Source organism: Chenopodium album, chromosome 24, assembly GCF_948465745.1.
Source record: "Chenopodium album chromosome 24, dcCheAlbu1.1, whole genome shotgun sequence".
NCBI lineage: Eukaryota > Viridiplantae > Streptophyta > Magnoliopsida > Caryophyllales > Amaranthaceae > Chenopodium > Chenopodium album.
In genome coordinates this window covers 14703541-14847719 of record NC_137857.1, presented here as the reverse complement: position 1 = coordinate 14847719, position 144179 = coordinate 14703541, and the positions used below count along the sequence as shown (strand labels likewise).

Here is a 144179-nt window from a genome sequence, read left to right as displayed (position 1 = left end):
CTATTGATAAAAGATCTTTTAAAAATTCATTGAGAATAACAATCCATGGCCTTCTAATAGAAAAGAGGTGTAGAATAAATTTACTTCGTATGATAAAAGGAAAACAACACCATATTAGGTACCTCATTAAAGGAAAAACAAGCTACTAAACCTGATGACTAGATTTGCATTTGAGAATAGTACTCCCTCCACCCCTAAATTAAAAGCCCTTTCTCTTTATTAAGTGTAATTGTTAGAAAGAGGCTTTGTATTAAGGGACAGAGGGAGTAATGATTTTTATTCCTTAATTCGCAATCCAATGAAAGGCATATAGTGTTTCGGGGTTTTTTAGAATCCCTCAGACTGGCAACGGGACTCGGACTCGTGCAAAACAACGAATCTCCGGGGATCGGAGATTTGCCTCGGACAATCAAGTTAGTGACCGGAAACGGAATAGATTTAGAGAGAGAAAGTAGAGAGAAGTTGGAGCTTTTGGTGCTCTTTTGTAAGGATATGTCACAATCCACCCCTCCCATCATCAATGATTGGGGAATTTATAGGGGTGGGGAACTGTGCCCCTTACGGTAAGTGACCTAGATTTTAGGGCCTCTGATTGGCTGCGCAATCAGTGAAGGACATGTGTCCTCTAGGGGCGTCGTTTTGCGACATTCCTAGGAGTTTGGGCCTCCTGATGTAAGGAGGCCTTTTGCTCTTTATGTCATTCCTTAAATTTCAGTGTTCTCTTGTTGCTTATACGTGTCATCTTCCTATGGTGACATGTGTCGCCCATTTATTGGGCCACGTGTCATCATGGGATTGGACCACGTATGAGGGGTAATTTTTACCCTAAACATTTGCCCTTCAGAGGGGGTGGCTCGTCCCAACTGGGCCGCCTCCTTTGATTTTTACTCGTTCAAGTAACTTGGGCTTGTTTGAAGCATTTTCGTGCTGCTAGCATGGCCGGACAGAACTGTCCGCCTACTTGATTGGGCCAGGCGCCTTGTCCGAACGTCCTGATGCTTTTTGATGGACATCAGCCATGGTCATCAGTCGGTCGTGATTGGCCTGATGGCTTTATAATTGGGCTAGGTGCCTTAGCTGGTTCGTTTGACATCTTCAGGATATTTTAGCCTAATTTGTCGGACGAGATGGGCCAAGCGGCCTAGGCCGAATGGCCTTTGGTTGCTAATCAATTGTTATCCATTTCTCAAGGAAATGGATCAATTTCCGAGACTAATCTCGAACTTAACAGATAATTATGACGCCCTTTCGACTTCCGTCATAAATGTTCGGCTATTAGTGCGGATTCCGTCAAAAGAGGCGGAATGGGTGAAAACCGTTCGAATGCTCGGTTAGATTTATTTCGAATGTTAACCATTTCTTCTCCTTTAGGCGGGAATGGATTTTTTACCATTTTAACCCCCCAAATTTTGCCTATAAATAGAAGGCTTTTGACTTCACAAATTTACTTTGCATTTCACCATCCTAGAGAGAAGTCAGAGCTTCTAGAGTGAGAAAGTTACTTCCGCCCTTAATCTTCAATAACTTCGCCGTCTGTTTGAGGTTTTCGGTCAAGGTTTTAGGGTTTTCCAGCTCTCCTTCATTAAAGATCTTCGAAGCTTTTCAACCTTCTACTCGTACACAGGTGACCAAATACACTCCTTTTCCTTCTTGATTTATTTTTCTTTTTATTTTTCTTTTTTGAACACACTGGCTCAACACTCAGACTTGTTTGTCTCTCCTCATGAAGGCGTATGGTCGCCTGGAACTGATGAGTCTAGAGTGAACGGGGACGAGTCTTTGTCTTTGTGGAGTGATTCCATTTCTAGTGCGTACCATCTCACCCCCACCTATCCTACTTTGTCCTTTCAGGCAAACATGGCGCGTACGAGGCAAACGTATGACAAGCACGCTGAGCGTAATCCAGACAGCAGTATGGCAAATCCTTTAGTCCCCTATGATCCGAACAACACGGGTCTTGTGAACACCACCATAAACAACACAAACACCACCATTAATACCTCGGCCACAGAGAGTGGCAGTGCTTGCTCAATGGTCGAAGTGACCACTTCTTTTGAGGAGCGCCAGAACTAAAGGGGCGCCTCTACTTCTGGACGGGAGCCGAACGTAACACGAGCTCTTTTTACTAACTTGGTCCTTGGAGCAGACGAGCTCCCTACTTCATTACCCCCACCTTCATCTGGAGCAAGGACAGCTCAATCTGTCCATTCTCAGCTACAGTCTCCTACTGCGGCTGCTATACAATCTGGCCAAAGTCGGCCACAGACTTCCACGGCCGCTGACTTCCAAAATCAGCCAAACACTTCTTTCGCGGCTGGACGGACTCTTGCTCCTCCCTTCTATCAAGCTTTTAGGTTGGGACGGCCGCGAAACGACATAGTAATTGCCGAGCCTACTAACTCCCCCCGTCCCGTTCCATTTGGAAATCACAGTTTTGGGGCAAGTAAGGATCAAAAGGGTAAGGCCTCCTTAGTGCCTGAAGATCCAGTGATGATCGAGCCACTGCAATGCTCGGTCGGAGGCTGCTCTTTCGAAGTAGATGAACTGGACAGAGTGTTGTCCAATGATTTTGGTGCAGTTAGGGAAACTGCACCACAGCCGGCCGAACAGGGAGGTGAAACTCTTGCGGCCGAGGCCGAGGATGAAGAAGAGTGTGATTTTAGCAGGCCCTTCTCTTGCACAAGTGGGGAAGTTGTCTTGGCATACCTTAGTAGTAGATTCAAGGAGTGGGGGGCATTCCCTATGCTAGGGGATGGCTATGACATTTTTGTCCCCAGAACTCCTGTCTCGGTCACTGCCTCGGACGACCGCAAAGTGATCAGCCGAGGTTTCAATGTATATAGAGCGGCTTTTGAGGTCGGCCTCCGATTTCCTCTTCACCCTTTCGTCTAGGAGCTGCTGGACGAATATCAGATGGGCTTGATCTAGCTATCGCCGCACAGGTGGGTCAACATTTTTAGCTACTTGGTGACCTATCTTCGGATGGGTTTCACCCCAAACTTTCCCGTCTTCTGTGCCATGCACAACATGACGAGGATGGAGTTAGACTCGGACGGGTTATTTATTATGAGCAACCGGCCGGAGTATATGGTGACTTTGCTGAAGTCGTCCAAGTGGCGCGATTGGTAGCAAAGGTTCTACCTCATTGAATCGGGGACAAGGAGTTCAACAGAAAAATGAACCGATTTAACTCATCTCCTCTCCAACTCGGACGAGGGGATCACCGGCTGACTCGTCCCCCAATCCACCCGGACCATGCTGCTTAGCTTGACTATTTCTCGGTCAGGCTGGAAATCAGGGGCGGCCGCCGAGTACCTATCATTCCAAGGTGGATTCCCTTAGTGATCTGGCTAAGGGACCCTATCTTCATGTCCTCCTTCGGCCTACTCAGGAATTACTCCCCAGGTTGACTTTGTTGCATGCCTTGTTTTTGCTTTCTAACTTTGAGCAGTTTTCTAACTCCTATTGTTGTGCTATTTTCAGAGGAAGCGGCAGCCAAGCTCGACCTGTACCAAAGGGGAGAGGTGGGCATGAATGAGTTTGACATGGAGAGGTACCGGCTGCTGAGGGAGTAGTACGAGTCGGCGAAGGGGGTACGAACAACTTCTTCCTTTATCACTTTTCCTTGTACATTTTTTTTGCGTCCGATCTGCCGTACATTGAGCATCATAGTTTGCTTCTTGACTCTGACGTTTCTCCTGGGCGAGTGGGACAAGGGTAGGCATTCTTTGCCGAGTAAATTTCAACTCAATATTTCTTGCTTCAATGCAACTCAAGCGGAGTTTGCTAATTTGATTTTCTTTTGTTTTTTTAGACAGCTACCCCTAAGCCTGCGAGGAAGAGGCCGACGTCCATTTCGAATGACGACGGATCGTCCAAGTCTCGCAAGATTGCCGCGGCCGCCGGCCAGGGCAAGGTCGCGGGTTGTTTCGGCGCAACCCAAAGGAGAACAACCCCAGCTAACACCGAGTGGGGACTCCAAGCCCTCGGAGTGACCTTTGTCCAAGGTGGCCCGGAACGAGCCCTTCTGCAGGGACGGGGAGCGAATGCCAACCCTGGACAACACAGCCGGCTAAGACTCAACTCCGCATGCTGAGTATTTGGGAATTCAAGCTCCGAGTTCCCAAACTGAAGGAGAGCTGCCGTCTCAGCCAAAAGCGGACGAGCAGCAAGTGACGCCTCTTCCTACAGGGCGTCCCCGTTTTGCCAATCTCTCGGAAGGTACTCGTACAGCTTTGTTATTATTATTTTCCAACTTCTTATCTTTCTTTAGATTTCTAACTTTGCTTTTCATTTTTAGAAACTTCTGAGGATTTGGACGTTCGGGCGCCTAGGTTTTCCTTGACCGGGGCCGAACGCAAGGCTGTCCGGGACGCTATTCAAAAGGTTGTCCCGGCCGAGGCTTAGGACATATACTGAGGTATCCATGATGGGCACCTCGGCCCAATGATCAATAATTGCATTGAGGTAGTCTTCTTCTTCCTTGGCAAATACTTAGCCAATTTTTCTTTATTTTCCATTTTCCCTTACTAGCACTTGGTTCGTCCACAGCTTTTCCTTAGGCTCTTCGCCTTTCAAGACTAGCGTCCGAAGAAAATGCTCGAGCTTGAGTCGGCCTGGTCGGACCTCCACAAGCTGCAGGACGAGAACACGGGCCTGCTGTCCATGGAGCGGCTCCGCCATGACACAGTGATAAGTGTCATTTATGTCCCTATTTTTAGGAGTTTTCTAGTTAGTTTTTCATAGTTTTTCTATCTTTTTACTTGGTTTTAATAACGTTTTACTACATTTGTCATGTTTATGTGTGAAATGTCGTTATTGCTCAATTTTGGCTTTTCTTGCATATTTTGGTGGCTTATGACATTAGATTAAACTTTATTGGTTTACTCTTATGTTTAGGAACACTTGGATAAGTTCATTGCTCAAGATTGAAGAAATATAAAACATAAAAGAGCAAGTAATGAAGAAATGTGCACTTGATTTGCAAAGATCATACTTCAAACGCCTATATCTTTTGATCTACAAAACATTTTGGGGCGATTTTAATTGGAGATGAAAGCTTATCTTGAGAGCTTTCCAACGACAGGTCATATGCTCAATTCCGATGTAAAACGTAGGAGATATGCTCAATTGAAGGTGAGCAGTTTGCCCAGTCCGCAGCCAGGAGCGCCCGCTCCTCAAGGCCGCACGGCCGCTCCTCACAGGGTGTGCAATTTTGAAATTTGGCAGAAAGTTTGGAGCGCCCGCTCCTGAGGGGGTGCACGCCCGCTCCTCTACGCGCTGCTCGACTTTTTGCGGAGCTTCCTAGGCAATTTAGTAAGGGCTATAAATAGATTTTTTGCTCATTTTAGAGGGGGGAATTCATATTTTCAGTAGTTTTAGGTTAGTTTTAGGTTTTTAGAGAGAGAAACTCTCAAATTTTGGAGAGAGAAAGTGAGAGAAACAATGGTTTTCATGGATTTTGGATAATCAAAGGAGGAATTTGATGATTTGAAGATCTCCATTTTATATCAATGAGCATTTCTTACTCTTTTCTCTCTTTATGCTTTATTAATTGCTTTGTTAATCATGTTTAAGTAGATTTCATTCTACTAGGTGTTGAGTGAAGCTTTGGTATGGTTAATTGAGTTACTTGAGATAAATTTGATGATAATTGTGTGATTAAATTGATTGAATTGATGATGGCATGTTGTTTGTTTTAGATTGGATTGATCTCCCAAGATAGCAAACTTAATTGCATGTTAGTTCTTGTTTGACAAGGGATTGTGAATTAGAATTTATGTATTTGATTGCATTTTGGGTAAATTTCTTCTATGCACCTAGTCAATGAGGGATCTAGGCTAGGAATTTGAGAGATTGCTCTTGAGTGTAATTAATTCTCATTTTAATTCTTTCTTTGCATGATTGATTATCAAATCGATTCCCATTAACTTGTTAATTGTTCAAAGTGGATCTTTGCCCCTAGTAGACTTTATAATATCTTGATCTTTATATGTGTGTTAGTGTAGTTGTAGTGTCCACTATCCATAAACCGACTTCGGCGTAGCTTAAGCATTAGATCGAGAACAATCCAACATTACCGTTCCTTGTGGTTCGACTCCGAACTTACCACTAGACTTGTTTAGGGGTTAATTTAGGATTATAATAAATTTTGTTTGGCCGTGAGGAGGTTAGTCAACGACCTAATTTCCCCGCGCTCAAAATGGCGCCGTTGCCGGGGAACGGTGTCAATGCTTGATTGTTTTTGATTGCTTGAGTCTAGGTCTTTGTGTATACTTTTCTTTTTTTTTTTTTTTTTTTTATTTTTGCTTGTTTTTGTAAAAAAATGGCAAGTAACTCGTTTCCTCAATATGACAATGAGCCTTTTTGTGAATATTTCAATAGACTTGAGGGATATTTGGACTTTAATTGTTGTAGTCTTTGGGAGGCTTGTGAGATTTGTTATTTTGGTTTGAATGAGCAAACTAGGGATGAAATTGAATGCATGCATAATGGTGAATTTAGAGCATTATCAATTGATGATGCTTGGGATTTTTATGTTTGGTTTTCTTGGGATGTCAACAATAAGGGTAATTATGATTCTATTATTGATATGCAATGTGTTGATACTTTCAATATTAGCATGAATTCCCATGATTTGTTACATGATCCCTTAAGTGAACCTAGAACACATGATTTCAACTTTATTTCCTCTTTTGTTCATGATGATGAGGTACTTGCTCAAGTTGATGCTAATGGTGTGTTTCAATATTCTTCATTATTTACCATGCCTTCTTGTGATGTGCTTCGTTCCCTTAATGATGAATCTCATGTGTTTGATTGTGCCCCCACTCCCCATTGTGATGTATATGCTCATGATCTTAATGTTAATTTTTCCAATCTTGGTTGTACTTCTTCTTCTCTTGTTGAGCCTCAATATTCTACACCTTTTGAATCCCTTATTGCTACTTTTGAATCTCAAATTAGGTGCATTGAGCTTGATAATGAGCTTGGGCCTAGTAAGGAAATGATTCTTAATTCTATGAGAGGTCAATTAGAGATAATGAAAAAGAATGAGGAGCGTCTTGAGGAGGGAAGGAGAAGAAAAGAAGAGTTAGAAAGCCAATTGTCACCTTTGATGCTTGTTTGTGAAAAATCCCAATTTAATGTGTGTGTTGAGGATGATGATGATGATTTTGAGCAACCAAGAGAGTGTGAGGATCCCATTGGTGAGCATATGAGTGATGGTGAAGGAGTTGAGAATGAAGAGAGTGTTGATTTTGAAAATCTTAACCCTCTTTCCAATCTTGATGAGTCTCAAGTGCATGATTGTGATCCTTTTATCCATGAGTATTTGGATTCATTTGAGGTTATGTCTAATGTGTTTATTGAGTGTCAAATGAAAACCCATAGCTTTTTGAGTGAGTTCATTAAGAATGCTTCATGGGAGAGAGATAATTTTGAAATGAATTTGCATCCATTCATGCATGGCTTTGAGATTTTAGGCTTTAAGGAAGTTGAGGGAGTTGTTGTTCATGATTGTAGTGAAGGGGATTATGTAGTTCCTCTTGGAAGTTGGATGTTTGAGGAAGATCATGATCATGAGTGTTCTTCTTTTGAGGATTCTATGATTGATTTTCATGCTCAAATTGGTGATTTGAGGGAGGTGGTGAAGAAGAGACCATTTGTGAGACCATTGCTCCTATCCCCTTCTCTCATGTCCCTTTTTCAAGGAATTTCAACCATATCCCCTACACTCCTATATCCCTTCCTTCCTTTGTTAATGAGCCTATTGGGGAACCCCTTGCCTATGATGATTTTCATGTCCCTCATTCGTCTTCTATTGAGGAAAAGGGTGATTTTGCCACCCAAAAAGATTTTTGTGAAGAAAGTTTGCCTTTCTATTCTTCTTCTTATTTTCTTGAATTTTCTTTTGATTATTCTTCTTCTTGGCAACTCCCTCTTCATTTTCTTTTGTGTGCCCTAATCTTGGTGCATGTCCTTCTTATATCATTTGCCTACTTGTTATCTTATGAGATGTGTAGTAGTGCATTTGACAAGCTCTTGCGATCGTTGCAATATTATTTACTAGAGCGGTCAAGCTTGGACCTTAAGCAAGCCTTTCTCGGGAAGTAACCCGTGTTTTATTGCTTTCATTTTCTTTTCTTTTTAGAATAGATTTTCTCTCATGGAAATGTTTGTGTGCCTTTTTCTAGGTACATAACTTGATATACTTTGGTGCATTAGTTTGGATCAAGAATCAAGGAAGTTTGGCACCACAATTGCTAGCATATGGAAAACAAGATTCAATTCTTGAGAAAAGTGGCTTTGAAAAGTTTAATTGGGTCATTTGCGGGTATATACACCCACCTAAAATCCGGTAATATCTTTCCTTGCTATTTCTCCATTGGTTGATACCTAAAGTGGCTTTGAAACAGGACATATGTTGGGTTGTTGGATTGATCTCCTTGTTTTCCCCTCCCATGGATTAATTGATTTATGATTGAGTTTAGTGTTTCATTCAAGCTTCGGGGAGGGTATTCCATCATGTTTGGTGGGATGTTGATTCATATATGCCATGCACATTTGTATATGTATTTTCATGTTCTTTATCTTGAAAATCACAAAAAGATTTTTGTTTCTATCAAGGCAAATTTGCAATGTGTTTTCTTTTGTTCTTGCTTTGGACATAATACTTTTGGACTTGTATTCTTGAATGTCTTTCTTCCTAAATTTTAGAGGTGTGCACGGTTTGAGAATGTGTTAGGTTGACTCTAGGATATGGTATGCTAAGGTAGTTGGCTAAGAACTTTGGGACCATGAAGCTTTAGTTCACTTGTTTGTGGTAAGATGGAGTTGCTCTCTATAGTGGATATGAAATTAAGAGTTAGTTATTGCTATCCCTAGTGAGGTATATTCAAGCCTTCATCATATTTTGTTGAGCGGCATTTTTGGATCCTTGGCTATTGCATTCTCATATCTAGAACTTGACTTTTAGCTCCCAAGATCACAACCGAGCCACTTTAGGGGATGACAAAGGCATTTCTCTTTTTATAGGATTAATTTTCAATTTTTGGATTTGGTTTGCATTTGCCCCTCTTGCTAGCCCCTTTGACCCATATGCATTCTTTTCTCTAGCCACATACAAGCCTTCAAGCGTTGGTTTCACTTTAATTTCTACCTTTAGTTTTGTGAAGCAATTTTGTTTTCGAGCTTGTTTTATTGTTTATGGTGCAAGTTTAGAATTATGAGTTCATTTGCAAAGCAAGTATGTATCGTATAAAATTTTGTGCATAAAAGCAAATGCATTTTGAGAAAAAAGCCGTCCAAAGTTAAAAGAGGCAAGGACATTAAAAAAAAACAAAAGCTTGGAAAAAGGAAATATTGAAAAAAAAAAGTAAAGAAGAATGTAAAGCACAAAAAAAAAAAGGTTTTGTTATTGTTGTTTTCCCTGTTTTTGTTATTTTGTGTTAAATAAGCTTGGGGGAAAGTTATTTAATAAGCATACATGGCACTTTTGTTTTGGAATCGTTTGGATCTTGTGGAAGAAGTTCCACCCGTGCTTCACATAGGTTTACCACCAATTTCAAGAGTTCTCCACACCTTTACTCTCCTAGCTTATATGTTAATACCTTGAAAGTCCTTTTGATCCTAGAGGGTTAAGTCATTCAATGATGGCGGGAAATAGGAATCAAGCCTATAGAGCGAGTTTGCATAGCCAAGATGCGGGTAACCTTCTCAATGTTTTTAATTTCTTATTTATTTTCCGGTTCCTTCGTGGAATCATGAGAAGCTAACTTGAAAGTGGATTTGAAACTAGTAGAGAGAACGTGGTTCGATTGGTTGAAACAAAAGGTGGAATGTGTTTCCTTTAGTTCTCTATGCTTAGCATATGTTATGTTTCAATCAACCTTGGACATCTTAGAACGTGCATACCTTTATTATTTTAGAAAGATTGACATTCATTAGTATTTGTTCCATCATAAAAGTCCACTCTAGAACGCTTGTAACTTTTCTGTTACTTCGATTTATTTTATTTTATTTATTTATTGCTTTGCCTTGATTTTTGTCAAGAGTTATGGGTTAAACTCTTAGGACACCCTTACGAGAGCTTACTCGTCCTCTAGAGCAATCTAAGGGGTTTAAAGTGCTTGATGCATACGCTAAATGTATTCGTGATTCCTACGAAAGTGAGTTAGTGTATATTCTTTCCCTTCTAGTTTTCTTTGTTTGTATAAAATGCATCACATTCCCTTGTGTTTCTTTTGTTTTCCTCGAGGGCGAGCAAAAGTTAAGCTTGGGGGAATTTGATAAGTGTCATTTATATCGCTATTTTTAGGAGTTTTCTAGTTAGTTTTTCATAGTTTTTCTATCTTTTTACTTGGTTTTAATAACGTTTTACTACATTTGTCATGTTTATGTGTGAAATGTCGTTATTGCTCAATTTTGGCTTTTCTTGCATATTTTGGTGGCTTATGACATTAGATTAAACTTTATTGGTTTACTCTTATGTTTAGGAACACTTGGATAAGTTCATTGCTCAAGATTGAAGAAATATAAAACATAAAAGAGCAAGTAATGAAGAAATGTGCACTTGATTTGCAAAGATCATACTTCAAACGCCTATATCTTTTGATCTACAAAACATTTTGGGGCGATTTTAATTGGAGATGAAAGCTTATCTTGAGAGCTTTCCAACGACAGGTCATATGCTCAATTCCGATGTAAAACGTAGGAGATATGCTCAATTGAAGGTGAGCAGTTTGCCCAGTCCGCAGCCAGGAGCGCCCGCTCCTCAAGGCCGCACGGCCGCTCCTCACAGGGTGTGCAATTTTGAAATTTGGCAGAAAGTTTGGAGCGCCCGCTCCTGAGGGGGTGCACGCCCGCTCCTCTACGCGCTGCTCGACTTTTTGCGGAGCTTCCTAGGCAATTTAGTAAGGGCTATAAATAGATTTTTTGCTCATTTTAGAGGGGGGAATTCATATTTTCAGTAGTTTTAGGTTAGTTTTAGGTTTTTAGAGAGAGAAACTCTCAAATTTTGGAGAGAGAAAGTGAGAGAAACAATGGTTTTCATGGATTTTGGATAATCAAAGGAGGAATTTGATGATTTGAAGATCTCCATTTTATATCAATGAGCATTTCTTACTCTTTTCTCTCTTTATGCTTTATTAATTGCTTTGTTAATCATGTTTAAGTAGATTTCATTCTACTAGGTGTTGAGTGAAGCTTTGGTATGGTTAATTGAGTTACTTGAGATAAATTTGATGATAATTGTGTGATTAAATTGATTGAATTGATGATGGCATGTTGTTTGTTTTAGATTGGATTGATCTCCCAAGATAGCAAACTTAATTGCATGTTAGTTCTTGTTTGACAAGGGATTGTGAATTAGAATTTATGTATTTGATTGCATTTTGGGTAAATTTCTTCTATGCACCTAGTCAATGAGGGATCTATGCTAGGAATTTGAGAGATTGCTCTTGAGTGTAATTAATTCTCATTTTAATTCTTTCTTTGCATGATTGATTATCAAATCGATTCCCATTAACTTGTTAATTGTTCAAAGTGGATCTTTGCCCCTAGTAGACTTTATAATATCTTGATCTTTATATGTGTGTTAGTGTAGTTGTAGTGTCCACTATCCATAAACCGACTTCGGCGTAGCTTAAGCATTAGATCGAGAACAATCCAACATTACCGTTCCTTGTGGTTCGACTCCGAACTTACCACTAGACTTGTTTAGGGGTTAGTTTAGGATTATAATAAATTTTGTTTGGCCGTGAGGAGGTTAGTCAACGACCTAATTTCCCCGCGCTCACACAGCGATGAATGCCTTATCTGAGGAGGCATGCCGTCAGGCTGAAGATATCGTCAAAATAGACGATGCTCTAAAGCAAGAGAGGCTGGCGAACGAGGCTCTAATCAAAGAGAGGGACGACGCTATTACTCTGGCGACCAGTCGACCTCGGACCAATTGAGGGATGAGCTGGAGTCCGGCTAGGAGGCCTTGAAGGCGGCTCTCCAAGCTACGGATGAGCGCCTAAGGAAGGAGGTAAAAGAGCTGAAAATCAGCTTAGTGCTCCAAGGCCAATTCCTCTAGCTGATGTTGTTCGTATCGAACAGTCGGTAATCACTCGCCTTAAAAACCGCTTTGAGGATGCCTTTGTAATGATGGTGGACCGAGAGGATCTCGCTAATTATCATGAGCGGTTCACCAGAAGGTTGGACTTCCTCACTATGAAGGAAGAGTGCGAGGCTGTTGGTCGTCCGCACTCGCCCGTTGTCGAGACTCCCTCCTACAGCGATGCTGAAGATGAGGAGGGGAATGCGGCGGACGAGGATGAGGAGCCTCCCTAGGGTAACAATGCGGCCGATACTAAAATGGCCGATTCTGATAAGGATGGGGAGGATGTCAAGCCCTTATATCTTCAACCGTTATCTCTTTTTCCGCTATCTTTGAACAATTTTTTTTATATGGCCGCCTATTTTGACCGGTCTTTGTTAGGATTTCTCCGCATTCTGAGCGGTTTTTATTTATGTCCATTTGCCGCCTTCTGATCGGTTTTCTGTAATTTTCGTACTTAGCAATTTTATGCATTTTTTTTTATACGCATACTACTTTTGTGTACCAATGCACTAGGGGTATGCCCCTTTATTCAGCGTTTACCTAGTCCAAATTCCAAGTGGTTTGATTAACTTAGTAGAATATATAATGATTGCCCTAGACTAGGCGAACGCTGAATCAATTTTGAAGATACGACCTTTTAATTGGCTTTGGTTGAATCGTCCGTTGAAACTATCGCTCGGACAGACCTAGGAAATTCCAAGTATGATCTCAACTTGAAGATTTCCGTTCGTGGGCTCGATCGCCTAGGGAAATATTTGCCCTATATGGGCTTTTTATGCCTTAGGCAAATTTCAATCTCCTTTTTTGGTCTTTCGTTCGTTCGGATGAGGTCGAACGTTAGACTGGCCCTTAGGCTTGTTGGCCGAATGGCTCTACAAAGTATGCCCCTGCTATACTTAGTAGTTGACATAATTTGACTTTGATAAAGTGCGGCCGTGTGGTGTAGCAACGTATGCTATTTCTTAACACTCTACTCGCCCAACACAAAATTACGTCCGAGTTATCCCTATTAGGGCTCGCTCTGCTGATGCAAAATGCTCCTTATTTTAGGTGCATCCTTGTTCGATCAAGCTTGGCCAAGCCAATTTACTTTGTTAAAATCTCATTGAGGTTCTACTCGCCTCACACTTTATGCCCTATTTTGAGAAGACCAAGTTGACATATTGAGGCAACTTTAGTTTATCTTTTCAGGCGGCCTTCTGGCTAACTTCATGGTGGCCGCTCAGCATATCTGTGAGCCACCATGTTTTGAAGTTCATTCGGCATTTAGCTAAAAATAATAATGAATAAACAGTAGAAATTTAATAACAATGCCTGGCTTTCATTAATATTTGTCAAAATTTGTACATTGTTGGTGGCCATACGGCTTAATTAAATCATTTGGCCATGAATGCTTAGTTAAACTACTTGGTCATAAAGACTGATGCAAAATTTGGCAGAATAGCTTTAGACAAAATATTTTTTCAGATTGTCCGTATTCCATGTTCGAGGAATAGGATGGCCATCAAAGGCTTCAAGGCGGTAGGTTCCATCTCGGACTTCTTCTTTGATTCGGTAGGGCCCTTCCTAATTTGGAGTTATTTTTCCATCTTCATTTGCCCGGCCTACTGCTTCCATCTTTCTTAAGACCAAATCTCCCATCTTCAAGGGACGCTTAGACACTCGGCGATGATATGCCCTTGTCATTTTCAAACGATAGATTTCATGTCTGAGCGCCGCATTGCCCCTGACTTCTGGAAGATAATCCAGGGCGGTCTTCATGGCCTCCCAAATGGCCGATTCATCATACACTAGTAGAAAAAAGCATTTGGCCACCGGTTCAAAACCCCCCTATGCCACCGGTTTTGAACCGGTGGGCATTTGGGGGGTGGCAATAGTCTTATGCAAAGCCACCGGTTCAAAACCGGTGGCAAAAACAAGTATGGCCACCGGTTAACCGGTGGCAATATATATTTTTGCCACCGGTTAACTTTTCCCGGTTTTTTTTATGGGGTTATTGGCACCGGTTCCTGTTCAAAACCGGTGCCAATAATGGCTAAAAAAAATTTAAAATTTTTTTTTTTTTTTTTGTTGTTGCATTTTTTCACTTAAATTGATAAATAAACACTAACATATAAAGTTACATATTTTCATAAAAAAATGCTGTAATATTACAATTTTTGTCTAAAAAATTAAAATAAAATACAAGGTAAAAAAAATATGCAGCTACACAGTAGCAGAAGTGCAGAACAGCAGCAGCAGGCCAGCAGCAGCAGCGCATATAAGGAGCAGCACGCCAGCACAGAAGCGGAACACCAGCACAGATGCATCCCCATATCTTAGTTAAACAAATTTTTGCATTATTCCTACATGATCTTCTGAAATCCACAAGAGAAGAATATTATCGGTATCAGCTTTTTCAGTGACATTGAAGCGCCAAAACTCAAAACATATAATACAGTATGTCAGTATATGAGCAAAGCAACTACTGGCTTAAGGATATTAATCAAAAAAGTCTTTATGTAAAATCCTAGACAAGTAGACATGCATAGCTCCTGAACATTTACATACTTTATATACAAGTATAAGACTATGACTCAATGAATATTGCTTTTGTCCATCTCATACACTTCCAAAAGAAAATTGCAATTCATCATTCAAGAGGCAAGAAATTGAATTTTACCAGTATGCTTTGTGGCTACAGGTAAGTGAACTAGGTACAGATCCATATAATTAAGTCGAAGTTGCTTCAAACTCTCTTTGCACGCTTCATGTACATGTCCATGGTCAGAGCTCCACAGCTGCAATAGGATTATACATGATAAGTGAGTGTAAATGTCATCTGATGATCAAAGTTCCTCCCAAAATAAGAAATTTTGTCCTCACTTAACCTTAGTGGTTATGAAAAGATCCTCCCTTTTGACAAGCCCAAGTTGAATTGCTTCAGCATGTGCCTCCCCAACCTCAGCTTCATTTTGGTAAAAAGCTACAAGAATCTTACCCGATTACACATCGTAATTTTATCACCAAAGACAGTAAGATAATAGTACATTGTAATGAACATGAGAGTTTTCTACTTGTCATTCTAAGGCTTGTGCTTGTGCATGTACATGGCTCTGAAATAAAACAACCCTAGACTTTGTAAACTTAATAGTCATTTTGAAACAAGAAACAAAACCATAATCACACAACAGCATCATCTGGTCAGAAGCTCAAATTGAGGGGTGATCAGAATAGTCAGTTTGTAAAATCCTTTTTTTTTTAATCATATCTCATCTACTCTTTAAATTCAAACAATCAATCATAGATTCCAGTTCATGAGCAATGCCTAGCAAAGTGGTGCAGTGGTGCACAGCTAAGTGCCTTAGTACATTATGGTCTCAAACCAAGCTTGAGCTTGACACGAGCTCACTAAATTCGGATTTTGACCGAGCTGATTTGGTAGCTAGCAATCAGGCAAGGGTTATTATCAGTCCTATACAAACAACTTGCACAGAAACAAATATTTCCCAAAGTGTAACAATGGACATACACATGCACAATTGAATCAGAAATAGACTAAAACATAATTTCTTTTTAAATAGCTGCCAATCATAACATGTTATAGCAATGTAAAAACTCCTGTAAAAGATTATCACTAGGCAGTAGTAAGCAAAACATCACAGCAAATTTCTCTTTAAAAATTATTTTCACGAGAAGACGTCAGTCAAAAACTATCTATACAGCATTTACATAGATTCACACAAATTACAATTGAGTCATACCGGCTTACCCTATTACAATGAGTGTAGTTGAATTGGATATAAGAAATATTTTTTCCTTTCAAAGGTTAGACATATACAGAGTAAAAGGGCAATTAAATAAGAAAATTGTCGCATTCAAGTTGTTCTTTTTGTATTTTTTTTTTTTTTTTTTGAGGTAAAAGCATTCAAATAGTTCTTAAATACCTCTCTAGATGTCTTTATAATGGTGAAATGTTTTTAAGTTTTATCCCTCAAGACTTTTATCAACTAAATTAGTTGATTGTCCACGTGACCACATTAGTTGTCACTAATCACATTATCCGAAAACTTTCAACCCTTTATAGGAGTAATGACATGATTTTACATGAGTGCCCTTTATATATAATGGATGCGTTGATTTATCATATTCTTCTTAGTGGTGATGCACTAATGATAAAGCCAATCATAGAAAATAATAATAAGAAAAGCAGCCATCACAACCAAATTTAGAATTAATAAAAACTGTTGTGGTACTCGTGTAAATCTACGTATTACTGAAGGGTATCTTCATGTTTTGTAAATTAGACATGTCTTTGTAGTGCTCACCATCACGGACCACCGCGGAAGCCGCCTTGGGGTTTTGACGGCCGGATTCTTGTATCACCTTTCATATGTCATAAAACTCGTCAAACACCTTACTATTATTACTATTAGTATTGTAAACATCCATCGTAAAAAAATTTCCTTGACAAATTTTTAATTCGTCTCTCAAATTTAATTGATTATTTTCTTTCAAATCAATGTTTCTCTCGTAAACTAAGACAAGCTAATCACATATACTTATAAGCGAGGAACCGACCTAAGTTTATACACAGTAGCTTGATCATCACGGAAATATCCAACATAAGTGCAATTTTACAAACCTGAAGTAAAGACTAAATTTAGGGGCTTTTTCCTCCAATAGTTGAAAATTATATTTAAATAACTACTTTACGCTATTAAGAATGGAATCAATGATGTATTAGCTAGGTTGTAAAAAAATTACTCCATAATTTACCATGTTTTCAATTCATTATACCGAACATCTACATTAAAACTTTGCAAAGTATTAACAATTAATATGTAATTAATTAATGTGAGAGGAATGTAGTGGACTATTGAGCATTTGAATGTAGCATGGGACAAACTCAAATCAAATAAACGACTTAAAAAGAACAATAGAATAGAATTAAAGGACGAATACAGTAATATATGCAACATACACTAAGGTCCAAAGTCATTGGACCAAAACAATCAGAAATTAACAATGAAAAAAAAAACAAAAATGAAACTAAACCATACAAAGATAGATCTTTAGCAAACGAGCAATCAAAAAATGAATCGCAATCAGAAATCACAATCAACATCAAAAGCATCATCCATCACTTCTCCAAGAACAAGTCCACCCATTGCCCCTCCCATTCCCATTCCACCACCCTCAATTAACACACCAAGAACAAAGAAGTGGAATAGCATATAATTTGAGCAAAAATGATGCATCTATGAAGCTTGAGAAATAAACATATACGTAGTACATAAATTCGAATGCTGGAAGATAGAGCTAAACTCAGAAATTACCAGAAGCAACCATTGCTTTAGGACCCAACTCTTCAAAAAACTCAGCTTCTGAACCCTTTTCAAGGACAGTGTGACAATACCTCTGAAACAAGAAGTAAACAAATGCTTTCCCATTAATACAATTAATCTGATTATCCAAATCCCTATAAAAACTAAATTATGTGATTCATACCACGATTTAGATATTCAAGGTCGAGGCAGAACAGCCCCCACAGCCACCACGCCTAACCAACTAACCCGCCTTAACCCACCACATGCACCACCTAAACCCACCACATGCAGCACCTAAACCCACCAGATCCACCACCTTAACCCAAACACACAACCTTAACCCACGCCAAACCGAACCAACACACCAGACTGACCACCTTGACCCACCCTAAGTCCCAAACCCACACACCAAACCGAAAACCTTAACCCACCCTAACCCGAAACCACCTTAACCAACCTAACCCAAACCCACCCAACTAACCAAAATTATCACCTAAACCCACCTAATCAGAACCCAAACACCTTAAACCACCCAACAAACCCAAATCTATCACCCATCTTATTAGACACCCAGAAAAACCCAGAAACCCTAGATCTCGATTGATAGAATCAAAACATATAACACCAATAAAATTAGGGGAAAACACGAAAAATCAAAATCGATTAATCAAAAGTGCACAATTAAAAGGAAATAATATAATATACTTGGTTTCTGGGGTTCGCCATCTTCAAATTAGGAGAATAGAATCTTCGTCAAATTCGCCAAAGGAAGAGGAGGTGGAAGAGCAAGGAGAAGACGCCATTGATGAGAAACAATGGAGGTTAGTGAAGGTAATAAAAATGGTGCAGAGAGAGATAGAGAGTAGTGGTTTGATCTGGTTTTGCCATTGAGGAGAGAGGAAAGAGGAGAGACTGAGAAAGAGGACGAGAACTCGAGAAGGAGAGAGAAAGAAAGAAAGAAGAGGGGAAAGAGGGAGAAATAAGAGGGTAGGGCCGCAGGATTTAGGATTTTGGTTTAACACAGCTAAGTCCCACCGGTTTGAACCGGTGGCCTTTAACACATATGCCACCGGTTTGGTTTGAACCGGTGGCAATTTAAAAAAGCCTATTCCCGCCCATATTTTCCCCACCGGTTTTTAAAAACCGGTGGGCATGGCTCGGTGTCTTTTTGTATTTTTCTAATAGTGATATAACATCACCCGAAGGGTGGGCTCGTACATTTCAATTGGAAGTACTACTTCGGCGCCATAGACCAAGAAGAATGGGGTTTCTCATGTGGAACTTTTTGCTATTATACATATGGACCAAAATACATTCACCAGTTCGTCCGCCCATAGGTCGCCTGCTTTTTCAAGCTTGCGCTTGATTCCATTGGAGTCAACTTGTTATAGGCCTCAACTTGGACGTTGGCTTGTGGTCGGCTGACTGAGGCAAAACAGTGAGTTATGCCCTGGTCACCCAACCATTCCTTGAGCTGGCGCGTTTCGAACTAGGGCCCATTGTCAAACACCTTAGACTGCGAAACTCCGTAGCGAGTGATAATATTTTTCCATATGAAGGCTGACACATCCGTCCATTTTATCCCTCGGACAGCTTCGACCTCCACCCACTTTGTGAAAAAGTCGACCGCTACTAACACATATCACCTTTGTCTAGAGGCTGGAGTATAAGGCCTCAAGATGTCCATGCCTCATTTTGGAAAAGGGAGAGGACTGCTTATGGCTGACAAACTATTAGTCGAGCGATGAATTAGGGTTGCAAACTTATGCATTTATCACACTTCTTTACCATTTGCATGGCATCCGCGTTAATGCTCGGCCAGTAATACCCTAGGTGGGTGGCCTTTTCTGCCAAGGCTCATCATCCAACATGAGAACCACAATAATGCCCTTGATGGAGGTCGTCCAGCACATCATATCCCCTCTCTAGGGGTGATACACTTCAGGTAAGGTTTCACAAATGCTTTTTTGAATAACTCCCCATTCTTCATCTCGAACCAAACTACTCTCTTTTTCATCAGCCAGCTCTCTTTCGGATCGGTCGGGAGTAACCCATCTCTCAGATAAGAGATGATCCCTTCCATCCAAGTTGAGCTTCTATCAATTATATATACTGGCTCGGCATTGATACTCCTCTTTTCCAGTACTTCCCAAAACACTGATTTGGGGGTATCACATGATGCCAAGGATGCTAGTTTGGAGAGGGCGTCCGCTTGATGATTGGACGAACGGGGGACTTGCTGTAAGGTAAAGTGCTCTAGGCTCTCGGCCTCTGCTTTAACCATCTTCAGATATTTCATCATGGTCGGCTCCCTGGCTTCCCAGTCGCCGTTCACTTGGCCGACTATTAGCTCAGAGTCCGAGCTGACATCAACTTTTGAAGCTTCTGCTGCCTTACACATTCTAAGGCTAGCCAGGTGAGCTTCATACTCGACCTCGTTATTAGAGACTTGGAAGTGAAATCTCAACGCATACTCATACTTGTCTCCTTCCGGAGATAGACAAATAACAACAGCACCGCATCCGATCATTGTAGCACTTCCATCCACACAGACCTTCCATATCTGATCCCCGACCGGCTGCAAGTCCGATCTAGTCATTTCTGCCAAAAAGTCAGCAAAGGCTTGCCCCTTGATCGCTTTTCTGGGTTCGAACGTACTGCCGAAACCTCTAAGCTCTAAGTCCCACTTTAGCATTCGGCCACTAGCTTCCAAAGTTGCAAACGGCTTCTTCAACAGCTGATCAGTATATACCACAATTGAGTGGGTTAGACAATATGGCCGCAGCTTCTTTGATGCCATGAACAAGGCAAGGCCGAACTTCTCTATGGTTGGATACCGTAGCTCGGCATTGCGCAATACGTGGCTGATAAAATGGACTGGGATCTGATTGCCGTCCCTCTCAACAAGGAGGACATCAATCAAGGAATGATCCGAGATAGCAAGATACATGTATAGCTTTTCATCTTTGAGTGGACTGACAAGCTGGGGCAGTGTATGAAAATGGATTTTAAACTGTACAAAGGCTTCTTCGGCCTCCTCTGTCCACTTGACAGGGTATAGTCGTATTTCCTAATCAAAAGTAATTACCTAAGTCCTCTAACTAATGCAGATAAGGAAGTATGGTCGAATCCACAGGGAAACAAGTCTTTCTATTCCTAATTAATTATCATAATCTAAATTATCAAGGTGACCAATGTTGTTATAATTAAAGTCTATACTACGAAGAATATGAGTAGGGAAAGTAAAGTAGGGAGAAATGAAATAATAAAAGCCTAGGGCATAGGTTCACTAATAAACAATAATCTAGGGTAAAACATAATAATCAATCATCAATGCATCAATTGATCAGATCATGAAGGGCTTTCGCTACGTATTACAATCACATAGTTAATTTACCGGTATTAAATCTCATCTCTCGAATCTCAATCTAACCATTATAAATTAATCTGCCTATTGAAACTAAGCCTAAACATAAATTCTCATCTCTCGAATCTCGAATCAATATTGCTAAAACTCATACAATTAAACCAGGCCTAATCTAATTGCATAGCATTAAGTCGATCAATAGGAAATTAATTAAGCATTAACAATCAACAATCATAATTTACCCCTTCATATTATTTATTAGATCCCCATAAACCCTAAAAAGTAAACTACTCAGACATGATTAAAACAAAACAAATCAAAGCAATTAAACAAGTCATAAGGAATTGAGCCCTTAATCACCGGTTTAAAAACTCTAACCGGCCTTGGGCTTCAACGGGTGGTCGTGCTCCTCCAATGCTCGTAGTCACTCCATGAAAATCCGGGAAAATGCTCCAAAAGTGCAATTTCCTACAAAACTCAACCAAAACTACGAAAACACTAGAAAACACCAATTAGTAATAAAAGGGGCTCGAGAGAGCCAAAAACACTACTAATTATGACCAAGGGACGGGGGTAAATCATTATATAAAATAGACATATCAAATTCCCCCAAGGAAAACCTTTGCTTGTCCCTAAGAAAAGAGCTCATCAATGAACATATCAAACATGCCTCACCCCAATAATCAAATCAAGCATAAACGATTCAAGGTAAATCTAATGAACATGCTTCAATATCAATCAATCTCATTTATCTAATCACTCTTCCTCCCCAACAATTGTCAAATAGAACAAACCACATGAGCATATAGAATTCAAGACTAGTGCTCACACACTCAACTCTCATTTATGTGGCGAGTAAAAGATGTACTTGATCGCTCTCCAACCCAACCCCTTTAATGTGAACAATGCCCTCCCAAACTCACACACTCGTGTGTTTAAAAAGACATACACTCAACCTAATAGTTGACTCGGAATATGTCAAGTCATAAATTGCATTGATAAGCAACACTTTCATATCTACACAACTTTATGCACAAGGTCGGAAGGTCTTTAGAGCTTGTAATGTAAGGCTAGGGTAAAAGGTAGTATAAATTTGGGAATATGTGAGAGAAAAGCTATGCATTAAGGGAGCCAAATCCTATTAAACCCATGATAAAAAAAATAAATGATGATCATACATCTCCAACATAACTAACTCCAACAAGAATCCACCAAATATAACTCCAAACAATATAAACAGTACCAACTCTTACAATTTCACTCATAAAAATATAACAATGTAGTATTTGAGTAACTTGATACTTTTTTTCTTTTTATTTTTCTTGAGCAACCTTCATATAGAAACATTTGAACGTATAGCAATTTTTTCCTTTTGCTCTTTTTTCTCTTTTCTTTTTTTTTTTTCTTTTGAAGTTCACTTTCCTTTTTTTTCAACATATTTCTCACTTTTTTTTTCTGTGAACTTCTTTTTTTTTTATCACACTTTATTTTTCCAAGAATATTCAACTTTTAAACTCATCAAAACAAAAATATGATCAAGAACAAATTACTTCTCAAAACCCACCCAAATTGTGGAAATAATGTGCAAGCTACAAACCCCCTCACCTCACTCAGTATTAGCTCCCCCAAGCCAAGCTTGGGACTAGCAACCAATTGGGCAAATATGGCTTGTAATGTGGCTATTCACAAAAAAAAGGGCACAAGCAACAACATGGGTAGCAAGAAGGGAACAAACGTATCTAACTCATCTGAAGGCTACCTAAAAGAATGAACGCCTTCATCCTCCTCATGTGCATAATAACGAGTCATGAAACACTACTCATAGTTGCAAACTAATACTAAAATTCATTGACATACCAGGAACTAAATACACATTCCTAACCAAATCAACTAGTCAAGCGCTATATTCACAAGTAGTTGGACAAAATTGACGCAAGTTTAGGAATCCAAGCAATTAAACTTCAAATCATGATCAACAAATCCACAATGCTCATCATCCATAACCAAGAATAAAAACAAATTTTCTCATGATCAACAAACAGTTTATTGGAACGTATTTTTAGATTTTTTTAGAAAGCAATAAATCTATACTTAAAAAAACACGACAAAAATAAAAGAAAAAGGGAAAAAGATACCAAATAAAAAAAATCTCCCCCAAGCCAGAATCAGACAATGTCCTCATTGGCCCGAGAGCTAGCCCAGCATGGCTAATCCTCCTCATCCTCGTCCATCCGGGTGTATCCCCCTCCGCCGCTGCTACCTGCACCACCTGCACCAAAAGAGCTACCACCAAAATAGTTAGCGTGAAAACTCCTTCTCCTCCCTGCCTCTCCCCCAAAAGGAATGTCCTGGCCGTACCCATGGAAGGAAATAGTCAGTGTAAATATCATGGGTAGTGGGATCCCTATCGTATCCCTAGGGTGGAGGCTGGAACCAGTCAGGGTAAATAACATCGTCGAGAATGTTGCCCGACAAGCATAATCATCATAAATAGGGTAGAGCCCTCTACCCTGGTTCCTCTCAAGGTAACCCAGCCTATGGTCAATGGACCCCATCATCATCCTCCTCATGTCAGTATGGGAATGCTCAATACGACCTAGGGCCTGACCAATACTCTGAAGGTCCCAAACAGGGTCAGAGTCGACATGAGACATGCGGGGTGGTGATGGTGGAATCTCTATGGGCTTAGTCACAAGTGGAGGCTGTGGTGGTGGAACGGGAGGTACATCCCCTCGGGCATGGGCAACTAGAACGGCGTAGGTGTAAGAATCCTGCCCGCGGGGAAAGGCGGTCAAGTCAGGGTTAGGTAGGAGAAAAATGGGCAAAGGGTGCTCATTCCATAACTTAATGCACCAATGGGTAACCTGATGACCGTCTACCCTCAACCACCCCAACTTCTCAAGGTACCTAGCTGTCATGTAGGTATCATGTCCACATTCAGTCATACGGTGGGGTCTGGTCTCTACAAAGCCGACCTTCTTGATGGCTATCCTAATGATAAGACCACCTAGACGGATGGGGGTAGTAGCAATGTTGCTAGCGGTGGCATATCTACCTAGGTGGTGAATGATGTACCTAGCTATATTTAGCTTCCCGAACCCATACACATAATGGCCAATCACAGCAACACTAGTAGAAAATAGTAAATGGGAAGCCCCAAATGGCAAGCGATTTTGGAATTCCGCTTCCCAAATTAAAAATGGCAAGCGGTTTGGGGTGAACCGCTTGCCAAATTGTAAATGGCAAGCGGTTTTGGGTGAACCGCTTGCCAAATTGTAAATGGCAAGCGGTTCAAACCATGAACCGCTTGCCATTTGTTAAAAAACCCTAAAAGATTAAAGGCCCATCTATTTTCTCTACTCCCCTTAGCCCCTCAATACTCACGCTCTCTCTCCTCCCCTCCCCTCCTCTCCCACGATTCTTTCTCTCCTCCTCTATCTCACGCCCTCCATTCTCTCTCCCCTCCCCTCAAATCCTATATCTCACACCCTCCATTCGATCTCTCTCTCCTCCATTTCCCCTCATTTTTCCCATCGTCCTCTTTCCTTTCTTCATCTCCTTCTCTTTCTTTTGTCATCTCCTTCTCTTTCATCTCTCATCTCCTTCTCTTTCGTCCTCCCTCACGAACTCAAGGTGCGGTGGTGGTGCGTACCCTTGAAGGACGACGACGACGAGTACCCTTGAAGTCCGGTGGTGGTGCGTGTGGGTTTTCGAGTTTTTTAGGTCAAATTCAACCATAAAAACTCTAGATCTAGAGTTTTCATGGTCGAATTTGACCCAAAAACCCAAATTTCAAGCCAATTTTGAGGTTTTGGTGGAATTCATTGTATGTTCCGTTTTTTTATTTTTAAATTATTTTATAAAGTTTTTTTTTAATTTTATGGTGATGTATGGTTGAATTGGTTTGTTTCAGGCCGATTTGGCTTTGGTGGGGGTTTTGGTGGGGGTCGTGGTGGGCGAAGTGGCTGGGATCTGGTGGGTGGTGGTGGTGTTGCTGCTGGTGCGTGCTCTGGTTGTGGTGCGCGTGGACGCTGCTGGTTGTGGTGCGCGTGGATGCTGTTGATGGTGGTGCTGCTCTTCGTATTTTTTTTTAGATAACTTGTATTGTATTAATTTAATTACTTGTATAAATTTTTGTACGTAGTACATTTTTTTTATATGAAAATGTAATACTTACATCAATTAGTTAATAAATATACTATTGTTCTTATGTATATTTTGTTTGGGTATCAATTTCAGTGAAAAAAACAAAAAATAAAAAAAAATAAAAAAAAATTTATATTTTTTATAGCTCTAATGGGCAGCGGTTTAGCGCCAAAATCGCTGCCCATTCTCTTCAAATGGCAAGCGGTTCTGAACCGCTTGCCATTTAAATGGACAATGGCAAGCCCCCTAATAGCGAGCGGTTCAAAACCGCTTGCCATTAGGGGGTTTGAACCGCTTGCCATTTTGTTTATTCTACTAGTGCAAGTTCATTGCTTTGACAGTTATGGGGCTCGAATCTACCTAGGAAACACACACCGGCAAATCTTTGCCACACTTTAGGGACGGGGTGGTGGATCGGTTTGGCACTAGCATGTTGTGCATTCACATTAGGCAAGCCAGTCAAAACATTATACACATCTTCCATTTTAAAGTTAGCATGCCATTGTCGATCTAATTCATGATCCAAATCAAATAATTTACAGAATTCAACAAAAGTTAAAGTAATATTTCTATTATGTAACCTAAAAATCAATTTTGGTCCACTTTTATGGTTTTGAACAATCAAAGAAGACATGAATTCACATGTTAATTCACGATAAGTGGCATAATGCATATCAACAAATTTTCGCATACCAATATCGTTCATAAATCTCCTAACATAATAAAAAATACCAAGAGATTCTAAAATAGGGCGGTGTAACCACCGTGAAGGAATTACCTCTCGCCCGTAGAGTACCTCAAGCTTTTCTTTCTGCTCTGGAATGGCGATCTTGATTGTCGGCCATTAAGGGAGCCGCAACGCCGGGTCGTACTGTTGTGAGGAGCTCGAGCTACCCCCTAAAAGTGTCCTAGCTCTCTTTACCGCCATTTTTAAAAGTGGGTCAAAAATTAATTTGATTAGATCTTGAAAATTTTTTCATAGAATTGTAGAGGATGAAAAGAGGAGAAGGAATATGTAAAATTTTTTGGATATGGGTAAGAAATGGAGGAGAGATCTTAGAGATAAGGTAGAGAGTTTATGAGTTTTAGAGAGAGAAAGTTATGGAGGTAAGGAAAAGAAAGAAGGAATGAAGGAGGAAGAAGAAGAAAGAAAGAAGAAGAAAAGAGGGGACGGGAATTGCAAGGTGTCACGCTCGATCGGGCGCCCCTTCGCTGGCGCCCGATCGAGCGATCTGATGGTCTCCAAGTTCGTCTTCTCGCGCCCGATCGGGCGCCACACCGCCCGGTCGGGCGATGCAACTTTTGAATTTCCGCTTCCTCTCTCGCGCCCTGTCGGGCGCCACACTGCCCGGTCGGGCAATTTAAAAGTCCGTACATGTCAAGTCTCGCGCCCGGTCGGGCGAAAATTAGCCTTTTCAAACTCCTGCTCACGGTCAGGCGGTCACTCGCCCGGTCGGGCCCGAGAGCTACTTGGACGATTCCTTTTCTTCAAATTTCGGTTAACTCTTTTCGTCAAATCTGTATCAAAAACTCATAAAACTCATTAAATTCCCTCCTCTCTCCTCTCATATGAAAAAGAAGAAAATAAAAACTAAAAAAAACAAGAAAAATACGGGTTGTCTCTCGCAAAACGCTGGTTTATCTAGGCCCCGCACGACCCTCTTACCATAATGTGCTTCAAGGCAAACTGGAACTGATTAGGTGTAGCAATTCAACCGCATCAATCGTAACCCCTTCATGGTATAGCTTAAGTCTCTGGCTATCAACCTTGAACTCACTACCATGCTCATCAAACAACTCTACAGAACCGAACTTATTAGCCCTTTTTACAATGAATGGACCCGACCACCTTGACTTTAACTTTCCTGGGAAGAGTTTAAGTCTAGAGTTGAACAACAACACCTTGTCACCCTCTTTGAATTCTCTCGTAAGGATCATCTTGTCGTGCCATCTCTTGGTCTTCTCCTTGTAGACACGCACACTATCATAGGTCATCAACCTAAACTCATCAAGTTGGTTAAGTTGAAGTAGCCTTGTAACACCCCCAATTTACTAGCTAATAATAAACAATAAATAAAGGAAAAATAAACAACCTTTAAATAAAATTGCGGAAGCATACACCTAAATCGGAGGTATTACCGCCACACTCGAAAACTTGTCAAGTGTTAAGGCTTACAAAATCCCAATAATTACAACCCAATAAACTAGTTGAGCTATTTACTATACAACTGTATAAACTCGTTATAGAATACTAATCGATCACTTGAGCTCCTTTAGCTACGATCACTTGATCAACCTGCTAAAACAATCTTGTCTGCTCACCATTAAGGACAAATTCCAAAATAGATCGTCGCAGGGCCACCATAATAAAAAGACATGGCCGCAAACAAAAGTAGCACAACAAAACAACACACACACGTCAGCAAAAAGCTGAGTAATCACCACATATCAGAATACAGAGTATAGCAAAATAATCAACATTACTAGCTCAATTAAACAATGTAGTTCAAACTACATTACACATTGTACTCTGAGAAAAGTAACCATTGATCAACTCAACCTTGAATAATAATACGAACCTTTACTCAATCATCAACTCATATAACCCATAAGTGTGCCACGCTCATTGTTCTATACCTAGCCTTGGACATGGGTAATTCGAATAAAACCAACAAGTATAAAAACTTGAATACTCCCAATAACTAGAAAATACCTTAAACCAGACCACATACGGGCCAATTCCCACTGTAGGGGACCATAGAAAAATAAATAATAAAGATTGTATCTCATTCTTAACTCATGATCATTATCTCCTTACCATCATGCCAAGGACTAAGGTCTATAACGCCGAGCCTCAAACCAAGAATAAAATATAATAATTCCCAACCTTTTGATCTCACACATCGATCAAATAATCATAAACTTGATAATAAATAGTATCTCAATACTGGCACGAGTTCCCAAATTACATGACAATTCGATTCATAAATATCTCAACTCTTAGGGTAATAATACTAGCATCCAAAAATAATCAAATCTCAACCCAAAAATAATACTCTGCATTAATAACCCTAAAACCTCAATAAAACAATACTCCCTATAGCAACAACATTAAAACCCTAGAAATTATCAGTCGTAAACAATTAAATCACATAATAACACATACTAATCATATACATATAAATCATGATCATATATAATTCACAAATTATAAAATTTAAACATAACAATACAAAGTACAATAATTAATACTAACAATTTGTAACCAAACAAATCACAAAATTAATTGAGATCGTGTGATTACCTTTTGACAAATTACAATCGCATCCGACATTCAATTCAAAAGCAAGAGAAAGAAAGACTGAACTACGCTGCGGCCTTCCTTATAACAATATACTACGTATAAATTTGCAGCTTTCCTATAGATAAAGTACACAATATAACTATTAGATCATAAAGATCAATAGACATATTACTAGATATTGGAGAATGAAACAAGATCTCACCAGAAGCAACAAATTTCACTTTCATTTACATGTATTACGCATGGGCAAAAAGGAAATCGGCTGCTGCCCGTTTTTTTTTAATAATATAAGTATTTTAATATTTTTAGGGTTTAAAATAGTTTATATACGCTTTAAATTGTACAGTGCTATTTAAACAAAATAGGGTTTTAAAACTTTCCGAACTCTAAAATAAAAATATAAGATTAGGAAAGTGATATAATAAATAAAAATAACTATTTTTTTTTATAAAATATATAATATAAAACTATAAAATATTCGGGTATTACAAGCCTCTTTTCTCCCGCTAGCTTAGCATCCAAATTGAGCACCTTAATAGCCCAATATGCCTTGTACTCTAACTCCACCGAAAGATGACATGCTTTACCGTACACAAGTCTATATGGAGTAGTACCTATTGGGGTCTGTAATACAGTTATGTATGCCCAAAGGGTGTCATCCAACTTATCACTCCAATCTTTCCTCGATTTTGTTACCACCTTCTCTAGAATGACCTTAATCTCACGATTACAAACTTCAATTTGTCCACTAGTTTGGGGATGGTAAGTTAAACCTTTCCTATGGTAAACACCATACTTTTTGAGAAGGTTATCTAACTTCCGCTCTTGAAAGTGGGATCCTCAAACCACTTGGATACATAGTCAACGGCGACAATTATATAGCGATTCCCATTTGAAGAAGGGAATGGTCCCATGTAATCAACACCCCAAACAAAAAAAATTTCAACTTCCAAAATCCCAGTTTGAGGCATCTCATGCCGCCGCGAGATGTTGCCAGTTCTCTGGCAAGAGTCACAAGCCTGCACAAAAGTGTTAGCATCCTTAAACATGGTGGGCCAGTAAAATCCTGACTCATTTATCTTGGCCACCGTTTTGGTTGGACCATAATGTCCTCCATAAGGTGAAGTGTGACAACTAGTAAGTACGCCATGAACCTCCCATTCGGGAACACACCTGTGAAATAATCCATCTACACACTCACGAAACAAAAAAGGATCATCCCAAAAATAATGTTTAACATCAGAAAGGAATTTCTTTTTTTGTAAGTAGGACAAATTAGGAGGTAGAGTACCACCCATTAAATAATTAGCAAAATCAGCATACCAGGGGTGTTTCTCTACAACTACATACAGGTTGTCGTCAGGGAAAGAATCATCTATATATAGGAAGAGAATCCTTACCCTCATCATACCTGATTCATGACAAGTGATCTGCCACTACGTTCTCTGCACCCTTTTGTCCTTTATTTCAATGTTGAAATCCTGGAGCAAGAGAACCCATCGGAGTAGCCTGACTTTGATTCCACCTTGGCTACTAAGTACTTCAGAGCTGCATGGTCAGTAAAAACAATAAATTTAGAACCAACTAGTAATGATCTAAATTTTTCTAAAGCATAAATAACAGCAAGAAACTCCTACTCCGTAGTGGCATAATTGACTTGGGCTTCATCCAAAGTTTTACTTGCATATATAATAAATAGCATGCAAAACTTTGTTCTTTCTTTGTCTAAGCACGGCTCCTAAAGCAAAGTCACTTGCATCACACATGATTTCGAAAGGAAGATTCCAATCGAGGGCACATATGATGGGTGCCGATATCAAAGCCTGCTTAATCCTGTTGAAAGCCTCAAGACACTCGTCAGTAAAAACAAAAGGGGCATCATTGAATAAAAGATGAGTTAGTGGTTTAGCAATCTTAGAAAAATCTTTGATAAAACGGCGATAAAACCTCGCATGATCCAAGAAACTCCTAACTCCCTTAACATTAGCTGGGGGAGGTAATTGCTCAATCACTGGAATCTTAGCCTTATCTACCTGTATACCCTTATCAGATACAATGTGACCAAGAACTACTCCCTCTATCACCATAAAGTGACATTTCTCCCAATTTAAGACCAAATTACGTTCTTCACATCTTTTCAAAATTTTAGCGAGATTAACTAAACATGCATCAAATAAAGAACCATACACGCTAAAATCATCCATAAAAACTTCCATAATAGATTCTATGAAATCAGAAAAGATACTCATCATGCAACGTTGAAAAGTAGCAGGGGCATAACATAAACCAAAGGGCATTCTACAATATGCAAAAGTACCATAGGGGCATGTAAATGTAGTCTTTTCTTGATCTTCAGGGTGAATCGGAATTTGGAAAAATCCCGAATACCCATCCAAATAGCAAAAGAACTTATGGTTAGCTAACCTCTCAATCATTTGATCAATAAAGGGGAGAGGTTAATGGTCCTTTTGGTGGTAATATTTAATCTACGATAATCAATGCACATGTGCCACCCTATAACAGTTCTAGTGGGAATCAATTCTTTTTTATCATTTTTAATAACAGTCATCCCACCCTTCTTAGAAACCACCTGTACAGGACTTACCCATTTAGAGTCTAGGATAGATGATACCTGCATCAAGTAATTTCATGACCTCTTTCTTGACCACTTCTTGCAATTTGGGATTCAACCTCCTCTGGGGTTGAATACATGACTTGAAATTTTCCTCCAAGTGCATCCTGTGCATACAAAAATCGGGGCTAATACCCTTGAGATATCAATACTGTACCCTATTTCCCTTTTGTGGGTTCTAAGAACCTCTAAAAGTTGGGAAGTTTGAGGGTCATCAAGTGCAGTACTAATGATCACATGGTATATTTCCTGCTCTTCCAGAAAAACATATTTTAAATGAGAAGGGGGAGGTTTTAATTCAGGTTTCTTCACCTCTGCAGGTTTTGATTCCTTAAGCAATTTTACTACCTTCTTACTCTCGTTGGGATCGAGTTCTTCTATGGCAAGAGCTTTTTCAATAGCATCCACCTCATTACTCCAGATACTCACATCACCTGCAGTCAAATCTTCACAAAGTATTTCTTCCAAGGGATCCCTTGTAAGAACCTGTGTTAAGCTATCTTCACAAATATCATCCATTATATCAATAACATCAATCAAACAACAATTTTTCTCTAGCATAGGACCTTTTAAAACTTTCCCTAAATTAAATGTAATATTATCATCGCCAACAGATAGGGTTAGTTTACCATATTTCACATCAATAATGGCTCCTACAGTATGGAAAAAAGGCCTACCTAATATAATGGGGACTTGTGTATCCTCAGCCATGTCTAAAACAACAAACTCTACAGGGATAAAAAAATTTACCAACTCTAACATGGACGTCCTCTAAAATACCTAAGGGATATTTAACAGAACGATCTGCCATTTGTAAAGTAATATTAGTAATTTTTAAATCACCCATATTTAATTTAGAACAAATAGACGATGGAATAACACTAACAGAAGCACCCAAATCACAGAATGCTTTATCAATGAAGACATTACCAATATGACAAGGGATAGAAAAACTACCGGGATCCTTTAATTTAGGAGGGGATTTATCCTGTAATAAAGCACTACATTCCTCTATAAAAGCTACAGTTTCTACCTCATTAAAGGCCCTTTTCCTAGTCAGAATATCTTTCATAAATTTAGCATATGCAGGAACCTGTGTAATAAGTTTTGTGAAAGGAACTGTTACCTGTAAATTTTTCACAACCTCTAAAAACTTACCAAACTGCTTATCCAATTTAGTCTTCAGTTGACGATTTGGGAATGGTAGTTTGATTATAGGTTGTTGTGCTTCCCTACTCTTCTCATGGGGGGCATCCTTCCCTGAGGTTGTACCCTGCAATGAATTATCAGATGTGTTAGTATTACCCTGGAGCCCTGCAGGAATATCAGGTATAACGGAATCAGGATTAGCAATTTTAATTGAATCGAATTCATCCTCTTTGGGCATAGGGGGGCCATCGTAGTGTGAACCACTCCTTAGGGTAATTGCATTTGCATGATCCGTTGGTTGAATTCCCTACGCTGATAAAGCTCCCTGCTGGCGAGCCTGTAGAGTAGAAGACAATTGGGCAATTTGGGTGTCCATGACCTTATTATGTGCTATAATTGAGTCAATCTGTTGGTCTCTACTCTCCATATGCTTTTGCATATTAGTTAGCATCGCTCTAATTTCTGACAAAGTAGGGTCAGAAGATGTAGTAAGGGTTTGTGTTGGGGCTTTCTGGTTAGAGTGAGGGTGGTAATATTTCTGCTGGGGAGGGGGTGCTTGTTGTGGTTGTTGTGGAGGTGGAGGATTTTGAACATTGGTGCTCCGATAGGATAGGTATGGGTGATTTCGGAGCCAAGGATTGTAGGTGTTGGAGTATGGGTTATTTTGCCTATAGGTTTGAAAGGCATTAACTTCTCCATAGAGCTCCTGCAATCTTGCTCCCAATGTCCTACAATTCCACAATTTTCACAAAAAGCTTCATTAGAATTATTAGCAACAGCAGAAACATTAGCAACCGAATTTGGGACATTAGTACTAAGATTATCTAGTTTCTAGCAAATAGAAGTAAGCTGGGCCTGCAAAAAGGATACTGAATCAACATGGTGTTTGCCTTTATTTGTATAGCCTCTAGAATTCCCATATTGGGAATTATGTATCGCCATATTTTCAATAACCTGACCTGACCATCAACATTAAGATTCCTAAATTTACCACTAGCCGCAGAGTCTAGAATCGTTCTAGATGCATTCCCTAATCCATTGTAGAAAGCTTGAATTAGCTGCCACTTTGCCAAATTATGGTGGGGACACTCCCTCTGTAGATCCTTGAATCTCTCCCAAGCCTCATACAACTCTTCATCTAGCTCCTGGGCAAAATTCTGAATGGCACTCCTCAATAAAATTGTTTTCTCTACAGGGTAATATTTATTATAAAAATTCAAAGCAAGAGTCTCCCAGTTAGTAATGGCCAGTGCAGTTCTTTTCAAGCCATTAAACCACAATTTAGCTTTTCCACATAATGAAAAAGGGAAAAAGAATCTCCCTGATCTGGTCCTGCTAAACCCCATTCTGCCGAATAGTATTGCAGTATTGACAGAAATCTGCAATGTGAAGATTAGGATCTTCACCCTTAGCTCCACTGAATTTCTTTCTTTCTATCATCGTTATGAATCGGGGCTTGATCTCGAACTAGACTCCCTCCAGTTCTGGTCTAGGCGAAAGGTGTGGAAAATCCGTAAGGGATGGTTGCGAGTAATCGCTGAGCTTCTTAGGTGCTATCATCTCTGATTCTGAATCTGAAGGAATTTTCGAATCACTAGAATCAGATAGCAGATCACTAGGAATATCGTTACTCCCAGAACCTGCTAGGATTTGTCTATAAAAATTCTTTTGCCTATAGAAAGAGCGCTCGATCTAAAGATCAAATGGAATTTAACCTGATCTAGAACACTTGGGCCTAAACAAAGAACTAAAAAGACAAATATGAGAACTGCCTGAAAGAACTTCTTTGAGACAAAAGAAACATAATCTAGACTACAAAAACAATCAGAAATAAAAATAAAACCGTTTCCGCAGCAGCGGTGCCAAATTTTGACAGGGTATAGTCGTATTTACTAATCAAAAGTAATTATCTAAGTCCTCTAACTAATGCAGATAAGGAAGTAGGGTTGAATCCACAGGGAAACAAGTCTTTCTATTCCTAATTAATTATTATAATCTAAATTATCAAGGTAACCAATGTTGTTATAATTAAAGTCTATACTACGAAGAATATGAGTAGGGAAAGTAAAGTAGGGAGAAATCAAATAATAAAAGCCTAGGGCATAGGTTCACTAATAAACAATAATCCAGGGTAAAACATAATAATAAATCATGAATGCATCAATTAATCAGATCATAAAGGGCTTTCGCTAGGTATTACAATCATAGAGTTAATACACCGGTATTAAATCTCATCTCTGGAATCTCGATCTAACCATTTATAAATTAATCTGCCTATTGAAACTAAGCCTAAACATCAATTCTCATCTTTCGAATCTCGAATCAATATTGCTAAACTCATACAATTAAACCAGGCCTAATCTAATTGCATAACACTAAGTCGATCAATAGGAAATTAATTGAGCGTTAACAATCAACAATCATAATTTACCCCTTCATATTATTTATTAGATCCCCATAAACCCTAGAAAGTAAACTACTCAGACATGATTAAAACTAAACAAATCAAAGCAATTAAACAAGTTACAAGGAATTCAAGGAATAAAAATAATGAAATTAATAACGTAGAAATCGTACCGAATCGACGGAATTAGAAAACGGAGTTAAGAACAAGAGTAAAAAGAGTTGAGAGAAAATCTATATAGAAAAAAATATTAAGTAGAGAGAGAAAAATAAAAAGAGTATCTAAAATAAGGTCCTAAAATTTCTTAATAAAATAGTATTTATACTAAGCAAGAGATTCTACGCTATAACGAACTAATCAGGGCCTTAATTAGCCCTCTAATACTCGCGCCCGGTCGGGCGCCGTACCGCCCGGCCGGGCCCGCCTTTTTGCTGGAGCTTCACTTCTCGCGCTCGGTCGGGCGCGTGTCCGGGCGCCGTGCTGCTGTGAGGTTGTCTCGCCCCGCCCGGCCGGGCGCGCCTTCGGGCGAGGCTTCATGGCCCGGGCGAAGCACTTGGGCAGCCAATTGGACTTCGATTGGGCTTCTAATCCTCGGCCCAATCGGATTTCCTCTTTGGGTCGTTTACACTTTGTCCAAAACTCCTCGGAATCTCAATTATCGAGCCCTTAATCACCAGTTCGAAAACTCTAACCGGCCTTGGGCTTCAACGGGTAGACCTGGCAAACAGGTCATTCGGGACGGCTTCGGGTCGGGTCAATTCAGGTCGTGTCAAGTTTGGGTCAGCAAATGTTTGGGTCGGGTTCGGGTCGAGTCGGGTCGACTCGGGTTTCGGGTTAAATTTTGGTCAGCACTTCGGGTCAAGTTCGGGTCAGGTCAAGTTTGGGTCGGGTTAAGTTCGGGTCGAGTCTTTTCGGGTCGGGTCAATGTTTAGGATCAATTTTCGGGTCAATTTTGAGTCGGGTCAAGTTCGGGTCGAGTCAACTCGGTTCAGGTCTATTCGGGTCAAGTTTGTGTTGGGTCACCAAAATAAATTCACTTAAAAAAATAAGTTGGAAAAATAAAGTAAAATCGTTAAAAAAAACAAAAAAAAAAAATCGTGAGTACCTATTACATAGAAAATAAAAGAAGCCTTAAAATAAGTAGTTCACCATTTCATCCTATTCTCTTATTATTTGGGTCAATTCGGGTCGGGTTGATTCGGGTCAATCAATTCGGGTTAAAATTAGGTCGGGTCACTTCGGGTTTCGGATCATTTCGGGTCAGGTCAAGTTCGGGTTTCGGGTCAATTTCGGGTCAGGTCATTCGAGTCGGGTTACTTCGGGTCATCGGGTCATGTTTGGGTTAACTCCATTTCGGGTCGAGTTCAGGTCGGGTCGGGTTAGTTCGAGTTCGGGTCATTTTCGGGTCAATGATTTCGGGTCAACTTCAGGTTACGGGTCGTGTGGGGAATATTTCAAGCACTATAACCCCAAGCTTGAACCCCACTGTGGTCATACACTAAAGTATGGTGGCGTTCCAAAGGGAAGAAAGCTAGAGCAAAAGAGTCGCCAACAAGTTTTGGGAACTTGTAAACCCAACGATCCAGGAGATCGTTAACTCCATAAGGTCTTGAACCAAATAGGGTTCGGGGATGAGGGTACGAATCCAATCTACAAAAGAAAGGGCTCGCCCTATAAAATAGGCCTCTACTTTGTTCTACTCGTATTCATGTGCGCTTTCTGACTAACATGAAAACATTATATTTACCCTAAACCTGTTTATCTATGTTGGTTGAATATTAATGCACAAATAAAACTATTATTGGTGATCACTTGAGTTAAAAATCATATTAGCCTAAACCAAATTATTAATTATCTTATTAAGCGTGATTTCAAGTACGAATTCCCTTTAACAAGCATAAAAGGCGTGATCAAGCAATAACAATAAATATAAATCAAGCAACATAATAATAAGCATAATATAATCATAATCATAATCATGATAAGGCATAATAAAGCTTAAATATAATAGCAAGATCCTAGGCATGATACTAACAAGATTAATCACAAATCCTAGCATGTCACTAAGCAATAAAGATCAAAGCTTTAAACCTAACATGGTACTAACATGCTATTACAATATTAGAAATAATAAAAGGCACCCTAAACATGATACTAGAAAGCATTAAAAACATCCTAACATGATACTAGGAATTAAACAAATCTAAACATGCTTTCTACATTGTGAAAGAAATAGAGAGTAAGCTATTCTACTTACTTTGAAGCCTCGTACCTCTTTCTAATAACAAAATACACAAGTTAGTAAACTTCAATGAAAATAATAAAGAATTAAAGAATCAAATTAAAATCAAATTAAATAAAGTTTAAACTGGATTTGGACCAAACCCTCAGAAAATATTAAACCTTGCACGTCTAGGGCGAAGACAACTTCGAACTTGGCTAGATGATTCTAAGTCTTGTGTATGCGGAATTGTGTTTAAAAGGCTAGTTTAGAAAGAGAGAGAGAAAGAAAGCATATATTGGTCAAGAGAGAATAGAGAGAATTGGGTGATTGTGAAAAGATTGTTGATGAATAAAAGCAGAGGTCGAGGACCCTATTTATAAGAAAAATAATCCGAAAAAGTATAGAATTTGATTAGGAATAAAACTACACGCTGTCGCTAGAAATACACGCTGTCGCGAGGAGACAAGGTCTGTCGCCAAGCGACAGACTTGTCGTTTGGCGACAGGCGACAGTCTAACTTGGACGCGCTTTTCCACGCGCAATCCGATCTTTAATCAAATTGATCTACGGAATCCATACAGAAGACAAAACGTATTTTCAAAAATAATAATATAATAATAAAAATAATAATATTTTATTCCAAATAAAAATCCATCTTAAATAATTATTAAGTCTAATAATATTAGAATTAAAAGGAACCTTCCAGAAACATTAATCCTAATAATTTTAGGAATAATAATTAACATTGGGTCCTCCTCTAGATCATTGGGCCGTATGTAAATAATTAACCGGGCCCAGTTTGGTATTTTGGCCATAACTTCCTCAATATTCATTGGAATTGGGCTTATAATATATCGTTGGAAAGGTCTCTTTGAGGCCCATCTAAATACACTATTATTGCACCTTAATTATGGACCAAACTAAACTGGATTGGCCATTTTTAATAAATAGAGTTATTTTCAAAAACAGAGAGAAAAGAATTTTAAAGCAACACTTGACTTTTCACACTTTCACCTCATTCTATTATGGTTCGACGTGAAAGCCATTCATCACTGGGTTTCGTTTTGGGGAGACACAAATGGGTGTCTACAGGTCGGGTCATTCGGGTCGGGTCAATCGGGTTGGGTCAGGATTGCCAGGTCTATCAACGGGTGGTCGTGCTCCTCCAATGCTCGTAGTCACTCCATGAAAATCCGGGAAAATGCTCCAAAAGTGCAATTTCCTACAAAAGTCAATCAAAACTACGAAAACACTAGAAAACACCAATTAATAATAAAAGTGGCTCGAAAGAGCCAAAAACACTACTAATTATGACCAAGGGACGGAGGTAAATCACTATATAAAATAGACATATCACCACTCAAACATAGCTTTCTTCTTGATTGTTTGAAAAAAGTATCGGCATTTATCCCCTGATTTGACAAAAATCGGCTGAGTGCAGCTAGGCAACCAGTCAATCTTTGCACTTCTTTGATAGTCCTCGGCGACTTCATATCTAAGATAGCTTGAATTTTTTCAGGGTTTGCCTCAATTCGTCTCTGGTCGATCAAAAACCCGAGAAATTTGCTGGACTCAACACCAAAGACATATTTCTTTGGATTAAGCATCATCTTATGCCACCTGAGTTCGGTAAACGTTTCTCGAAGATCCTTCAGATGATCGGTCGGTTGCTTTGACTTTACAATCATATCATCAATGTACGCTTCCATATTCCGGCCGATCTGATATCTGAAGACCGTATTGACAAGTCTCTGAAAAGTAGCGGGAGCATTATTCTTGAGACCAAACGACATGACTTTGTAGCAGTAAAGTCCCTGCTCGGTCACAAAGGCAGTTTTTTCATGATCTTCCTCCCAAAGTGGAATCTGATGGAATCTGGAGTATGCGTCCATAAAACTCATAAGAGCGTGTCTGGCCGTAGAGTCGACCAGTCAGTCGATCTTTGGCAGAGAAAAACTGTCCTTCGGACACGCTTTATTGAGATCAGTGTAGCCCATGCACATTCTCCAGGTTCCATTCGGCTTTTTGACAAGAACCACATTCGCTAACCAGTCAGGGTAGTAACATTGCCGAATAAAACCAGCGTCCAGCAGCTTTTGTACTTTGGCTGCGGCCGCCAGATTCCTTTCTTCTCTGTTATTTCGCTTCTTCTGACGGACAGGCTTAACAAGCGGGTTCACAGCTAGCTTATGCACGGCCAAGTAAGGGCTAATACCCGACATTTCACTTACTTCAAATGCAAATACATCCTTGAATTCTTTTAACAGTTTGACTAGATCATCCCCAAGCAAACCAATGGCTATAGTGCCTACTTTGACCGTCCGATAAGGCCGATCGGGGTCCAGAACCACTTCCTTGTGATCGCCGGCCGGCTCGGGCCTCAACTCTTCTAGCCGGTCGATGGTCATTAATTGTTGTGCATGCTCTTTCTTGGTCGCCTTTCTCTTTTTGCCGACCTGGTATGCTTGGAGTGACCCTTCATCTGAGGTTGGCTCGAACGACTTTACTCGGACTCGGATCTTCGGCTTTACAGCCAACTAATTGCATTCTTTGCCATCTTCTGATTTCCATGGATCGAGCCAATCTGTCTATCCGACCTCTCAAACTTTAACAGCATCAGGTGAGGCACAATCAATGCCTTTACTATAGTTAAAGTGGGGCGGTTGAGTATGACATTGTAGCTAGTAAGCTCCTTGACTACCAGGATACGAATGACCATGTCTCTCCTGCCCCTTTTATCCCCAGTCGGACTGGTAAGTCAATCTGACCAGACCGACTGGGTGAATAACCATCCCACCAAACCCAATCGACGGGTGTGAGACGTCCTTCAAAGCGTCCTCAGGGAACTTCAGATTTTTCAAAGAGGCGAGGCTGATGATATCGGACGAACTTCCCGTATCTATCATTATCCTCTTGACCTTCAGGTTGGCTATCTTCATGATGAATACCATAGGATCATTTTGCAAGCTCTTGACCTCTCCTCGGTCAGCCTCACTCACAATTACCTCCGGGAATACCGTAGGTTATTGCTTAATGCCTTCAGTGTTCATTACTTCTTTTCCCAAGCTCCTTGCATCCTGCTTAATTCCTCTCATAGTTGGGCCGCCTGCAGCAAAGCCGCCTGATATGATAGCCACATAACCAGAGTCTGTGTTGTTCCCATCTTTTTCCTTCTCATTTTGCTTTTTCTTGTCTGGCTTGTCATCTGTTCGAGTGTATGTGAACTTGGGCTTCTTCACATACGAGTTGAGCATGCCCTTCTCGACCAACTTGTCTAGCAACCTTTTCAAATAATTGTTGCACTCATTTATATCATGCCCCACGTCCTTGTGGTAATGGCAATACTTGTTCTTGTTTCTGTATTGCAGCGAGCCTCTCAACGGCATGGGCTTCTCAAACTCGAACTTATCTTTGATCTCCATCAATATTGAATAACAATATGTATAAACTCATACTGGGGTTCGTACGCCTTCAGTTTCTTTGACTTGGTTTCTAGGCAGTCAGATACCCAGACTTCCTTTCTCTTGTTCTTCCCTTCTTTCTTTTTCTCGGCCGAGTCTTGCTGAGAAGTTTTCTTCTTCTCAGCCCCCTTGGCCGGTACTTTAGATTTTGTGAGAGAACAGAAGTCTGTCACCTCGATATAAGCTTGGCTTCCCGTAGAACGCCTGTGTATCTCCGAACCTTCTTGCGGACCAAGTCAAATTTGAAACCACTATGCCTTAATCCCGAGAAATTCCGAATAGATTATGAATTTGGGATTTCTTTTGATTGAATCTCTGGACGTACGAACGCAACCCTTCATTCTTTCCTTGAACGATTGTAGCCAAATTAAGGATCGTCTTCCTTGGTGGAATATTGTAAGAAAAATTTCCGACAAATAGCATGCTTAATGTTGTAAAGCAGTTGATGCACCCGACTGGTAAACTATTGAACCAGTCTTGTGCCACGCCCTTAAGGGTGGCCGGGAAGCATCTGCACCAAGTTACATCATCTACACTGAGGTGACATGCTCTTCTGGGTTGCCTGTACCATCGTAGGCACCCACAAACGGAGGTGGCTTGTCTCCGAGATTTAACATACGCATCTGCTAATCAATTGGTTGCGGCTGAGCTGATGGTCCGGCTAGGTAAGCAGCCTGGTTGAACGGTGGCCGAACTGTCCATACTACCCAAAGACAGCAGGGTTGGTCGGCAGAAAAGCATTAAAATTATATGGACCTTGATATTGAAATGGTTTAATTGGAACTAGGACTGGAGTTGGAGTCCGATGAGCTTGACTTCTGCTAGTATGCTTGGAAGAGGTATTGTTTGAGATATCATTCGGCATTGATGGCGTAGAGGCAGTGTCCGAATAGGCTATTTGTTCACGCTCCTTGTGCCATAGATAGTCTCTAGCATCCTTAAACCGCCGAGACGGCTCTGTAATCTATTTTTGAGGTCGTCTGGCCTGCCCCCCAGCCGACTGCGTTTTGTCAAGGATCCGAGTCAAATCCGCCCTCGGCACCCTCGACGAACGCTCATGCCAACGGAATGGGGTGTTACCAGCGTCTTCAGCATTAGTCGCTTTGCTCTGGGGTTTCTTTTTCTGGCCATCCCCTTCTCCCCTGGACTACTGCCTAAAAGAAGACGGTCGTTTACCCTCCATCTTCTTTCAGAGCTTGTTCAAAGCGAGGAGAAGCGAACAAGCAGTGACCAGAGGATCCTCCGCCTTATGGAATGAAGCGGTCAGATGATCACTCGAGTGAATTGTAGTGACTATATATCTTCTACATGATCATTTTGGCCGGGGCCAGAGACGGCACTTGGTGTCTGGCCATCCATTGCCAATAACGGACGAGTATCCTCATAGACGGCGCCAAATGTTTCGGGGTTTTTTGGAATCCCTTGGGATATTGGTCACGCTCTGACTGACTCGAACACCTGCAAAATAACGAATCTCCGGGGATCGGAGATTCGCCTCCGACGATCAAGTTAGTAATCGGAAACAGAATAGATTAAGAGAGAGAAAGTATAGAGAAGTTGGAGCTTTTGGTGCTCTTTTGTAAGGATATGTCACAATCTACCCCGCCCATCGTCGATGATTAGGGTATTTATAGGGGTGGGGAATTGTGCCCCTTAGGGTAAGTGACCTAGATTTTAGGGCCTCTTATTGGCTGCGCAATCAGTGAAGGACATGTGTCATCTAGGGGCGCCGTTTTGGGGCATTCCTAGGAGTTTGGGCCTCCTGATGTAAGGAGGCCTTTTGCTCTTTATGTCATTATATTCCTTAAATTTTAGGTGTTCTCTTGTTGCTTATACGTGTCATCTTCCTATGGTGACACGTGTCGCCTATTTATTGGGCCACGTGTCATCATGGGATTGGACCACGTATGTGGGGTAATTTTTACCCTAAACATATAATATACTCAAAGATTTTTAAAACCCAACAAGTGTTAGGCCCTGTTTTCTTAAGTTGAAATTCAATTCAGTTCAGTTCATCTCAGTTCAATTCAGTTCAGCTCAACTCCTAATTTCCTTCTCTTATAAAATATTCATTTCAGTTCAGTTCAGTTCAGCTCAATTCAGTTCAGTCCAGTTCAGTTCAGTTCAGCTGACTTCTGTTAATGAGAATAGGCCCTTCATTCCAATGAAGATCGAGTGGTGAAAATGTTAATTTCAATTACTTAACCGAGCTAACTTACAGGATAAGTAATAAATGTTAGAAGTAAAAATAAACAGTATTATATAAGTATTTTCAGTGCGGTAGCAAACTTTGCTTTAAATATGATACTCATCTTCACGGTCTTACTCTTGTCCCATTCCATTTCAATTAGCCGTAAAGTAGATAGTCCAAAAGTTATTATAGTGGTAATAATAATCTTATTTTCATAAATAAACATAATTTTCATTTTTTAATCAATAGTGGAAAAGTCAAGGGTCATAGATTCTAGTCGTTAGTCGTCTAGTGTATAGTCATACAAAGAAGAAGAAAGAAGAAAAAAGAAAAAGAGGTGATAAAAAAATTGGTAAAATGTTGAAACATCACACATCATGTGACCTGTGACCACCCTTAGTTTTTCTTTTTTCCTTATCTGCTGCATTGCCATTTTTATATGTTCCCTTTTCTTTGGACACTTTCGTTTTAGTTGGGTACATGATTCATAAACCTAATTAGAGTAGACCATAATAGTGACCATTGAACATCATTAAGGAATTTCTAAGTGTTATAATATGAATATTTTTTTTTTCAAACGCGTCACTTTTATATGTGAAAGTTTCAATTCTGATGCTTCACTTTTTTTTTTGTTATTCTGTCCATTTCAAAGTAGTCGCAAAACTTTGACTGACACACGTGTCAATGTACAACTTTGACTATTAATGCTGTAATTTTACACTAAGACCCTGTTCTCTTCACCTTAAAAAAAATAATACTACCTTCGTCCCCTTTTGATAGTCCCTCATGGGCAATTTTCACGGGAATTAATAAACACAAATAAGAATAGTTAAAGTACATTGAAAAAGAAAATTGACCTTGGTTATGCAAAAAAGTAGAGAGAGAAAATAATAAAAGTAAATGGGAAAACAAAATTTACATGGAAAATTTAAATTTGCATAAGTATTGTTGCAAATTGGAGGGAATTTTGGTAAAAAATTAATATTAATGGTTGTTGGAAAAAGCAAATGGGGTGAAAATTTTGGGACTAAAATTTGCCCATAAGGGACTATCAAAAGGGGACGGAGGGAGTATTGAGTAAAAATAATTTCAGTTCAGTAAAAATAAGTTCAGTTCAATAAAAATAATTTCAGTTCAGTAAAAATAAATTCAGTTCAGTAAAATTTAGTTTTCTAAAAGAAGAATTATAATAGAAAATCAATAAAAATAATTTTAGTTCAGCAAATATAATCTCATTTCAGTAAAATTAATTTAAGTTCAGTAAAAATAATTTAAGTTCACCAAAATTATTTTAATTCAGTAAAAAAAATTTCAGTTCAGCAAAATTAAGGTGAAGAGAACGGGGCCTAACAAGAAGTATAAAAGATTAATATAATAAAAATAAAACTAATATATAACTTATAAATATTTTACTAACATATTTTTTGACATGATGATGAAAAGTATATGAAGAGTAGAAAAGTCAAATTATTGCGATTATTATTACACATATATCACATGCATGAGTCTACATATTTTTTTTTATTTTTTTCTTTCTCTCTATATCTCTCGTCACTAAAAGTCTGTGCTTTCTTAAATGATACATCTAAAAACAAACAGAGGAAGTATTATTGTTGAAAGATTAAAAATTATTTAAACACATTTGGTATGATTAGTTCATGTTGTTCCCAATGCCGCTTAGACATGTGAAGGCAAATCAAAAGTGGATAAAAGTTTTGAATGTCTTTTGTGAGAGCTAAGACTAATCATTGTTATTATAATACTGATGATGATGATTAGTGCTACTTTCTTGGTTTAAGCTACTTCAGCCATGTTGTATGCCCAAGTACTCGATTATTTTAAGCATAATAAGTTGATTGCACCTTTGACTTATTAGCCTTTCTTAGCTAGTTTTAGGGAGACAATACCCCACCTCTTTCTTAATCCTTTTCAATGCACATAATGTGTTCATAAACTAAATCGCCAAAAGTACCACTAAAACCGTGGAGTCGGGTCCTCCTCAATTACTGAATAAATAGCCAAGTATGTTTAGTGGAATGGTGAAAAACTCACACGTGACTTTGAAGTCGCAAGTTTATTTTGACACTTACCGTCTATATTTGCCTTACTTTTTTCCTCTAATCTATCTAACATTGCAAGAGGTGATAGTTTAGTACAGTCACTTTTTGCTAAAATAAATTGAAAATAATGATCGACAAATTTGATTGTCTATTAATCTATGATTAAATACTATTTTTCATACTAAATTACAATCAAAATTCATCTCATTATTGTAATTTATTGCAAGTCACCAAACGGGCTGTTAAGGTTATAAAGCAAAATTTTGGTAAAAAAATAAAAACAATACTGGCATAAATCAGTACATAGTATTAGACTATTAGGTGTACATACCTTAAAAAGAGGAGGCAAATCCAATAATTGCATGTATTGTTTCCGGACAATTATTTTTTAAACAATAATACAATTCTCTAGGTTATTTTGTTTGTTAAGGTTTTTCCATTTTTCTCACTCAAAAAATTGCAAAATAACATTCTATATTTCTCACTTAAAAAATTGCAAAATAGAACGAAGCAAGTACTAGTTTTAATTATTTTTGAATAGTTTGCTTGTTCTTGTTTTATTTTTTCAAATTTATATATATGTTGAGATTAGTCTTGATTTACTTTGACTTATATTATTTCAAACAAGCTAAATTTTTTCTTCTTATGAATTGTATAATAACTCATGTTTAATTAGACAATAAAAGTTTAAATTTTAAAATAAGTACTTCAGAGAATTTTAGACAAAGGAAAGTTTCATTAACAATTCCGATCCATATGCAATATAAAATGGTTTGTGTTTACCATTCTAACTGCAAAACAAAACCTTATAGGGAGTTCGTGTCGCACATTCATTTCTCTAGTAGTGAACAACACTGTGTCAAGCCATAGACCATTATTTGTATTTTCTTACGTTAAGAATGTTATTAATCATAGATTATTATAAAACTTTTATACATTTTCTTTGGAAAATACATTTTAGTATGAATATAACAATATTTTATATGATAATATTTTTCTAACTGAATTAATACAACAAACCAAAATTTTAAAATCAATAAATGATTTTAAATCATATCGACTTACTTCTACATTTAGGCTCAGGTCTGTTTAATGACAAATGACTGGATTAAAAAACATTTACAAAGTACAATATAATTTTTCGATAATCATATAATTAAGAGCTAGTATATTAATATTACTATCTTGCATGTCTTGATTAAAAAGCCAAAAATTCGACTTTATTTACTGGCGGATAGAAATGAACTAAACATACTTGTTTGATCTTGTTAGGTCTTGTTAAATGCTTTAATGTGTAGATTTATAAGATCAAATATTTCTAACTTTTTAATCATACGCAATTAAAGATGTACATTGTAGGATTAGAGGGATTCCCAACTTGTCAAAACATATTTAGCAATAAATGGTTTTTAATTAAACTTTTTTTTCTTTTTCTTTTGTTTACTAAAAAGAAAAATAGCAACTGCTCCATTGGAAAAACTTGAAACAAACAAGTAGATTTTGCAATTTAAACCATCTAATATTGCACATAACCTGGTAGTAACGCATTACGCATGTGCTCATATAGTCATATGTGGAGATATATACACTTTTAAAATCCAACATGTTAACTTTAAAATATAATATGACTCTAAGATATGCCACGACAAATTCAAATTGTTGCTTTTGTTTGTGCTTATTCAATTTAACTCTTATGATCATAAGGCTCTACTAAATACTAATCTAGATGTCTAAGCTAGATTTAGTACTTGTATGTTGTATCTCCACACAAATTAAATTGAACTAGCATTAAATATATCGAGGCTAAGCTTCACATATCTCATTCTTATATTCTCACCTCTTAGATCGAGCACCATCCACCCTCATTTTTCTAAGGTATTAGCATCATATTTTCATAACTAATTTTCTTTAATTGTATTACTAATGGATGTTGATAAATAATGGGTCGATGTTGATAAATAAACCCACAATATTAAAATTCTTGATGAAAGCCAATTGTTTTTTTTTTTTTTTATTTATTTTATACAATGTAAATAAATCACACGAAAGAAGAATTTTCTTAATTAGATCATATAATATTATGATTAATTTACTTGTTTTAAACGGATAATTGTTTTTAATTATTATTGTATAATTTAATTATGCAACCTTAGTCGTTCAACGTGTTTTCTTGTGTGTCTGCCACACCGTGTGGCCGGCTGACACACACAAACCCTAAACGGATAACCGTTGACTGAGTAACCCCCGATCAATCAAAAAATCTGTGACCGATCGAGTAACCCTTGACCAAGTAACTCATGACCCAGTAATTCATGATCGACCAAATAACCCTGGCCACACGGTGTCGCCAGCCACATATATATGAATCTTTGTGATGTTTATTGATAAATATATGAAACTTCATACTATTAATATCATCTAGGAATAATACAAAAAACCTACATTATTTTTATATAATTTTTTTAATTTCATGGTCCTCACCCAAACTCAGTATTACTTTATATATATATATATATATATATATATATATATATATATATATATATATATATATATATATATATATATATATATATATATATATGTATATATTTACGTGTGTATATATATATATATATATGTATATATATGTATATATATATATATGTATATATATATATATATATATGTATATATATATATATACTTCCACCATTTCATTATTAGATGACACATTTCATTTAGACATGTTTGCCAATGCATTAGCAAAAATTATAAAAATTCAATAATTAAAAAGTAATGTTGAGACAAATCTAACAAGACCCCACGTAACTATTTTTTTCTCAACACGAAATCACTAAACGAAGTCAAAGCAAGTTAAGTGAATAGTGCACAAAGTCAAACCGTGTCATCTAATTTAGAACGAAGCTGGAAGTATTATTTATTTTCTCACATTAATTACTTTTTAATAAACTTAAACCCTATAAATTTTCTTTTATAGTACAATTTTTTAAACTCCAACTACCCACTTATCTCTTCTTTATGTAAGTCAATTTTTTTCTTCTACATATTTCCTAAAACTGTATACCAATCAACGTGTAACACTTAAAAAAGTATAGAAAGGTCATGTGTAGTAAATTAAGATCAAACATTATTAGCAAAATAAGATAAAACATATACTCCTGGACACGGACTGCAATGCTGTTTTATTACGAAATTGCCACGTTATAAATAATCCAAGTTTATCATAGATATTAACTTGGATTCTCTCCTTCTTATTATTAATCCTTAATAGTTCACAACATACTTCGTGTTTCTGCAAAAGAATGGATCTGAGTTGTAGGGGAGACTGCTCGTCAGGTCAAACCGAGTCCTGCAAAACAACGAAAGTCAATTGCCTCGGGGGGTGTTCCCGAGAAAGCCCCTTCGACGGTCAAGTCAGTAAACTGTGTTTAGAGAGAGAATTTGGAGAGAGAGAGAATGTGGAGAAAATCAATTACCTCGCCAATCTGTGAAAATTAGTATTTATAGGAAAGGATTAACTAACTTAATTAGGGTTAGGATTAAGATTTCTAGCCGTTCTGGGCCGTGTTAGGCCCTGTTGGGCTATATTAGGGTTTCTCGGGATGCACGCAGTGCATGATTATGGAGTGTTCTCATTTAGGGTTTAGAGAGGGCATTTTGGTAATTTTTGTATTTAATGAACGTGGGCCCACGGGGGTCCAAACACTTCGTATAGATCAAACCTTAATAATTTTACCTGTTAAGAAATAGCTTTGTATGATATGAAGTGAATACAACTACTTGTTCATGGGGTATTGTGAAAGATGACAAGCTAATACAGATAAAGTTTAAATTCCTTTGGAACTTGAAGGAAAGTGACTGCAGCAGGGTAATGGAAACTAAAAGTGTGGCAAGTAAATCTCCTTTTTAATGGGGTTTGAAAGTAGCCCGGAATCTTTATTAGTTTCATCCATTATTGTTCATCTTTAATTTCTTTGTTAAAGGATCAATTCCACCATTAGCTGTATTTGAAGGCCTAAAAATATAAATTTTACTCTTTGACACACTGATTTTGTAAGAGTATGTTTTTAGCAGTTGTTACAATAAAATATTTTGATGTTTGATAAAAATATACGCGTTAACGAGTTAGGTTCTCTTCGGTTCATCTTACTTTGTAATTTATTTTATCTAACCATATTTTATACTACCTCCGGTTTCAATTATCTGCAACAAAGGGGTATTATTTGTGAGATATAAAATATTCCTTTGTTGCAGATAATTGAAACCGGAGGTAGTATGATTAACCTTTTTTTTTAATCCAAACTTATTTTATATATGTGAACTTAAATTATATGATTTCCACAATTTTTTATATATAGCTGGCCACATCGTGTGACCGAGCATTTGGGGGTTACTTCGTCAGTTTTATAGGGGTTACTCATTCGGTATTGCATAAGCTATTCAATTAGTGTTATAATTTAACGGTTACTCGATTATTATTACAAGATAGAGTTACTCGATTAGTATTATAAGGGTTACTTTTTATTTTTGACAGTTATAGGGATTACTTAATTATTTTACAAGCGACTACATGGTGTGACCAACCGCATACAAAATACATTATATCATTTTTTATTTTGTTTTGTCTGAACTTACTTTATTTGTTCTGAACTTATCTAATTTCATTTCATTGAAACTTAATTTATTTTATTTTATTCTCCATATTATTTTATTAGAATTTTTTTTAAGGATTTTTTTTTCCTGAACTTATTTTATCAAATTTAATTTTGGAAATAAAATAAACTAAATATGATCGATGAAATTGAATACGGGTTAAACAAAACAAACAAACCCTTAGCTAAAACAATTAATGTAACCATCTAATTAAACCGAATAAAGTAACATTTTTATATCTTGTAACTAAAAACTAATTACCAAGCAGGGTCTTCGAACCTGTTTACATTTATTGAACTAAGATGAAGTGAACTGATTGGAGTTGAACTGAATTGAACTGACTGGAGCTGAAGTGAACTGAACTAAACTGATTGAAGCTGAAGTGAACTGAACTGAATTAGAGCTAAAATGAATATTTAATGAGAGAAGAATATTAGAAGCTGAACTGAACTGAACTAATTGGAGCTGAACTGAATTGAAGTGAACTGAAATGAATTGATTGAAGCTGAACTATACTGAAATTAAGCCGAAGTGAACAAGCCCTTCGTTTAATACACGGTATAAGTAAATAAATTTGGTAGATTTGTGATGGAGAAAATTTTAGAATCTAGACAGTAGACTCACTAAATGGTTGATCAATCAATTAAATGACATAATTCCATCAATCAATTAAATGACATAACTCCATATTTTTTGTATTGTCCTTTTCCTTCTCATGATCATCTTTTCCCTCCCTTTATATACCCTTCCAAACTTACACAATCTTCCTCAATCCCAAAACATTAACAACAAACAACTTCACATTCTTCCTCTCAACTTCACAAAATGTCAACAACAAACACCCCACAAAAAACATTCATAAAACCATCCTTTGAACAACAACAACAACAACAAATATGCTCTGCTTCAATGCTCTTCCCATTCCTCCAAAGGAACACCTCTATATCTCAGACTAATGAGAGGAGAGGCCGGCGAAAGCAGGCCGAACCCGGCCGGTTCCTAGGAGTAAGGAGACGGCCGTGGGGGCGATACGCAGCCGAGATTAGAGACCCAACTACAAAAGAACGACACTGGTTAGGTACCTTTGATACTGCTCATGAAGCTGCTCTTGCTTATGATAGAGCTGCCCTTTCAATGAAGGGTACTCAAGCTAGAACTAATTTCATTTACTCTGAAACCACCCCTTTTTTCCCTCTTCTTTCACCTTTTGATGGTCCTTCTCTTTTACCCTCTTCTTCTAATCATTTCTTCTCTCTTTCTCCTCCTCTTCCTAATAAACCATCCACTTTTACTACAACTAATAACATTGCTCCCACCATTCCACCACCACATCACACCGCCTCGGCCGAGTCGAAAATCGACACCTATACTAGTACTAGTTCTAATCCTCATACATCCCCAAAACATAATGATTTTAGCTTCATTACTAATAATGATGATAACTCTGGTTATTTGGGTTGCATTGTACCTGAAAATTGCTTAAGACCAACTCCTCCTTCCGACAATGACCCTCATCATAACAATAATAATAATAATGTAGAGCACGACCTTACATTATCACATTCTGATGTTAATCAAAGCATGCCTACACCAATGTTGTCGTCGTCGTCGTATGCACCTAAAGATCATTATTCATTCTCATCTTTCAGTAATAATGCTAATGATGAAAACATAAGTGGTAACTTGGCATTGGAGATTAGCAGTAATTTCAGTGATTACTGCGACGACCTCGCCGCGATAATTAATCATCCGTTAATGATGGAAGAAGGTTGCCTGATGGAAGGATTATATCCTATGATTGAAGACATACCAGCAGCAAGTTCTTATTTTACAATGCCTTGTGCTGGTTTTAGTAGTGCACCTTATTCTGATGATATGCTTGACTTGGGATATTCACTGTTTTAGTAGCATAGCTTTGACTTCAAATAAGATTATTAATTAATGCATGATTATATATTATAAAGGTACTTCTATATATAGTTAGATGTTTCATTGTTTTGAAAGATCTTGCAACAGCTTTTTTTTATATGTACACTGTATATTTTGATGTAGTACACATAATATCATGTATATGAGTGGCTGCAGCAGGTCGTGTTAAATTAAATAAGACTTCACCCGTTTCGAATGGAATTTTTTTTTTTTTTTTTTGAATAGTAGTTGACATGTTTATTATATCACGCTTGTCAGGTCATTAATTTGTCCATAATATCTCTAATTATCAATTCATTCAAGATGATATAGTTCGTTCGATGTGTACATTTTTTTCTTTTATTTTACTGCGTAAATGAGTCACAAAAGCAATACAAATTCCAAATAAGAGATACAAATTCAAACCATTACAATAAGTAAATGGTTGCACTGTAGATTGAACCTAAGAGGCTAACACCAAAGGGTCATGATAATTAAGTACATTACCATTAATCTAATGTCATTTATTAATTGCATTATAATTGTAATTTAACTATTAGATTTTATCTTACATAGTTTTTTTAAAAGATGGTACGGCCTATTCCACTCAGGTCCTATTATAGATCACCTCTGATAATCCATCATACACACATGCTCTCGGTGTTTGTTACTAGGTTGATACCTATTTAACTATCTATGTACTTTATTTTCATATATTTCACTCTCTCTCTCTCCCTCTCTCCCTCTCTCTCCCTCTCTCTCTCTCTCTCTTTTTTTTTTTTTTTTTTTTTTTTTTTTTTTTTTTTTTTTTTTGTTGTTGTTGTTGTTTTATTTAATTGAAGATACTATTTTAAAGTTACTTCATAGGTATAGTAATTTAGTGGGATCATAAATGATGGGTTTTTATAAAAGTAAAGTTGTAACTTCCTATAAACATTTGTAATATACTAATATGCAACAAAATTAAAATTATAGGACAAACTAATTAAGAATTGGAGCAAACAAGCAAAAAGTGCCAAAAGAGATCAATATTTTCGTTCCGTAGCATCAAAGTTCCTAGTCATCTTAAGGTTTCCAACTAATCCACCAGATATTGAATTTTGAAAATTTGTCGACTAAATTACATCGAGACAAAACATTTGGAGTGCATGTGCTTGCAATTAACAAAAATTAAAACGAACTTGTGTTTTGAAATATTTGAAAGCAAAATAAAATAAATAAAAACTAAAAAGTAAAGATTTGTAATAGCCATCCATATGGCCATATGTATTTATGGTTCCATTTTGGGTGGAGTAGTTGTGATAGCAATACACCGGAAAATAAGGGAAAGAGAAAGGCAAGACTACATTAGATTATGTTTTTCATTTTTTTTTCTTTATTTTATTTTAGGTTATTTTGATTTATTCCACCTTCAAATCATATAACTACTAATATATAAAGTTAAATTTTTGAACAATTTTCCATAATATTGTTGAAATAAAAATCAATTTCCATAATACATTGATTTGAAAATAAATTCCCTGCATAGTGTCCATGTACGATCATTTTTTTTGCTTTTGGTTCAACATAAAATCGCTAATGGTAATAGCGGTTGTAGTTTAAAAGCCGCTATTATCATTAGCGGTTTTAAAAAAAGAGATCGCCTCTTGCAATAACAGGTCTCTTTGCGTCATTTATTAATTAACAAGGCGCTTAGTCTGCAGGAAGATAATTTCAAAGAGACCACCTTTCAATAAGACAGGTCTCTTCGCATTCTTGTTAATTCTTAGCCTACAGCAAAAAAAAGAGCGCTGACAATTACACTGATAAGTTCAAAGAGACTGCATTTCAATAAAAACAGGTCTCTTTGACTTTACTTAAACAAAAATTGCAAAACCGTTAATACTGTTAGCGGTTCTAAGTTGAACCGAAAACCAATCCTATGTGGACACTATACTTTGGGAATTTGTTTTTAAAACGAAGCATTATGGGAATTTATTTCTATTTCAACAATATTAAGGGAAATCGTTCTAAACTTTTAGCCAAGTCACGAGATATTGACACTTGGCAGTCCAACTTTTCGCCAAGTGTCGTGCCACGTAGACAACAATTAATTATGAGACATGTACGTGGGATTTATTTGAATATTTTTTTTTTTTTTTGAAAATAAGATAAAAAAAAAAAAGTTATTTAGGGCTTGTTTGGTTGACAAAGGAATTTATTTCCTATAGGCATTTGTATTTTATAGGAATTAAAATCCCACATCAAATTTCCTAGGAATTTACTAAACTTGTTTGGTTGCTATATGGGTATTTAGTTATTTACAAATCATGGGAATTTTGAATTACCAAGGGGGACATTGGTAAAAAAGCCGCCCAAAAGGCGGTGCCTCGGGTTGGTGGAGGACAGGCTAGGCTGTGGAATCGCCAGGGCCTCAATTCCCATGTTTTGTGGGAATTGGAAATTCTCATAATTTTACACTTCCCGCATTCTCACTTTTGATGGTCTACCAAACAAGCCTCTTGTTTTCAAATTCATGGGAATTTTCAATTCCTCCATTTTTTATGTACAACCAAACAACACCTTAGAGTTTAATTTTCAATAAAATTTAAATAGATTTAATTAATAAGATAAAAAAAAATTTATTTTAGAGGTATATTTTCATTAAACTTTGATTTAGAATTTTATTTCCAATAAAATACCAATATTTTCCTTTAAAAAAAAACCAATGTTTTTAATACAATATGGTGAATTTAGAGAGGTACAAAAAGCAAAAATAATAAACCAAAGAAACATGTTATTATATATAATCGTTCTCTTAATAAAGTCTTAACATGCAACCAGTCTTTCCTTAAATGTTCAGAAAATGAAAAGAGATTACAACTTTAGACAACCATTCTTTTTAGTTCGTTGTACAAAAGTACTTCTAAGTTTTTTAGATTGTCAAGTGATTATTAATCAATAAAATACCCGTAAACGGACAAATATGATTGTCAAGTGATTATTAATCCATGATTAAAAAATTCATATAGCATATACTCCCTCCGTTTTTAAATACTTGCTCCATTTCTCCATGCGCGGAGTTTTAGGAGAAATTGGAGAAAGTAATAAAATAGGGAGGTAGTGGGTTTGATTGAAGAATAAAAATTGTAGAAAGTAAAAGTAGTGGAGAAAATTGGAGGAGAGAGAATATATGTTGGGTCCACTAGGTAAGATAAATTAATTAAATATTGTAAAATATTTCCTAGTATGGAAATGGAATAAGTATTTAAAAACGACCGGAAAAGAAAAGTGGAGCAAGTATTTAAAAACGGAGGGAGTATAATTTAGATAAAAAGTTCTATTTTTAAATTCAAAAGACAACCCGGATATCGCACGGGGCACAAAACTAGTAACCACTTAATCGAATTTACCACCTCCAAAAAAAAATAAAAATAAAATACGTACTTTAGCACCACATAAAAAAAATAAAAAAAAAAATAAAAAAAATTGTTTTACCACCTAATCCTAACTCCAGTGATGGAAACTGACTGTGGGACCCACAATCTGTAATTTCCTTCCAAATTTAATGTCCCAAACCCGATTTCCCCTTATCTCTTTCTTTTCTCACCTTCCCTATTCAATTTCTATCATTTTCTCACCTTCTTCCTCTTAAATATCTTCTCTCTCCTCTTAATTTTCATCTCTCTATGTAAAAGTAAACCCTAAATCTACTGCATCCTTTAATATTTCAACATTGGTAGTCGAAGACGAGGTGGAACCACAAAATCGCAACACAATTATCATATCCTAAGAAATTTTCTTCTGAAATTCATTAACAACATCATTGAAATTAGTTTAATTTTAACACAATTATCATATCCTAAGCCTAATTTTCTATCCAATTGCAATTTCAAAAAAACCCTAATTTAATTTTGACTACCAAGAACCCTAATTTTTTTCCTCTGAATTTGGGGTTCAATTAATAAGTCATAAGTGCAATTTCAATTACGCTAAACAATTAGAACATAATCACGACAAGAATTGCAAAAAAATTACAAAACACATCATGAAATTTGTGTACCTTCTTCCTAGTTCTTGTGGAACATACAGCCAATCGACCTGATTCAAAGACCACAAATCTGGACAAATTTGATGGACGATAGTTAGGGATCCATCAATTTAAGGATTTGGGAAGAAAATCACATAAAACAAGCTCAATTACACCTTAATTTTGTAGAAAGGAAAAGGTGGGTTGAAATAGAAAAGGAAATCAAGATAAATTAGGGAAATTTTCAAAAAGTAGCCGTTATTGTGGGCCCCACAGTCAGTTTCCGTCACCGGAGTTAGGATTAGGTGGTAAAACGTTATATATATATATATATATATATATATATATGTATATATATATGTATATATATATATATGTATATATATATGTATATATATATATATGTATATATTTATGTAGGTAAAGTAAATAATTTTTTTTTGGAGGTGATAAATTCAATTATGTGGTTATTTGAAGGTGGTAAAAATCAAAATTTCCTTTATTTTTTTTTTATTTTTATTTATTTATTTATTTACTTTTTTTTTGAAGAAAAAAGAGCTAACAATTATATTAAGTTAACTCCATTTCCGCCAAAGTGGGTAATACTTTGAGGGAAAAGACCCAAACATACATAATTCAGAGTTTACACTCGTATCCCACTGTGTCACGAGGTGAGCGACAATGTTACAAGCTCTTTTAACATGTGAGGAAGAACAAAAATCAAACTGGCCATATCAAACCTAACATCATCATAATAACATTAATGGGAGACAATCCATATTCCTTCGCATTGATCTTCGTGACAACATTAGAAGCGTCTGATTCAACCCACAGCCTTTCATGCCCAAATCTCCTTGCTAGCTGAAGTGTGTAGCACACAACCATTGTTTCCACACACTCAGGAGTAGACGGAATAACAGTCTTGGTTGCAGCCAATATGATGCGCCATGAGAGTTCCTAAAGACCACGCCAACCCTCGTCATATCCCCAGCTGGGACATGAGCATCAACGTTGGCCTTGATACAGCCAACAGGTGGGCAATTCCAGGAAGAGCATCTACTACCCACTGCAGCAGCGACACTCCCTTTAAACACCTTACTAGCATACAATTTAAAATCAACCACCATCTTACAATAGCCAGTAGCAAGCATAACAGATTTCGATCTTTCATTCTCATGGATAGCAAGGTTCCTGCAGCGCCAAGAAGCCCACATCAGAGCTGCCATCATACTCAAAACATCAGCATCACACTTCCTGTAAATCCAGCCCCACAAATTCGCAAAAGGAGTCACCAGGAGCTCCTGTCAAATCATCATCAATCACACTCGCATTCTAAATTTCCTGAGCTGCAGTACTGTAGACACCCATTTGTGTCTCCCCAAAACCAAACCCAGTGATGAATACCTTTCACGTCAAAACATAATCGAATGAGGTAAAAGTATGAAAAGTCAAGTGTTGCGGTTAGTTTTTATTAAAATCCTTCTTTCTGTTTTCGAAAACCATTTCTATTTTATGAAAACGTCCAATTCAGTTTATTTTGGTCCATGATAAGGGTCCAATAATTTTGTAGTTGGATGGGGCTTTAAAAGACCTTTCCAACGATATATTATAAGCCCAATTCCGATGAATAATGAGGAAGTTATGGCCAAAATACTAAACTGGGCCCAAACCGGATTTTACCTACGACCCAATGATCATGAGGAGGGTCCAAAGGTTTAATCCTATTCCTAAACTAATTAGGATTGATTAGAATCTTCTTTAAGTTTCTAAAATATCTTAATTATCCTTTTTGAAAAGATAAGATCATGGAATTTGATTTAAATATAAACTTTCCTTTTTAAAAACTTTCCTAATTCTATTCGGATTTAAAGATGTTCAAAGATAGTCAGATATTATTTTTGTGCCTCATAATTTTTATCCAAATTTTATATGGTTGGATAGATCTTGAAATTATCTTTCCAATGATATATTATAATATTAAATCCGAGCTATAACGAAAAAGATATGAAAGATATACAAAACTCTATCCAAAACTAACACCCTTTCACTATTTCGTCCATATCTTTTTATAAACAAACGATTTTAATCTGATTCTAATTGCATTAGAAAGTAGACTTCAATAGCTTTCCAACGACATATTATATGACTTTTTTGGACTTCTAGATCAAAAGATATGATAAAAACAAAATTCGCAAAAACTGCTGTCTACGAGTTTTATTTCGATTTGAATTCGGATTTCTTTTCTTATTCTTCGACCTTCTCTTTTTTCTTATAAATAGAGGTCTTATCTCCCTTTTTTTAATCATCAACTCTTATCAAACTCTCATCATCAATTCTCTCAATCAATTCTAATTATCAACCTTCATCAATTCTCCCAATCAATTCTCATCAAGAATTACTTAATTCTTAATTTCTCCCTCTCTTTTTCTAAACTAGCTTTTTACAAAATACACAATTCCGCATTCACAAGATTTAGAATCTCTTAGCCAAGTTCGAAGTTGCCTTCGCCCAAGACGTGCAAGGTTTGATAATTTCTGAGGGTTTGGTCCAAAACTAGTCAAAACTTTATTTAATTTGATTTCAATTTAACTCTTTAATTAGTCTTTATTATTTTCATTGAAGTTTACTAACTTGTGTATTTTGTTATTAGAAAGAGGTACGAGGCTTCAAAGTAAGTAGATTAGCTTACTTCCTATTTTATTAACAATGTAGAAAGCATGTTTATTAATGTTTAATTTCTAGTATCATGTTAGGATGCTTTTAATGCTTTCTAGTATCATGTTAGGATGTTTTTAATGCTTTCTAGTATCACGTTAGGATGTTTTTAATGCTTTCTAGTATCATGTTTAGGGTGCCTTTATCCTTCATAATATCATGTTATCATGTTAGTACCATGTTAGGTTTAAAGCTTTGATCTTTATTGTTTAGTGACATGCTAGGGTTTGTTATTAATCTTATTAGTATCATGCATAGGGTCTTGCTATTATATTTAAGCTTTATTATGCCTTATCATGTTATTATTATCATCATTATTATTTATTATTGTTTATTATTACGTTGCTTGATATTATATTTTTTTATTGTTATTGCTTGATCACACCTTTTATGATTGTTAAAGGGAATTTGTACTTGAAATCACGCTTAATAAGATAATTATTAATTTTGGTTTAGGCTAATGTGATTTTAATTCAAGTGATCGCCAATAATAGTCTTATTTGTGCATTAATATTCAACCAACATAGATTAAACAGGGTAGGTTCAATATAATGTTTGTATGTTATTCGAAAAGCGCACATGAATACGAGCAGAACAAAGTAGAGGCCTATTTTATAGGACGGGTCCTTTCTTTTGTAGATTGGATTCGTACCCTCATCCCCGGACCCTATTTGGTTCAAGACCTTATGGAGTAGTTGATGGTCCTTTTGGATTGTCTTTTGGGTTTACAAGTTCCTAAAACTTGTTGGCGCCGTTTTTTGCTCTTTGTCTTTCCCTTTGGAACGCCACCGTACTTTAGTGTATGATCACAGTGGGGTTCAAGTTTGGGGTTATCATAATGCTTGAAATATTCCCTACAAGTACATTCGAATAAAGAATGCAAAATAGTTTCTCTCTCACACCCGCAAATTTGACAAGAGTCATCATCCATGATATGCCTGTACACTAATCTGCCCTTGACAGCCAGATTTCCTTTGATAGAGCTCCATAGAAAGTGTTGGAGCTTAGGAGGCCCACGCACCTTCCAAATCGACTGCCACACCCCCACATCAGTTGCGGATGTTAAGCTTTCAGCCCTCCCTTCTTTAGCGAGCCAATAACTGGACTTAACTGAATACACTCCATTTTTGTTTGACATACAGTAATGAATATAAACACCACCTCTGTATATCCCCTATTTTGTGTCTGCATCAAAAAGAAACTCCAACTTAGTCATATCCCTCTGACCCTCTCCATTATGTTTTTTTCTAAAGTGGAAATTATAGTTACAATCATAGAAAAACCCAACTCACACATTATGCCAAACCTCAGGCTGCAAGCGTGCCATTAACCTTGAGAAATACGAAAATTACACATTTATCTGCAACAACAAGCATTTAGTTAATTATAGTAAGCAACAATTGTCTAACTAAGAATGTCACCAAACCTGAAAGAACCAAATAGGGTTTTCAACTATGAAAATTAAACCATCAGTTCAACATACCTCCATTTAATTGGGAAATTCAGAAAATGGAAGACCTATTCGTTGAGTGCTCAACCCATACTCAGGAACTTTGAACATAGATCTAGTCAATTGTACCTACATAACACACAATATCAATGACCCATAAAAAGTGTATAAATATAATTTCCCTGAATAAGAAAAAATTAACTACAGTTGAAATGGAAAATAAGACAGATTAAACTATAAAACAATGAAAAGGATATGTTCATTACCCTTCAAAAGACAAAAACACATAAAAAACCTGAAAAGGTGGGAGCTCGGTTTACCCTTCAATAACCATAAATACATAACAATCACAATGTGAAGCTCGGTTCACAGTAACTATAAATACAAGATTATCATGCATGCCACATAAATGGATTAGTTTCTAAATCTATTGAAATGTTGATAGAACTAGGATGGCCAACGGCCCAACGCACGCAAAATCATAGCTAGCAATATACATGGAGTTAAGTATAAAACAAGGGACTTAATTCTTACAATATATGGTGAAAGGTGTTTCGGGGTTTTTTGTGATTCCCTCGGATACTGGTCGCGCTCTGCTGACAATGAGACTCGGACACCTGCAAAATAACGAATATTCCAGTGATCGGAATATTCGCCTCCGACGCTCAAGTTAGTGAACGGAAACGGAAAAGGCTAGAGAGAGAAAGTAAAGAGAAGTTGGAGCTTTTAGTGCTCTGTATTTATGTCACATCAAAATCCACCCCTCCCATCATAAATGATTGGGGTATATATAGGGGTGGGAACATGTGCCCCCTAGGGTTTATGCCCTAAAATCTCGTGACATGATTGGCTGCGCAATCAGAGGTCGCCACGTGTCGTGGGGGGCGCCGTTTTACGGCTTTCAAGGATTTCTCGGGATTTGGGCCTGAGGTCATCAGGGCCTTTTTCTCTTTCTGATTGTAGCATTAGGGCATTTAGAGATGGCTGACAGGTGTCACCATGACAGGTGGACACATGTTTCACTCTCATAGGGCCACGTGTCGCCTCTTTATTGGGCCACATGTCACTATGAGATTGGGCCACGTACCTGGGGTATTTTTACCCTAAACATTTGCCCCTCAGAGGGGGTGGCTCGTACACTTACTGGCCGCCTCCTCTGATCTTGCATTCTGGACGTCCTGGTACTCTAGGTTGGGTTTGCCTCCCATATGCCCTGGACGTCCATATACTTTTGATTCAAGGCTCTTTTTGCTACGTGGACGTCCATATTTTTTGCCCTGGACGTCCTCGTAGTCTGGAATGAGCTTGGCTTCTTGCTTATCTGGACGTCCATACTTTGTACTGGACGTTCTCGTACTCTGAGAGAGGCTTAACCTCTGAATTCATGTGGTCGTCCACTTATTTCAGGTTGGACGTCCTCATACTCTGGGAGGAGTTGATCTCCTAACTACCCAGAACGGCCACATCAATGAGACTGGACGTTCTGATACTCTGGGAGGAGCTTATCTCCTAACCACCCAGAGCGGCCACATCAACGAGACTGGACGTTCTGATACTCTGGGAGGAGCTTATCTCCTAACCACCCAGAGCGGCCACATATTTTCTTTGGGGTAATCTGGGCTTCCATGACTTCAGACGTACTTCCTGGCTTTTTAATCATGCTTCGTACGTCTGAATTTCTTTTAGACTAAACGTCTGAGAACTGGGCGAACGTTTTTTCCTCTTAGATATTCTCGAGTTTAGGAGACTAAGTGTTGAAGGTGTAAAATTCTTGAATTTACCACTTAACTTATTTCAATTCACTTTAACGTGCCGTTAATTGTCCGTCTGGTCTTTTTCATAAGTTAACAGAACCTTAACGTCGTCCTGTCTCTTTCTTCGAGTAATTTCTCAAGAAATAACCGTTTGAATGTTTAGGCGGGAAAGATGATTTTACCATTTTGCCCCCATGAGTTCATTCTATAAATATGGGAAGTGAATTCTCATTTTCACACTTTACCCAACTGTGAATTCTAGAGAGAAGGCAGAGCATTCTAGTGAGAGAAAGTTACTTTTCCCTTAATCTTCAAGAGCGCCACCGTGAGTTTGAGTTTTCTTTGAGTTTTCCGGGCATTTTTAAGTTTTCCGGTCAACCTTCAAGAGCTTCACCACCACCTTCAAAGTTTTCAGAACGTACAAAGGTAGGCCGTCTACATTTCCTCTTTTATTTTTCCTTGTTTTCTTTTTCTTTTACTTCAATTCTGGATCCATACTCGGCTTCGTCCGACTCTTCTCATGAGGTCGGCCGTTCGCCTGGGACTGAGGAATCTAGAGTGGACGGAGAAGAGTTGTCTCCTCCTAGGAGTGAGTCTATGTCTGATGTGTACATACTCACCCCCACTTATTCTTCTCTGTCCCAACAGGCAATGGCAAGAACCATGCGAACGCGTGAGCGTCATGCGGCCAGGAACCCAGACGGCAGTCTGGTTCATCCTAGGGTCCCCTATGACCCTAGTAACCCAAGTACTATGGTGGAGACTAACTCCACCACTCAAACAACGACCGCCTCCACTGGCTCTCATCACTTGGCCGTGGAGGTCACTTCTTCTTTCGAGGAACGCCTTCAAGCTGAAGGCGCCTCGTCCCCTCCAGCTCCGGAACTTAGGTTCCCCCAATTTGCCAGTTCGGTCATGGATGGGGCCGAAATGGTAGCCTGTAAAGACAACCCTTCCAATCCTGGGGCGGACGCTTCTGGCTCGTCCGTCCCCTCTTCTTCTCAACCTCGGCTTCAACTTGGCGGGGCGGACAGACCCTTAACGGAAATCTCAATCAGAGAACCGTCCGTTCTGCCTATTCGCAGCGCCCCTCCTTCGGGAAATCAAGCGGACGCTGCCAAAGACAAAGGCAAGCGTCCATTAGATGAGGAGGGCGTTCCTTCTTCCATGGGCGTTCAAAGCTCAAGGGGCCGAAGCTCGGCCGAGGCAGCAGACCTGGACAGGGTGCTGTCTTCAGAGTTTGGGAGTGCTTCTTCTCACCAAATGGAGGAAGAGGAAGTTGAGAAAGAGGCCGTGGGTGAGACGGCTGAAGGTGAGGCGGCGGCCGAGGAAAACGTCGCCAACATAGACAACTTCAGGGACCCGTACGCTTGTACAGTTGGGGAGACAGCCCTAAAGTTTTTGAAGAAGGATTTTGAGAAGTACAAGGAGTCCCTCCATTTGGGGGAGGGATTCGAAATACAAGTGCCCAGGAAGGCCATTGCTGTGGCTACCTGGGATGAGGAGAAGCCGCGCAAACGGGCGTTTTGCGTCAACAGGGCCGCCTTGGATGTGGGGCTTCGCTTCCCTCTTCACCCATTCGTCCGGACTGTCCTGGACGAGTATGACATCGGCCTCTTCCAACTGACGCCAAACAGTTGGTTGAACATCTTTGGGTACTTAGTGACGTGCATCGCCAAAAAGTTCACGCCAGACTTTGCGGTCTTCTGTGAGATGCACTCACTTACTCGGCTGGAAAAAGACGTGGATGGTTGGCTCATCTTGAGTGCAACTAGGGATTACATGGTCGTGGTCGACCGCGTCAGTAAGTGGAGGGACTGGAAGCACCGCTTCTACCGCGTCAAAACTCAGGACGCGGAGTTCAACCTTCGCATGAACAAGTGCCGTCCAGAGCCTATTCAACTTGGACGCGGAGACCACAAGCCTGACAAGCCGCCCATCCACCCAAGCCACGAACACCAGCTCGAGTACTTCAAAGTAAATCGGGTCAAGTGGGGCAACAAAACTGAACGGGTCCCTAGCCATTGGGTTCCTCTTGCCAATTGGCTTAGGGACCCTATCTTCATGTCTGCGTACGGCCTGTACCAGAACATGCCCCAAGGTGGACACTTAGAAATATAAACTTCTTGTACGCACATAGAGTTTTTTAGAAAAATATTCTAACACTTTTGCTTTTTTCTTTTTGCAGCGGAGGCGTACGCAATGCTTGACCAGGCCCAAAAAGGAGAGGTTGAGATGTCCGAGGTGGACTTGGCCAGATATAAGGCTCGTTTCAAGATGTACGAGCAACTCAAGGAGGTAAACACTTAGTTTATTTTTTGAATTTCTCATTCCTTATTGTGTCCGTTCTGCTATATTGGGAGGAACCTACTTCCTGAGTTTGCACGGACGCTTTACGTCCGTTCAGGCATGCTGGAAGGGAGCTCCTTTCCCAAATCACACGGACGCCATCATGTACTTTAACTTTCAAAATTTCTCTAACTTTGGTTGTATTTTTGCAGACCTCCTCCTCTACTCTAAAGGCCAGGAGGAAGCAGTCGGCCACGTCCACTCCTGATGCGAACGCATCCAAAAGGAGGAAGACGGTTGCTTCCAAGCCGTCTTCGAAAACCGCGGCCACGACAAAGTCGCAGACTGCTACAACGCAGTCTAAAGGAGAACAACCCCGGCTGACACAAAGCGGGGCCTCCAAGCCCATGGAACCTGTTGCTGATCAGGTCCACGATGAGTCCGTCCCTTCGGACGGTGGGGATAAGTCAACCCTAGAAAAAATGACCGGCCGCTGGATCGGGACGATCGCAGGGGTCGAGATTGTCAACAAATCTGACTGGCTAGATGCCAGTCAGTCGGCCAGCGATGCTGATGCTGGTCGTCCAGAAAATGAGGGGGAGGCCCCTTTGCCGCCTCCTCCCACCAATCTTTCTCCTCCAAGCTTCTCCACTGGTTAGCTTTCTTCTTTCTTACTTTTTGTATATCTTTATTTACTTGTGAATTTTAGCTAACTCTTCTTACACGGTCGTCCGCAGATATATCAGAGGAGATGCAACTGAGGGTGCCCGCCCAGTCACTGACTGGTGCGGACAAAAAGGCCATGTGCGAGGCCATGGTTCGCGCGGTCCCCCAAGCGCAGCGTGACAAGCTGCGGGGGATCAATGAAGGGTTCCTCGGCCCCATGCTTAACTGTAGTGCCGAGGTACGCTTCTATTTTATCACATTTTTCTTTCCAACACTTAGTGTATTTTCTTGTTATTTGACTAATTTTCTTTCTACTGTCCGCAGCTTTTCCTCCGCTTGAACGCCTTCCTTGACTGGAAGGATAAAGAGAACGAGCGGTTGAAGCAAGCTTGGCTCGAAATCAGAAAAGTCGAGGATGCTGTAACTGGGACGGCCGCCGTCCAAAGGGTGCACTTTTAGACCCAAATAACCGCGCTGTCCGACAAAGCGGCGCAGCAAACAGAAGACCTGGTCAAGCTGGGCAAGACACTCGAACAGGAGTCCTTGGCCAGGGAGGCCATGAGGGTTGAGAGGGACGAGGCCGTCCTGGAGAAGGAGAAATGGAAGTTGGGCTTCGAGGCGTCCGAAGCCTTGAAGAGCGAGCTAAAGTTGGCCCAAGCCAACCTTATGTCTGCTCTAGATGAAGCGGACGCGCTGAAGGTCGAGGTGGAGACCTTAAAGAAGTCCATTGCGGACTATGAGGAGCAACTTAAAACTCTTCGGCCGATCAGCGTTGAAGAAGTCGTCCGCATTGAGCAAAATGCTGAAGACAGACTTAAGGCATACTTCTTTGATGCCTTCGACTTGATGCTGGATGAAGGTGAAGCCGCCTATTACGAGGAACGCTTCAAGAAGCGGATTCAATACGTCTGCCTTAGAGAAGAGGCAAAGAAGGCCGGCATGCCTCCTCCAGAGCTAGTAGTTACTTCCCCCGAGTCCGGAGAGGACGGGGATGAGGAGGAGGAGGCGGACGACAAGGCTGCCCCGGCCAAGGACGCCAAGAATGCGGAGGAGCCTGCCAAAGATAACACGGCTAAGTAGAGCTCAGGTCCTCCAACAACCGTCTGTTCAACTTCCCAGCTTTCTCTTTATGCAGCTTTTATTTACTTAGCTTATTCTGTACTCTTTTTTTTTTTTTGTTTTTATTTTGAAGCCGCCTGTTAGAGCGGTATTGTAAACATTTCGGCCGCCTTTGTGCGGTCTTATTAATGGAAATTTTGTCCGCCTTTGCGCGGTTCTTTCACCTTTGTTTCATACTTAGCAATTTTTTGCAATTTTGCGTTTTTTGAATGATTTTCGTACGTCTCAATATTATGCCTTTTCGTACGTTCCTAGGGGTATGCCCCTTTATTTGGTGTTCGCCTAGTCCATTTTCTAAGTGGTTTGATTAACTTGGTAGTTTTTATGCCTTAAAAGGGTATGACGACTAGCAAGTTAATCAAATCATAGTAATGATTGCCCTTGGACTAGGTGAAGCACCGAATCAATTTAATTGGCCGTTCGGCTATCATTGTACGAGCAGTCCGTTGAATCTATCGCTCGGACGCACCCTAGAAATCCTAAGTATTATCTCAACTTAGAGATTCCTTGATCGGCTGGGCCAAACGCCTAGGTATGCCCTTGCCCTATTTGTAAAGGACACTTGCTTTCTACACAAGTTTGGAATACCTTGCCTCAATCGTCCGCCTAGAATTGGGCGGACGCATTGTTTTCTGAATTTAATCAGTTTTTTTTTATTTTTTTTTTTATTTTTTTTGTGTGGCCGAATTGCTATATTGGGAGCAACCTTGCTTCCTTTTTACTTCGGCAATTCAATAAGAATGATAAGCCGTGTTACTATATTGAAAGCAACTTAGTAAATCATTTCATTCGGCCTTTAATCATAAATAATAACAAGCAAATAAATACAAGTAAAACAACAAATAGTTCAACAATGCCTGACTTTTCATTAATTTTTGTCAAAGGTACATTGTTGTGGCCGTATGGTTTTAATTACAAGGCTCGGTCAGTAGACCTAGCTGTATAAACAGCTTTTTGGCTAAGTACTTAAAGAAACAAAACTTAAACATGATACTTCTTCAAGTTATCAGTGTTCCATGTCCGTGGGATCTGACGGCCATCAATTGCCTCAAGGCGATATGTGCCGTCCCGGACTTCTTCCCTGATTCTGTACGGCCCCTCCCAGTTTGGAGTCAACTTGCCATCCTCATTGGCACGGCCAACAGCTTCCATTTTTCTCAAAACTAGATCCCCCATTTTGAGCGGCCGCTTAGACACTCGGCGGTTATATGCCCTTGTCATCCTTAAGCGATAAATTTCATGCCAAAGTGCCGCATTGCCCCTAGCTTCTGGAAGGAAGTCTAGGGCGGTCTTCATGGCCTCCCAATTGGCCGATTCATCATAAAGCATTACCCGCAAAGTGGGCTCATACATTTCAATTGGGAGTACAGCCTCAGCTCCATAGACCAAAAAGAATGGAGTCTCCCCTGTAGAACTCTTTGCTGTTGTCCGTATGGACCATAGTACATTGACCAACTCGTCTGCCCATAGGCCGCCTGCTTTTTCAAGCTTACGCTTGATCCCATTGGAAATCAACTTGTTATAGGCCTCAACTTGACCATTGGCTTGTGGTCGGCCGACTGAGGCAAAGCAATGAGTAATGCCTTGGTCTCCCAACCATTCTTTGAGTTGACGCGTCTCAAACTGGGTCCATTGTCGAACACCATTGACTGAGGTACCCCATATCGTGTGATTATGCTCTTCCATATGAAGGCTGACACATCCGTCCATTTAATGCCCTGGACGGCCTCAGCTTCAACCCATTTAGTGAAGTAGTCTACTGCCACTAGTACATATCGTCTCTGGCCGGATGCAGGAGTATACGGCCCCAAAATATCCATGCCCCATTTGGCAAAGGGAAGTGGACTACTGATGGCTGATAGACTATTTGCTGGACGATGAATAAGGGTTGAAAATCTCTGGCACTTGTCACATTTTTTCACCATTTTCATGGCGTCCGAATTCAGGCTCGGCCAGTAATATCCCAAATGCGTCGCTTTTTCAGCTAAGGCTCGTCCTCCAATATGCGAGCCACAATGCCCCTGATGAAGGTCGTCCAACACATCATGCCCTCTTTCAGGAGTTATACACTTAAGGTAAGGCTTCACAAAGGCTCTTTTGAATAGCTCCCCATCCTTCAGCTCGAACCAAGCCGCCTTCCTCTTCAATAGCCAACTCTCTTTGGGATCGTCCGGAAGTATTCCATCCCTTAAGTAGGAAATAATTCCGTCCATCCAGGTTGAACTTCTATCTATTATCTGAACGGGCTCGGCATCAATGCTCCTTTTCTCCTTTACTTCCCAAAACACTGATCTTGGAGTATCACATGATGCCGAGGAAGCCAATTTGGAGAGGGCATCCGCTTGATGATTCTCTGAACGAGGAACTTGCTTGAGAGAAAAAAGCTCTAGGCCTTCGGCCTCATTCTTAACTAGCTGCATGTACTTCATCATGGTCGGCTCCCTGGCCTCGAAGCCACCATTGACTTGGTGAACTATTAGCCGGGAGTCCGAGCATACTTCAATTTTGGTTGCCCCGGCCGCTTTACACATCCTTAGGCCGGCCAACAATGCTTCGTACTCAGCTTCATTGTTTGACGATTGGAACTGAAACCTCAACGCGTACTCATACTTGTCTCCCTCAGGGGATTCACATATAATACCAGCGCCACACCCGGTCGCTGTTGCACTACCATCCACAGACACTTTCCAGACTTGGTCCCCGGCCTGCTGAAGATCAGGCCGTGTCATTTCAGCAAAAAAATCCGCAAAGGCTTGCCCCTTGATTGCCTTCCTTGGTTCAAACACAAGATCAAAACCTCTGAGCTCCAAGGCCCACTTGAGCATACGGCCACTTGCCTCTAATGTTGAGAACGGCTTCTTCAAGGGTTGGTCTGTATAGACCACAATTGAATGTGCTAAAAAGTATGGCCGCAGCTTCTTTGATGCCATGTACAAGGCCAGGCCAAATTGTGAAGTACATGACTGATAAAATACACCGGGACCTGATGGCCGTCCCTTTCAGCAAGAAGGACGACACTTAGAGAGTGTTCGGAGATGGCAAGATAGACATATAGCTCCTCATTCTTGAGCGGACTGACGAGGCGAGGCAATGTATGCAAGTGACTTTTCAACTGTACGAATGCTTCCTCGGCCTCCTCTGTCCACTCAAACATGGCTTTCTTCTTGATGGTTTGAAAAAAGTAACGGCACTTATCCCCTAATCTTGACAAAAATCTTCCAAGGGCTGCTAAACAGCCGGTCAGTCTTTGCACTTCCTTGATTGTTCTTGGAGACTTCATGTCAAGGACGGCTTGAATTTTTTCAGGGTTGGCCTCAATTCCACGTTGATCAATCAAAAATCCGAGAAACTTGCAGGACTCAACACCAAATACACACTTCTTTGGATTTAACATCATCTTATGCCGCCTGAGTTCGGTGAACGTTTCTCGTAGATCCTTGAGATGGTCGGCCGGCTCTTTTGACTTGACAATCATGTCATCAATATATGCCTCCATGTTCCGGCCGAGCTGATCTCTAAAGACCGTATTGACAAGCCTCTGAAATGTAGCAGGGGCATTCTTGAGGCCGAATGGCATAACTTTGTAACAGTACAACCCCTGCTCGGTCACAAACGCTGTTTTCTCTTGATCTTCTTCCCACAAAGGAATTTGATGGAATCCGGAGTATGCGTCCATGAAACTCATAAGGGCTTGTCCGGCCGTAGAGTCAACCAAACGGTCAATCTTAGGCAAGGGGAAGCTATCCTTAGGACACGCCTTGTTCAAGTCTGTGTAATCCACGCACATCCTCCAAGTCCCATTCGGCTTTTTCACAAGAACTACATTGGCCATCCAATCTGGGTAAAAGCATTGCCGAATGAAACCGGCGTCCAACAGCTTTTGTACCTCTACTGCGGCCGCCTGATTCCTCTCTTCTCCGTGATTCCTCTTCTTCTGGAGGACAGGCTTTACCAGAGGATTCACGACCAACTTGTGCACGGCCAGGTCAGGACTTATCCCTGGCATTTCACCAACTTCAAATGCAAACACATCTTTGAATTCCCTTAACAGCTGAACCAACTCATCCCCAAGCAACTCCAAGGCTATAGTGCCGACACTAACTGTCCGTTTTGGGTGGTAGGTGGCTGCCGGCCGGCTGGGGCCTCAACTCTTCTGGCCGGCCGACAGTCATTAGTTGCTAGGCTTCTTCTGCCCTGGTCGCCTTACGCTTCTGGCCGACCTGGTATGCTGGGAGTGAGGTTCCTTCTTCCTTAATCTCGGACAATTTTGGGCCGCGTGCTGTTGGCTTCACGGCCAGCTGATTACATTCCTTATCCATTTTCTGACTTCCTTGAATTGTTCCAATTTTTCCGTCCGATCTTTCAAACTTCAGCAACATCAAGTGGGGCACTATGACCGCCTTGGCTGCATTGAGAGTAGGGCGGCCAAGGATGACATTGTACCCAGTTAACTTTTTTACCACAAGGAAACGGACGACCATGTCTCTTCCTTCGCCCTTCTGCCCGAAACGGATGGGAAGGTCAATCCGTCCAACTGGATGAATGATATTCCCCCCAAATCCTACTAAGGGGTGAGTTATATCCTGGAGAGCATCTTCTAGGAAGCTTAAATTCCTCAAGGCAGAGAGACTTATGATATCGGCCGAACTGCCCGTATCAATAAATATCCGTCCCACCTTCAAATTTGCTATTTTCATCACAAAGACCATGGGATCATTGTGCAAAGCTCTGACCTCTCCACGGTCAGCCTCACTTATGATCACCTCAGGAAATGGCTTGGCCTTAACAACGTCCGTCTGCATCACATTTGACAAATTTCGAGCGTCCTGCTTGATTCCTTTCATGGTAGGGCCGCCTGAAGCAAAGCCTCCTGATATTACGGCCACAAAACCTGAATCAGTGTTATTCCCATCATCTTCCTTGTCATTCTTCTTTTCACTTTGTTGCTTTTTCTCGGACGTGTTGTCTGTCCGCTTGAAGGTGAATTTGGACTTGGTCACATAGGGTTTCAACAGACCCTTGTCGGCCAACTTATCCAACAGCCTCTTCAAGTTGATACACTCATTCGTGTCATGACCCACATCCTTGTGGTAATGACAATACTTGTTCTTGTTTCTGTACTGGGCAGAGCCTCTCAAAGGCTGAGGCTTCTCAAACTCAAACTTGTCTTTTATCTCCATCAAAATGGAGTAACCGTCCTTGTTGAACTCATACTGAGGCTCGTACGTCTTGCTTTTCTTTGACTTGGGTTGCTTGTCATCAGCTACCCAGATTTCTTTTCTTTTGTTTCCTTCTTTCTTCCGACCGGCCGAGTCTTGCTGAGAAGATTGCTTCTTCTCAGCCCCCTTGGCTGGCTGTTCTGATTTGGTGAGCGAACAGAAGTCCGCGGCCTCAATATAGGCTTCGGCTTCCCGCAATACACCTGCGTATGACCGAATCTTTTTTCTTACCAAATCAAACTTAAAACCATTATGCCTTAATCCCCGGAGAAATTCTAAGTAAGCCATTTCGTCCGGAAGATTATGAATTTGGGCTTTTTCTTGGTTAAACCTTTGGACGTACGAGCGTAGTCCTTCATTCTTTCCTTGGACAATTGTAGCCAAGTTGAGACTTGTCTTTCTTGGTGGGATGTTGTATGAGAAGTTTCCTACAAACAACAAACTGAGGGTGGTAAAGCAATTGATGCATCCGGCTGGAAGGCTGTTAAACCAATCCTGGGCCACCCCTTTGAGAGTGGTCGGGAAGCATCTACACCATGTAGCATCATCTACACTTTGCAAGTACATCAAATTCCTGTACGAGGTAACATGCTCCTCTGGGTTGCCCGTACCATCATAGGCACCCACTAGTACACTCTTCACTTTTGCTGGTTGAGGGGACGCTAGTATGTCTTGCGAAAACGGAGGCGGCTTATCTCCCAAATTCAACAAACGCATTTGCCAATCAATAGGCTGAGGCTGAGCGGACGTTCCAGCCAGGTAGGGAGTCTGGCCGAACATCTGACCATACGGCCCATATTGCCCAAAGACTTGGGGAGTTGGTTGTATCAACCCATTGAGTACTTGAGGGGGCTGATATTGCAATGGCTGAACTGGACGGGGAGTAATAGTATGACTCTTGCTAGAAGCGACCGTGTTGGTGTATTGGGAGAAAGATTGGTTAGAGGCTTCATCCGGCATGGTTGGGGTAGAGGCCGTATCAGAGTATGCGGCCCTCTCCCTTTGCTTGTGCCGAATGTAGTCCCTTGCGTCCTTGAAACGTTGTGACGGCTCAGTCTCAACTCTTTTTGGCTGTCTGCCCCTCCCCCCAGCCGACTGTGTTTTCGCCAGCAGGCTAGAGAAGTTGGTCCGTGGGACTCGGGGAGACCTTCCGTGCGGACGACGGAATGGGGTGTTACCAGCATCAGTTGCATTGGTCTTGTTGTTGGCTTTCTTGGAGGTGCCTCCTCCCCCCTTTTGCTGGGTAGCCGCCAACTCCTTGCGGAGCTTAGTCAGCTCGGCCATTAAAGTAGCTGGGGTAACAGGAGGTTGTTCGGCCTCTTCAAATGAGGCAGTCAAAGGATTGCTTAAGTGTATGGCAGTACGTATGTCTTCTACATATCCATCCTCGCCTGGACGAGGTCCAGAATTAGGTGTCTGACCATCTATTGCCATAACGGACGAGTATCCCCACAGACGGCGCCAAATGTTTCGGGGTTTTTTGTGATTCCCTCGGATACTGGTCGCGCTCTGCTAACAATGAGACTCGGACACCTGCAAATAACGAATATTCCGGTGATCGGAATATTCGCCTCCGACGCTCAAGTTAGTGAACGGAAACGGAAAAGGCTAGAGAGAGAAAGTAGAGAGAAGTTGGAGCTTTTAGTGCTCTGTATTTATGTCACATCAAAATCCACCCCTCCCATCATAAATGATTGGGGTATATATAGGGGTGGGAACATGTGCCCCCTAGGGTTTATGCCCTAAAATCTCGTGACATGATTGGCTGCGCAATCAGAGGTCGCCACGTGTCGTGGGGGGCGCCGTTTTACGGCTTTCAAGGATTTCTCGGGATTTGGGCCTGAGGTCATCAGGGCCTTTTTCTCTTTCTGATTGTAGCATTAGGGCATTTAGAGATGGCTGACAGGTGTCACCATGACAGGTGGACACATGTCTTACTCTCATAGGGCCACATGTCGCCTCTTTATTGGGCCACGTGTCACTATGAGATTGGGCCACGTACCTGGGGTATTTTTACCCTAAACAAAAGGGGACTCTATTTATTTTATAGAGGGAAAAGGAGCTGAGCTAGAATGAATTTAGGTTTTCGATGGGTTTTAACTCAAAAAGGGAAAGAATTGAGTTCCCTTGGTTAAACAATTGAGTCCCCTTGGTCAACTAAAAAGAGCCCCTCCTTTTTTTGCAACAAAAATAATGTGAGTTAAGTATAAAGTAGGGGACTCAATTCTTGCAAAATGTGGGGAAAGAGGACTCTATTTATTTTACAGAGGAGAAAGGGTTTGGGGTGAAATTTTTGGTTGTAGGGGGTATTTTCAGGTGACTTAATTAACCTAAGAAGAATTAAGTCCCTTGTAAAGAATTAAGTCCCCTCATTATTGCCTTGATTAAACCAGACAAATCTATCAATTCCTTCATTAATCATACTTGTTCATTGTTTCAAAAATATAGCCAAAGCATGTTCTTCATCTCTCTAGTTTGTAGCTTATTGTCTTGCATTTGTAGCAAAACCATACATCACAATTTTAGTGAAGGCATGTAGAGCCCTTTTTAAAAAAAAAAAAAAATTAAAAAAAAAAAGTAAGTTGAAAGGAGGGTCTCTAAGACAGTCAAGCATTCTTTTATGAGATTTCTAATACGCCCAAACTATAAACAAGTGCATGGGTGTGATCAGTGACGAATCCAAGATTCCAGACTAGGGGTAAACACTAGAAGAAGAAGAAAAAAAAAACAACATACACCTAACTTGAAACTCAAACTAAATTTAAATTGGTAATAACACGTCAAGTTTAATTTTTGCATAATATATTGTGATTATATTAGGTGTTAGGTGGGTTGACAATGCACATGAATTAGAGTTAGCTTATGAGATAGTCAAGATTTTAAACAAAAATGTGGAGTTGGAAGATTGAATATGAAAATAAACATTCAAAGTATTGCTATTCTATGCTTTATTTTTGTTCCAAAAAAGAGGAAGGGCTCTTTTTTTTATTGGTCTTAAATTAAAATATTTATAAAAAAAAAAAAATTAAAAAAAAAAAAAAAACAAACAAACATATGGAGTACTTTTTTTGTTGACCAAAGGAACTCAATTGTTTAACCAAGGGAACTAAATTTTTTAACCAATGCACTCAATTCTTTCCCTTTTTTTTTATTAAAACCCACCTAGAACCCAAATCAATTCTAGCCCAGCCACTTTTCCCTCTGTAAAATATATAATGTCCGCTTTCCCCACATTTTGTAAGAATTGAGTCTCCGGGAAATTACCTGTTTCTCATGGTGAGAAACGAAATTTGTTTCTCATGAGGGCATTTTTATGAATAAATCGACAACTTTTCTCATTATTGTAGGCTCCACAGTTGAATAAAGTAAATAAAGTTGTTGGTTTATTTACGAAAATGCCATGTGAGAAATAAAATAATTGGGCCATCCTCCTCAATCTCCTGTTTTATACAAAAAATTAAAACAAAAATAAAATTGCACGAGTATAATTAAGCGTCAACCTATAAATTTGATCAATCCCAAGTTAATACTTACCAATTATCATGCATTCTAAAAGGCTAGATAAAAAGTTAAAACTATAATCCAAAGTACAGTATATTTTAAATTAAAAAATAATAAAAAAGAATCGCATACGCTACCTCAATTTGTCCATAGCAATTTTCTCCTTCTCTTCCAGAATACTGTGGTCCATTATTTGATTTTGAAAAAAACCCTGCAAAACGAGAGCAGATATAAGAGTCATATTATGATTCTACGATATTTAATCCAAACAAAGGCTAATCAAATTTGATGAAATTTCTGCAGGATGTAGAAATGCATACAATAAAGGGGAATATCCATAACCTGGAAATGGTCTTATAGACGGAGTGATTTTTTTTTTCTCATTATTTAGAGAGCCACAAGGACCGGTGAGAATTCAAAATCGGAGGTAAATTCTAGCTAAAATACAAAAATACTTTTTTTTTCTCTTTTTTTAAAAAGAAAATACTTCATGTTATAATTTGCTTAAATGGTTCAAAAATGTAAAAAAATACAAAAACAAAAAAAAAAGAAAAAGGAAGCTAGAGAGATGTTGCGGAGGGAAAAAAAAGGTGAAAAAGTATCATATACTTCCTCTGTTTCTTAACATTTGCAACACTTCTTTTTTCATGCTTGTCAATATACTATATCGATCGTTAATATCTTAATTACTAATGTGTAAAAATTACAAGAATTTGATATTAAATTGAGACAAGTATAATTGTATCCTACATGACTATAATTCTTTTTTTTTTTTTTTTTGACAGAAACATGACTATAAATTTCATAACCTATAAATCACCAAATTTAGTCAAAGTATGATATATAAATAGTGTAAAAGTCAAACTATTGCAAGTAAAAAATGGAGGAAGTAAATTTATAACTGTAAATTAAATGTGCACAACATTTAAATTAATAGTGCAATTTTTTTTTGTAATGAATTTGCAAATTTTACACTAATGAAATTTGATCATTTTGTTGGATTAATTTACATGCTAAGATTTTTTCTCATTTTTAAAACATAAAAAGAGAACGTAATTGAAAACTTACCCGATGAACCAATACTCACACTCATGTGATGATGTGTATCCCAAGATATCTTCCAAAATACCTCTCTAATAAGAAAATAGAAGCAAACAATCCTAAAATAAGCAATTGAACTCTCAAAATCCTTAACATTCCTCAAAATTCTCATCATGATAACTCACAAGGTATGGGTTTAGGGATCCTACAAGAAAACGGGTTTGACCATCAAAAGAAAACCCTTCCCATAACAATATAATACAGTTCTTGTAGAAAATTAAGTTCGGTGTTCAATTAAACAATCTTGATAGCTCACATATAATAATTCACATATTGCATGCTTTCATCAATAAACATTTAGTCATACAACATGCTTGAACACCTCATATAAAAATATGCACATAGGGAAGAAATTAAATTCTAGCCTATATGCCCTTTCTTCTCCTACCCAAGCTCACCAACATGCTAATAAAAGCTTTAAACACATAATTCTTACCTCAATCCTTGTTTTTCCTGCAAAAAGCACAAACTAAAAATATTTTTGACTCCTCTTTTTAGAATAAAATTTGAAAATAAGTTTCGAAAAAGGGCCAAAATATTCGGCCATCACAAAAAAAAATTCGGACATACCATAAAAATTTCGGATGTCCAAAATAAAAAATTTTGGACCTCATAAAAAAAATAAATAAATATTTTGGTCCTCTTATAATCAAAATAAAGTAAAATCACTCGCTTTTAAAACTACTTTATTAAATAAGCACTTGGCCAAGTTTTAAACAAAACACTTTAAAACACGTTTTTGGTTTTAGTGGTAATAAAAATCTCAACCAAAGCTCCCAGATACCACTATGTAACACCCTAGAAATTCCTTTCCTTTAAAATACACTTTACTCTTTTTAAAATACGTTTTAGGAATATCTAAGACATTACCGCCACCGTGAAAACGGCTAAGGCCATTATCAAAGACACACAGCGGAAGACTTAACTCAAAACCATTCAAAAACGAGTCAACTTAAAGTCAACCAAACGAAAGTAAAGATTAAAACCAAAGTCAAACGAAGTCAAATAAAATCAACCTACAACTTGGAACCATTGAAGGCCCTTATCAAAACCAATTAAATTATGAAAACCTTTGCGTTATTCTCATAAGCATAATATAATATAATATAATATAATATTTGAGTGCAATAAACCACATCTCAACTAATCGAAACTAGCATGATTCGCTCTTCACTCATGCCCCGTCATGAATATGTTTCAACACCTGAAAAGATTATCTCCACTTGTCCCCACTACTCTCCATTAAAATGGATCATCGTAGGGCCAAGATAAAGACATAGCCAGACACAAACAACACACACAATCAGCAAAGCTGAGTACATAAGCGTATTTAAACACACTAACATGCAACTCCTAGCATCACACATACTTACCTCATTGCACCTGTTTACAAGCACACACAATGAACAACAAGACTCTTTAACTGGACACTAAATAATTTATTTAGCGTTGATTACGCATCGAACGGGTTTCTAACTTAACCAAACCTTCCTCAATGAATTGAGGACCATTGACACGGGAGCTAACCGTGCCAGCATCACCTATGCCACATCCTTTGGTGGCGGAATTCCAGCGCATAATAATAATAATAATAATAATAAAAAAATGAATGTACAGCGTCCTGTACTCCATTAGAAGTTATGATCAAATATAAAGTCACATAACTCCCCCCATATGTTCATACTCAAGGTATATACGTTCCAAGAGTTTTGGTGCGTAATCTCTTTCACTTTACGTTATTTACATATTATTAGACTTGGTGATGACTCTCAAAGCATAACAATTCAATCATCAATAATAATTCAACCATTCAAACATACCAATTTAATTCTTGAATATTTTGTGACCACATAATTAATATTTAATGTTGAACCCTTTTTAATTCTACCTCAGTGTCATAGACACCTTAAACGCATAAAGCGCCAACAATCCTATCCCTCGGTGTTAAAAACACCTTAAGTGCACAAAGGCACCAACATACAATTTATTCCTTGTGTACATAGACACTTATATAGCTCCTTCCTCATGCTTAAAGCATCAATAAAAATTATATGAACCATAATAAAATTCCTTTTCAATAATCCAAACATAATTAAACAATTATTTTGATTAAACATGCTCTCTATCATGCCATAAATAAATATGTAGTCCATATAATCATGCCAAAATATAATTTTCCAATCCATAAACCATCACAAATAATTCATGCTTCACAATTCAATCACCAACACCAATAATTCACAATTCAATACATGAGCCTTAGCATGATACTACTTGTAGTTGATTGAAATTAAGCCTAGCATGATCCTACATCATCAAAATATGCTAAGTACGCGAACGTACCTCAATTAAGCCCATAAAGTGGCCGAAAACACTACAACAATTCCCGAATCAAGTCTCCTACATAAAGGGACAATAATACTAAATTAATCACTCTTGTATACACAATTTCCAGCAACTTAAATTCACTTTAAATAACTTATAATAATCTGAAAATTATAGTAAAACCCTTAATTAAACTCCTCTTTAATGGGTAATTTAAACTCTTTTTATAAAACAACAATTATACTACTTTAAACAAAATTCCAGCATTAATACCTTGTTAAAAACTCCTTAAAAACTCATCAAAATCATATCTTTATACTTGGTTAATAATCGAAATTATAGGTATTCAAAACCCCCAAATAAATTAGTGAAAGAACACTAAAAATGTCATCTTTAACATTTCAAAATCCAAACCAATACTAATATGTATAATTATACAAATTAATGAAATTAAACCAAAAGAGGAGAGATGAGAAAGGGATGATGATGATGATGACGGTGGCAAGGGCGGTGGACGGCCAGCAGCCGACAGCTGGTGGGTGGCTGGGCGGCGCCGACTACGGCGGGTGGAGCAGCAGCCGTGAATGAAAGGGGAAACAAAGGAAAAGGAAAAGGAAAAGGAAAAGAGGAAGGGGGAAGGTCGTGGCTAACCATGGTCGCCGGCAGGTGGCCGAACGGCCGACGGGTTGTTCCCGGCGGTGGCAGCCTTGAGGTATATCCATTCATGACCCACCAAAACTCCATGTTAATGGAAAGCTACGGGAAGGAAGGAAAAGAAAAATAAAGAAAAGAAAGGAAGGAAAAGAACAAGGAAAAATTAAGAAAGAAAAATAGTACCTTTGACCATTTGACCTTTTTTTTGAGTGGCAAATTTGGGGATCAAAGGGATATTTATAGGATAGGGTAAATTGTAATTATTTGGGCCTCATAAGAAATGGTATGATGGGAAAAATAATTGGCCCAAATAAATAAGTAAATAAAATGATTAGCCTTATAGTGAAAATGGGCTACATTTAGATTAATTAGTTATTGACCCAAAACTTGTTTTATTTATATATTCCAACAATTAAAATAGTTTTGACCCAAAATATATTTTATTATTAAATAAATAAAATATAAAATACGTTAAAAATACGGAGTATTACAACTATCTTCACCCAAGTCTGTAACTAGTTGTATAACATCAGTGCACAGTTCCCTTAGACTAGGAAGGCTGCCCAACCCTACTGGATTTCTGAAGTAGTAACAACCATCGACCACCATTATTTCTTCCAAAGATTCGCAACATCGAAACCCTTCCTCAGGTAATTCAATAATCAGCTTCTTGCAATATTGTATTGTTAAGAAACGAAGATGTCTCAAGTTCTTCAATTTCAGATTTCCCTCAGCTTTACACTTGTAAATCTTCAGGGAGACGAGGTTGGGAAGTGAGGAACCTCCTTCAGTTAACCATTTTGGAAAACTAGTACCGCAATAATTCAAGATCCCAAACATTTTCAAATTGGCATTAGGTTGCAGGGCTTCTAGAATTTCATTATCATTGGTTTTCTTATTTATTGTCAAGTTATGAACCCAATTGAAAACTAAACTGCCAAGATGTGACTAGAGGTGTCAAACCCGAACCGACCCGAAAAAAATTATCCGTTTCGAACTGTAACCAATCCGATTTGATCCGAGAAATTCAAGACCCAAACCCGATCTGTAACCGAACCGAACTCAACCCGAATCCGAACTTGACCCGATCTGGACTTAATCCGGCACCGATTTGATCCGACCTGAACTCAACCCGAATCCGATTTGACCCGACCTGAACTCAAACCGAACCGATTTGACCCGACTCGAGCTCAACCCAATCCGAAATTGACCCGACAAATAACCGATCAGATCCGATCTGTTTTGACCCGAACTGATATTAACCCGACCCGATTTAAACTCGATTTGATTTTTACCCGATCCGAATTTAACCCGACCATAATTGATTATTGACCTTTTTATTCAAGTTCTTATACTATATATTTACTAATTATTAATAAGTTAACTTTTTTACTACAAAGAAATAGTCTGGAGTCTTAAGTTTACTACAAACCCATCACGTGAGACAATCTGACTAAAAAGTAGATGAGGTTCATATAAAGAGCTCTCTCTTCCTATCTCTCTCATTTTTTCTCTCTCTACCATGTGTTTTTAGAATATTTTAATCGTTGTTATGTATTTACAAATACATAACATTCCTTCATTACTACTTCCTCTACAACTATGCATTATCCTAGAATTATAGACATTATACATCGTACGGTTATACACACACTACGTACATATGCAATAATTTATGCTCAAATAAAAAGAATGTACATAGTAACAATTAACTATCACTATGTATAATGTCAAGTTTTTAATATAAAAATTGAATTAGTAATAAAGTAATTCTAACAACTCTGACAAATATCTTATACAAATTGAATTAGTAATAAACTAAATTAATAGTACAGAACTCATAACCTCACAAGATTGTACAATTGATGAAGAGTTGTAACCTTGTAATAACCTTAAAAAATTGATATTCTATTTTGTATATATCACCATATGTAACTATTATTACTCATCAATATATCACTAGCTCGGTCTCACTTATATAGGTATGATAAGTTATCGATAATTATTCAATCTCAATTTTCCTTTAAGATAAAAATTATACATAACTTGATCAAATGAGAAAACTAAAACTTCGTGCTTCATAATTAATAATCATATTGAACCAATAATAAGGTAAAAACTCAATAATATCTCTAGATTAAAAATAACCTTATTTGGATATGAATTTGGTCAGCTCGACCAAAATCCAGCCAAACACAAAAAGGAATTAAATCGAAACTGACCATTTAATGAATCAACGGATCAACCTTATCTTAATCAAACCGAACTTGACCGAACCGAAATCATCCGAACCGAAATCAACCCGACCCAAATTCATCCGACCCGAAGTTATCCGGTTAAACCCGTTTTAAACCCGATCCAAATTTATCCGAACCGAAAGTGAACCGATCTGGAGTTGACCCGACCCATATCCGACCCGGACTCGATAGACCATGACCCGAATTTGACCCGACCCGAATTTGACCCGATCCGACCCGACCCGAGTTAAAAGGATAATTTTGATCCGAACATATCCGACCCGAGTAGACCCGACCCGAACAGACCCGACCCAAACTCCATCCGGTTATCCGAATTGACACCTCTAGATGTGACTTGTTGTCTAGAAGTAGGCTGCGAGCTTCTTCTTTACCACTTAAATTATTTAAATTGTAGAGTTTTAATGTACCCCTAAGATTAATCAACGACCCTAGTTCACTCAATGTCCCACCCCATTTTTTTCCAAAATTGATAGACGGTAAAGTTTGTAAAGCAGTCAAATTATCCAACCCCAAAGGTACACCAATGTCATTAACATAGAGGATGTGCCTTAAATTTACTAAATTACCTATTTCATTTGGAAAAATACTCTTATTTGGGTCTATTACTAATTGATTATGGCTATATATACATAGTGTTTGCAACTGGTAAAGTTTGGCGATGAAACCCAAACCATGGCTAACACTACTTCCAAAGTACCTCAAATGTTTTAACCTACCCAACAGCTCCCAATCAAAATCCTCACTCCAATTTTGTCCTATATCTAACACCCTTAAGTGGTTATTTTTTAACAAAACATGTAAGCTAGGACCTTCAAGTTTCTTATTGTAAAGCAAGCATGTTCTCAACCTTTTTGTAGAAGATGTGAGAGTGAGCTCTTTGCTTTTAGAATGTTTAGGAACTATCAAGTGTCGAACCTCATTTGACATTTCATCTTCATCTGAAAACCAGCACTCTCCCATTGAAATAACACGTGCAAGAGACGATACTAGATCATGCATCTTAAATGTCTTCACTTTGCCAAATTCATCCATCTTTGGCTCCTGGAAAAGGGAACTATTCAACAAATGCTCAATATATTCTTCACCTTTAGCCTCCATTTCAACATACGGGTGCAAGAAGCCTTGTGCCATCCACATGCATATCAACTTTTGCTTTTCAATGATATCATCTTCTTCGAAAATGGCACAATAAGCAAAGCATTTTTTCAAAGCCGTGCATGGTAAGTAGTCATAACTTAATCTCAAAGAAGGTAAAATGCCATTCTTATCCTCATTCGTCCACAAATGACTTTTCTCAAACTCCTTCCATATCTCTATATCTTTATCCCTTAGCAAGTTTCCTAGTGCTTTTATGGCTAGAGGAACGCCTCCACAGTTCTTCATCATCCTCCTTGCAATCAACTCTTTCTCACTGCCAACTAGATTATCATCACCTATTCTCTCCATAAGAAGAGACCAACTGTCACATTCACTCAATCCCTGCAACATATAAATTGAGGGCTTAGTGGTTTTTTTATCATAACAAGTTGTTTTCATTTTTTCTACCGCAAATTTGTCACGTGAAGTCACTAATAATATAATTTTACCACGTGATCCACCAATTTCCTCTAGCGTGGATTTCAGGGGTTCCCAGTCAATTGTATCCCATACGTCATCCAATATGAGTAAACACCTCTTTTTCTTCAACTTTCCATGAAGCCTTGATATCAGTGCCTGTCTATCTCTCATGTTTAAAGATTCTTTCAAAACTATCTCCACCATTCTATTTAAAACATCTAGCAGATCAAAACTAGAAGATATGACAATCCAAATAACCATGGAGTTGAAGAATTTTGTCACCTCATGTACCTTGGAAATGCGTTTACACAATTTCGTCTTTCCCAAACCTACCATTAAAGTAAAAGAGCAAAAAACGAAATCAAATTTATGAATATTTAGGGACACTATACTATGCATCCATTGAATACATCATAGAATGAATTGATCGAGTGACAATATCAAGGTAATAATTTTACAACTAATAAAATTGTAGTACATGAGGCATATCATGCACATGCATCTACATTAGGTGAAAATAGTAGTCATGAACTCATGACAAGAAAATGAATAAAATTGAGCAATTTTGTGAAAATAAAATGTATGTAGAAATATGTACGTAGTAAAAGAGATGATATGTAGGGTACCTGCCATGCCAACAATGCCTATCACAGTGAGATTTGATAAGTAGTTGTTGTTGGAATCACATAATAACTTAACAAGGTGTGCTAAGTCCTCATCCCTTCCTATGAGTAACGTTTCATCCACATAGTGTCAGCGTGTTACGAAGGCTTGTCTCTTGATCTTCAATTTGATGAGAGTGTTTATTGGTTTAAACCTCACCTGCAGCGACATGGATAGGTTCCATGCCAAGCTTGTTAGCATCACTGTAGATGTTGCTGATCAATTTTTTCAAGTCCCTTGCTTTGTGACCCATACGTAAGCTGTAAAATGGCTTAGAGACTCCGCGTATAAACTTGTCCCTCTTTCGTATCCGGATTCTGGCCTCTAGAGCTTCATAGGACCATTCGTCCAACAAGTCATCAGCATCGTAGGCAACATCTTTGATTTTTTTGAGCCAATCAGCCATCAGTGGATTGGTGATTGCCTGGGAATAAGCACCTTGTAACAACCCCATCAATTGAGTGAGTTGTCCTTGAAGCTCCTCTAACTCTTTCTTAAATCCCCAAGCTAGCTTGATTTCGGCGTTAATACGTGACAACACTATTCCAATCACTCCATGAATTTCGCTTGCTATAAGTCCACCTACCGCATTTTCCACTATGTCGCTCATATTTCTCAACAAATTCAAACAAAGCAAATAGTGTATATATTTTTACTGCAAAGAAGATTGAATTGAGGTGGAAAGCACTCTGATTTTTTTCAAGCACAATAGTAAAGCATGCAATCGACCAATAAATATAAGTGAAATAAAGACTTATCCTTGTTCAAGATAGACAACTAAGACTTATCCTTATTCAAGATAGACAACTAAGACTTATCGATCTTGTATTCTCACCTTGTATTCCTATAAACTTATCTTTAATTGATCAAAGTATGTATGTGGTATAAATGTCTATAAGAAGACTTATCAAAGTACTATGTAGGGCTTTTTCCCATGTGCTAAAAGGACGTACTGCCACAATGTTTGTAACCCATTGAATTTTCTACGCTTATCAGATTTTCGATATCAATAATCTTGGCCTCCTATTCTATTAGTAGAAGGTTTTACTTTTTCATTATAACGGCATTGTTTAGTTCACCTTATTTTATTAAACTGGAATTATTTTTACTAACATTGAATTATTTTTTGTTGAGAAAAAATAACCCGAAGAAGTGGTTTGCGCCTAGCAGCGAGGTGATCAAAATAAACTGTGATGCCTCTCTTTATGTGGAAGGCTGGGTTGGGCTCGAGGCAGTGGCAAGGGATGACAAGGGGACTTAACTGTTTGCTGGTTGTAGGCACATGCGTGGAAGATGGCCTCTTGTGCTAGCTGAGGGAATGGCGGTGTGGTTTGCTGTGACTTTGGGGCGTATATATGGATTGAAGCACCTAGTTGTGGAGTCAGATTTTAATTCCCTAGGTATAAATCATTATTAAGCAGTAAATGGGTGCTTGAAAAAAGGTGTAAGTGGGTGACCGGAGATGGCAAGCAAAGCAGTGAACATCTGGAGTGATCCATGGTTAAATATACCCCCTTCATTCCGTGTGATTTCGAGGAAAAACGAGGGTAGCAACTGTGAGCTGGTAGCTGACCTGATGGATGATAATGGTTGCGGTTGGAATGTAGTGACTGTGAAGGAAAATTTTATGCTGTTTGAAGCTAAGGAAATTTTTAATATGCCTCTAGCTTCAACTCGCTTGGATGACTCTTATATGTGGAGTTATGAAAAATCAGGAGAGCATGCATGGAAGATGGCAGGAGTGGTTCTTCTACCCCAGCATCTTTATGGCAGAAAATTTGGAAATTAGCAGTCCGTCCGAAGGTGTGTATTTTTATTTGGAGACTCTGTTCGGGGGCCTTGCCCACAAGTTTAGGTTGCACAGACGAATAGAGAGCATCTCACCAATATATGTACTCGTTGTCACAAGTTTGAGAAGTCTGAATTGCATGCAATCTAGGGATGTGATTTTTTTCCGAGGTATGGGAGAGCTCTGAGCTACTAATGGGGTGTCCTCGATCTGGTTAATAATGTAGTAGATTGGGTTGATTGGGTTGTTTCAAAATTGGGGGAGAAGGAGAGAGCTCGTGTGTTAATGATAGCATAGGAGTTGTGGAATAAGGAGAGAGCTTCCAGGATTTGAAGTTCTTGGTTAGATGCGTAGACTTGGGAGATCAGAGTAGTCAAACTGGCAGATAAGTTAAATGCACCACTATTTTTTTTAAAAAAGTTTGAATTTCAGAGTATTAGACTAATGGATAATGAAGCACGTATGATATAATTTACTGGTAGTGGTGAAATAACTCTGAACTACATGAATCAAATAGTTCAACACTTTAGGTAAGTGATATGGCAAAAGGTATGTGATTGAGGCCATGAAAGACCAGCCCTATACAAATGTTACCAGAAAGATAAACTAGCTCACAAATTTTGGGTTTTAAGACTTTTTAACAGTACATGTCAATGCTCATGCACCATTACAATGATAATCACAAGTACTTACCCTGATGCTTCATGGCCAAAGATCCGAGGAAAGATTGGAATAGCCTGCAGGGACAATAATTTTCCATCAGCTCTTATTCTTTTTGTTATCTTGCAGAAGAATTGACAGTGCCCTAGCTATATAAGAAGTATATTTTTTTCTGAAGAATGAAATTTGAACGCTTTTGATCGATTAATATTCTTACAATTCAGCAGAAAGAATACATGCTAGGAAACGATTCCAACGAAAAGGAACTAATTGTACTGTACATGCTACATTTTACAGGACACATAATATCTTACACCAGATCAACTACGGAACCACAGATTACCTTTGCAAAAAGAAATATGTTATTGCTACTCCTCTATACGAAAAAGTTCAAGTCATTGATAACATCTGAAAATATTTCATTATTTTTATGTATTTGCTCCTCCATCTCTATTGTTTTACACTTTTTTTCTTGGGGGATACACTCTTTCCAGTACCAAGTATCACCCTATTAACAGCATCTAATAGGTTTAGGAGATATACAAGCCTTACACAGAACAACAAAGGGAAAAGCACATTGTTCACCCTATTAACAGCCTTCACAAGCATCTAGATGGTAGAGCCTCAAGAACAGTCTGAATTACTTTTCTCTTTCTGTTTGTTCGGAAATAATGCAGTAGGACTGGTTGACGATTAAGTTATGTGTCATAGCAACATGCATCTCATCCCACATGTTTTTTATAACAAGGAGGTGAGACATTGAGTGAATGTATCCTTGTTCCAGATGGTACAAGTCCCATCTAGGTTTATCTAAGTGCTTCCTATGTGACCTTTGACAAAGAATGAAAACTTGATATAAAGTTAATTACTCTAGAATGTATGTCTCTGCTAAATATGATTCAGTCCAGGCGAGAAAGGGGGAGAGGGGATAAGACAAGGAATATGAATATAATATCAAAAATAGTACAGTGAAGCATGTTTCCGAAGCAAAAAAGTTAATCTTCAGCAATTGAAGAAATCAAGAAATCTAGGGTACTGCTTGTGCCCTTCCAGCTCTCCAACTACTGTATTCGCATAAAATGAACTTGGCATGAAAGCCTTAGTATCACTAGAAGAGATTCGAAGTAAATAAGGCCATAAGGGCAATAACGAGCTCTTATGACTGTCAGATTACTCCTTTCTGTTCTATACCATACTATATGGCTAAAATTCACAATTTATATTGCAGCCGTACCTGCTTGATTTTCCATAGAATCATCTTTCAAGACTACTATCATTGAATTTGGGATGCAGAGTATAATGCATAGTATAATAAAGTAAATAAATGCTGTTGATTTGTGATGTAGAGAATTTTATTATCTAGACAGTAGACTCACTAAATGTTTGATCAATTAAACAAATGACATAATTCTATAATTTTTGTATTGTCCTTTTCCTTCTCATGATGACCTTTTTCCTCCCTTCATATAGCCTTCCAAACTTTCCCAATCTTCATTCCCAAGAAAAACTAAACAAACAACATCACATTCTTCCTCTCAACTCAGAAAATGACAACAACAAACACCCCACAAAAAACATTCATGAAACCATACTTTGAACAACAACAACAAAAATAAATATGCTCTGCTTCATTGTTCTTCCCATTCCTTCAAAGGAACACCTCTATATCTCAGACTAATGAGAGGAGAGGCAGGCCGAACCCGGCTGATTCCTAGGAGAAGGAGACGGCCGTGGGGCAGATATGCAGCCGAGATTAGAGACCTTACTACTAAAGAACGACATTGGTTAGGTACCTTTGATACTGCTCATGAAGCCGCTCTTGCTTATGATAGAGCTGCCCTTTCAATGAAGGGTACTCAAGCTAGAACTAATTTCATTTACTCTGAAACCACCCCTTTCTTTCCCTCTTCTTTCACCTTTTGATGGTCCTTCTCTTTTACCTTCTTCTTCTAATCATTTCTTCTCTCTTTCTCCTCTTCTTAATAAACCATCCACTTTTACTACAACTAATAACATTGCCCCCACCACTCTACCACCACATCACACTGCCTCGGCCGAGTCGAAAATCGACACCTATACTAGTACTAGTCCTAATCCTCATACATCCCCAAAACATAATGATTTTAGCTTCATTACTAATAATGATGATAACTCTGGTTATTTGGGTTGCATTGTACCTGAAAATTGCTTAAGACCAACTCCTCCTTCCGAAAATGACCCTCATTATAACCTTAATAATAATAATAATAATAATAATAATAATAATGTAGGGTACGACCTTACATTATCACATTCTGATGTTAATCAAAGCATGCCTACACCAATGTCGTCGTCGTATGAACCTAAAGATCATTACTCCCTCCGTTTCATAATGTTAGTCCCATATACTATTTTGGGCGTTTCACAAAGATCTACCCATATTGAATAGTTACATTTTTAACTTAATTTTTTTTGGATATAATTGGTTGTGCATTGATGACATAGATCTAAGTAAGAAAATCTTTACCTTGAATTATGCAATTATGACTTCCAAAAAAATAAAAAAACTTAAATAAGATAAACTAATTATGAATTATTTTGTAATTTGATGTTGGATTCCAAATACTTTTCTTTTCTTATTTTATGTGATTGATTCCATATGGGACTAACATTATGAAACGGAGGGAGTAATACGTAAGAATTAGCAAATATTTTTCCGTTTCCTTAAAAAAAAAACATAAAAAAAAAAGAATGCAATAAATTGTAATTTCCTAATTAATGGGGGATCAACACCTTTGTAGATTACTATACAAAGAAGCAAATTTAAATTAACATTTAGAATCTCATCAAAGAAGCATTACAAGTAGTTCCGTTCAAACAAAAAAAAAAAAAAAAAAAAAAAAAAAAAAAGCATTACAAGTAGTTAGAACAACTCACATGATCCAAAAAAGAATTCCAAGAGATAGTCATGAAGAGGAAAATTATCATAGCTAGTTTACCCTCGTGTATACTTCATTTCAATCATATATACTCAAACAATTGTATCATAGTTTATCCTCGTCATACTTGTTAAAATCTATTTTGGCATGTGAATTACACAACGCAGACAATTTCCATCAATCATAAGATAGAAACCTTTGTTGATGTCCTCCAATTGAAGATTATGAGTGATAAACTGATCAACCGGGATTTCCTGTGGGAAATTTTCAAAATGAATTATACAAATATAGTGGAACCAAGAATGATTTCATAACAAGAAGGATTTTAATTTCTTATAGCAGCAAGGTACAATGGATTCTCTCCAAATTATGGGAAAATGCAAAATAAGTCACTTAGTGATCATGTAATGATGCTCTTAGTCTAATCAAGTCCATATACAAAATCCATCATTCTGGTAAAAGGAAAACCATGTAACTGTGAAAAAAGCAAGGATGCAATGATGATACAGATGCAGTATCATGTTTAGTCAGCATTTCGCTGAATGACTTAAGAAGATAAATTCATCATACTACCAAGAAAGAATGAAAAGTATATGTTCCAACAAGAGTCCAGGATGATAAGTTAATGATTTGGGGTGCCATGGTTTCTATTAATTGACAAATTTTGCGTGTTCATGCACGAAATGAACTTATAGCCCCTGAGCTTATAGTAAGATTTTGGTACTTTGAATCTATCAACATAATTATTGAAAGGTTGTACACATACAACCAATCATAAACCTATCGACCAACCACTTATTGCTTGTTTTTGGTGGGGGTCGAATGGGTCGGAGAGAAAAATTCATTGGCATCGATGGGAGTCTCTCTGTCTTCCTAAGACAATGGGTGGCTTGGGTTTTAGAGACTTCAAATGTTTTAATCAAGCCCTTCTTGCTAAACAAGGTTGGCGATTATGCACTAATTACTCATCCCTTTTATACCGAATATTGAAGGCTAAATACTTAAAAAATTCAGATTTTTTGGAGGCAAGGAGAGGGTATAATCCTAGCTATGGTTGGAGGAGCATATGGGGGGCGAAGTCTTTCCTGCTCGAAGGTTTGAAATGGAAGCTGGGTAATGGTGTGAATATTTGAGTATGGGATGATGCTTGGTTTCCTGGAAATGGCTCACATATTGTGCCTACTCCGCATGTTGACAGTGATTTGAATTTAAGGGTAACCGAGTTGATTGACTTCAATTGTGGGAGGTGGGATGTGGAAAAAGTGACAGCTACTTTTAATGAACAGGATTCAAAGACGGTGCTGGACATCCCATTACCTGTTCCCTGGACGAGTGACTGTAGATATTGATAGCCAACTTCGAATGGTGTCTTCTTGGTAAAATCTGCATATTGGTTGGGCAGGTTGGGTTGTACTAGTGCTTGGGAATTGTTCTATGGGGCTAGGGAATCGGAGGTATGGATTACAGTTTGGAGTTTGGGAGGTCCCTCAAAGTTACGACTTTTAATATGGAGGGCTTGCTGTGGTTCTCTGGGAGTGATGGATGTCCTAAAGAAGCGTCACATAAGAGACTCTAGTGTGTGCAATGTTTGTGGTTACCCTGAAGAAACGATTGTACATACTTTATTTAAGTGCAAACATGCTACTGATATATGGAGTTACAGTAGCCTGAATGCAATGCTTGTTGATGCTCCGATGTCTTCTTTTCAAGAGGCATTCATCTGGATGGCACGCAAGCTTGATAAAACCCAACTAATAATTGTTGATGCTCTTTCTTGGGCAGCTTAGCATTGCAGAAACTCTGTAATCTTTGGTGGTGAGGGATGCTATGGGTTTTATTAAGCCTTGTGAGGACTGTGGGGTCTATAATAATGCTAAAGTAGCTGGACGAATTTACCAAGCTGATGTGCAGTCTTCTTCTAGGTGGTCTATTCCTCAACGTGGCTTTGTCAAGGTCAATGTTGATGCCCATGTGCCTAGGGAAGGGGGCGTGAGTTTTGGGGTAGCTGTCACGGATGAAAGGGGAGATCTCCTGCTGGCTGCAACAAAGAAGACCAGCCACTGCTGGCAGCCGGACATGGCTGAAACAGCAGCAGCACGGTATGGTGAGGAATTGGCGAGGAGGATGGGCTATACACGTGGTACTAGAATGTGTTGCCATGGACGTAGTGCAAGCAGTTCAGAGGAAAGTTGTAGGTGCAGCTCCTATTTTTGTGTTCTATGAGGAAATTATGTGGTTGTCTTGTGTTTTTTCTTCTTTTAAGTGTGTTCATGTAAAAAGAGCAGGAAATACGGTTGCCCACTTTGCTGCTAGATGGGAAACCGAGGTAGGTTCGGAGCATATTTGTACGGGTTCTTTCCCCCAAAGTATTCAAACTTTTGGGGATCTTGATTTGTCTTTATAATATTTCCCGTCTTTTCTTCAAAAAAAAAAAAAATACATGATGTTTGGTTAAGATAACTGAGAAAAAATAAGAATTGTCTACAAATTCCATAGTGTCTGGTACTTTACTGGTTCACTATCACTCATCATACACCACCAAATGAAAGGAAAATCACTAGTTCCTAACACTAATCTTATATCTGTTCACAATCTTTGGTATCGATCCAGTTGTTTTGCAATATTATTGTCTCAGTGTTTTTTTTTTTTTTTTTTAAATGCTGTTCCCAACAGGCTTGACATAGGATAATTTTTTTATTCAATCATGTTACCGACTTTAAAACAAAAACTAATGTGGAACAAGCCTGTGATTACAAGTCTAACCATTTAGTTATGTCATAATAGCAAGCCAAAGTAGCATATAATGAGAAGATTATTAGCAGATAATTTTGTTCACACCTTCCTGATGTACATGTCAACCAACTTAGGAATATCTGACTTGGGTTTCCAGCCTCCAATTAGCGTCCCTTTCAGCGTTCTCCCAGAAAAAAGCAAACCATAATGAGCTCTCACTTCAGAGTTCAGGCTCCACTTTTGGTACACCAAGAGTAACAGTCAAACCCCATCCCTGGATGAACAACAAATTTAGCAGATTTAAACGTTATTTACAGATAAGTATGAGTTCTTTAAAATGCATACGTATAACATGAGGGAATTACATCACAGCATGACAGCAAATCAGTTGTTACAGTTCCAGTATCACCCACACACTCAAAGGCATAATCAGCTCCTCCACTCGTCATACGTTTAATGACCTGCAAAATAACAGATTTTGCAACAGAATACGAGAGATATAATTTGCGAGCTCATGCAAATAAAAAGCCGTCATTGTCTGAGGAAGTATATTCATGATGATATGTATGATAAACAGCATTCTGCACCACAAGCAACCAAAACAAGGGGGGTGTTCTTCTTATCCAACAATCACTATTTCTAACTCTGCTTTTTTACAAGTACTAGTAAAAAAAATAATAATAAAAAAAATAAAAGCCTACCAGACCATTCAGTGTGAGGAATAATATCACCTTCAATCTTAATTTTTAAATTCTCTTCTGAACCTTGAAACTTTAAGTTAGTTTTTTTTTTTTTTTTTTTCTCAGTAAGTAATATGTCAATTACTTATTGGGATCATTAAAATTTGTCTTATGTTGACAATTTTAAGCACATATAACTGAAGAGGGCAATGATGGCTCCATAAGTTTGAAATGAAGTAGAGATTGATGGCTATTTAGTGCAGTGATGATGGCACCCCCTATATGAGCCCTTTCATTTAATTTTTAAATGTTATTAACTTTTTCTGGGCATAAGTTGGAAGATGGCTCGAGAATCGAGATTGCATGCAAGTGGACAGCAATCAGTTGGATTTGCAGACTATATCAAGGTTTCTTTCCGCATAGAAGGGTCCTGTTTTCAATCCCTTCAAGTGTAATACAAAGCATCTGGTAGGATAAAACATGAAGCTGTGCTAGTCTTTGTAGTAAAATCAAAAGGGAGACCAAAGGCAAACTCCAACAAACCTAACCAATGAAATCCTATGGATGAGATGAGTGGTATAATACGGAGCAGTATGTAATTATATTGTTCTCTTGTGTCTCGGATATTTTTAGAAACTGTAAAAAAATTGAGAAAACAAATAATCTTGAGAAACTGAACTTGACAACAAAACAAGCTTGTTAGAGGCTTTGGGATGGTTAGTGTGTAGTTTGGCATGCACTATGAGATAGCTAATCATTACCTGAAGTATGGGCTCTTCATGGTCTGCTGGGTTGAAAACATCCGTTATTCCAAATAATCTTGCTGCATAGGAACCACCAATTGTAGTCAAATTTTCTGACCTTAACTGACAAGCAAAATGGAGAGTTTAACAGACAACTTCTTGGCACCTTTCTCAAATTTGTCAGGGTTAGTGTCAACACCAATTATTTGAGTAGCTCCTCTGAGTTTGGCTCCCAGAGCTACCTGAAGCGTGCTAGAAATTACAACACTTACAAGTAATAAGACCTTTAAGCCAATAAAATTATCCCTTTGTGTAATGTACGGGAAGAGAAAGTTGCCCTACTTACAGAGAGACCAACAGTTCCAAGGCCAAAGATCACAACAGTTGATTGTTTTGATATATCAGCAACCTTCCAAGCAGCACCAAGACCTAAATGCTCGAGCATTCAAGACTTATTAGAAAAGCTTGAATGCAGTAAAGCTAAACTAAGAAAAGCAGGACATCAATTCAGTTTTCTATCCACTTATTAAAAAGAAAATGGAATAAAAAAAGGTTTAATTTAAAATGTATTAACTTATACTAAAACAGATGATGCTGACATCTCCATTGCCTACATGTCGCTCTCTTAATAAAAAAATTCCGGCCTAAATGCAATGATGATGTCATATTTCTTTTTTTTTTTTGGAAGAGCTATCATATTAAACATTATTGAAATTTAAATATTACTCTTTCTACCTTACAACAGTTACAACTAAAATTTATCAGTTTATCGTAGGAAATTAAAACAATTTTAAATAGCACACTAATAAATGACCTCCTACATTGAACTATGAATTAGACGACGTTGAACGAATACTATATCATAATTTTAATGAAAATATAAGATTTTAAATTATAAAATGTTTCGTAATTCTTATTTATATTCATGTTTTTTTGTTTTTTTTTTTTTTTTGCATTTATTTGTCAAAAAACTGGATCAGATCGAACCAGTTACAAAAAAAAAAAAAAAAAAAGTTTAAAGGATTAAATGTTATGCTCCCATCCCTTAATAATCTTCACATACATCTTGGAACGGAACAAAGGTAAAGAATTATGTTAAGTGAGTAAAGATAAGAAATAAAAGTCATGTTTGGTAGAGTGAGGAAAGGATATGAAAATTTAGTGGATACAGAAAGCAAGTATGAGAGTGTGAAGTCATTGAGCATGAGAAATGAAGGGAGTAGAACTACTTAATTGGTCATCCATGAGAGCTTTAGAGTTCTGAATTTGTGATATTAGGACGCCAATGATTCAAAAAACCATATATAACGAAGACTATTGAATAATAGACAGAAATTGATAAACAAATCATTCCAGAATCGATACTTACCTGCACCTACACCACAACTGAAAAGACATAGTTGTCAAGAGGAATATCAGGTCTCACGTTAACAGCACAACCAGAATGCACAACAGTGTACTCGCCAAAACTTGAGACAGCATTGTAGTGAATCACAGGCTCTCCTTTGATTGAAAAACTTGTCTTCTGATCACTGTGCATGACACCTTTCCTTTCCAGACCTAGAACTTGGCACATATTTCTTTGGGGAGATAAGCAATGTTTGCATGTCTTACACTCTCCGGTAAATAATGTAAGCACATGATCATCCTCTTGGAATACCGTGACCCCTTGCCCACACTCTCAACAATCCTGCATAGTTTATACCTTAACTTATTTTATAGCTGCTTGATATCATTAACATAACTGCCAAAATAATCATGAATTTGATATTTTTGTATTACAATTATATTCATAAGTCATAACATAGTCACTCCAGATTTCTCATAGGGTTTATATTATTAACATATTTTCTCCATCTAGATAACAATGTGACTTTGCTCAAACCCCTCAAAATTATGAATTCACCATTATTCATCAAACTACTCTTAGTGAAATTTTGTTTCCACCTCCTCTCCACCTTTTAAATTTAGGAAAAGTTAGAATTAATAATCCCAACTTTGATGAATTTTGCTATAATAATCCCAACTTTAGATTATTCTGGAATAATCCGAACTTTGGGAATTCCTCCTTTTCTTCAATCCCTAACCGGTCAACAAAAGTCAATGACTTATTACATCAGGTCACTTGACACGTGTCAAGTCCTAATAGATTAAAAAATTAAAAAAAATTAAAAAAATAAAAAACCAAAAAGAAAAAGCAGCTAACTTCCCCTTTCCCCACCGTGCACCCTAACCTCCACCACTATAGCTAGACCTCCACCTCTCCCCTTGCCGGCATGCCGCCTATCCCCCACCCCCGCATCGCCGTTTTCCCTCCTCCCTAAAACCCCTTCCTATTCCCCCACGCAACCACCGAATCCTCAAGTTTACAGCCACCGAAACCCCAAAACGCAGCCACCGTAACCCCAAAATCGCAGTCACCGATAACCCAAATTGCAAATTCAAGGGAGTTTCGCAAATTCTGTTATTGGTTGCTGAATTCCTATCCTAATCCAACCACTCTAGGTGATGAGGATCAGGCTTGATGATCCCAGAGAATATCCACATCCACACAGAAAGAAGGGAATTCTTGAGGGTGTTCACCAATAAAACAGGACTGTGTTTGAGAGAAAATTTAGAGAGAGAAAGAGATAGAAGGGAAAAGCTGTAATGATTTGATTAATTGATGATAAACCATTACAATACTGAGACTATATTAATAGCTCACTTCTTACAAAGCAAGTCGGCATAACAACTTCGCTAAATGACAAAATTAAGAAATTAATAACAAATTAAGGGAATCTTTCTGTCATAACAGAATGCTAAATATCTTCACATTCATTCCCTTTAGCAGCTATCCCCAAATTAGCATCTTCCAAGCTGGCAATCAGTTGTAAATTCTGTTAAGGCTTAGTACAGTCAGCAGCATTCTCAACAATACTAACATCATGTGCCTTCTGTGTGCCATCCAATATAACAGTAAACAAAGCCATCTTGTTGCTCACTCTGGCCTCTATGCCTACATCAAATTCAAGGGTAGGTTAAGTGTTTTCGAGATTAGGGAGGGGTTTCAAGTGAGTTTTGTGACCAGTATGAGGGACGAAGTTCGTGGCTGGGTGAATTGAGAGGAGAGAGAAAATGAAAAGGGGTTATGTTTGGCCGGATTTCATGGTTGGCGCCAGATTTCGTGCGTGGTGGCCGGATGTCGTGGTTGGTGGCTAAATTTCGACGTTGGTGGGCGAATTTCTTGGCTGGCCGTATTACATGGCTGGTTGCCGACGTCCATGGTTGGTGGTCGGATTCAAGGATTTTCTAGTTTTTTTTTTTATTTTGTTGTTTTTTTTATTAAATATTTTAATCAATTAATTTGTGACACGTGTCACTTTAACCAAAAAAAATTAATCCATTCAACCAGTAACCGGTATTTGGGATTGTAAAAAGAAGGAACCCCCCCCCCCTCCCCCAACACACACAAAGTTGGGATTTTTCTAGCAAAATTCATGAAAGTTGGGATTATTATTTCAAATTTTTCCTTAAATTTAAATAGGGGAGTATTGGATCATAACCTATTTATTTTAGAGAACGCAACAACCTTTCCAAACAACCTGAAATTCTAAAAGTATCCACAATTCCAGATTGAGGTAGTAGGAATCTATGCAATGAAAACAAGAATAGCAAGTTGGACAGCCTCCGGTATCTGAAGCTCTTGGTTAGATGCTTAGACTTGGGTGGTCAGGGTAGTCAAACCACCCGCTCTCCACCTTTTAAATTTAAACAGGGGAGTATTGGATCATAACCTGTTTATTTTAGAGAACGCAACAACCTTTCCAAACAACCTGAAATACTAAAAGTGTCCACAATTCCAGATTGAGGTAGTAGGAACCTATGCAATGAAAACAAGAACAGCAAGTTGGACAGCCTCCGGTATCCGAAGCTCTTGGTTAGATGCTTAGACTTGGGTGATCAGGGTAGTCAAACTGGCAGACACAAGCCACACAAGTTAAATGCACTCCTTTTTATTTACAAGTTTGAACATTAGAATATTAGATTAATGGATAATGAAGCACGTATGATATGATTTACTGGTAGTGGTGAAGTAACTCTGAACTACATGAATTAAACAGTTCAACATTTTAGGTACAGCCTTCCTTTATTTTTCTATATTTATGCAGCCGGGTCATGCAACAATTAAGGACATGGGAAAAGGTAATTAAGTGACTAAGGCCATGAAAGACCTGCTCAATACAAATGATACCAGAAAGATAAACTAGTCTGCAAAATTTGGATTGTAAGACTTTTTAATAGTACTAATCAAGGCTAATGCACCATTACAAATATAATCACAAGTACTTACCCTGATGCTTCATGGCCAAAGATATGAGGAAAGATTGGAATATAGCCTGCAGGGACAATAATTTACCATCAACTCTTACGTGCTTTTTGTTATCTTGTAGAAGAACTAACAGTACCCTAGTTATATTTATAACTTTCTGAAGAATAAATTTGCACGGCTATTGATCAATTATAATAATTCTTAAACTACGGTAGAAAGAAGACACGCTGGGAAACTACGAACTAATTGTACTGCACATGCTACATTTTACAGGATACTATTATTTGCAACAAATGTCTTGATAACATGAGTATGGTGTTTACATGATAGTTAAACCATGAGGGATACTAAAGTCTTTTCAGGGACACCACAACATTCTTTATAGATTTACGGAGTGTTCAGATTTAAATTTACCCAGCATTAATTTTGATCTCACATCTCAAAAAGAATTTAAAATTTATATTTATATATAGAAGTAGAGAATGTAATTGGAAACATACCTGATGAACAATCTCCCCATCAGGATTTAGGACCCGTCAATGAAAGAAAACCCATGTTCCAACATGAAGATATCTTCTTCCATCAAGAGAGGGTGACAGTCACTTGTATAAGTTATTAAATTGGGGAGATGGCTCATTGCAGCTTTAGAAGGAAAATACTTCAAATTGGGCAAGCGTAAAAGAGACAGATTTCTGAGTGATGTCAATTTCCCCAGCCAGTCGGGTATCCTTGCCAAAATAAAATCTTCGATTGTCAAACATTGGAGTGCCCTCAAATATTGGAGCTGATTGGGAAGAAGAGCAGTTTGTGTATCACCAATCAATATTAATTTTTCGAGAGATTTGCAGACAGGACTATCTTCACCCAAGTCTCTAACTAGTTGTATAACATCAGTGCACAGTTCCCTTAAACAAGGAAGACTGCCCAACCCTACTGGATTTTCGACTTTGTAACAACCATCTACCACCATTTCTTCCAATGACTTGCAACATCGAAACCCTTCCTCAGGTAATGTAATACACAGCTTCTTACAATATTGTATTGTTAAGAACCGAAGATATCTCAAGTTCTCCAATTTCAGATTTCCCTCAGCTTCACACCTATAAATCTTCAGGGAGATGAGGTTGGGAAGTGAGGAACCTCCTTCAACTAACCATTTTGGAAATCTAGTACCGCAATAATTCAAGATCTCAAACATTTTCAAATTGGCATTGGGTTGCAGGGCTTCTAGAATTTCATCATCATTGGGAATTTTCTTTTTTATCATCAAGTAGTCTGTATGAACCCAATTGAAAGCTAAACTCTTAAGATATAACTTGTTGTCCAGAAGTAAGCTGCCGGCTTCTTTTTTACCACTTAAATTACATAAATTATAGAGTTTCAATGTACCCCTAAGATAAATCAATGACCCTAGTTCACTCAATCTCCCACCCCATTTTTTTATTAAGTTTATAGACGGTAAAGTTTGTAAAGCAGTCAAATTACCCAACCCCAAAGGTACACCAATGTCATAATCATAGAGGATGTGCCTTAAATTTACTAAATTACCCATTTCTTTTGGAAAAATACTCTTATCTGGGTCTGATCCTAATTGATTATGCTTATATATACATAATGTTTGCAAATGGTAAAGTTTGGCGATGAAACTCAAACCATAGCTAGCACTACTTCCAACGTACCTCAGATGTTTTAAGCTACCCAACAGCTCCCAATCAAAATCCTCACTCCAATTTTGTCCTATATCTAACACCCTCAAGTGGTTAAAGTTTAACAAAAAATGTAAACTAGGACCTTCAAGTTTCTTATTGTAAAATAAGCATGTTCTCATCCTTTTTGTAGAAGATGTGAGAGTGAGCTCTTTGCTTTTAGAATGTTTAGGAACTATCAAGTGTCGAACCTCATTTGACATTTTATCTTCATCTGAAAACAAGCACTCTCCCATTGAAATAACACGTGCAAGAGACCATACTAGATCATGCATCTTAAATGTCTTCACTTTGCCAAATTCATCCATCTTTGGCTCTTGAAAAAGGGAATTATTCAGCAAATGCTCGATATATTCTTCGCCTTTATCCTCCATTTCCACATACGGGTGCAAAAAGCCTTGTGCCATCCACATGTATATCAACTTTTGCTTTTCAATGATGTCATCTTCTTCGAAAATGGCACAATAAGCAAAGCATTTTTTCAAAGCAATGCATGGCAAGTAGTCATAACTTAATCTCAAGGAAGGTAAAATGCCATTCTTATCCTTATTCGTCCACAAATGACTTTTCTCAAACTCCTTCCACATCTCTATATCTTTATCCCTTAGCAAGTCTCCTAGTGCTTTTATGGCTAGAGGAACGCCTCCACAGTTCTTCATCATCCTCCTTGCAATCAACTCTTTCTCACTGCCAACTAGATTATCATCATTTATTCTCACCATAAGAAGAGCCCAACTGTCACCTTCACTCAATCCCTGCAACATATAAATTGATGGCTTTTTAATGGTTATTTTACCTTCACTATCATAACAATTTGTTACCATTTTTCCTACAGCAAATTTGTCACGTGAAGTCACTAATACAATAGTACCACGTGATCCACCAATTTCTTCTAGCGTGGATTTCAAGGGTTCCCAATCAATTGTATCCCATACGTCATCCAATATGAGTAAATACCTCTTTTCCTCCAACTTTTCACGAAGCCTTAATATCAATGCATGTCTATCTCTCATGTTTGAAGATTCTTTGAAAACTATCTCCACCATTCTATTTAAAACATCGAGTAGATCAAAACTAGAAGAGATGACAAGCCAAATAACCATGTAGTTGAAGAATTTTGTCACCTCATGTACCTTGGAAATGCGTTTACACAATGTTGTCTTTCCCAGACCTACCATTGAAGTAAAAGAGCAAAAAAGAAATCAAAATATATTTATATTAAAGGAGACTAAACTATGCATCCATCGAGTACATCATAGAATGAACTGAACGATTGACAATATCAAGGTAATCATGACACCTAATAAAATTGCAGGACAATAAAAGGCATATCATGCATTTGGATTAGGTGAAAATAGTATCAAAAGTCATGAATAAAATTCAGCAATTTTGTAACACAGAAAAAAAATGAATGTAGAAGTATGTAAAGGAGATGATATGTAGGGTACCTGCCATGCCCACAATGCCTATTACAGTGAGATCTGATAAGTAGCTGTTGTTGGGATCACATAATAACTTAACAAGGTGTGTTAAGTCCTCATCCCTTCCTATGAGTAACTTTTCATCCACATAGTGTCGCATGTTACGAAGCCTTGTCTCTTGATCTTCAATTTGATGAGAGTGTTTACTGTTGTAAACCTCACCTGCAGCAACATGAATAGGTTTAATGCCAAGCTTGTTAGCATCACTGTAGATGTTGCTGATCAAGTTTGTCAAGTCCCTTGCTTTGTGACCCATACGTAAGCTGTAAAAGGGCTTAGAGACTCCACGTAGAAACTTGTCCCTCTTTCGTGTCCGGAATCTAGCCTCTAGAGCTTCATAGGACCATTCGTCCAGCAAGTCGTCAGCATCATAGGCTGCATCTTTGATATTTTTGAGCCAATCAGCCATCAGTGGATTGGTGATTGCCTGGGAATAAGCACCTTGTAACATCCCCATTAATCGACTGAGTTGTACTTGAAGCTCCTCTAACTCTTTCTTGAATCCCCAAGCTAGCTTGATTTCGGCGTTGATACGTGACAACACTATTCCAATCACTCTATGAGCTTCGCTTGCTATAAGTCCACCTACCGCATTTTCCACTATGGCGCTCATATCTTTCAACAAATTCAAACAAAGCAAAGAAGATATATATTGTTACTGCAAAAAAAAGATGGAATTGAGTAGGAAAACACTCTGAATTATTTAAAGCACAACAAAGAAATCGACCAATAAGTATAAGAGAAATAAAGACTTATCCTTGTTCAAGATAGGCAACTAAGACAAGTCTATAAATTAATCAAAGTTTAGTTGAAGATAAGACTATAAGATGACTTATCATTCTTGTGTGGGATGCTTATTATCCTTGTATTCTTATAGACTTATCTTTAATTGATCAACGTATGTATGTATTGATCAAAGTATGTATCTGGTATATATGTCTATAAGATGACTTATCAAAGTACTATGTAGGGCATCTTTTATGCTTTCTGCTTCTTTTCTTTATTTTAGTTTTAAAGGTTTGTCCTACTATTCTGGTTGCTAAACATGCTCCAGACTTTGCTACTTTTGATCAAGTGGATGCTACCACTATGATGTAATATATTGATGATCCACTTTTGCGTAAAAAAAAATGTAGGGCATCTTCCTATGTGCTAAAAGGACTGATCACAATGTTTGTAAAATTGTAAGTTGTAACCCATAGAATTTTCAACCTACCAAACTATTAATATCAATAATCTTGGCCTCATTTTCTTTTAGAAAATTGTTTTTACTTTTTCATGATTGAGGCCTTATTAGTTAAGGTACTACTTTCCCTTATTTTTATTAAGCTGAAATTATTTTTATTGAACTGAAATTATTTTTGCTAAGCTTACTTTTATTGAAGCGATAAAATTATGTAACTAATTCTCTGTTATATTTTTTTTTCAATAATTCACAACAATAATACCACTTTTTACATGTTTACCTTTTCAAAATTAGAATTTGTTATATACACCCACCCAATTAATCCAAGGTTAATGCTTGCTCTTTATTTGATGATTAAATAAAATACGATCATCAATATGAAAACAAATACTTACGGGTGTATCACTGACCTGTTACAGCCGGTGGATTGATCTAAGTGGCGCTGACTGTGCTTAATCAACCACCCAATTGACCATTCTCCTTATCCCGTGAGTACTAGCTCCTCTGAATTTCCTCAGAAATATACTCCTTTGAATTCTCCTTCCTTTCCCTGTCACATAAACATGCCATGGCAAAATCAAATTCGGCTTGATCGTCATCATCGAAATGAGCTGCAACTTTTAAATAGAGTGTTACCAAAACATGGATTGAAGTTTCATGGTGCTTGTTATGGCCTGTATAACCGCACAAAGCTAATGCTCTATGAATGTCATGAGTTGTTCACATCTTGAAATTACAATTTAAATTGATTTTTAAAAACCCCAAAAATTAGGGGTTCAATTGGATTTTTTTTTTTAAATTAATTTTTAATTTCCTGTGTGTAGAACTAGAACAGTGGGTTTTAAGATTTTAATTTTCAAAGTTTGGGTGCTCGAAAGTATTACCTTGCAAACGTGCTTTTAATCTTTAACTAGTGTTTAGCCCGGACGATGCCCCGGGTCGATACGTTAATATTTTTTTTTTTTTTTTTTTTTGAGGAAAGATACGTTAATAATTAATATATTATAGTTTTCATATATTATATTTTAATGTAGATAAAACTTTACTTTTAATATTTTGTATGTGCATAATAGTGTTAAATATTTTTATTTTAGATTTAGTCTAAAAAAATATTGACATGTAAAAGTACAAATAAAACCACTCTCATGATCTACATTAAATATATTTAAGAAGAATAAGTTAACCATATTATTAGATAGCAAAGTTGGTATGACTTCTTATTTATTTTTCAATATGCTCAAGTTCGATTCTTGACAAAAACACTTTTTTCAAATGACACGTGGCATTCACATTTCTAATTGGGTGATGTGGCATGCTCTTGGTGGAAGAGAGGGGTGACACGTTGCATGTATCCTTGATTAGGAACGCCTTTTAATATATAGTATAGATGAGCTTCGATACCCAACAGTCTCTGCATAAGCTCCAATTAAAGTACTAGATTTTTTTTTTCTTTTTTCTTTTTTTTTTTTTTTTTTTTGACATGAGCTTCAATTTTGGTACTTGAAAGACAAAGATATACAAAGAGGCGCACTAGTGGAAAAAATGACATTTGTAACAGCCTATTTGTAACGGGCAGTAGTTTGCCAGTTACAAGAAACCTATTTGTAACGGGCAAAATAACTGTCCGTTACATTAAAGTAGCAAAGTGGTACGGAAAAGAGTATTCGTAACGGGCAAAATAATGTCCGTTACAAAAATCAAGCTATTCGTAACGGGCAGCGTTTTGCCCGATACAAATAAGTTGGGATTCGTAACGTGCACCAATTGCCCGATACGAATAGGTTTAATACTTAAAAACCCTAAAAGCGTGTAACTTCTTATCACTTCACCTTTTCGATCTAGCAGCCGTCTCATACTCCTCTCTCTCCTCTCTCTTACCCTATCTCTCTCTCTCTCTCTCTCTCTTCTCGGATCGCTCTTAACTTTCTCTCCACTTCTCCTTACCTCCATTTTCTTTCTTCTTGCTCCATTATATTGATGAACCTCCCTTCAATTTCCCCTTTTCTGATTTTTTATTTGATTTGATTAATTTTTTTTTTTGTCTGTTTTCTCGATTTGACATTGTTTTTTTATTGTTTGGGGTTGATTAGGTGGGTAACGAAGAAGGATTAAGTATTAGAGCTTGATTTTGTAGATCGAAGAGGTTTAATTTGCTATTTTCTGGCACCGATAAGGCGATTATCCGCCAGATCTCTGCAAAACGGCGGCAGCGATACTCCTCCTCGGGTTTTGCCTCTTTCCCTCTCCTCTTTTTCTTGCATTCATGTCGATTTTTTTTTAATTTTTTTGTTTGATGAATTAGGATTTAAGTTAGTTACAGATCTTGAATTTCGTTTTTTAATTTATTTATCGTATTTTGGATGATTCATTTCTTGTTGGTGTTTCAATCTGTTTATGGAATTAGTTAATCGATGATTTTATAGGTTTTGGCTGATGGATATTTTAATTTTGGTGATTATTTTGTTGTGAATTGAGGATTAATTGTTGCGAAGAATGAAATTTTAGTTTGTTTTTTCTGATTTTAATATGAATTTTGTTTATTTTAGGTTGTTTATTTGTAATTATTTGATTGTTATATTTGTTAATTTGCAAAGTGTATTGAATAATTATTTAACTTGATTTATACTTGGGATTCTACAAAATGACAGTTGGTGTGCCTCTGAAAACGAGCAACAAATTAGCCCAATTTAAGTTCTATACTCAAACAGTCAGTTAATTTTGCTTGAATAATTTGGATTCTATATACTCAAACAAATTTTAGGTGATGATGGTGGTTTGAAGGTCGTTTAATTTGGTTGTAGAAATCATCGGCCGTTTAAGTCAACGAAGTTTTTATTAGAGATCTTTGATATTTTGTTATTTTTTTGAAATTCATGTTTGTGATGTCATGTATCTTTATGTGCCTATGTTCGTTATTGTGGCCTATTTCCTTGATTTATGTCTTGTTATGATTTCGGGTATGAACTATTGTAATTTTTGTTGGATGTATCTAGTGGAGTATTCTTCATAGTTCGGTGTATGTAGTAGAAAAGTTACTTTTGTGTGGCTAAGTAGTTAGCAGTTCCATCTTTCTTAATCACATTGCATTTGCAGCTAATGTTATATTGTTAAATTAAGCCTTATAATTCGTATGTAGCTTTTGTCTCACTTTTTAAATCACGAAGTCCTTAATGTACTCATTTTGTTTCTCCAACATTTTGTTTTGGCATTTATTTGTTATCTTTGACATTATATCCAATCTGCAGGGTGTTGGCTAAGTGTAGGAAATAAAAATAGATAAGTAAAGGTTTAAGAATTTGAAGATGTGAAGCATGTCCCTGAGCAAGGTAACTTCTCACAATCTAATAGCCTTTCTGTCCGAAATCAATTGTCTTATCACAGCCTTCAACTCTTACATTGATGACTGTTCTTGTTGATCAGCATTTCATTTGGAGGCTTTAAGGGTGGATCGCAACAATACTCAGATAACTCACTCAGTATCAAGGGCTTATATAACTTCTACGAGTCAGGTATTGAATAAAATTTACACCTGTCTAAATCTTTTCAAATCCTTTGGCTAATAGTACTTGCAAGGAAGTAGAAATCCTGTTCACTTTGATAGCTCTGTATTTTTTTTTACAGCACAACCCAAGTGATAACTCATCAGACATGTTTTAAGGACTTGAAATACGGTCTACTTTACTTCCGACGTAGCAAAAGGTATGGTCTAAGCATTGAAAATTGATAGAAAATATAAACATACGTAAGAGTTGAGCTTGGAATTTTTTTTAATGAACTTTGTTTGTCTTCTAGTCTTCTGTTGTTTGTCGAAACATATGACATGGAATGGAGAGTTCAAGTTTGTGTTTAGTTTTAAATAATCATCAGCTTTAATAGAATTCTAGCTTCATATGATAAGGCCTTATCATTTTGTTGTTCAAAGTGTTGTGCCGAGTTAAAATTATTGCCGCTCATATTGAGCTTTTCTCTTACATTATATAGTAGGTCTAGATGGAAGTAAATTTTCTTATAAGGTCAAGGCCATTTTGAATCATTTATCCCCCAGTTATTCTCTCTATTACCTATGCTGGAAATTTAATCCTTTTAAGTGTTTACGTTTAACAAAATAGTGATGCGTTGAGTAATTCAACTCTTTTATTATTCTTCTTTAATAATATAAGAGTTTAATTACTCAACTGGCCATGAATGGTTGATTGGTTCAATTGATGCATATGTGTTTGTTGTAGTTGCGTTGAGTACTTGAGTTGTCTTAGAAGCTCTCTCTATCTCACACTCTCATTCTTTCTTTATATTTAATCTCTATTCTTTCTTAAAGAAATCTGGGTATATTCAAGCAAAATAAGTAACTTTCTTTCTCTCTTTGTGTTATTAATTTGGTGTTATCTGTTTTTGTGATTTTGATTTTTTTTTCATTGATTGGATTAGGTGAGAAGGAAAAAATTAAAGATTGGGGACTTTTCTATGTTGCTGCTGCTGCTGCTTATGGTTGCTGCTGCTGCTTATGGTTGCTGCTGCTCTGCTGTTACTATTGCACTAGGAAGTTGTTAAGCTATAATATTATTTACATTTTTTTAAATCATTAACCTTTTACAATATTATGAGTTTGTAAGCAGTTTTTAATTGTAAAATAAATTTGGTGTGTATGACATGATTGATAATACTAGTGCCATGAAAACAAATATTTGGATTTGGATCTCACAGTACTTATTTATAACGGGCATTTTATGTGCCCGTTATTTTTTTTAATTGGATCTCACAGTATTCGTAACGGGCAGAACCTGCCCGTTACAAATAACCCCGTTATTCGTAACGGGCAAAACATGTGCCCGCTACGAATAACGGGGTTATTTGTAACGGGTGTTTGAAATTCCCGTTACAAATAATGGGTTATTCGTAACGGGCAACTGAAACGCCCGTTACGAATAACAATGGCCATCCGTAACGGCCGCATACGTAACGAACGTTGCCCGTTACGGATGGGCCCTTTTTGCCCGTTACGGATGGCCTTTTTTCCACTAGTGGCAAAAGAAATTAGGAGTTGAAAATAAAAGAGATTTTTGGAAAGCAAAATATCGAATTAAGAAGTATTGGTTGATCTCCGGACAGTGATACACATACATTCACTGTATGTAGAACCCACATACATTCCTAATGAGTTGCTGCCACATAAGCAAGAGCCAAAAAAAGAAGAGGGAATATTATGTTGGGGAAATTGATTTACCGGGTCACAAAAATGACACAAAATTGAACAAATTAACACTTCGAGGCCTGAACGAAATCAGTTTCCCAAAGTAATATTTCGACCCTGAATTTACACACCGGGTATTACGAAATTACTAGTAGATACAACGAAGACAATCACAACAGTGTGTAGTATGTTTGTGATCTAATGTAACCAAACTTATGATAATTTATGATGATGACAAATGGGTTTTGCAAATTGTTTTCAAGAAAAATATTCAACTGCCATATTTTTCTCTCGTTCTTTCCTTCATATATCTAAGACATATATATATTGTAGCACTTTTCTCTGCCAAAATTCACCAAAACAACTGACAAAGAACATAGCATAATGGAAGAAAACCGTCATCCACAAAACTGAACTGACGTGCGCCCGATCGGGCCAACCTGAATAGCGATATTCATCATCTCCCTCGCGCCCGATAGGGCGAAGGAGATTAGTCACAAGTCCACCCTCGCGCCCGGTCGGGTGAGCGCCACCCAAATCGTGCGGCTGCGGCTGCTTTAATTTCTCCCTCATAATGGAGGTTCTTCCATCAACAAATAAAACTACTCAAACTTTGTTTCTTCCCTCTTAAGTAAGGTCAAGCTTCTAATACTTGTTTAAGGTAATTACAACACCTTAACCTGAGTAATTAAATTAAACAACAAGAATAATGTCTACCATCTTCTAAACTATTCAACATATTAGGGGGGAAAATTTCACCCTCAATGGCGCTAAGAAGCTACTAAAGCGGGAAAATGATTGGCGAAATATCTTGGCACTTAACCGCATTTAATGCACAAATGATTTTTTTTTTTTTCTAAAATTTCTATTACTTTATCATTGATGGTATCACAACCATTATATAGGTTAATATAATGAGGTCGCCGGAGAAAATGAACAGGACGCCGGTGAAGATTACGGAATCCAACGCCGACAATTGTTACTCAAATGAAGTTATCAGAATTTTCTATTCGGGAGCATGTTTATTGGACAAACAAATTTGATTTTGGACAATCAACAATCCACCATGATCGATTTATTTCTAACATTTCTTTAATTTAATTAAATGAATTTCATTGCACTTATCTATCTCGCTTTTCCCATTAAACAATTAACGGTGAATGGCTAATTAAATTCCAATATATGATATCAATTTACATAATATATATTTTATATTGAAATAATGTCATTCATTTCTCGTAGTAAGATTTCCACGAATTTTCAAACTGGATTCTGAACTTGAACGGGTAATTAATTTTCAGTCCTTGCGACTTTCATGGCTGATACATATATATTTAGTAACAAGAAGAATTGTTTAAGTAAAATCATATTTTTCCACTGATCATGTACAAATTCAAATGTGTTAGATACTAATCAAATTAGTAACAAATCCTATACCGACCTTTATTAAGAAAAAAATTAACTATTTATATTAGCGTATACTAAGTATAAGTAAAATAATTAACTATTTATATTAGCAATTTGCACACTGTAGGGAATATTTCAGGCATTATGATCCCAAACTTGAACCCCATTGTGATCATACACTAAAGTACGGTGGCGTTCCAAAGGGAAAGAAAAGAGAGCAAAAGAGTCGCCAACAAGTTTTAGGAACTTGTAAACCCAAAAGACAATCCAAAGGACCGTCAACTCCATAAGGTCTTGAACCAAACAGGGCTCGGGGATGAGGGTACGAATCCAATCTATAAAAGAAAGGGCCCGCCCTATAAAATAGGCCTCTACTTTGTTCTGCTCGTATTTCATGCGCGCTTTTCGAATAACATACAAACATCATATTAAACCTACCCTGTTTATCTATGTTGGTTGAAATTAATGCACAAACAAATCTATTATTGGCGATCACTTGAGTTAAAATCACATTAGCCTAAACCAAATTATTAATTATCTTATTAAGAGTGATTCCAAGTACAAATTCCCTTTAACAATCATAAAAGGTGTGATCAAGCAATAACAATAAAATATATCAAGCAACATAATAATAAATCAATAAGTAATAATAATAATCATAATATAATGATAATCATGATAAGGCATAATAAAGCTTAAATATAATAGCAAGATCCTAGGCATGATACTAACAAGATTAATAACAAATCCTAGCATGTCACTAAACAATAAAGATCAAAGCTTTAAACCTAACATGGTACTAACATGCTATCACAATATTAGAAAAGAGTAAAGGCACCCTAAACATGATACTAGAAAGCATAAAATAACATCCTAACATGATACTAGAAAGCATTAAAAGCATCCTAACATGATACTAGGAATGTTAAACAATAATAAGCATGCTTTCTACATTGAAAGAGGGTAATAAGATTACATACTTTGAAGCCTCGTACCTCTTTCTAATAACAAAATACACAAGTTAGTAAACTTCAATGAAAGTAATAAAGAACAATCAAAGAATTAAATTGAAATCAAATGAAATAAATTTTTGACTAGATTTGGACCAAACCCTCAGAAAATATCAAACCTTGCACGTCTAGGGCGAAGGCAACTTCGAACTTGGCTAAGAGATTCTAAATCTTGTGAATGCGGAATATTGTATGTAAAAAGGTTGGTTTAGAAAAAGAGAAAGAATAAGCTATATTGCTTAGAGGGAGAACAGAGAGAATTAATGATGAGAGTTGATGAAAGTTGATAGAGAGAATTGATTGGGAGAATTGATGAAAGTTGATGAGAAGTTGATTGTTAGATTGATGACGGGGATCCGAGGACCCTATTTATAAGAAAATAGTCAGAATTTGAAGAGGAATAAAACTCCACGTTGTCGCTAACAAACCGTCCTTGTCGCCAGAAATTTATCCTGTCGCCAGGCGACAGGGTCTGTCGCGAGGCGACAAACCTGTCGTTTGGCGACAGAGACAGTTTTTGCGGATTTTGGTTTTATCATATCTATTGATCTAGAAGTTCAAATAAGACATATAATATGTCGTTGGAAAGTTCTTGAAGTCTACTTTCTAATGCAATTGGAATCAGATTAAAATCTTTTGTAGATAAAAATATATGGCCGAAATAGTAGGACGGTGTCAGTTTTGGATAGAGTTTCGTATATCTTTAATATCTTTTTCGTTATAGCTCGGAATTATTATTATAATATATCATTGGAAAGATAATTTCAAGATCTATCCAAACATATAAAATTTGGATAAAAAATATAAGGCGCGAAAATAATATATGACTATCTTTGAACATGTTTAAATCCGAATAGAATTAGAAAAGTTTTAAAAAAGGAAAGTTTATATTTAAATCAAATTCTATAATCTTATCTTTTCAAAAAAGGATAATTAAGATATTTTAAAAACTTATAGAAGATTCTAATCAATCCTAATTAGTTTAGGAATAGGACTAAACCTTTGGACCCTCCACATGATCATTGGGTCGTAGGTAAAATTCGGTTTGGGCCCAGTTTAGTATTTTGGCCATAACTTCCTCATTATTCATCGGAATTGGGCTTATAATATATCGTTGGAAAGGTCTTTTAAAGCCCCATCCATCTACACCATTATTGGACCCTTATCATGGATGAAACTAAACTGGATTGGACGTTTTTATAAAATAGAGTGGGTTTTCGAAAACAGAAAGAAGGATTTTAATAAAGACTAACCGCAACACTTGACTTTTCACACTTTCACCTTATTCGATTATGGTTTGACGTGACAGGTATTCATCACTGGGTTTGGTTTTGGGGAGACACAAATGGGTGTCTACAGAAGCCCCCACTTTGACTGAGTTTGGAGAAACTTATGTTTCGAAAACAAAAGTCAATGTAGCGATAGGGACGGAGAACAATTTAGAACGTTCTACGATTCCAAATCATTCTTATAACGCCAATACCTGCAAACTAATCATTAGTTAAACAGATAAAAGAGTTAAGAAACGCGTATCTTGCACCGTCGAGCACACGTCTCTGATAGTAACCATTTTACTGTTGCTTCATTTGTTGTTTGTGACAACCTCCATAGTGCCTCGTGAACGCCATTGTTGAAGATAACCATATGTCGTCGCCTTCAATATTCTTGGTGACAATCCTCCACAGTATTTCGGGAACATCGTCGAAAATAACTGTATGTCGTCATCTTCAGGGTTGTGGCCGTACGTCGCCACGGCAGTGCATTGCCGCTATAGACAATCTCTTCTTTACCTTGAGGGACCGTCGAAGGTGACCTTATTTCGCCATCTTCAAAATTTGTGACAACTCTCCACATCATAGGGAACGCTGTCTATCATTGCTGCTACATCTCGAGCTTTTCCTTGAATCATGGTGACAACCTTCCCAATCATAGCGAATGTCGTCGAAGACCGCCTCATCACGAACCGCTCTTCTCAAATCTAGGTGACAACCTCCACAATCTTAGCGAATGTTGTCGAAGACCGCTCATCTCGTGCTATCTTCTCAAATCTTGATGACAACTTCCACAAGCTTAGCGAAGGTCGTCAAAGATTGCCCATCTCGTGCTATCTTCTCAAATTTTGATGACAACTTCCACAATCTTAGCAAAGGTCGTCGAAGATCGCCCATCTCGTGCTATCTTCTCAAATCTTGATGACAACTTCCACAATCTTAGCGAAGGTCGTTGTCGAAGATTGCTCATCTCGTGCTATCTTCTCAAATCAAGTGATAATCTTAGCACCCGTGGGGTCAGGGCCCGCGTCCGCGGCTGCTGGTGCGTGGTTGTGCTGCTACGCAAAGCTGCTGCGCGTGTGGCTGCTCGGGTGTGCTACTGCGTGTGGCAGCTTGGGCAGCGTGACTAGATGCTCGGGCTCGCTGCCTTGATGCTCGGGGCTGCTACCTTGAAACTCGTGCTTGCGAAGCTTGCTCGGTTGCTTGACTTTCATGCTTGGCTTCCCTAACTTGGCTCTGTTGACTTCCTTGAATGCACTTGAGCTTCCTCCTCGATAATTAAATCCCAGGAAGCTCGACACACCTACAAAACAAGTCAAAGAAACGGTGAAGCGAGAGAAACAGCCGAGAAATGAATAAAATAATAAGAAAATCGTTAAAAGCACGCATTTCTCTAAACTAACACACAAACACGCAAATCAAGCATTATTCCCTAAAAACATGACATAAAAGACTATAAACGAGCATAAAAATATGAAGAAAACTTATCCTAAGAGTGCCAAAAATGGCACGCATCTATTACATTTGAATACAAAAGTTTAGAGAACCCCATTAAAAACATGTGTGAAGTTGTAGTTGATTTTATCAAGTTACATATTATATTAGTAACGAGGTACAAAATTGTAGTATCAATAGATACTAATGTGAAAAGTGTTTTGAATTTTAGTTGGTCTTACTACTCTTTGTAATAACTATTTTTGATATTTTATAAGTAACATGAATATAAGATATGTATCATAAACTACTAACAAAAACATTAGGGCTTAAGTTAAACAGTATTTCCAAGAGAAGGAAAGGATAACCGTCTTTCATTATTATACATAAGATAGCTTGCATACATATACAAATGAAGACTTTTCAGTTACATTTTTATAAAGAATGAAACACAATCCAATTATTATTTTTTCAACGGAATTATTAATATCTCGATGCTAGTCTAGTAAGCATTTGAGAAGAAATAATACATTAATATAATTTTATATTACGTAACATAGAAAGTTCCTTTGGCAAGTAAAATAATGCTTTTTAATTGTTTTAAGGTGATCCATCGACAAGATTTATAATATTTTCTTTATTATTTTTCTCGTGTATGACACAATGAAATCTTACACTATATTATTATTTCAATTGCTAAAAACTTATTATTGCTAAGATTTTCCATTTTGTTTATAACTAATTTCATGAATCAGCATTTCCTGTTACTAATTAAGAAGTATTAAATTAAAGTTTTTCTGTTACAAAAAAACGGTTACTAATTAATATACTAACTTATTGAACAAAAATGGGGTGAGTTGGGGTGGGGGGGGGGCTTAATAATAATAATAATAATAATAAGCAAATGAAAACATTTCAATCAAATATTTTATATGTAGATGAAATACAAGCCAATGATTATTTTTTTTAGGGGACCTTATCAAATCGTGATGCTAGTGTATTAAGGATTTGAGAAGAAATAAGACATTTATTACAATTTGATACTCGGTAACATAGAAAGTTCCTTTGACAAGTATACACTTTTTAATTGTTTGGACGTGATCCTTCAATAAATTTATAGTATTTACTTCATTATTTTGAATTGGCGTATGACATTTTTCACAATAAATGATTTTTTGAATTGCTAAAAAATCATCATTGCTAAATTATCCATATTCTTTACTTGATAGAGTGGCCTTTTTTCCTCTAAACATGAATGTATTTTAAAGAAATACAATTATACATGATCAACGCCACGATAAAATTACATATACTTTTTTGTACCCTTTGGTAGTTATAATTACCAAAACAATAATTACACAAGATCACTATAAAGGTAACAACAAAAAAAATAAAATAAAAGGGAGAGACAAAGCTTTCAAACAATCACGTAACTCAGAATCGATATGTTCTTACCAAATATACTTTCCTATGTTACTAAAAATCATAGTATGAATTGTTATATCGTTTTCAGATTTTTTTCGTACCAAATATAGTTTCCAGAGTTACTAAAAAAATATCTAATAACATTGTTCGAATATTTTAGGGGTTTTCCGCCATCGTCGTCGACGACCTCAGCCCTTTCTCAACCATTATGGTATTCCAACAAAAATCCAAATCCATTTGAAATCGATAGGAAGAGAAGACTCATTTCACTAATTCAATTGAAAATGGGTATATTTAGCAAACATACCCATTTACGAATTGGATATGATTAATGGAGGAAGAATAAGTCAATTACACAATAACTCTACAAATAATATATATATATGTTTACATAATTAACGGGAATAAATCCAATTCGTAAACCCCCAAATCGAAAATTCTACAACCTAATTAGGAAAAATTGCTCCCATTAATATGAACTTTGCCTCGTCTGCCCAAATTAATCCGTATTTTCGATTATTATCTATCACTCCCAACTTTAGGGGGTATTATTTTTTATTGCATCCAAATGACTTGCAACCGGTTAATTAGGTAAACATTTGTGAATTATTTTTTTTTTTGCACACATGTCAATATGTAATTGGTTAAAAAAAATAGAGAAAATAAAAAAAATGTACAAAAAAAAAATCCTAAAACTAACTCAGCAGCTGCTGCACCTCCAGCACCACACCACCACCATCGACACACGCCCTGCTCACCACACTACCACCACCGACACACTCCCTTCCTAGCCGTTACTAACTAAAAACCCATCAAAGGCCTAAACGACCGTTTCCCCACCAAAATTGGCCACCAAAAGTGGCCACAACGCAACGCCCCTCTCCAAAATCGACCACAAATGGCCGAAATTGGCCGATGTTGGGGCTGAATACCCTAAATCGGCCGTTAGTGGCCGATTTCGTGGCTGATTGTCGAAGGGGTAAGGGTGGGGAGGGTTAATTTTGTGGCTGATTGTCGAAGGGAAATGGGTGGAAAAAGGGTTTTTGGGGGTGGAGGAGGGGTTTTCAGGGGTGGGGGAAGGGAAGGGGTGGCCGGACGGAGGTTTCCGGCAGCGGAGGAGGGGTTTACGGGGGTGGGCGTGAATTTCCGGCGGGGTGGGGTGGTGATGGAGTGTTTTCCGGGAATGGGGGGTTGGCTGGGTTTGGTAGTTTTTATTTATTTATTTATTTATTGTTTTTTTTTCTTTTTTTTGAATTTTTTTTTGGACCTATCACGTGTTGACACGTGTCTAGGTAACTTGCTACATCAGGTTGGATGACATGTTGGGTGCAATAGAAATTAATACTCCCTAAAGTTGGGACTGATATATAATAATCGAAAGTATAGATTTATTTGGGCGGACGAGGCAAAGTTCAGATTAATGGGAGCAATTTTTCCTAAAAATTAAAGGAGGTAGTAATAAATTAATTACATTGGAAATGACATGTAATTTGAAATTCAAACCTTTGAATTATCATTCAAATTTGAATGAAATTTGAAAACAAGTGGATCTTGGGCCCCAAACAAAGAACCTATGACATAATGCCATGTCACAATGTATGTGGCTCCCACATACAATGAATGTATATGTAGCGTTTTCGGTTGATCTCCCTGTTGCATTAATCGCGGAAATTTAGTGTAACGCAACTCCTTGACTCTTGGGCAATGAATGATTTTAGAGGGAAAATAAAAAAAAGGAAAATTTGACAGGTAAAATTATGACCTTTGTTCCGTCCGTTTAAAATAAAACGACCTTTTGAAATTCTCACAATAAAACGATCTTTTACCCCTATTTTTTTAAAATAGGACATTTTACTAGTAACCGGCTAAAACTTGTTCAACTGTTCAATGGTGAGGGTTGACTCTTGTTTTCCCTCCTAAATTACCAACATGACATTTATTACCCAACTACCCATAGCTAGGGATGGCAACGGGTCGGATCTGGACCGGGTCTGGATGGACCCGCATCCAGATCCGTTTTTCAACAATGGATCCAGATCCGCCCCGGATCTGTCGAGTCTAGAAATTAAAGACCCAGATCCAGATCCGACGGATCCAACGGATCTGAGTCCGGGTCCGGGTCCAAAACGGGTCCTGCACATAATTGCAAATTACAAAAAAAAAAACAAAATCACAACATAAATACATATTAAAAACACAAAAAATCGCAAGATTTGTAACTATAAATTGGAGAAGGAAGCATAAACATGTACGGTGATAGACTAGCCAAAAATAAAAAAAAATACCAAGTACAAATAAACCCACAAAATCACAGCATATAAACATGAATGAGATCCATCAAATCAAACAAAAACTTGGACAAAAAATCAAAAACAAAAATGAACTACAACCTTACTTTATTTGCTCACAAAAGGTAAACAACAAATTAAAGAAATAAAAGGGAGTAAATGGAGGCTATCTTGCGATTAGAGATGGTCTTTGGTGCCGTTACGCCGCCGATTTGACAAGTTAGGACTTAGAAGTACGGGGTGGAGAGTGGAGATTGGAAACTAGAGAGGGAAAGTTAGGGTAAATTGTAATGAAATTATGAAAGTGAAAGATACCGACTTTGGTCTGGGCCGAAATTTGTGAGCTTGTGATCACTATTAGAAATTTTAGCCTTTTTTATATATATAAAACGGGTAAACGGATCCGGGTCCGGGTCTGAGAGTTAGACCCGGACCCAGATCCGTATTTTTCAACAGGACCCGGATCCGACCCGGATCCAACGGGTCCAAAATTTGAAGACCCATATCCGTGAAAAACGGATCTGGATTCACGGATCCGGGTCGGGTCCAGATCCACTGCCATCCCTATCCATAGCCCACCCTGTGTTACATTCAATTTCTCTGTCCTTATTTCGTCCTCTTTGCAAACTCCATTAAAAACGCGCAATAGCGTTTGGTAGCCCATTCAATTTTGCCTCTCACCTGAGTGGTAGTGAAAAAGGACTGAAGTGGGTGGTTTGGAAGACGGTGCAAGGTTCAATTCTCCCTAGAAAAATCTGGAATTGAGACTGGAAAGGTATGTAACTGAGCTTAAAATTTCCCTTAATTTCTCTTATTTACGTATGTGTAATTCGAATAATTGTATTAATTTGCGTGCAAGATTGTTGTGTTATGGTGTGATTAGGCTAATATGATGCTAACTTTAATAGGTTTAATTGAGTTGAATTACTTGTTAATTGTGCAATGCGAATTGATGTTAGGGTTGATTTTTGCGATTATGTGAATTGTTTTGGTTGATTAGATGGATAGATGTGATAATTGTGGTTTATTTGTAGGCGTTGATTTTTTGCAATTATGTGTTTGATATGTTGGTAACATGTCTATCTTTTTTGATAATCTTACCATTTGGTTCTGGCATGGCGGAAAATTCAAAATTGTTGGAAATGGGGAGTTGGTTTATTATTATGGTATGGGTAGGGATTTTTGTTGTGGACTCTGATATACTATGTAATTGGGAGTTAATTACTTGAATTAGTATAGAAGTGTGGGTATGCGTGTGTAGCTGGGATGTTGTATCTAATCCCAGGAATGAGTGTGCAAGATGTCTCAGGAGAATTATTGAGGGGTGATAATGAAGTGTTGGAGTTGATAGAGTTAAGTAAAAATTACATGGATCTTGAAATTTACTTAATGCATCATGATGAGGGCCCTATTTTGGCATGTAAAGATGCTAATTCTAAGAGTGTAGGGAGAGAAGAAGTAGTGCTTGATGAAGGTTTTGAAAATCCACCTTGTGTTGAAAATCCACCTTTGGTTGACCTCCAACCTGTTGAGAACACATCACACATTGAAGACCTCATACAATCATAAACTCAACTAGTCATTAAACCAAAAAGTAATGTTATTAGCTAGGAAAAAAATGACCCCAAGAAAAGGACCACCCACAAAAATCATGCAACCCATTAGGACAAGTCCTAGAATATAACAAAAAGCCTCAACATCAAGTGCAAAAGATGCTTCCACAACAGCACAAGTTGCTTTAAGTGACCCAACTACCACATCTACCAAGGCCAAAACAAGCGCTTATAGGATTCCCTCATCCTCTTTGACAGATGCAACTACCACACTTAAACCCTTAAAACCAGATGTGGTTGTCAAACCAAGTGAGCTCCCCATTCCTAAACAAACCTCCCTGCCCGAGAAAACCACTTCTTTTCCTAACATAGAAATTGTGGTAAATGAAGATTATGACTAGGAGGATAACAGGGGTTACAATTTTTTGAGATAGAGTGAGGTTATAGGTTTTAACTGTGATTATAGTGATGATAGTGATCCGGAATATGAGCCAGATTTTGAAGGAGATGAGGGGGGTGAACCAGATCGAGGGGGAGAATGATGGCAGAATAAGTGATGTGGATGTGAAATTTAAGCAAATGAGGTGAGTGAACAAGCGGAAGGAACAGATTTCATTGTTGATGAGTCTGATGAAAGTAATGAGGAGCTTAGGGAAGCAAGAGAGAGGGTGAAGATAGTGAACCACAAGTGTATTGAGATTGCTCAGTAACTTCTAAAGGAAGCTAGTGAAAGGATCGTAGGTTAGGGCTGCAAACAAAACATATCCAATCAGCCAGTGTAGTTGCCATAGCTGCAGAAGGAGGTTAGGAAAGTGATTATGAGGATAGCGATGAGGAGGCTCACTCACCGATTCAGAGTGAAGATGAAGCAGAAGGAGGTCATAGAGTGAAGAAGGGTGTGTTAGTTAGAGGTGATACTAACTTTTCCTCATTTGTTTGGAAAGTAGGGCAGAGGTTTACCAACAAATCTGAGTTTAGAGAAGCTGTTAGCAAATATGCAGTGATGCAAGGTAGGGATGTGAGGTATGTGAAGTGTGTTGGAGAGTGCCCTTTTTATCTGTATTGCTTAATGCACACAAGAGACAAAACATGGTTGGTAACGACAGTGGAGTACTCTTACACATGCCATCGAAGTATGATTAGAAACTAACAATTAAAAAGGCTAAGGAGCTGCTGGAGGTCTTCAAACCAAGGCCACACTGGCTAGGGATGAAAGTAATATATACTATACACTAAAGTAATAACCAAAGGGGACACTTGGCATAATTTTGTAAAACATTTTCCCTCCAAAATGCTATTTATTTATTTTCTTCTAAAAATTCTATTAAAAAATTAAAATTCTTTATCAATTAGAAAAAATAATCCCAACTTTTATCAATTAGGACCGAAGAAAATGAAGACCCCCCAAAGTTCGGATTATTCCATAATAATCCAAAGTTGGAATTATTGTACCAAAATTGATGAAAGTTGGGATTATTTTTTTTAATTTTTCCTATTTAATATACAATACATAAGAATTTAATTTTGAAAAAAAAAAATCAAATTTGAAAAAAAAAAATTACATATGTCATTTAATTTCAATTAACTCATATAATCTATACTATATACTAAAGTAATAACCAAAGGGGACACTTCGCATAAGAATTAAAAATATATCTTATATGAATCCATGCATTGCACGGGGCCAAAAACTAGTTAATAACATAATACTAAAAAAGACAACAGGAATGACACGTGTCAATTCCTGGTGTAGTTTTTTCCTCCAAAAACACTCTTTCCTTTTTTGATAAAATCTTCTTTGAGAATATATTATTCCAAATCTTTATATGTATGTTTTGACAGTATATATATTCCTGTAAAATTATTATTTCATTTCTCATAAATATTACTTTGTATGACAAATTTTTAATATATCATATTGCATTCTTTCAAATGATTAATATATTTCAAATAAGGTAAATTTGTAACAATATTAAAATGATGAATCTATTAAAAATATATATTTGTACTACAAAAAGTATTATTATTGGTATTGTAATTGTTATAACTAAAATTAAATGAGAACTTTGATTTTTTTTTAATCCTTTAATTGGTTACTCGCCTAAATGCCTAATTCTAATACAAATAGCCTAACAATGCAAAATGAAGGAGTTTAACAACATAACGTAACATTATAAACACTTTATCTATGCTATTATACATGAAAATAAATAAGAATTGTGTACATTGTAATTTTAAAATTTTTGATTTTCATCAAAATTATGATATAGTATCTGTACAACGTTCTCTAATTCACATTTAAATGTAGGATGTCATTTTTAGTGTACTATTTAAAATTGTTTCAATCTCCTACGATAAATTGCTAAGTTTTAGTTGTAATGTAGAAGTTTCTAATATATTAAATTCCAAAAATGTTAAATATGATAGCTCTTAAAAAAAAAAAAAAAGTTGAGATCATCATTGCGTTTAGGTGGGAAAGTTTTTATTAATAAAGCGACAAGTGGGCAATGGTGACGTCATCATCTTCTGTTTTAGTAATAGTTAATAGATTATAGATTATTATACAAAGCCCTTCAAAAAAAAAAAAGATTATTACACAAAAAGCAAGTTTAAATTAAGGAAATTTTGACTTTTGATACCCCGAAAATGGCCTGTATTGAGTTTTGGTACCCATATAAAATTTTTATTTTATTTTGATACCCATCAAAGTTAAAAATTATAGATTTTTGTACCACTTAACGGAATTTGTTAGGGTTCCATTAAGTGGGGTCATTATCTTATTGTTTAGTATTTCATTTTAAACAAAAAATTATCCCAGCCACCCCCGCTCTGTCAGCCACCTCCCTCTCCCTGCCTTCCCCCTTTCCTCCAACCGAAAAACGACCCCCTTCCCCTTCCCCCACCAAAAAATCGACACCCTAACCCTAAACACCACCTCGAAAACCATCCCAATTTGGGTGGGGAAGGAGAAGGGGGGTTGATTCAGGGAGGGGGCAGTTTTCCGGTTGGAGGAAAGGGGGAGGGGTGGTTGTCGAGGTGGGGGCAACCGAGAGTGGGAAAGGAGAGGGTGGTGGGCACTAGGCAGCGTTGGTTGGGCACATACATGGTGATTATTTGGGCGTTGAACCGACATGGTGAGGGGGAGCAGTGGCTGACGGGGAGGGGGAGGGTGGCCGACAAGGAGGGGTATGGCTGGAATTTGATTTTTTAAAAGTTTTGACTGTTTTTTTAATAAATTAAATCATTAAATAATAAAATAAAGGGCCCCACTTAGTAGAATTTTTTTTTTCCAAAAGTTTCGACTGTTTTTTAATAAATTAAATAATTAAATAATAAAATAAAGGGCCCCACTTAGTGGAATCCCAACGGATTTCATTAAGTGGTATCAAAAGCTATATTTTTAACTTTGATGGGTACCACCGTACCAAAATAAAATAAAATTTCAGATTGGTATCAAAAGTTAACCGAGGCCGTTTTCGAGATACCAAAGTCAAACTTTCCTTAAAATAACATTGAGAATCTCATCAAAGAAACATTACAAGCAGTTAGAAGGACTTAGAACAACTCACCAAACCTGTAACAATCTATTTTGGCATCAAACTTATCATAGTTTACAAGCATTACAAGTAGTTAGCAGTTAGAAGGACTTAGAACAACTCATCAAACATAATCCAAAAAAGAATTCCAAGAGCTAGCCATGATGAGGAAGATAATCATAGTTTACCCTCGTATATAATCCATTTCAATCATATATACTTTATGTTTTCAAAAAAAAAAAAAAAAAAAAAAATCATATATACTTTAAAACAATTGTATCATAGTTTATCCTCGCCAAACCTGTAATAATCTATTTTGGCATGTGAATTGCCAAACCTGTAATAATCTATTTTGGCATATGAATTACACAACGTAGACAGTTTCCACTAATCATAAGATTGAAAGCTTTGTTGATGTCCTCAAATTGAAGATTATGAGTGATAAACTGATCAATCGGGATTTCCTGTGGGAAGTTTAAAAAATGAATTATACAAATATATTGGAAGCAAGCTAAGAATGCTTTCACAACAAGAAGGATTTTAATTACTTATAACCGCAAGGTAAAATGAATTCTCTCTCAACAAGAAGGTGACCTTGTAATAATGCTCTTAGTCTAATCAATTCCATATACATGTTAAATCATCACTCTGATAAAAGTAAAACATGTAACTATGAAAGAAGCAAGGATGCAGTGATGATACAGATGCAGTAGTATTATGTTTAGTTAGCATTTCAAGGAATGAATAAAGAAGCAGATAAATTCATCATACTACCAAGAAAGAATAAAAAGTATATGTTCCAACGAGAATCCAGGAAGATAAGTTTATGATTTTACACTCCATGGTTAATATTAATTGACAAATTTTGCGAGTTCATGTGAGAAATGAACTTATAGCCCCTGAATTTGTAGTAAAATTTTGGTACTTTGAATCTATTAACATTAGTAATAGTTGTATTCTTACAATAACTGTAATTTATGTAGCTACACAATGTACCACTCATTGAAATAGAATATATCAGTAATTTAAAGAAACATGAATTCTTAATTTCTTACTTGCACCTTAATCTTCAAAATTATAATTATTTTAACTTTGCTTGAATAGTTTTGTTTCTAGGGTTTAAGGAATCCATATATATACTATGATTGTCATTGATATCTCATATTCTTTAGCACTACTTACTCTTACAATTTGATCAATTGTTTAATTAGCTTTTGCTAATAGGGTTTGAAATTGAATGATCAATTTTTAGAGGTTTGCCTACAAAGTAGCAATTCTAATTAAATTAGCAATCGTACTACGTATATTGAGATGGGAATGTCAACACCTGACCATTGACTTACTATTGCTTTAGATATAAGACTAACTGAATTGCTTATAGTATTTTGACAGATTATGAATTATAAATGGTGAACCACAATCCTAAGCCTTTGTTTTGCCCATACATTTATTTGTTTAATCCTTCAATCCTTAAAACATGACATTTTTTTCATTTTTGCAGGCCATGAAAGCTGAATTTCAAGTAATCATCTTCATATGGTTCGACTCTACTTACTCAACTTCATTAATTGGAATGGTTTGTTATAAAATTATTTTTGAAAGGTTGTACACAACCTATCACTAACCTTTCAGCCAACCATCGATAAGGTGTTTGGTTAAGATAACCGAGAAAAGATATGGAATTGTTCTACAAATTCCATAGTGTATGGTACTTTAATGGTTCACTCTCAAACCATCCAAATCAAAGGAAAATCACTAGTTCCTAACACTCATCTCATACTTGTTCACAATCTATGGTATCATTCCAGTTGATCTGTGCTATTACTGTGTGATATTTTATATCAGTGGATTCTCTCTCTATCGTCTCAGTTTTTTTTTTTTTTTTTTTTTCCCCGTTCTGTTTTAAAGCTGTTCCCTACGGAATAGACACAGGATATTTTGTTTAGTCAATCATGTTACTGATTTTAAAACAAAAACTAATGCAAAACAAGCCTGTGATTACAAGTCTAACCACTAGTTAGGTCATAATAGATTAATAGCAAGAGAAAAGTAGCAAGTAATGAGAAGAGTATTAGCAGATAATTTAGTTCACACCTTCCTGATATACATGTCCACCAACTTAGGAATATCTGATTTGGGTTTCCACCCTCCAATTAGTGTCCCTTTCAGTGTTCTCCCAGAAAGAAGCAAACCATAATGAGCTCTCACTTCAGGCTCCACTTTTGGTACACCGAGAGTAACAGTCAAGCCCCATCCCTGGATGAACAACAAATTTAGCAGATTTAAACGTTAAATACAGATAAGTAAGAGTTATTTAATATGCAAACGAATAACATGAGGGAATTACATCACAGCATGAGAGCAAAGCAGTTGTTACAGTTCCAGTATCACCCACACACTCAAAGGCATAATCAGCTCCACCACTCGTCATACGCTTAATGACCTGCAAAATAACAGATTTTGCAATAGCTAATCATTACTTGAAAAAGAACAGATTTTGCAAAAGCTAATCATTTTGCAATGAGAGCAAAGCAGTTGTTAGTGTGTAGTTTGGCATGCACTGAGATAGCTAATCATTACCTGATGTATGGGCTCTTCATGGTCTGCTGGGTTGACAACATCCATTATTCCAAATAATCTTGCTGCATAGGAACCACCAATAGTAGTCAAATTTTCTGATCTGAACTGACAAGCAAAATGGAGAGTTTAACAGACAACTTCTTGGCACCTTTCTCAAATTTGTCAGGGTTAGTGTCAACACCAATTATTTGAGAAGCTCCTCTGAGTTTGGCCCCCAGAGCTACCTGAAGTGTGGTAGAAATTACAACACTTACAAGTAATAAGACCTTTAAGCCCATAAAATTATCCCGTTGTGTAATGTACAGGAAGAGAAAGTTGCCCTACTTACAGAGAGACCAACAGTTCCAAGGCCAAAGATCACAACAGTTGATTGTTTTGATATATCAGCAACCTTCCAAGCAGCACCTAGACCTAAATGCTCGAGCATTCAAGACTTATTAGAAAAGCTTGAATGCAATAAAGGTAAACTTAACTTAAGGATGAAAAGCAGGACATATATTCAGTTTTCTGTCCACTTATTACCTAGGAAAATGCAAAAAAAAAAAAAAAAGGTTCATTTAAAATATACACAAAAACCCAGACCCCAATTGACTCCTTTAAATATTCTGACCATAATAGCAGATTCAGTAGTTCAAATTATCTTGCATTTATTCGTCAGAAAGCTGGATCAGATTGAACCAGTTAAAAAAAAAATGTTCAAAGATTAAAAGTTATGCTCCCATCCCTTAATAATCTTCACATACATGTTGGAATGAATGGCACAAAAGTTAAGAATTGTGTTAAATGGGTAAAGATAAGAAATAAAAGTCATTTTTGGTAGAGTGAGGAAAGGATATGGAAATTTAGTGGATAGAGAAAGCAAGTATGAGAGTGTGAAGTCATTGAGTATGAGAAATGGAGGGAGTAGAACTACTTAATTGGTCATCCATGAGAGCTTTGGAGTTGTGAGATTTTGTCAAGGACGCCAATAATTTCAAAAAACCATATATAACGAAGACTAATGAATAGTAGAAAGAAATTGATAAACAAATCATTCTACAATTGATACTTACCTGCAGCTACACCACAACTGAAAAGACATAATTTGTCCAGAGGAACATCAGGTCTCACTTTAACAGCACAACCAGAGTGAACAACAGTGTACTCACTAAAACTTGAGACAGCACAGTAGTGAAACACGGGCTCTCCTTTGATTGAAAAACGTGTCTTCTGATCACTGTGCATGACACCTTTCCTTTCCAGGCCTAGAACTTGGCACATATTGCTTTGGGGAGATAAGCAATGTCTGCATGTCTTACACTCTCCGGTAAATAATGTAAGCACATGATCACCCTCTTGGAATTCTGTGACTCCTTGCCCCACACTCTCAACAATCCTGCATAGTTTATACCTTAACTTATTTAACAGCTGCTTGATATTATTAACAGAACTGCCAAAATGATCATCAATTTTGATATATTTGTATTACAACTAAACTCATGAGTCATAACATAGTCAATCCAGATTAACATATTTCCTCCATGCAGATAACAATGCATTGCTCAAACCCCTCAAAATTAAGAATTCACCATGATTCGTCAAACTGCTCTTTGTGAAGTTTCGTTTCCACCCGCTCTCCACCTTCTAAATTTAAACAGTTGATTTTAGAGAATGCAACGACCTTTCCAAACAACTCTAAATAATAAAAATGTCTATAATTTCAGATTAAGGTAATAAAAATTTATGCAATGAAAACAAGAACAGCAAGTTGGACATCCTCCTGGATCTGAAGTTCTTGGTTATACCTGGTTTATCAGGGTAGTCAAACTGGCAGACGCAAGCCACACAAGTTAAAATCACACCTTTATTTTCCCAAATTTGAATATTAGAGTACTAGACTAATGGAGAATGAAGCACGTATGATATAAGTTACTGGTAGTGGTAAAATAACTCAAAACAACATGAATCAGACAGTTCAACAGTTAGGTACAACCTTCCTTTTTAATTTCTATTGTTTTGCAGCCAGGTTATGCAACAGAAAAAGAACATGGAAAACGGTAAATAATTGAGGCCATGAATGATAAACTAGTTTGCAAAATTTGGGTTTTTAGACTTTTTACAATTGTTAGTTTATGTTGATGCACCATTACAAAAATAATGACAAGTACCTACCCAGACGCTTCATGGCCAAAGATCCGAGGAAAGATTGGAATAGCCTGCAGGAACAATAATTTACCATCAACTCTTACGTTCTTTTTGTTATCTTTTTTTTTTTTTGACACATATTTTTTTTTTTTTGTTATCTTAGAAGAACTATCAGTTCCCTGGTTATATTTATATTTTTCTGAAGAATGAAATTTGCACGCCTGTTGATAAATAAATATTCTTAAACTCCAGCAGAAAGAAGATATGCTAGGAAACGAAAAGTAACCAATTGTACTGTACATGCTCCATATTACAGGACACATAACAACTTACATAAGATTAACTACAGAACTACAGATTGACTTTGTGTATAGAAATATGTTATTGCTACTCCTCTATCGAAAAAAGTCCAAGGCGTTAATAACATCTGAAAATATTTCATAATTTAATGTATATGCTCCTCCATCTCTAATGTCGGGACCTTTTTTTTTTTGGCAGGAGGGGGGGGGGGGCAGTGATCAATCATACAAAAAGGGCCAATTTCATGTTCAAGGAAAGATTACACAAGTCTGAAATTCAGTTGACTTCTGCAGTTCAAGACGTTCCTTGTGGTCAAGACTACACCAAAAAAGGGACCAAATATTGAGGATTGAGTATACCTTATTTCCAGTACCAAGTTTCACCTACTATAAATTTGTTAATAACAATGGCATCTAATGGTTGAGGAGATTTACACACCTTTAACAGCCTTACACAAGCATACTCTAGAATGGTAGAGCCTCAAGGACAGTCTGAATTATTTTTCTCTTACTTTCTGTTTGTTTGGAAGTAATGCAGTGGGCTCACCTCAACTAGCAGGTAAAAAAGAAACCCCTCAGATGTGCCTGCTGAATCTTGACACTTGGAAAGGAGGTGGAGAGCTGACCAACAACTGTTCTTCTGCTTCTAAAGGACTGTTTGACGATTAAGTTATGTGTAGCATGCATCTCATCCCACATGTACTGTTTTGTATAACAAGGATGTGATACAGTGAGTAAATGTATCCTTGTTCCAGATTGTGTGAGTCCCAGGGATCTAGCATTATTTAAGTGTTTCCTATGTGGCCTTTGACAAAAGATGAAAACTTAGTAGGTCTCTTTATGAAATATGATTCAGTCCAGGCGAGAAAAAGGGGGGGTGGGGGGAGGGAGCTTGTTTCTCGCCAGGTCTCTAATAACTGTACTGAGAGATCCTTTGATGATTAAAAATTCTATAATCACATATAAGGAACTAGGCATGAAAGCCTTGTGTGACTAGAAGAGATTCGAAATAAATAAGGCCATAAGGGCAACAATGAGTTCTTATGAGTTATGACTATCAGCTAATTACTCCTTTCTGTTCTGGAGTCTGGACCATCCTATATGGCTATAATTTACAAATTTCACTGTATAGCCTTACCTCCTTGACTTTCCATAGAATCGTCTTTAAAGACTAGAATCATTGAATTAGACTAGCCTCAACTGTTGGACATTAAAAGGGAATACCCATACCACTCAGGCCAGGCAGTCACTATAAATGTAGTCATCCACCCTAGTACAAAACAATATATTTTCTCACTTTGCTTGACATTTTCGTTACTATAGTTCATTATACAAGGTAAGATTGCATTAAGAAATAGTTGAGTATTCTCTTAGGTGACTTTCCCTTTTTTTGTGAACCCAACTCAAGTGTTTCGTTTGAGCGACGAACCTAACTCAGCAACAGGGATACTCTCCCTCAAAAGAGTGGGCTTTTTACATCCAAATATCATCCTACCCCTTAATTTCCAATAAGAGCTTACCTTCATCATACTCCTTTTGTTTAACTTTTATTAGTCCTAGTTGGATTTAAAAATGATTCCAATTAATTAAACAATCTTAGTTTAACGATGTTTCTGTACTACTAAAGGCATGCTTGGATCAAAGGTAATGTATTAATAGGGTATTAAAAGTTAAACTATAGAAAATGAAAAAAAATAAAAGAAGTTGTAAGTAGGATTATGTAGTAATGGTGAGGTGAGAGGTGAAGAAAGAGAACTATAGCCCTGCTCCTCATTTTGGTGTGAAGTTATCCTAGGGTGAGGGGTGGGTAAGTATTATCCTATTTATGAGGGTAATAATTCCTCCATTTCCCTCCCACCACCCCCCCCCCCCCCCCCTTCTCATGTCACAACTCACTATTTGTTCATGTCCTTTAACATTACCACAAATTACATATATTTATCCTAGATTGAATTTTAATACTCTCTTAGTGCATTATCCTGGATCCGGGCATAACCTAATTCAAAATTATGTCAATTTTGTTAGTTTCGCGTAGATCTCTAATTTGAAAATGTATAATTTTTAAAAAATTAATCATACGAAGCTCGAGATATTGTAATTACAATATTGTATTGAAAATTAAAAATATAAAATAAAATAAAAGTAGAGAAAGTTCTATTTTTTTAACTACAATATCTTTAGTACTTTAGTTCAATTGTAACCATTGTTTGATACATATCCACAATTTCCTTGCAAATGTGCTTAGCTTCAACCAACATTATATACATTAGGTAAATTGAGGTACTTGTCTATTCCACTTTTACAAATGTATTCAAATGGGGTAAATAACATAATGAAACAATCCAATTTAACGGGGCAAACAAATAGGGACGGAGAAAGTATCAAATAATAGAAAGAGAAACACCTGTGATTGCCACGCGGTGACGTCGCTTCGACAAAGAGAAGTGCAGACGACTTTGATCCGGATTTCATTGGGTTGTGGCGGACTCACCTCCACCTCCTCTATCACCAATTCTTTCCCTGGTCCCCATGCCACCGCCGCTGCCCACCCAAACCCGACCCGACCCGACAACGCAAGCAAAATTTCTAAAGTTAGCAAAAAATTCAAAGCAATGGAAGAAAAATGCAGCTATTATATTTAGCCAATTGATTGTTCAATTACCAATTAAATATAATATAGTACCAAAAACAAAGTTAATTATACTTTATACCATAATTTAGAAAAAGATATTGTGAATAAATTTAGAAGTAATATTTATAAATAAAGATTTGGCAGTGTGTACCTTTGCAGGTAATAACCTGAGTTGATCGATTGATGATTTTAGTAGAAGATGACATAATGTAGATAAATTAAAGTGAGAATGAATTGAAGAATTTGATTTGGTTGCAGAATGTGGAACTCTAGAAGAAATGTGGGTTGGTGGAGATCGGATTTGTGATCGCGTTTATTATATAGAGTCAATGGAGTTATGGAGCAACGGAAAAGCATTGAAACTGGTGGGTTTAAAAGTTAGGTAAGACAAAAAATCCAGAGTTTATTTCTTGGTAGGGGGTAAAATCGTAATTTTAAATATGTTACTTTAAGAAATATTTACTAGTAGTTGTTTACTAGTTTAATCCCGTGCGTTGCACGGGTTAAATACATATTTTTTTTTGTTTAAAATGATTGTCAATATTCTTTATTCGAAAAATTGTAATTATAATCTCATTAATTAAATTTGAAAGGAATATTGTACGTAGTATTTGTTAATTTAGAACTTAGGAGAAAAAAAAATAGAAAAAAAGATGATGATGTCAAAAATAGTTTTGGCGGGAAAAATTTTCATAAAAAGTTGACAAGTGTCCTTTAATAACGTCAGCATGTTTTGTTTTAGTAATAGTTAATAGATTTTCCCATCATCTCTCAATATTCCTTTTTGTAAAGCAAATTAATATACACTGTCTCCTGCCTATTTTCAGATACATTCTAACAGAAACGAAGAAAGGATTTGAGATAGTAGAAGATCAAACACCTCAAAAGGTCAGCAAGAGGTAGGAAGAAATGAACAAAATTCAGTATGCTGTTGGCATTACTCGTCGATAACAAATAAGAATAATTAGTTTGATGATTTTCAGGCATTGATTGATGAGTACAAACTGTTTGATTTTGCTGGGAACAAACAACTATTGCACTACTATTTTATTAGTTTGGACTGATTTTATCAAGCGCGGGGATTGAAAACTATGGGTATGTTGGTAGCGAGGTTTGACACAAAGAATCAGATCCTAGAAGAACTATTATAACACAGATACTTACACATTGTTCTTACAAGAAAAAAAATTTCATAACTTTTCGTAATAATGCAGGAATCAAAATATAAAGGTCATGTCTGCTATCTTAACTAAAACTTTCTGTGATGCTGTTATAGCAATAAAACAATGGCTAGTTATTTGAGATTTCTCAATTTAATAGTCATCTTCGCTTAATCAATAAAAACTTAAATCAAGTAGTCAGAAACAGCATAAACTACTGCCTTATTTCATCAGAAAATATTTCTAGACTAGTGTATTATTGTCAGGTTGTCACAAATTATGCTCATGGGTTTACCATATTAGATAACTAGATGATAGATGTTGCAGGCGTTTCGTGTGAGTAAAATATGTAGCCACTGCCCACTGGCCTGCCTGTTCTAATAATGCTCCTAATACTATATAGCAATATTCAGTTTGTTGTGTTTAAAAATAATTCAAAATTCAGAGGAACAGATTCATTAAACAAGAATAGTACTACGTACTATTCTGTTAATTCATTAGTTTGGACAGTGATTTTTATTAAGCGTGCAGATTGTTGTGAAGTATTGGTAAGACGAGAGATTTAGGCAGACATGAAGAATCAGATTCTAGAAGAACTTCTATGATAACACAGATACTAACACATATTCAAAAGTTTCAATACTTTCAAGCCAAGTATGAATGAAAATTTGCATACCTTTTTGTAAATAATGCAGGAATCAAAATACAAATCTGATGTCTGCTAGCTTAATGTAGACATTCTGTGACACTTTTATAGCAAATACCATTGCAAGCTAGGCGGCAAAGGGTGCCTATACCACCTCCATCAACTACAAATTTTTAAACATGAATGCGAAAATGAAAACTATAGGTATTTGCAATGTATCCATATGAAATCATAGCAATAGAAACCAACAGTAGTAAGTATCCATAATAAAGCACCAAACATAGCAGTGCTAGTTGTTCCTTTGATGAATCCTAAATCACGCGAAAGAAAAAGACTAAATTGTTTCTGCACGCAGTTTACATAATGAATCTAGAAAAAGAACGAACCATCATAATCACTAACACAATAAAACTCTATACAAGTCTCTAACACGACATTCCGAGGAATGGAAGCAATACAACAATTGTCCTAATATCACAACAAAAGAAATTAAACAATGTTCTAAGAAATATTTATTACTCCAATTGGTTTATTCTGAATTTTTTAAGTGGTTAACAACTTGTAAGTTGATAGAAGCCATGCTTATGTACCTTTGGATCTTTCTAAGGTGTCACTAAGCTCTCGACATAAGTATCTGCATAACATATTTGCTTACCAACAGCCCTTCCACAAGTCTCTCTTTGCTGGCTAATAATGTTATAAGACATCAGTTTCATTTCAGGAAAACCCCCACTTAGACCGAAAATTTTACCAGAGTCTTCATCATAAGTAACCCTTCCAATATCGTTCTGTTGAAAGAAGTTATATGCATCTAAACTCGAGTTTTTGCTATCGTACAGATACCACCGGTGTTTGGGCACGCGCTCTCCAACATCCTCTCTCATAATCCATATATTGCTACTCTCAGCAGAAATACCAAATACTGCTAAAGATTTGCCTAACACAAACATAAACTTTATCATTCGCCTCTCAGGCAATTCAACACATCGAAATTCCTCCCTCCGAAAATCAAAGGAAAGAACATGGGTGTATGCAAACTCGCCATCTTTTCGAGCTCCATCCCTCATCAACCAATGCGCAGCCCCTTGACAGAAATGATGCTGAAATTGCATATTACTAAACGGAATTGCAGAATTCATCTCAACAGTCTTGGTCTTCCAACAATGATTTTTACGTGAATAAACCGCGATTTCTGATGACAATTTCTTTATTCTAAATCCAATCACCTTGTAATCTTGAGTAGAAGGATCAAACCCCAGAACAAATTTTTGGACGAGGCGGTCGAGCATCGGACAAGGTGGAAGTATCAAAGTTTTCTTAACATAAGGGTTACATATCCTCAACAATGGATACTGTGTTTGTGTATCAGTATCAACATATTCTTGGAACAAAAACAAACCATTCAAGATATCCCAAACCCTGCAATCTCCATGTACAGTAGTTATTTGGGAACATTTATCAAATGTGGACTTAAAAACCCCGATTACTAGTTTAGACCTTTCCTTGAGTCCAGTTCTTTCAACTAGTAGTAACCGATTCTTGTAAGAGTTCTCGTTGAAATGTTGACAGTGTTCTGTAATGAAAGCAGGGGAATCGATGATTGAACGCCAAGATTTGCAGACGTCTCGTAATCGAAGTAGTGTTTTCACCGGCAGCTTCAGGAATACCGCCGTCCATAATTCTGGATATAACTTCATGTCTTCCGGCCACGCGTCGCCGTGTCGGGTTTTCATTTTCTGGGTTTGCATTATAAGGAGGGAGTTGGAAGAAAAGGGTCGTTGTGAAGAGAAAGAAAATGAGCGATTGCTTGAGTTGTGGAGTGTTTGGGGTAATATAATTAAGAAATTTATGTAAATGAGTAGGTGACTTGTGGGGTTTTTATAAGAGAAGCTCCAAATGTTCAGGGGCGGGAAAACTAACTACCAACTAACTTGTACCAAATCGACTTAAGTTTTTTTTTTTTTTTTTTTTTTTTTTTTTTTTTTTTTTTGCAAAGCCGAGGGCATGAAGTTAGATTATTAAAAGTTTAAAAGTAATACAAGAGAGTTAAAGAGGTTTATCTTTCAAAATTACATCCCGAATAAAGTTAGGTGGATCGTACAATAACATAAGAGCTACATCCTGATTTGGGGAAGTTCTACAATACTTAGCTAAAAGATCAGATGTCCTGTTAGTGTTCTTACCTTCAAAATAAATCCTAACTTCCTCCATACTCTCAAGTCGGTCCCGGATTGTTTGACTTATACGACCAAAAAAAAATTACAAAATTGTTTTTTACTACAAAAATTTTAAAAGTTTTATTTTACCACAAAAAAATTTTCTAAAAATTATTTTTTACCACCTACTGTCAATAAAACCGTTAATTTTAACAGTTTTTTTTTTTAAAAAATCGATTTTCGTGCACAAAACATGTTGTTCAAAGGTTCAGGAGGGAATTTTGGCCCTATGGGTCTAATTTGAAGTCAGAATTGACAAAAAAAAAGATCAGAAATGCCTCATTTCGCGTGTCTCACGCAATTCTAGGTATTTTTTAAACACGCAAAAGGAAGCAATTCCGATCATTTTTAGTTAATTCTGACCTCAAATTGGACTCGAGGGGACAAAATGCCCTCCAAAACCCCTAAAGACCATGTGTTTAGCACGAAAATCGAAGAATTTTAAAAAAAACTGTTAGGTTTTTGTTGTGAAAAACAATTTTTAATTTTATTTATTTTTTGGTGCTAAAAAATGCACAAAAAAGGAAAAAAAAAGTTGGACCAACTAAATCTTAGGGCCTGTATGTTTTCCATTAATTGGATTTAATTTTTAGGCCCAGTGTATTGGTATTCCCTCCGTATTTTTTGTTAACTAAAACTTTTTGACTTTTTATACAGCTCACATTTATAAAACTGCCTTGATAAATGCATATCTAAGACTAGATGAAGAATTCCTCCAAAGCCCATATCGGTCACCCATCAAGTTCTTCTAAAATCAAATTTCTTACAAATATGTCCAAAAGATTAAATACGACAATTCATATTGAACAACTATGTTATAAATATGAAAATAAATGTATATAATTTAAAATCACAAGGTTTAAAAAAAAAGACATTATAAATATCAAATACATATAATCATAACGAATAATAATTAAAGTAGCAACCTGGTACAACGCCCAAGCTACACACTAGTTTAATATAAAAATCAAACAAAGTAACACTTACTCTACATATTTAATATAAATGCTCTCTCACAACTTGGCCTGGCCTCTTGCCTTCACAAGGCCTCCCTTGCTCAGGCTATCATCCTACCCATTATATTCAATATTAGAACTCAACCAAAATTAATAGAAAAATTTGAAAAACACCACCATGTATAGTAGTCAATTTTGACATTACCACCTCAAGTTTTTTTTTTTTTTTAATCTTACCACCTAGTTTTTTCCGAAATTTTTAAAACTCCCACCACTTTCACAAGTGACCTCTCTCTTCCCTCGATTACCCTCTCTCTTCCTTCTCCCTTCTTTTTATCTCTTCTCTCAAATTTGACTTCAATAACACAAATTTCGCAAATTAGGTATAAATTTCTACAATCTAACCTTCAACGAATTTAATAAATTAGTGTAATTAGGGTTTGGATAATCAATTTGGGGGTTTGTTAATTTCGAAAAATTAGGTTTTATGAAATGAAAATTGAATGAATAGTTGGACAATTAAACAGGTAATTGGGACAAAAACACAATTAAATCATGGAATTGGGGCGAAAACACTAACATTGTAATGATGATTATTCATTTAGCTGAACAGTTCATATGCACTTTCAATACCTCGCTGAATTTGTCTATTTCCTCGATGACTTTCAACACCAGCATCAAATTCCAGGTCCCCCCTCTACAATGCACTTGATTTGGCTTGTCAATTGGTTCACCCCCCCCCCCCACTGCTCTTTTGCTCAGAGAAAGTACCGCACAAAGAAAAGAAAGGAGAGAGATTGAAAGATGAGTGTTGAATGTTAGAGTTTCACAATAAATTTGGGTGGGTGAGAGTACTATAATGGGTATTGAAGAGGAGAGAGAAGAGATAGATTGAAGGGAGAAGGAAGACAGGGGAAATTGAGGGAAGAGAGAGGGAAAGAAAGGGAAAACGCAAAAGTGGGACCCATGATGATGTCATTTGCAAAAGTGGTGGGAGTTTTAAAAGTTTTGGGAAAAACTAGGTGGTAAGATTAAAAAAATAAAATTGAGGTGGTAGTGTCAAAATTGACTACTATACATGGTGGTATTTTTTAAAATTTCCAAATTATTACCCTCTTTTACCTCTAATTACAACAATCTTAGAGTTTAGATTACTTTACATAAGGCAAGGTGCAATTCTATTAGCTTTTTACAATAACCACCATATGGTACCTGCAACTTTAATTTCAATTAACAACAATTCCTTTTAATTCCATCATATTTAATTCAAAATATACTACCTCCGTTAAATGTTATGTGCAACTTTGGAATATTTTATATCTCACAAATAATATCCCAAAGTTGCACATAACAATTAACGGAGGTAGTATAAAATTTCAGCCTACACCAATCCTATAAAAAATGAATGTCTTTAATTTCAATTTAGAGCATTCGACCACTTGCATTCACTTACCCATAAATTCACTCTTTGAACTGCACATTCACAAAACATAATTCCATATCTTCATTGCACATTCCCAATTCCTCACTTCCTCATTTTCTAATATCAATTTAGTTTTACTATTCTAATTATTTGTATTTGTTTCAGGGTATGCAATACACTGTATAATTTTATCAATTATCAGCTAGCACGACATAACATTATTGCATTTTCGATTGGAAACGCAATCAACACGTTTAATTACGCTATGTCACTAAAATGAAACATAAAAAACACCATGATTACTAAAAATTAATTTTAATTTCGATCGAGATTATAAATTACATCGAACAACAAATAAAACTATGAGTTAACACTTACACCGATAGATAAGGAGCGCAGTAATTGTTATCCAACGAGCAAAGTTCGTAGAGTTAGAGGAAGGTTCAAGGGTATTTATTGGGTAATCAGTGGATGAAGAAAATCTCGAATGTGCTACCTCGCAAGAAACGACCCTCCTCGCATTAAAGTCTTCTACCTATCTAACGTTAGTGAAACACTTGACAACGTTGAAATGGGGGCTCATGACTGTATTGTATGTCGTGGCATTGATAAGTCGTGCATTGTGTGTGTTTTTAGAGTCCATTTAGGTAATTTTCGAGTCTAGATTAGTAGTTCATAACTTATTTTAGCTTGATTTGGTTTGATTGCGATCATATGGTGCTTTTATGAGTGAATTTGATTTTTTTTTTTTTTTTTATGTATTTCAGGATTTAACGAGGCTATATGAAAGTTTTTCAAAGTTATGGAACTTGATCATAGATTGCAATTGACTTAGGAGGCCAATGTTTGAAGTTGAAGTCATTTACAGCTAATCTCCAACCGGACATGCCCACGTCACTCAGAGACATGGGCGTGTCATTGTGTTTTGAATAGGCAGGAAGTTGGTAGTTGAAGTTTTATTTGAAGCATGTCATTGTCCATTTGAGGCATGCCCATGTCGAGTTGAGTGTTTCGAGCCAGCAACTACGTGCTAAGGGAAGCATGGCCGTGTTGAATGCGGGGATGCCTATGCCTCGTCGAGTGGAGTTGGCTTAGCAAGACACGCCCGTGCCACAATTTGACATGCCCATGTCTTGCTGGAAGTTGAAGAAAAATCGATTCTGACTATAGGCACAGGCATGATAAAGAGGGTATGTGCCTCAGAAGGTTCAACCTCACTACTCGACCGTTTCATAGGACCGTGGTGCTTAACCCATTCCCACAACTTTTCTCCTCTCCGTCGCGGCTTTGGACCAGAACATGCAAATCTTTTAAAAGGAGGCTTCGACTGTTTGAGAGGACGTGATCTTTGTAAGAAAGATGACCCATTAATCATCATGGGCTTAAAATTGGGTAGGGATTTTCTAGGAGGAGGGAAACTGGATGAGGTTGGTGAATGGCTGGGTTTTGCAGGAGGAAGAATAGTATGTTCAGTGGCATGAGAGTGCAATTTTGTCTTTTTCAAAGGGGAGAGGGATGGAGAAGCAAACATAAGGGGCCCCTTTTTTGATTGGCTACTCTGGGATTGGAGTGGGACAATGTGCTCAAACATACGTTGAAGATTTACTCTAGTTGTTCTGAATTTTTCGGTCCTTTTTAGGCCAATGTTCGAATTGGAAAGATTATGATCAAGATCCAAAGCAGACTCACACCAGCCAGTATTATCAGCCATTGAAGGAGTAGGTTTATAAGAAGACAAAGAACAAGAATTCTTCCTATGGCCAGCTTTATTACACCTAGAGCATAAAATAAATAAATTCTCATATCTAATATTGATCCATTTAAACTCAGAGTTTCCAAGGTACAAGTAGAAGCCTGGTAATAATGGTTCAAAAACATTAATACGAAGCTTTGCTCTAAGCAAGCATTTGATTGAACCTGGAAAGGATTTATCAAAACAGAGAATATTCCCAGCCAAAGAAAGCATCGGTTTAACAACATCAATCTCGCATAAATTCAAAGGTACCTCATCAAGTTGTACCCATACAGCAGCTTCGGTAAAACTGATACCCTTATAGAGTCACCTGTAGTCCAAGGTTTGAATACCAGAAAAACCGCCTGGTATGCCATAGTTCCCTGCTCCAACATGGCGTCTCTATCTCGAATATCTTGACATAGAAACAAGAAGATTTTTTTGAACTTCTGGACTTTAATTTTTCCAAATTTAATCCACTTGTCGGACACCCAGTCTTGAATTCGTTGCTCTGAATATTGACGATAATCGACGAATTTACCCAGAACTAGATGAAGACGAAAATTGGAGTTTTGGGGTTCGCGAAAATACGGTTTCCGGCTTGAGGTGTCTGAGTATTGAGATGAAGCCATAACAATTGAAATAAGGGAATATGAAATTAGGAAAAGCGTAATCGGAGAATTAGGGGTGTCGAGCAGAGCTTAAACAAAACCCCTAATTAAATAACTTGTGCTGACAAAATTCCTCCGAAATTAAAAGTAATACCAGCTTTGAAGCAAAGAGGAAGTACGAAGATGTGCAACTCCAATTCAGATGTGTGATACAGCAACAAATTGGCTTCGCTATTGAAACAGGGGTAAAAGAATTAGGGAAGACTATATGAAGATGAAGGATCACTTGAAACAACAAGAAAACAAAGGTTGAAAATAATTAATTTAAGGAATTATCGATCCTAACTATTGCTAGTTGATTGTTGAGGATGGTGGAAGGTGGAAGACGGTGAAGAGATTGGGGAAAGGCTCTAGAATCCTAGAGAGATAAGCTCTCAACTTAGAGAGAGAAAGTTGGGGCTTGTTAGGTTATTTTTGTTAAGTACGCGACACGCCTATCACGCATCAAAACACGTAGGAGCGTTGCGTGTATTCACCTGTCAACTACATCAGTAGAATATTACCAAAATTCCCCCATGATGAACGCTCTAAATTTATCATGAAGATGAACTTGTACTTTGCGTTCTAAATAAATAAAGGAAGATTAAGTAACAAAATTGAAACAGAGTAAAACAAACTAAGTGTTGGGTTATTGTGAAATTCCATAGCCCAACTCATTATATCTCAACATTATGAAAATGATGGAGAATTGTGGAACAATCTAGAATTGTTTAATGCTTATAAAAGTTCTAGATTTATGTGGAGAATTTAAGAGCATATGTGAAGAATTTTCCACACACTTCTTCTGTTTAGGGTAATAAAATAGCCTAAGTACGTGGTCCAATCCCGTGGTGACATGTGGCCCAATCAATAGGCGACATGTGTCATTGTAGGAAGATGACACGTTCCAAGAGGAATGGAGCACCTGAAATGAGAAAATGACACAAGGCCTCCTTACATCAGGAGGCCCAAAATTTTAGGAATGCCGCAAAAAAGGCACCCCCAAAGGACACGTGCCCTTTCCTGATTGCGCAGGCAATCGGAGCATTAATTCCTAGGTCACTTACCCTAAGGGGCACAAATACCCACCCCTATAAATACCCCAATCATTAATGATGGGAAGGGTGGATTGTGACATAAACTCAAAAAGAGCACTTAAAGCTCCAACTTCTCTCTACTTTCTCTCTCTACATTTATTCCATTTTCCGATTACTAACTTGATCGTCGGAAGTGGATCTCCGACCACCGGAGATTCGTGTTTTTGCAAGTGACCGAGTCTCATTGCCGGTAGAGCGCGACCAGTATCCCAAGGGATTCCAAAAAACCCCGAAACATCTTCCTCCTCCACACAGCACCTATAAATAGTGGTGTTGGGCACATTTAGGAACATGTATCCACCTACTTATCCTCCAATACTTCGATACCATACACTCTGTCCCTTCATATATATCATGATCGGAGTTTCTACATACACACAATCTCCCTAATCCACTATCCTTATTTTGTAACACTCCTTTATGAGTTCTTATAGTGAGAGTTTTCTTGTAATACTAACCCTTTCAAGGGTATACTACCCTTTTTAAGGGTTCTTGTACTCTCCAATTTTCATAAAGTGGATTATTTTGGGTGCTCGTGTTTGTGGTTTTTTTGATAATTTTTCCCACGTTAAATATTGTATGTCCATTTTTATATTGCTTGTCTTGCCTTTATCTATCTCCTAACTATCTTATCAATCTTTGCATCTTTAATTTGCTTTCACTGTGTACTCACCAACCCCAACACAAAGATTAATACCTAAGCGTAAAACTGTCCATATGATTCAAATTAAACACAAAACTTAACATGGATCAGATGCAATTAGATAGAAAACTAGGTGTTGTAATTCATTTTTATACCTTAAATAAAAATGATAAAAAAAAAAATAAATAAAAAAAAAACAAATTTTAAGGATGTTAATGGCAAGAATTGGAATTAAAGAGCAAATTGTATGAAATTGTAACTTAATTAGACGAGGCCAGGACGAGGTGCAAAACACCTATTCAATCGAAATATTTTACGAACAGAAAAAATCTCTTTAATCCAATTAAACATCTTCTTTAACATTGGAACAACGTAAGTTCCAATGAAATCCAGAAATTCGGCAAGAACTTGAGCACCGATAAAGTGTGTCCAGTTCTCCCATATTTGTAGCCCCCAAGGACTCACCACAATAATACTAAATATTTGATGGTATAGTCGGAAAAAGCGAGAAAATCTGCCGCGCCATTATCGCCAATCGCCATTGAAGAAGAATCAAGACAAAAAGAATTATTCAATATAACTCGGCTTTTATAATAACGTTTGACCCTTATTATTACTAAGGTCGGTTTTTATACTCCCTCCGTTATGAATTACTCGCAACAAAGGATGGAATTGCGGACTGCTAGGCAAAAGATCATAAACTTGATTATTGAAAGATAAGGGGATGTACTTAGTATTAATCCAATAAAAAAAAAATTAAACACCAAGCACCACCACCACCTAGCAACACCACCACCTAACAAAACCACAACCACAAAAACACCACCACCCAGCAAACCACCAACGAACCTAGCAAAGTCACGAAGAACCAGCACCACCACCACCTACAAACCCTTCGCAAAGCCGCGAACCCGCGAACCCATGAACCATGAACCACGAACAGCACCACCACCACGTACGAACCCACGAACCAGCACCACCACCTATCACGAACCACCCAGCAAGCTCACAAACCACCCCGAACCCATTTCAACCCACCACCACCCACCCCGAAACCCACAACCCATGAACCCAAAACCAGAACCCCAAAACCCACCACCCACAACCCTGAAACGCACAACCCACGAACCCAGATCCACCACCCACAACCCCGAAACTTACACCCATGAACCCATAACCCAGAAATCCACAACCTAGAACTCGAACCCAAATCTAGAACCCCAAAATCCAAAACCCACAACTCTCTATCATCAATTAAAGCTTTAATTAGTCAAATTTAACCATTAAAACTCTAGATCTAGAGTTTTCATGGTTAAATTTGACCATAAAACCTTCAAATATATGCTTCACCGGCAATGGCAAAACAATAAGAAAAGGAAGAGAGAGAAAATAGAGGCGGCCACAACAAAAAGGACGACAGTGACTTCCGGCGACAATGGTGTCTCCATAGAATGTTGTGGTCAAATCGAGGGAAGATGAATAAAGAACAAAATTTCTGTGTTGATGAACATAGAATGGAGATTGGTGGTGGTAGTGGTGAGAATGAATTTAGATGGAAGGGGAATGATTTTGGTGGAAATAATTAAGTTAATCAATGTTAGGATTAAAGCTAATAAGATAAAAATAAGTAGTTTAATTAGGGTGTTTAAAAAAAAGTAAGGGTAATTTTGTAAAATTACGTATAAAAACTTACTATAAAAGGAAAAAATTGCAAGTAATATGTAACGGCCAGTTTTAGTAATTGTTGCGAGTAATTCGTAACGGAGGGAGTATTAATGTTTGATCTTTATTCGACAATCCGACGCGCACATTGTTGTTGTAACAACATCGTACTTGTATAATGATTTGGTAATTATTTTTTTAAAAAAATTGTTATGTTTCCGGTTGGTTGATGATGTATGGTAATTAAAGATAGGAAAATTTGTCAAAAATAACACCACCTTTGGACGGTCTTTCCATAATAGCACCACCTTTTGATTATTCCTGAATAACACCACCTTTCATATGTATTTGCCAAAAATGAAACAAAACCGGTTAGTAACCTGTTGTACTGGTTTCCTATGACATGTGTCACAATGTCATTGGTCAATTTTTTTTAATTTTTTCAAAAAAACCTAAGTAATTAAAATAAAGTTAAAATTAAGAAAAAAAAACCACCACCTAGCCTCCCTTCTGGCCTCTCCCTGCCCAACCCCCACCCTCGCAGGCGCCCCTCCCCCCACCCTCATCGTTGATAGACCTCCCTACCCTTCCCCCTCCCCTGAACGACGCCCCTCCACCCATTCCCCCACCCTTAAACAACCCACCACCGAAACCCTAGCCTACAAAAATTAGGGAGAGGAAGCCAAAATTGAAAAGGGAAGGAGGGAGGGGGCCGAAATCGGAAAAGGAAAGAGGGGAAAGGGCCGGCCGGAAAGGGGTAGGGAAGGGGAAAGGGTGGTGCAAAGGGGTCGAGAAGGGGAGGTGGGTGCCGAAAAGGGGTAGGGAAGGGGAAGGGGTGATCGAAAGGGGAGGGAGTGCTGGAAAGGGGGTCGGAAACTAGGACGGGGGCCGGGGATAGGGTTTTTTCAGGTGGATGGTCTTGGTGAGGGTGGTGGATGCCGGCGAAAGGTGGTGGATGTCGGCGAAAGGTGGTGGATGCCGGTGAAAGTCGTGGGAAGGGGAGGTTTTTTTTATTTTTTTTGTTTTTTTTTAATTTTTTAAAAGTTAAAAATAAAAATTAATAAATTAACCAATCAAACTAGAACACGTGTCCCAGGTTACCTGTAAAACAAGTTACCGGTTTTTTGTTTCATTTTTGGCAAATACATGTGAAAGGTAGTGTTATTCAGGAATAATCAAAAGGTGGTGCTATTGTTGGAAGACCGCCCAAAGGTGGTGTTATTTTTGACAAATTTTCCTTAAAGATAACGTGTTGGATAACCCATTGAGATTGAGCTCTGTAGGTTTATTAAGGGTAAGGTATTGTAATTTGTACTTCTTAAAAATAAAAAAGTAGTGTACTTTGTAATTTGGTTTTATGATGTTGTGACAATTTAAGTCTTTACTCTTTAGATATTTGCTTTAGTTTATCTTATTTTGATAAGATCTAATTTGGAATGATATGGTCTAGTCTGGCCAAATCTAATCTAATCGTCTGATTTGACCAAATTTTGAATACGATAATCTATATAGATCGAAGAAATATATCAAGTGGAGTCTTCTTATATATATTCGTATTAATGTATATTTTATAAATATGTACTTCCTCTATTTTTTTAATACTCACAACACTCCCCTAAAATGGAAATGTCACAATACTTGAAACACACTATAAATGAAAAGTTTATTGGGAAAAATTTGTACTGTTTTTCTTATTTAAAGCACATGACCCACTAAATTATACTCACTGGACATATGCTTACTTGACAAAAACAACTATTACAAACCACGGATCAAGTTCGCTGAGCTACTCACTGGAGCTTTATCTATTCCAATGTTACAAAGATTACAAAACCTAATACAACTTAAACACAACTTCCTTGCAAGTAAATGCCGACTTGAAAATTCAAGTGATTGCCCTCGAACATGCTGCTGGAGAAACCACATTTGACCTTTGTTGGCTGTGTAACCCCATTTTTGTTGAGACTAGGAGTAGAACGTAAGAGCGGAACACACACGATTGCTAGTTTACCTAAACTCGAGCTCAACAAGACATAGACAGTCTCGTATACTAGGTAAAAATGGGAGGGAAGTAAGACGACCAAGGCTTAACAACACAATATGAGTCACTTTTACAAGTGACTCGATACCCTAAACTATGGGTATCTTTGGCCTCTTCTCAAAGGAATAGACCATTACCATATTAAAACCCCTTAAAAGGAACTTAAAAGGGCCCCCATGTTGGAGAGAAGAGTTAAGATAAAAGTTATTCAAAGCAACGGATTTAAAACCCATCGCTAAGCTGTAGCAAAGATTACCAAATGATAACCTACCAATACTCCAATAATCGGGCAAGTCAAAAGAAGTAACAAAACAAAAAACACAAGCCAAGACCAACCTTAATAACCAAAATGGACCAAAAACAAGGACCATTCTCGACAACACCCATACTGTAGACACCTACTTTTGGCATCTTGTCCTGAAAAGGAAGTACGATGATGTTACAAAAACCCGTTCTTCATGCTAGATCAAAGTTGAAGTGTTTATGGACTACGAAAAGCATTATGAAGTTAGTTAAAACCCATATTTGATACCAAGTTATCTTAGAGCCTTTTTCGATTACTAATTAGGCCTAAAACGTGTTCATACATGTTTAAACTTGATTAATAACGGACTCAAATGCGCCAAATGCAATGATTGGATCAAATAGAACCTACATTTTTGAAAAACCGAGCCAAACAGATAGACCAACCATCAAATTCCCGTGCAAGGACTATATAGATGGATAGCCCTTTTAAAAAACTTTCCAACGGTATAATATAAGCCCAATTCCGAGCCAAAATGAAGAAGTTATGATCAAAACACTAAACCGGGCCCAAAACCGATACCCTTGCACTCCAACAGCCATAACTTTTGATAAATAACAGATTTTAATCTAATTATAATGACATTGGAAAGTAGACATCCAAAGCTTTCCAATGATATCTCACACGGCTAAATCCGAGTTTGAAATCAAAAGTTATGGAAGTTTTAAAAACGCATTTTCGTATAAGGCAAACCGCAAACCTCGCGCGCAACTCATTGAGATGCGCGCGACACCTCAGCACGACTCAGAGAGTTGCACGCGCCACCTGACGGCGCAGCTCTAAAACCCTAAACCGAGATTCCTACGCCTATAAAAAGGGGTCTTCGCACAGCTCTAAAGACGGAGAAAATCAGAATTAAAAACCCTAAATTTCTGAAATCCCTAATCTCTCAAACCCTCTTACTATCATACTACTTTTCTTCTCTCTTCCCAAATACTTTCCAACCCTAATTGAATCCATTGAAGACCTTGGAGGTACAAAGAATAAAGAAGGTCCATAAGCATCTAAGACGGAGATCTAAGCATACATAAAAGAACGGTTAGTTTCCTGAGCACTTAGATAAATCACTTTTCTTTTATTGTTTAAATAACTTTATTGATTAGTGTTGTTTAATCACTTTAAACAAACTTTTAATTTATTAATTCACATAGTAATCTTTCGTTAGTCAAGACTAGAATTTTAATAATTAATTGTTGTTTTATCACTTAAGACAAGGCGAATATTGTTTATTTTCTTGTTCTTTTCACGAATTTGATTAAATAAAGAATAACGACATCACGATGTAATTCCTATGTGAATTGGTAGGTGTAAATAAAATCAAATAACATAGTTTTAGGTATCGCGTTGCATATATTGTTTGGTGATGAAATTGTGCAAAGGAAGAGCTAGTAGAGGCTGCACTAGGGCTAGGATCGCGATTTCCCTCTAAAGGGAACGTTATCTTGGTACCCTCGCTCCTGAACTCATTTCTGGTTTATGTAAACCAATTTGGGCATGGGTAAACTTATGATTCATGCTAAATATCCCTTGAACTCTACTTGGGAGAAAGGCATGAACAAGGTTTATGGGTTTTCCTAAAACTCATTGGCGACTCCTACTTGTTCCTTACAAAAAAAGCGTGTATGATAGAATCATTTCTAATTCAAGGTCCCCCAAACAGTAAGGAATTCAAATCCTAATACACCCTATAAAGTGTAAAGTCCTAGGCTTTAAAGGGCCATGGGCATCTAAGGAGAATGATCCCCTACGATGGGAATACCCTCCTTACACATACCCAAAGAACAAGCCATCGAAAGAGAGGATTAACACACTCCCTCAACCTTCCAAACATCATGTAAAGCCACACGACTAAATACATGTTTATCCAAAGACAACAACAATAGCATCGAAGAACAACACCATCTCGGCAAAGAACCCAATAAGTAAGGAAGCCACTACCATACAAACTAGCAAACTTAAAACCACAATTAAAAGTAAAGTAAACCAAACCAACAAGCAAATGCAAGAAGACAACATACAAACCAGCCAATTAAAACCAAAATAGAGATTTCGAAGCAAAACGCAAGTGATCTATGAAACCCTAACCCTAACTTTACCAAACACCCATCGTGATTACCTTTTTTCCGGTAATCCCCTAATAGTGGCGTTAGAGCTAGCTAGCCAAGACACCTAAAACGACTACAACATCCCTGAACAACCGGTTTTGTATCCCGGTCTTCCTTCTTGGAGGTAAGGACTTGCAACTGATCAAGACCTTTGAAATCTCCATGCCACCCAAAAGAAAACACACCCCAACACAAGTGGCCGCCGGAGAAGATGGTATTATACCCTAAGGTAGGGGTGTTAAAAAAAACCCGAGCCATTGACCCGCTGACCTGCAAAGTACCCGACGGATTTTTTTGATTTTTTTTTCCAATTTCACATATCATATTTAATTTGCGGGCCGGGTAATGGGTTGACCTCTGAGTGTTGTGGGTACCCGTTTAATTACCCGTAT

At 37.5% G+C, this 144179-nt stretch overlaps 6 protein-coding genes, 3 long non-coding RNA genes, 1 other non-coding gene and 2 pseudogenes across 12 annotated transcripts; 4 read left to right on the top strand and 8 right to left on the bottom strand.

Annotated features, from left to right (window-relative positions):
* Positions 1-14310: 14310 nt before the first annotated feature.
* LOC145610008 (uncharacterized) lies at positions 14311-15013 on the bottom strand. Its single transcript, XR_014106203.1, has 3 exons — positions 14977-15013; positions 14769-14886; positions 14311-14460 (listed from the first exon to the last, which is right to left on the bottom strand). It is a non-coding gene; the product is annotated as an uncharacterized LOC145610008 (long non-coding RNA).
* A 1379-nt stretch (positions 15014-16392) lies between these two features.
* LOC145611693 (uncharacterized) lies at positions 16393-17615 on the bottom strand. Its single transcript, XR_014106434.1, has 3 exons — positions 17597-17615; positions 17425-17506; positions 16393-16471 (listed from the first exon to the last, which is right to left on the bottom strand). It is a non-coding gene; the product is annotated as an uncharacterized LOC145611693 (long non-coding RNA).
* A 15469-nt stretch (positions 17616-33084) lies between these two features.
* Positions 33085-33191, top strand: LOC145612826 (small nucleolar RNA R71). Its single transcript, XR_014106743.1, has one exon. It is a non-coding gene; the product is annotated as a small nucleolar RNA R71 (small nucleolar RNA).
* A 16643-nt stretch (positions 33192-49834) lies between these two features.
* Positions 49835-50914, top strand: LOC145610595 (uncharacterized). Its single transcript, XM_081665906.1, has one exon. The coding sequence runs from the start codon at positions 49835-49837 to the stop codon at positions 50912-50914; it is 1080 nt and encodes a 359-aa protein (XP_081522032.1).
* Positions 50915-58189: 7275 nt separating this feature from the next.
* LOC145610054 (uncharacterized) lies at positions 58190-78812 on the bottom strand. Of its 2 annotated transcripts, XR_014106210.1 has the most exons (9): positions 78211-78812; positions 77084-77140; positions 74708-74772; positions 73777-73850; positions 73403-73578; positions 59626-59708; positions 59125-59220; positions 58934-59001; positions 58190-58826 (listed from the first exon to the last, which is right to left on the bottom strand). XR_014106210.1 is itself a non-coding variant. In XM_081665302.1 (5 exons), the coding sequence occupies exons 1-3, from the start codon at positions 74853-74855 to the stop codon at positions 59131-59133; spliced, it is 312 nt and encodes a 103-aa protein (XP_081521428.1). In that variant the 5' UTR covers positions 74856-75746; the 3' UTR covers positions 58192-58826; positions 58934-59001; positions 59125-59130. The 2 variants fall into 2 exon arrangements, 1 of the variants encoding a protein (XP_081521428.1); XM_081665302.1 differs by lacking the exons at positions 59626-59708; positions 73403-73578; positions 77084-77140; positions 78211-78812 and having other exon boundaries at positions 58192-58826; positions 74708-75746.
* Positions 78813-79774: 962 nt separating this feature from the next.
* Positions 79775-83012, bottom strand: LOC145610594 (disease resistance protein RGA2-like). Its single transcript, XM_081665905.1, has 3 exons — positions 82348-83012; positions 82161-82286; positions 79775-81863 (listed from the first exon to the last, which is right to left on the bottom strand). The coding sequence occupies exons 1-3, from the start codon at positions 82805-82807 to the stop codon at positions 80056-80058; spliced, it is 2394 nt and encodes a 797-aa protein (XP_081522031.1). The 5' UTR covers positions 82808-83012; the 3' UTR covers positions 79775-80055.
* Positions 83013-86262: 3250 nt separating this feature from the next.
* On the top strand, positions 86263-87452 carry LOC145610593 (ethylene-responsive transcription factor FZP-like; annotated as a pseudogene).
* LOC145612409 (alcohol dehydrogenase-like 6) lies at positions 87217-96102 on the bottom strand (annotated as a pseudogene). Its single transcript, XR_014106598.1, has 8 exons — positions 96054-96102; positions 93090-93410; positions 92067-92149; positions 91887-91962; positions 91739-91800; positions 90663-90758; positions 90403-90571; positions 87217-87818 (listed from the first exon to the last, which is right to left on the bottom strand). The product of XR_014106598.1 is annotated as an alcohol dehydrogenase-like 6 (transcript).
* Positions 96103-96558: 456 nt separating this feature from the next.
* On the bottom strand, positions 96559-99832 carry LOC145610592 (putative disease resistance protein RGA3). The gene is made up of 2 exons (XM_081665903.1): positions 99187-99832; positions 96559-98909 (listed from the first exon to the last, which is right to left on the bottom strand). The coding sequence occupies exons 1-2, from the start codon at positions 99830-99832 to the stop codon at positions 96559-96561; spliced, it is 2997 nt and encodes a 998-aa protein (XP_081522029.1).
* A 2410-nt stretch (positions 99833-102242) lies between these two features.
* On the top strand, positions 102243-105098 carry LOC145612352 (uncharacterized). The gene is made up of 5 exons (XR_014106582.1): positions 102243-102631; positions 103651-103731; positions 103826-103914; positions 104027-104104; positions 104831-105098. It is a non-coding gene; the product is annotated as an uncharacterized LOC145612352 (long non-coding RNA).
* Positions 105099-119487: 14389 nt separating this feature from the next.
* On the bottom strand, positions 119488-127500 carry LOC145611150 (alcohol dehydrogenase-like 6). Its single transcript, XM_081666428.1, has 10 exons — positions 127304-127500; positions 126925-127061; positions 124249-124292; positions 123150-123472; positions 122426-122508; positions 122246-122321; positions 122098-122159; positions 121865-121960; positions 121612-121773; positions 119488-119981 (listed from the first exon to the last, which is right to left on the bottom strand). The coding sequence occupies exons 1-10, from the start codon at positions 127356-127358 to the stop codon at positions 119865-119867; spliced, it is 1155 nt and encodes a 384-aa protein (XP_081522554.1). The 5' UTR covers positions 127359-127500; the 3' UTR covers positions 119488-119864.
* Positions 127501-129560: 2060 nt separating this feature from the next.
* LOC145610591 (putative F-box/LRR-repeat/kelch-repeat protein At1g11620) lies at positions 129561-130655 on the bottom strand. Its single transcript, XM_081665902.1, has one exon. The coding sequence runs from the start codon at positions 130653-130655 to the stop codon at positions 129561-129563; it is 1095 nt and encodes a 364-aa protein (XP_081522028.1).
* Between the last annotated feature and the right edge of the window lie 13524 nt (positions 130656-144179).

What these genes read in the sequence shown, in the direction of transcription:
- LOC145610594 (XM_081665905.1), bottom strand. Translation starts at nt 82,807, where the DNA reads ATGAGCGACATAGTGGAAAATGCGGTAGGTGGACTTATAGCAAGCGAA. An exon ending in TGTCGCTGCAGGTGAGGTTT is followed by an intron (nt 82,287 to 82,347) that starts AAACCAATAAAC and finishes TAACACGCTGAC; the next exon opens with ACTATGTGGATGAAACGTTA. An exon ending in AGGCATTGTTGGCATGGCAG is followed by an intron (nt 81,864 to 82,160) that starts GTACCCTACATA and finishes CTTTAATGGTAG; the next exon opens with GTTTGGGAAAGACGAAATTG.
- LOC145610592 (XM_081665903.1), bottom strand. Translation starts at nt 99,832, where the DNA reads ATGAGCGCCATAGTGGAAAATGCGGTAGGTGGACTTATAGCAAGCGAA. An exon ending in AGGCATTGTGGGCATGGCAG is followed by an intron (nt 98,910 to 99,186) that starts GTACCCTACATA and finishes CTTCAATGGTAG; the next exon opens with GTCTGGGAAAGACAACATTG.
- LOC145610054 (XM_081665302.1), bottom strand. Translation starts at nt 74,855, where the DNA reads ATGATGAGAATTTTGAGGAATGTTAAGGATTTTGAGAGTTCAATTGCT. An exon ending in TGTGAGTATTGGTTCATCGG is followed by an intron (nt 73,851 to 74,707) that starts GTAAGTTTTCAA and finishes CTCGTTTTGCAG; the next exon opens with GGTTTTTTTCAAAATCAAAT. An exon ending in ATTGCTATGGACAAATTGAG is followed by an intron (nt 59,221 to 73,776) that starts GTAGCGTATGCG and finishes TGTGTTATGTAG; the next exon opens with GTACAATTGACTAGATCTAT.
- LOC145610595 (XM_081665906.1), top strand. Translation starts at nt 49,835, where the DNA reads ATGTCAACAACAAACACCCCACAAAAAACATTCATAAAACCATCCTTT.
- LOC145611150 (XM_081666428.1), bottom strand. Translation starts at nt 127,358, where the DNA reads ATGTCATCTTCTACTAAAATCATCAATCGATCAACTCAGGTTATTACC. An exon ending in TCAGGTTATTACCTGCAAAG is followed by an intron (nt 127,062 to 127,303) that starts GTACACACTGCC and finishes TTGGGTGGGCAG; the next exon opens with CGGCGGTGGCATGGGGACCA. An exon ending in CTTTGCTCTCATGCTGTGAT is followed by an intron (nt 121,774 to 121,864) that starts GTAATTCCCTCA and finishes TTGTTCATCCAG; the next exon opens with GGATGGGGCTTGACTGTTAC.
- LOC145610591 (XM_081665902.1), bottom strand. Translation starts at nt 130,655, where the DNA reads ATGAAGTTATATCCAGAATTATGGACGGCGGTATTCCTGAAGCTGCCG.